Source organism: Pseudorasbora parva, chromosome 11 (genome assembly GCF_024679245.1).
Source record: "Pseudorasbora parva isolate DD20220531a chromosome 11, ASM2467924v1, whole genome shotgun sequence".
NCBI classification, from domain to species: domain Eukaryota; kingdom Metazoa; phylum Chordata; class Actinopteri; order Cypriniformes; family Gobionidae; genus Pseudorasbora; species Pseudorasbora parva.
Window position 1 is genome coordinate 46,143,353 of NC_090182.1, and position 144,179 is coordinate 46,287,531.

General features: G+C 41.9%; 5 protein-coding genes across 10 annotated transcripts in view; 4 read left to right on the top strand and 1 right to left on the bottom strand.

Moving 5' to 3' along the window:
* The first annotated feature begins 7,518 nt into the window (after window positions 1–7,518).
* LOC137092462 (long neurotoxin homolog TA-bm16-like) lies at window positions 7,519–11,606 on the top strand. Its single transcript, XM_067456706.1, has 4 exons — window positions 7,519–7,654; window positions 7,739–7,858; window positions 10,781–10,903; window positions 11,449–11,606. Exons 1-4 carry the CDS (start codon window positions 7,606–7,608, stop codon window positions 11,514–11,516), a joined length of 360 nt encoding a protein of 119 aa, XP_067312807.1. The 5' UTR covers window positions 7,519–7,605; the 3' UTR covers window positions 11,517–11,606.
* Window positions 11,607–22,767: 11,161 nt separating this feature from the next.
* LOC137093286 (uncharacterized) lies at window positions 22,768–72,317 on the top strand. Of its 5 annotated transcripts, XR_010908419.1 has the most exons (20): window positions 22,768–22,913; window positions 32,441–32,791; window positions 32,866–33,222; window positions 38,618–38,719; window positions 42,136–42,477; window positions 42,976–43,398; window positions 44,474–44,560; window positions 45,518–45,610; window positions 45,819–45,893; window positions 47,949–48,062; window positions 50,788–50,922; window positions 58,920–59,003; window positions 59,603–59,701; window positions 62,560–62,640; window positions 64,874–64,969; window positions 65,232–65,330; window positions 66,200–66,228; window positions 67,199–67,246; window positions 69,792–69,888; window positions 71,599–71,734. XR_010908419.1 is itself a non-coding variant. In XM_067458109.1 (19 exons), exons 1-19 carry the CDS (start codon window positions 22,865–22,867, stop codon window positions 71,746–71,748), a joined length of 2,814 nt encoding a protein of 937 aa, XP_067314210.1. In that variant the 5' UTR covers window positions 22,768–22,864; the 3' UTR covers window positions 71,749–72,317. The 5 variants fall into 5 exon arrangements, 4 of the variants coding, with proteins under 4 accessions (XP_067314210.1, XP_067314212.1, XP_067314211.1 ...); XM_067458109.1 differs by lacking the exon at window positions 69,792–69,888 and having other exon boundaries at window positions 71,599–72,317; XM_067458111.1 differs by lacking the exon at window positions 71,599–71,734 and having other exon boundaries at window positions 69,792–71,055.
* A 2,479-nt stretch (window positions 72,318–74,796) lies between these two features.
* ints10 (integrator complex subunit 10) lies at window positions 74,797–103,583 on the top strand. 2 transcript variants are annotated; one of them, XM_067458117.1, is made up of 18 exons: window positions 74,797–75,054; window positions 77,387–77,454; window positions 77,539–77,642; window positions 79,299–79,438; window positions 80,136–80,217; window positions 80,302–80,442; window positions 80,696–80,867; window positions 81,668–81,837; window positions 83,116–83,246; window positions 83,457–83,610; window positions 84,504–84,586; window positions 84,846–84,998; window positions 87,644–87,752; window positions 91,744–91,823; window positions 91,900–92,062; window positions 95,903–95,996; window positions 99,519–99,587; window positions 102,994–103,583. In XM_067458117.1, the coding sequence occupies exons 1-18, from the start codon at window positions 74,926–74,928 to the stop codon at window positions 103,148–103,150; spliced, it is 2,199 nt and encodes a 732-aa protein (XP_067314218.1). In that variant the 5' UTR covers window positions 74,797–74,925; the 3' UTR covers window positions 103,151–103,583. The 2 variants fall into 2 exon arrangements, with proteins under 2 accessions (XP_067314218.1, XP_067314219.1); XM_067458118.1 differs by lacking the exon at window positions 99,519–99,587.
* A 2,124-nt stretch (window positions 103,584–105,707) lies between these two features.
* Window positions 105,708–110,198, bottom strand: tlr1 (toll-like receptor 1). The gene is made up of 2 exons (XM_067456707.1): window positions 110,169–110,198; window positions 105,708–109,083 (listed from the first exon to the last, which is right to left on the bottom strand). Exon 2 carries the CDS (start codon window positions 109,062–109,064, stop codon window positions 106,689–106,691), a length of 2,376 nt encoding a protein of 791 aa, XP_067312808.1. The 5' UTR covers window positions 109,065–109,083; window positions 110,169–110,198; the 3' UTR covers window positions 105,708–106,688.
* A 17,273-nt stretch (window positions 110,199–127,471) lies between these two features.
* The window catches only part of klb (klotho beta), a 21,112-nt gene continuing 4,404 nt past the window's right edge, over window positions 127,472–144,179 (top strand). The window contains exons 1-5 of the mRNA XM_067458119.1: window positions 127,472–128,297; window positions 133,143–133,656; window positions 135,382–135,647; window positions 136,502–136,767; window positions 137,537–138,396. Of these exons, the coding sequence (XP_067314220.1) occupies window positions 127,584–128,297; window positions 133,143–133,656; window positions 135,382–135,647; window positions 136,502–136,767; window positions 137,537–138,396 (2,620 nt within the window). The 5' untranslated portion in view covers window positions 127,472–127,583. The remainder of the gene's footprint in view (window positions 128,298–133,142; window positions 133,657–135,381; window positions 135,648–136,501; window positions 136,768–137,536; window positions 138,397–144,179) is intronic.

Genomic DNA, 144,179 nt, shown 5'->3' on the forward strand with positions numbered 1-144,179 from the left:
AAGCCCATCAGGGGAAAGATTGGAAGTCTTACCACTAGCACAGACCGAGCAAGCCAAAACTAAATTTAGAACGTCACAAGCCATACGGGGCCACCAGAATCGTTGTTTAACCAAAAAAACGGTACGAGAAACTCCTGGATGACAAGCCACATTGGAAACATGATCCCACCGAATAACATCTGACTGTAATCCCTCCGGCACAAAAAAACGACTCTGTGGACCTCCGGGCAGAGGCATTACCCCATCTAAGGCCATGCACACCCTCAACTCAATCTTCCATGTGAGTGAAGAGATAACCAGTCTCTCAGGTAAAATACAGTAGGGAGTGGATGGAACGATCAAAAATACGAGAACAGATCGGGTTTAATGTTCTTACAACCAGGATGATAAGAAAAAGAAAAATCAAAACGACCGAAAAAAAGAGGCCACAGAGCCTGCCTGGAGTTCAAACGTTTAGCGGATCTGAGGTATTGTCACGTACAGATAGGGGAAAATGGAGCGAGGACTCAATTGCTGGAGGGAAACAGATTTATTAAATGAAATATAAACATAAACAAAACACCCACGAGGGGGCAAACCCTTAATTTGAAATAAACTCACGACAGAGAACAGGGCGACATCCAACAATGATCCAGCACAGGACTGGAAACACAAGGAGATTATAAAGGGAACATATAAGGCAGGTAATAAGGGAGAACAGGTGGGGCAAATTAAGCAATAATCAAATAACAAGGGCAGGGTTGATAGTAGACCGGAGACATGACATCAGACCAAGCATAAACACAAGCACAGGGCCAGAAGTGACAAAAACACAACATGTGCTAAACAAGACATGACAGACATGTGACATAACCCCCTCCCTACGGAGCAACTACCAGACGCTCCACCAGAAAACACACACACTCGATGATGGGAAACAGACTGTGCAGATGTAACAGTCCAGCAAGTCCTAGAAAGGACCAGCAAGGGAATGATGCATCAGGGCTGGTCAGGCCAATCAAACCCCTTGCAAATGACCAGGGAGGGATGGACAAGAGAGGAACTGACCAGGGTGGGACGGGAGGAACTGACCAGGGCGGGATGGGAGGAACGGGCCAGGCGGGTTCCGGTCTCTCTAGAAGCCAGGGTGGGTCGGGCGGGTACGGATCCCTGGCAGGAGGCCATGGCGGCGCACACAGTTCAGTGGGCGTTCTCTCTGGACTCGAGACAGGAAGCCTAGTCATCCATGGAGGCTGCTCAGGGGCTGGGGCTTTCCCTGGACGCTGCTCAGGGGCTGGGGCCTTCCCTGGACACTGCTCAGGGGCGGGGACCCTCCCTGGACGCTGCTCATGGGCTGGCCATGCCAGGGCAATGCACTTAGGCAACTCTGGGATATCCTCCAGGATGATCAAGGGCTGCTCTGGAAGAACCTTCGTAACATCAGTGGTCTGCTCTGGGATGGCCTCTGAAGGGCCAAAAGGCCTGGAGGAAGCCCTGTGCTTATTCCAAGCACGCACCACAGCCAAAACATAGATCCCAACACAGCCCTCTTGGCCAGGTCCGGACTGACAGGATCAGTCTCTGTGCCTGCGAGCGTCATCGGGTCCTCCTGGACCACCGGACTTGAGACCGCTGAAGTCAGGTCCTTCCTCCGCTGAGTCCTCATTAAGGCTGGATCGTTGTGACGTGACAGGTATTCCAGATTTTTTTGATCGATCCAGATGAAAAAAGGTTATGTCTCTGTTATCAATATCATATTTACGTTGGGCAGTCAATAGGTAATGAGAAAAAAATGTGCAGGGGTGCATCTTATCGTCCGCGGCAAGCACTGGGAAAGCACTGCACATACCTCCACCTCTGATGCATCAACCTCCACCATTAACTGATGTAAAGGATCAGGGGCTACAAGAACAGGAGCTGAAACAAAGCAGCTCTTGAGGTTGGAAAATGCAGTTTCAGCTGCATTAGACCATCTGAACGTCGTTCTGATGGAGGTTAAGGCGGTCAGAGGAGTGGCTAGTTGGATGAAATTGTGAATAAAACACAGATAAAAATTACCAAATCCCAAAAACCTCTGCAGGGCCTTACGGGACTCTGGGATTGGCCAATCTACCACAGCCTTAACCTTGTCAGGATCCATCAGATCACTATTAACTATTAACTAGTTGCTTATTAGCATGCATATTACTAGTTTATTAGTATTTATAAAGCACATATTAAGGCCTTTTTCTGCATGACCTTATTCTACATCCCTTAATCCTACCCAATACCTAAACATAATGCTACAAAAACTACCTTACTAACTATTAATAAGCACTAAATTAGGAGTTTATTGAGGCAAAAGTCGCAGTTAATAACTGAACCCTTTAAAATAAAGTGTTACCGGCTATTTATATAAGTTTTAAATAAGTGCATATTAATGATTAAGCAAAATGATACATGTTTAATTGATTAAGGGTATAATAATTGCATAAATTATGTCTAAAATATTCAAAATTGTTATTATTATAAATAAGCAATGTAAAACGACAGACTCTTTAGTCTTTAAAAACCATTTGCTATGTCATGACATTTATTTTGGAGTAGAAAAGGTGCATCAGAGGTGTGTCAACGTGGTTTTATATGTTGGTAGTTCATCAACATGTATTATATACGTTTTTCTACCTGAATCAGTTTCTTTGGCCAACAATTGATTAAATTGACAGCAAGAAAATTTACTTTTATATATATATATAAATAAGTAAGTCAAAAAAACGTTTACTACAAGACCATGAGGTCCTCTCCCTAAAGGCCAAGGGGAAAGGAGAGGGGCTTGAAAACATTATGGTCACATAACCACAAATGTGTTCCGTTGCCTAGATACACAGGATGTCTTACATTACCCTGTTCTCCCCTATGCTTATGCTAAAGCATTAAGAGTTTCTGTCCTAATCCCAGTTCTGTGTCTTGTTTTGTATGGACTTTAGTTGAAGTGCCTTCTCTGTTTTCGTTGTTTCCATGTTCTCTTCCTGTTTGGTTTCTAACTTTCCTTGTTGTCATATCAGCTGTGATGGTTACCTTCACTGAACACACCTGTAGTCAATTCTCTACTCATTGTTCTGTGTATTTAAGGTCTTGGTTTTCAATCATGTTTTGCTAGTCATTAATTGTAGGTCACTGGATGTTCTGATTTGTTCTTGTTTGTTTTATTGTGTTCTCTGTTTTGGATCGTGTTTGTGTTCTAGATCTGCTGTCCCTGTACTTTAATGTGGAGTGCTGTAATTAAAGTATGCGTGCAAGTGGATTCTCTCTCAGGCTCTTCCCTCTAGGGATGGGGAAATGAAGCCTCATGAAACATTGACCCTGCATCCCAATTCGCATACTATCCATCAGAGGTGGGACAAAGTCATTGTTATGCAAGTCACAAGTAAGTCTCAAGTCTTTGCCCTCGAGTCCCGAGTCAAGTCGAGTCAAAGATGAGTCAAGTCTCGAGTCGAGTCAGAAGTCAAAGCCAACAAGTCTCAAGTCGAGTCCAAGTCCTACCATTTTAGTTTCGAGTCACTTCAAGTCATCTTACCACAGAAATAAAAATTATACAAATCATGTATGTCTGTAAGATTTATATTTATTTAAAACTCTTTTTATACAATGACATTAAGCAAATACAGTAAAAAAACAGAAACACTAGAACAATGCACAGCGGCTTCAGTCCTGTATTGTGTTGACCTCATATGGCAAAACAGTTCAACTTTCAAATAGATATGGGTCCTTTTAGCCTAAACTTAGGGCATTATGGGAATATTGTTTAGCTTATTTTTGGTTTAATTTGGTTTACTTTAATAATTTAATTTATTAAATTATTTTGTTTTGCTATACTTTTTATGCCAGCTTGCCATAGCCCCCCCCCCTAGCATCCCCTCGCGGCACCCAGAGGTCCCTGTCCCCACTTTGAAAACCACTGCTATAAAGCATACGACTTCAGTTTCTGGAGGGAAAGGGCTTTTTTATGACTTTTGAAGCAGTGAAAATATTCTTAATATCGCATACACTGAAACTACAATGTATTATCGTATACCGTAGTGTATAATAGACGATGAATATTAACACAACAACATTGATATGAGTAAAGAGTAGTTTCAAATACAACACGTGTGCTATAAGGGATTTTCTGACATCTGTTTCATATTCTTCTCAGGTATGAATAATACCTAGAGGGGTGGGGGGCCCAAAACAAGCCCAATATTATTATTATATTTATTATCATCAGTATAATTTATGATCAATAATTTATCAATAAATGACCCTGCAACATTTTAAATTGAAATCTCGTGGAGTTTAAAATGCAAATACAGATGGGATTTTACAAAATTCTTCAAGTTGCAATAAAGACTGTAAACAGAAGAGGTTTGTAGATGGAAAAAGAGAAAAAGTGACGTGAAGGATTATGGTAACTCCAGTCGGAGTTATTGCACACATATAAGGAGCACTGGTGAACATGCACACTATAAACCGTAAAAAGGATAAGCCCTGCATCTCAATGTGCAATCTGCTCAAAATAGTATTGAAAATTACTAATGTCACATAGCTACTATTTAGGATTATTATGCACTTTTTTACAGTCTATGATTGGGAGTTGGTGCATAGGAAAATACTGAGAGTGCTGCAATATAGAGACATGTTTATAATAATTTACATTCGAACCATACCTACTGTTATTATTAGTAGCCTATACTTTTTTATTATTATTTATTTTTATCTTTATAATAGCCAAATAATAATAGTCATAATAAATAGCCTACATTATAAAACATATTTTTAAGATTAAATGAGGTGGCTTACCTTCCTGTTTCCTCTCCATCTCTGTATATCTTTGCTGGTTGCATTGTTTGTAAAAAAAAAAAAAAAAAAATTGTATTCGTCTATTTACGTCTATGAACTATCATTACATTTATAACATCGCATGCCTGCACGTTGAACGCGATTTTTCTTCAAAGAGGGGAAGGAGGCGGGATGTATGAGGACGAATGAATACAGCACTTGTATCGTTGCACTATGTCTATTAGCTGTGAGAGACAGTGTCAGTCAATGTATTTGGACAAAACAGTGACCATAAATGTAAAGAAACGAAGTTGCTTGTCAAATTTTCCTAACAAGCAACCACATTTTTTCAAATAAGCCCAAAAAACCGCGACCTGCAACTTTTTTACCGCAACTTGCCAAAAAAAGAAGCCCAAAGTCACGTGTTATACGCGGACTTGGTAGCTATGGATACTGTCGAATCAAACCAACGTGGGACTACAGTGATTGGATGTCGTGCTGGCAGCGCGCGTGCTATCTGCATGCATACAGGTGCAGCTTTTTTTCACTGAGAGCAGCGCGGCTGTGTGAAAGAAAAATGGCCAAAAAGTAGCAAGTCTTCTCGAGTCATGAGGCTCAAGTCCAAGTGAAGTCACAAGTCATTGATGTTAAAGTCCAAGTCGAGTTGCAAGTCTTTGTACATTTTGTCGAGTCGAGTCCAAAGTCATCAAATTCATGACTCGAGTCTGACTCGATTCCAAGTCACATGACTCGAGTCCACACCTCTGCTATCCATACTAAATAGTATTCGAAATTAGAATTAGTATGTCCCAAATCACAGTATGTTGAAAAGAGTATTCCAAAGATACCCAGATGGTTTACTGCCCACATCCCATTACGAGTTTGACGTGATTTTGATTAGAATTACAAACGCGGATGACGGATGTGCGACAAAGGGGTACTTCACCACTGGGAAGATGAATCTGTATTTAAACAGGGTCATTGATGTAGTAGAAATGTGAAATTATTTTTGAATTTGGTGCCTTCTAGACTGAGAAAAGACAGAACATTTATTTTTGTCTCATGGGGATGAAAGACTACAATTCCCAGAATGCTTCGCTGCCCTGTGAGGCCATTCCCAAAGCCACCGCTACTGGATTACTGTGACTGAGTTGGAGAAGACACTACAATTAAAAACTGAACGTGTGTGTTCAATATAATGAGTGAGTCACCGCGCGAGTCTAACTGCAGCTACCAATGGTACTGTAAAAAGTACCATTGTTAAAAATAGTAAAGTAGTAAAAAAGTACTATTTACATTAGAAATAATAAGTTGCTAATTAGAAAATGTGGGTATCTTTGACTTTAGAATGCACAAACAAATTTGGAAAAATGAAGTAGTTCCCACTTGAAATTTGTAATATGGAAATGTAAAAATTAAGTTGGATTCAATCAAAAATGCACATTTAGAACTCTTAGGGTGCTTTCACACCTGCCTCATTTAGTTCGGTTGAATCGTACTAGAGTTCGTTTCCCTCTTTGGTGCGGTTCGTTTGGTCAGGTCTGAAAGCAGCAATCGCACTCGGGTGCGCACCAAAAGCAGACCAAACAAGCGTACAGAGACCTCCTTGAAGAGCTGGTCTCGGTACGCTTTCAAACAAACTCTGGAGCGGTTTGTTTGTGGTGAGAATGTGATCCGACCTCGAACAGAACTGCAGAAGTACTGATCATTTTTGGACTAAACCAGCTGCCGTAGTTAGCTGTGCTGACATTGTGTGCATGACATTATTACCTGATAGATCGTTGGAAATATTTTCTGGATGTCAGTTAAGAATAATTAATGCACGCCTCCGCTTGAAGTGATGAGTGATGCGCGCTCGCCGTCTGCAGTGCATTAGAGCGTTGTTTTCACGTCGCATCCGCGCTTCATTATAGAAATGTATTGTTTGCATACTGTGGTAAATACACACACTGTAGTAGATTATGGCCAGGGACAAAACCAGCCCGCAGTTGTCTCTCCATAGTGTTATTATAGTTTGCTGGATTTTCCTCTTCTGTTGGAATTTTTCCACACATAAATTCTGACCAATCGAAAAGCAGTTTAGGAAATACGCCACGGCCAATGAGTGATGTGGATGTTATCACGTGCCTGCGTTTTGGTTCGTTTCAACTGGTTCGGACCAAAGCAATCAGTGTGGTGTGAAAAGGAACCAAAAAAGCTGAAAAATGCAACAATGTATAATTGTTTGCCCTTGGTTCGGACCAAATGAACCGAACTAGAGATGTGAAAGCACCCTTAAAGTTATGTAGACAGAACACAAAAAATTACCAGAGAAATGCTTAACTTAAGTTTACTTGATGTGCAAAATGTATTTCAACAGAGACTAGTCTTGTTTGATCTACATAATACAATTATGCAAAAAAAATTGTATTAAATATTTTTAAATAAATCAAGCAGAAACTTGTAACAGTATAATTGTATGACTCTTAAATTATAACCTCAATGTTAGAAATATGAAATATGCGTGAACGTGCGTGAGAGAGAAAGAGAAGCCACATTTGAGAACAAAGAGCACCATGGAAACAATACTGACTCTGTAATCAGATTCCTTCTGGAGTAGTATTAGAAGGAGGGAGACAAAGGCCTTTTCTACAGAGACTCATTCTTATTTGTTCTGGCAAATTAGACCCAACCCGATGAAGTTTCAAATTCCTTTTGTTTAGCAGTAACTGTCATAAAGCCTTGTGAACTTCACAGGGGGTCCGTATTAAACCCAGCCTTTTCTGAACACATAAAAAAGAAACAAACTGAAGCATTATTTCTCCATAGTCATTCAGTTCCTGACACAGAATGGATCTGCGAGTCTCTGTCGTTCTTCTTGTCATTTTTCTCACTGGAGGTACAAAAAAACAGCAAGTACTGAATGTATTACTTGGTACACATACGGTACTGCAGAGCACTAATGTCTTTCTCTCTTTGTAAGGATATTCTCTCAAGTGTTACACCTGCACACCTGATTTGATTGGTTCCTGTGCAGCGAAAGAGGAGACATGTCCCGATGGATTTTCTCATTGTCAAAGCAGTACGGTGGAACAATCCATTGGTAAGAGATCTGGAAATATATATATAATGTGCAAATTTGCTGGTATATTCTAGATAAAGGGATAGTATTGCTGGAGAGTAGGTATAGGCTTCTTGTTTTCACACACAAGGCATTAAGAAAGTATTCATTTATCAAATGTGCCATTTCCACTTTTGGGACACGACTGAAGCGTGATGTTGTGACACTTCCCCTCATTTATGCGTTCAAATGCAGCAATGCCTTCCCTGAATGCTATGCTATGCGCGCGCGTTAAAGTCGCTTGACGCCACCCATAGGAATAAAGTGGAGCGCGGCGAGACGGAAGTGGATCTGCACCTTGAGAGTCCTTTAAGTGTTTTTTTGCAAACTACAAACAGGCTTTACATGTTTAGACTTCCATCTTGCCACTCTCCCATAAAACCTCAGTGGAGGGCTGCAGTGATGGATGTCCTTCTGGAACTTTGATCCATCTCCACACAGGATCTCTGGAGCTCAGTCAGAGGACTATTCGGTTCTTGGTCACCTCTCTTATGCAGAGGTGACACTGCCCGATTGTAGCCCCGAATTTGACTCGCCGACAAGTTTTGCAAAATCACAGACAAATGCCCGAAATCATCGGCAAATTATGTGTGAATGATCAAAGATGTGATAAAAGAGAATCGCAGACGAGTTCAAACTCCTGCTGTGTGAAATGTGTTCTAACTGAAAATTACATCGGCGATGACCAACGGCCAATGAAAGAGTGAGATACAGGGCAGCAGGAGGTTCAGAGAGGAGTTATAGACAGAATATTAGTATTTTAATAGATATATTTACAATTCTGTCAAACAGAAACAAAGCACAAACATTTACAGGTCCAGCCACAGCAGCAGCACATTAAAAAATGATTTATTTACCTCAAGCTCTCTTTGCAGAACACAATCCTGGCTCCAACAATTGCTCCGACAAAGTCTCTCCAAAAATTTCTTCCGCAATATACTTTTCTCTTTTTCTTCACAAATCAGCACACAGACAATTTGAAGCAAACTTTGTGCAGCTTATTATTTTCAATAACAATTCCAAGTCTCGCGCAAGAACTCATACCCTGCGTCCCAATTCGCATACTATCCATCCTAAATAGTATTCGAAAATAGAATTAGTACGTCCCAAATCATAGTATGTTGAAAAGAGTATTTCAAAGATTCCCGGATGGTTTACTATTTCCGGTCCGAATTCGAAGTACTTATCGATGTGCACTCTAGCGGCTGATATTACCCATAACCCATTGCGAGTTGGACGAGGTTTCGATTAGAACTACAAACGCGGATAAAAAGCATTAAAAAAACACAAACATGACGGATGTGCGAGTTCGACGGTTAAGTAGAGAAGTTTAGATAAAGGGGTTTGAGTGACCAACTATCAGTATTAACCTGACAAAAATATATTTATTCAGTGTTGTCCACATTATATTTCACCTGCAGCAGCATTGTGAACTTTTGTAATGACACGTTTGGCCATTAAATTTTAAATGCATCATTATATTTAAACTGCAAACACATGAGGAGTCTCTGACCCACAAAGACCCACACGGCAGATCAACGAGCAGCTACATTTCTCTCCGATACGGCAGGAGATTAAACTGAATGTGGAGGATTTGAACTGTGACGAATCTGACGATGATTGGCAGGGCAGTTAAACGGTGACGGGATGCTCGTAACTAAGCGACAGAGTCCGTTAAAGATGGCGAAGTAGTCCCGAAGCTTGCATACTTTTCAGCTACACACTCAAAAGTAAATACCTTTTCGTCACAAAAAGAGTACACACTTTTAGGACGTAGTATGAGTAGGCGAATTGGGATGCAGCAATAGTGTTGTTTACTTGCCACATGGCACGTGTTTAGTTGGGAAACGTAGTTTGCGCACTTGAGAAAGAGAGTTGTCGTTTTGAACTCCTCTGTCGCCGATCCATTGGTCAGTGTGAACACAGCAGTGACTGAATGCTACCCCAGATAGTCATGCAGTGTGAAAAGCATGCAGTGACCCGACGAGTTTGAAAATTGTGCAGTATGAACTTGGCTTTACTAAGGCCCTTCCCTTAGAGTCATCAGTCTGGCTGGCCAACCAGGTCTTGGAAGTGTCCTAGCTGTGCCAAACGTCGCAATTTGAGAATTATGGAGGCCACTGTGCTCTTGGAAACTTTCAGTGCAGCACAATTTTTTAATAACCTTCACCAGATCTGTGCCTTGAAACAATTCTGTCTCTGAGCTCTGCAGGCAGTTTCTTTGGCATCATGGCCTGGTTTTTGCTCTGATATGCATTGTCAGCTGTGAGGCTTTTTATAGAATGTTGTGTCCCTTTCCAGATCACGGCCAATCAATTTAATTTAACACAGGTGGACTCCAATCAGTGTGTAGAAACATCCCAGGCCCTGTCCCAAATGGCACACTTCATGTGCACTTTTGGTCTTGTGGACTTGTTAAGTCCCCGAGACCGTAGAGTGTCCCATTCGTCATTTAAGCTCAAAGAAAGGTGCTTGTGAGGAATTCTACCCAGCAGTCAAAGCAGCATTACGTTGTGAAAGTGCGGACTCAGAAGAAGACCGTGAGGGTTTAGGGTGCCATTTGGGCAGGGCCAATGACCAATAGAAATGTGAGGCACCTGAGCTACATTTCAAGCGTTGTTGCAAAGGGTCTGAATACTTATGTAAATTATGATATTTCAGTTTTTTCCTTTTAGTAAATTTACTGACATTTCTAAAATTCTGTTTTCACTTTGTCATTATTGGGAACTGGGTGTAGATTAATGATAAAAAAAATAAATAAAATAAAAGAATTGCAGTATCAGGCTGCAACATTACAAAACTGAAAAAAGTGAGGGGGGTCTGAATAATTTCTGAATGCACTGTAATAGTAAATGTTTGAATTAGTTAACTATTCTATTGTAAAGACGTTTGTCTTTTTTGCAGGTATACAGTTGTCCGTCACAACTAAACTGTGTGCATCTCAGTGTGTGCCAGGGACTGTCCAGCTGCCAACTGGAGGGTCAGTGACTGTCAGCTGCTGTGACACTGACCTTTGCAATGCAGCAGGTATTGGCCATTATTTCACTGTGTGCTAGCAGTTTGATTTCAGCCATTGTAACAAACAAGGAGAATTTGGACTATATAACTATAGAAACGGTAAAAGTACAATGAAACTCAGAAACATTAACAAAAACAATGAAACAACATAAACCCAACAGAAAACACTTGACTAACGCATAAACTTCTTTTCACACTGTTCTGGCTTTACACTATACTCTTGATATAGTAATTGTTATGAGCGTGTGAATTATTTTTATTGTGTTACCTTGATCATTACTTTATCCTTCATCGATCCTTGTCAGGAGTTACCATGGGTTATTTTTTTTCCCCTTGAGAGTATTATCTGTGATTATTAATAATATTAAAGTATTTCTAATAAACTTTATGTACATGCAACTTGGGAACATCACCTGGCATTATAGAATTCATATGGATTTTTTGTTGTTTTTAAAAATGTGTGAGAAAAGTGATGAACATGCATTTTTTTCAAAAACTGCTATTATTAGTATTGGAGTATTAATGAATACTATTTTCCTTACTGTCTTGATTAGATGGAGTGTATAAGGGAAGCTTCCTCCTGCTCTTGGCTCCTCTGCTCTTCTACTTCCTGTTTCAGTGAAACCAGCTGAACAGCAAAGACCATCAAAGAACTTAATGTGATCCCCATTCTGATGAAGAGCTTCTGATGCATTGCTATACCGTACTTCACAGAATAGTTGCAGTTTAAAAATGTGTGATGCTGTAATAAAAGTTACATAGGTGGCTTAAATTTGTGCAGCCTCAGGTGTTTTTTTGTTTTGTTTTTTTTTACTAAAAAGATGTACCCTTCCATGCATGCCACATTTGTGGACAGTTCATTTAACTCCATTTAGGGTTTATTTATCTTGATAATTTTCTCCAAACCACTTGAGGGCAGTGTTAGTAGATTGGCAACAATATTGTAACAGTGGCTACTGTCTTGTAATCCAAATATTAATTGCTTGATGACATATTTTTTCAAGATGGCTGGCAGTGATAGCCATGTAACAAATGCCCCAGGCATATCTGTAATAAAATAAAAAAATGAGCAATTTATATATAGATATACAGTAAAATATGATGAATAGTTAGTATTTTATAAACTAAAATGTTGAATATGTGAACGTCATGCAGAAGTGGAGTCAGATTGCGTAAAGTCTGATTTCTGTAACCTGCTAGTATATCTGTTCTATTTTTGCAAATGTAATAAGACATTTAACAAATATAGCAACAAAAAAAAATACATTAAAAAGTACATGTTATGGCATTAAATGGCAACTTTACACATACAGGTGCTGGCCATATAATTATAATATCATCAAAGTTGATTTATTTCACTAATTCCATTTAAAAAGTGAAACTTGTATATTATATTAATTACACAGACTGATATATTTCAAATGTTTCTTGAATATAACATTCAAGAAATATTTAAGTTCTCATTTTGTTTTATTTCAAACCTTAATAAACACATTGGTCAAATTTACAAAACACTGATGAGTCAAACAAGTTCTGTAGCTTTACAAAAGGAACATGCTACAACTTATTTTTACTTATTCTGTAAAAACAAATTTATTTTATAAATAAAATATAAAATAAAATGTGTGCGTCCTGTTCGACAGACATAGATATACAAAACAGACATCTGTTAAAATAAGTGCTTCTAATGCACAAATTGCAATCTCTTACTGTTATGTACATTTACATATCACAAATATAATTACAACAAGGTTTTACGATATAACCCACTGGTAACAAAAAAGTTCAATCATACAAGAGTTAATTTGCATCAACTCCTGAATTAAACTACTACAGTCCACTGTGAAAATGAAAACAGGGGCTGAATCCGAAATTGCCTCCCAAAACCTCACTCACTATTCTCTACATTCTCGCTAGTCCACTAATACAGTTCACTTGAAGGCGTGAATGAAAACAAGTGCTTGAAGTTGGACAGCCATTGTGTGTACATCGTTTGTACACTCGTTATTGTGGTGCAATGAGGGATAGAATGAGTGCACTCGATAACATCTATGGAATGTTAAAGCTGCCAATATTAAAAATAAATCCCTCTCAGGATTCAGGATGCTCAGGTTGTGCTCTGCCCATAAAGGGAGCTGTTTCGCCATGGAGTGTAGAGCGGCTGATTTCGGACCGCCCAGGCGATTTATATAGGATGCCACTGACATGTTGTCCATTCAGACTAGGACATGGTGACCCTTTATGTACAGAAGGAAAGCTCTCAGTGATAGGATAACCCCTTTCATCTCTAGACAGTTTATATGCAACCTTTTCTCTGATTCCGCCTATTGGCCAGAGACTGGCTTGCTCTTGTGTATAGCACCCCAGCCTAGGCTGGACGCATCTGTCAGGACCACTTTCTGTTTCGTAATTGTACCCATCATTACGCCTGTCTAGTACCAAGGAGCCAGAGCTTTGACACAGCTGTGGTTCACTTGATGCGAAAGTGGCCTCATCGCCATGCATGAGCAGGAACGCGCAATTTCAGCCAGCGTTGAAATACTTGGGTACTGCCGATGCTGAGGCGCCATAAGACCTAGCATCCTCTGAAAACGTTTGAGAGGAATACAAGCACCAGGTTTGAATGACTTCGCCGTGCTCTGAACAGAGAGGACATGCTGTGACTGTCCCCAGGAAGAGATACTCTGGGTGGGAGACATCGAGCTCTTGGAGGTATTGATCCTGAGACCCAAACATTCTAGATGGTTGAGGAGCAAGAACCTGTGGGCTATCAACTGTGTCTCTTGCCAAGGTAGTTCAGTATATGCATTCCTCTTAGCCTTAACAAGCCTAGAGCTGCGTCCATGCACTTGTAAAAGTGCGAGGTGCCAGGGATAACCCGAATGGCAGGACTGTGAACTGATAAGCCTGACCCTTGAAGGCGAATCTTAAGAATGGCCTGTGACGGGGAGGGCTATCTGAATGGGAAAGTAGGCATCTTTCAGATCGACTGAGAAAATCCAATCCCCCGGGCGAATGTGTGCGAGGATTTTTTTTTACGGTCAGAATCTTGAACAAGCGCGCAAAAGCGTTTTGTTCAGATGTCTGAGATCCAGGATGGGTCAGAGACCGCCATCCTTTTTTGGGACGAGTAAGTAGCGACTGTAAAAGCCTGACTCGCTTAGTGTTGGGTGTAGTTTCCACTGCTCCCTTTGGTAACAGTTTCGATACCTCTGTGTAAAGCATGTGACTTACGCCGCTTCTCACTAATGTCTCGACCATGGCGCGAAAGCGCGGGAGTCTGCAAGCGAACTGTAGTGAGTAACCTCGTTTTATAATGTTTAACACCCAATTTGATATTCTGGGAATGGCCTTCCAGGACTGGGCTTGTGAAGCTAGGGGTTAAATTAGAATCGGGGGCAGGCCGCTTAGTAATAAGGGACCCCTTCTGTTTATGTTTGGCAGCATGCACTGTGCAGTGGGCGTGCACCTCACATGAGTGGCATGAGTGCACCATGTGAAAAGTGCTTGGGTGCAGACTGTAAAGTGGGCACCGTACATACATAGAAAAGCTCCTTTGTTATTATTGTAAATAATGCATAGTGGTGCGCACTGTGTAGTGGGCGAAAGCTTACATTTAGAGTGCTCACAGCGTAAGCTGGTGAGCGGGTAAAGAGGGGCTAACTCAGTTAATATGTTCAACATCCATTATTAGCCAGGATGTCCCATTTATTAGGCCTAACTCTCCCTTGTCCCATTTATTGACTGCTACTCTGATCTAACCACTGACTAATGGTCTATACACAAATGTTTTGTCTTTTACGTGCTGTTACAATCCACGCCCATCCCGGACTGCAATTCCCAGAATCCTCCCTGTCACACACCTGTATCCACTTCCTCATCTCTCCCTGGATCACCTGCACTTGGTTTATTTATTTATTTAACAGTTTAGTTTATTTATTTATTTAACAGGGACCATACACAACCCAAATGTTGTGCCAGAGTTAGCTAAAATAGCTAATTTGCATCTGCGGTCCCTGACCAAAATATGTCCTTGGCATGGTCCTTGTCATCAGCACTCCCTCTATATGGGTTCTGTCCTGTTTGCTGCTTTATTAGGGGCCAAGCACCGAAGGTAAAGCCCCTCTTAAAATTGTTACATTTCTTATTATTATTATTCAGCCATTGAAGTCAATGTCATGTCAACCCTCATGTACATTTTCCTGGCATTTTTAATTAACTGAAAACCAACTTTTTCAAAATCCTCCTAGGCAGTTGGTCCGATTTACATGAACATTGCACCAGATCATCTGTAGACCATGCTGACAAAAACTACAAGCTTTTACATACATGGTGCTCACATATTATTGTAGCAGAGTCTGTGCTAAATACAGTGCAATCAGACTTTAGCCATGAAAATGTTAGAAGTAACAGAAATCAGCACAAATGTCAGGGCATGTCAAAACACCTCCAAGGCCCAGAAAACAGCTCACAGCTCAGAGGGTTAAAATAGATCATAATCGTGCAAAGCCGTTGTTGAGATTTGATGGGATTAAAATGACTTTTGAACTCATCAACAATCTTGATTTGAGCTTTACTTTTCATTTCTTTGTTTCTCATTTGAAATCTCACATGATTTAATGTTTCTTTTGGACCTGATGGACATGAAAAAGAAAGCAAAAACAGAAGCTAAAAATCTGCCCACTGCCTTCAGTGTTTTTATTAGAACGTCTAGTTTCTATACATATAATGTATGTGAATAGGCTTTATGAAATTAAAGTTAATTACCTTATGTTTTCTTTTATGAGGAAAAATGATTTTTAAAAGAAGACCATGTTCCTGTGCTGGCATATATATTCATTTTTCACTGGTTCTTCATTGTTTTTCATAGAACATCTAGTTTCTCTTCCACTTCTACTCTTCCATGCAAATGTAAGATATACTTTCATGTAGCTTTGAAACTGGACTCCTCTTCTTTTCTGGAGATGCTTTGGCTCTTATATATCAGTAAAGAGAGAGATCTGTCTCATTCGCTTTCACTTTTACTTCATATTTGTATTGGCTTTATGTAGGCCTAATGTTGATTATACACATTACTCATTTTACCAACAGCTCATTGTTAATTTTATGCTGATTCTGCTTGAATCAAGAATAATGTTAGTTCTGGAAATCATGAAGTATCCTTTTATGATTGTTTTTTGAACTTTCAATGTTTTAATTTTCTCAGATATTTTAAATGCCTAATAAATATTTTCCTGCACACATGACTGACATTGAATGAGATTGCTGTCTGTAGGAATTATTAACAGTGTTTCTCTTGATATCCAGTATCATCATTTCAAAGTTTGATGTTCATTCATACCATGAGGCTTCATGAAGTCAGAACAATTAGTATGAACTTTTAAAAAACACAGTTTGTACAAAATAAACTGAAATGATCATGTCTCCATCTCACCAAAGCTTTACACAATCAGCAGAAAGAGAGCAGCTGGAATAAAGAGAAGCGGTGTGTAATCCTTATAATCCAGCAGTGGCATCCCAAGGACATATCGGGAGTAATACAGAGTAAGGACATATTAACAAATCCTAACTACACGTGATTAAAAGTAGATCCCTTTACAGCACAACAACATATTCACAATCAGTCACCTGTGCCAAACCATCAGAGGCCAGTATATTATAGATATAATACAACACTGCCTGTCAGCATCATAGGTCCAGCTTCAGGGCTTGATGTCTGACAAGCCAGACCCACATTAAGAGGTTTGGTCTGGAAACTTACCATTGACAGCTCAATCTGAGTGGCGGATAAACGGTTGTCTTTCAAACTCCCTCTGCACGCAATAGGATAGCGCTGCAACGAAGGTGAAGCAGAGCTTGTTGACAGATTAACCATTCGCCGTATCCAGTCGGCAAAACTCCGAACACATCTTCCCTTTTTAAGAATTACTTCAGTGCCGTTCTCAGAGAGAGTTGCGGTCAAAGCTGATTTGAAAGACCGCCGTTTGCCTGTTTCTGTGTTTACTAGAAGCACGCAAGTGCAACTCGGTCGTTGTCATTATGGCCTCGCCCACCGACTCTATACACGGTGTGATTGGCCCAGCAAGAGTTTGGCGATTACAGCTCAGAAGTGTATTGAGAGTTGCTAGACGACACTCGCGGGCAGATTAGATTTGCTGCCGCTAGGATGCGTCTAGATTTCTAGGCTAACGCACGGATGTATTGGCATAAAAACCTCAGACCTGCACACTCTAACCTTAGCCATAGTGTGGAGGTAGAACGAAAAGGGTGGGCAGAAAAATTAAGGAAGGAGACAGATGTTATCTAGTCTCTTTATCTCAATCACTCTGATTGGGTCTACTCTGGATGACTTCCCTCAAGTCCTGCTTCAGTGACCTACTCCTTGAAAAGGAGGGACACGAAAAGCAACGCTCCCCCTTTTACCCTGCTCTTATTCTCCCCTTCTCCTCTCTGATCTTCCCAACAGCAGTCTCTAAAGAGGCCCATCAACAACAGCAGAGCCACCCTAACCTGACGTGCTGCCACCAAAAGTCGCCAGAGTGGCAATGTCGATGCCTCACCAGACGAGACACAGCTGGTTATTGTCTCTTCAAATGGTTGCATCCACTTATATCCATGCTCACGCATTCCCTCCACTCATAACTAGTATGCTGAGATGAATGCGAGCGGAATATCGTCCCTTCCATAATCTTTTTACCTTAGCATGAAGATCGGGAAGAAATGGAAGGCTCACGAGTGCTGGCTGCTTGTGATAAGATAGATAGTGTTCATCCACCTGATCATGACTGAGCTCACACTTCTTGCGCTGCCAGGGCAGATTTTATTTATAAAATTCACGCCAAAATTTGGATACAAATTGGGGCCCCCTGTCTGAAACCACATCTGTCGGAAGGCCATGTAAGCCAAAGGAGTGGTCTATGACAGCCACCGCTGTCTCCTTGGCTGAAGGTAATTTAGGCAAGGGAATAAAATGAACCATTTTTGAGAACCGGTCCACGACGGTCAAAACGACCGTCTTGCCCTGGGAGTTGCTGTATGAACTTGGAGGCTAGCGAATCAGAAATATGTTTCTCCATGGCCTCCCATTCTGCAATAGAAAGTGAGTAAAGCTTGCCCTTAGGCAGAGACGTACCTGGCATGAGATCTATAGCACATTCATAGGGACGGTGAGGAGGAATGTGTCAGTGATGTAGAAGGTGATTGTCTCTGTGTGGTTGCCCATGATGGTGAGAGTGACAGGGTCAGTAGTGTGGGTGATGGTGGGAAGTGTCTGTCCATTCAGGGTGTAAACTGCAATGGGAGTGCTGAGGGGGTGCGTAGGGATCTGGAGCTGGGTGGTCAGTGCACAGTCCATAAAATTACCCTCCGCTCCAGAGTCCAAAATCACCTTGCAGCTGTGTGACCGGTCTGCCCATTGCACTCTTCCCGGCAAGAGAGTTGCAGACGAGGATTTCCTCAACGCTCCACCCGACAGTAGCCTCTTCTCTACTGCCGGGCTTGATCTTCTTAGTGGACAATTCTTGTGGAAATGCCCCGCCGCACCACAGTACATGCATCGTCCCTCAACTCTACGGCGCTCTCTCTCCTGCCGGGAAAGCCGAGCTCGACTCACCAGCATGGACTCGGTACCGCTGGGTGGGCTGACCGTGTCTTTCGCAGATGGCTGGAAAGGCTCAGGAGACTCTCTAACAAGGGTGCACCGGTCTCGCATCTCCAATCTGGAGTATCGTTAAATCCATGAGCTCGTCAAGATGATGGGGAATATCCAGGGCGTAGATCTCCCGTTGGACATGGTCAGCCAGCCTATGCAGGAATCTGTCCCACTGCGCCTCTTCATTCCACTTACTCTCAGCGGCCAATGTCCGAAACTGGATCATGTAATCCGACGCCGAATCCTTGCCTTGGCGTAATTCTTAGAGCTGGTGGGCCGCTTCACGACCCGTAGCGGCACGGTCGAAGACCCGTCTGAGTTCCGCTGAGAGTTCTCGGAACGAAGAGCAGCAATGATGGTAGTTCTCCCACACCACCGTTCCTCAGACCGCTGCACGGCCAGACAGCAGGTTGATCACCAGCGCAACCTTGGCTCTTTCAGTGGCGAACGTAAGCGGCTGCAGTGAAAAGAACAGAGAACAACAAGTCAAGAAAGGTCTGCATAAATCTGGCTCACCCACGTATCTCTCTGTTGTGGGGATGCGTGGTTCAAGATGGTTAGAGCCGGCAACAGGGTTGGGGGGAACGGACGGCAGGTTGGGCGCAGTGGGCGATGTCAGCTGTTTGATTTGAGTCGTGAGCTCGGACACCTGCTTCACAAGTGCCTGCGCAGCCCAGGCGTTGGCGGTGACATGTTCCTCCTGCCGCTCCATCAGCTGACTGTGGGCAGTCAAATACTACTGTAATTCAACCATTTTTGCTGGATCCATTAGATCAGATCGTTCTGTCATGTGAGCTGGGAAAGAGAGAACAGAAAGATCCAGTTGCGAAATAACAATGGTTTATTACTCTCAATTCACACTGTTGATCAGAACAGTAAAGTCTCAGGGCAGACAGGCAGCTCAGTTCAAATGGCCACAAGGAAATGAGGCAGCTCAGTACATGAAGGGGAGATGGCAGGGCACTGGATGAATCCGTGAAGCAGGGAGGCATAGGCAGACGCGGTCGGCTAGAACCGGAACCGGAGCGAAGCAATCCCACAAGGAAACACGAAACACACAGGAAACCCACAGGATACACTGCAACGATCTGACACAAAACTGAGTGTAACACAGGAATATATGGGCCCGGTAATGAGGTGCAGCATGTGAGAGTGATCGGTGATGAGTAATCAGTGACAGGGGCGTAGCACCAAATTTTGGGCCCTGGGTACAAACCATCTTGCTGGGCCCCCGTACCATGTATGTGTATGTATAGAAAACTGACTTCTAAGGCCCCCCCCTGCCTCGGGCCCTGGTTACTCAGTACCCTTTATCCCCCCAGTCCCACGCCCCTGATCAGTGACCACGCCTCCACAACATCACACAACACAGACAGAATAGCTGTGTCTCATTTCGTTAAATTTCGAAGGCTGTGTCCTCCGGAGGACACGTCCTGTGTAGGATGCAGTATACGGAGTGTCCTCAATCAGAATTAAACGAGACGTCCTTCGTAGGAAACACAGGCAGGAAGTATCACGTTGCTATGCCAACAAGTTCAGCCTCGTTGCGCTCTCACGCCCGTTATATGAATGAAAATTATTTATAACTTGAAAATGACTATGAAACGTTTCTTGTCTTGACAGCAATATACTGTTCTAAACGTTTAAAATGCACTAAACAGTTGTAATCCTGTTTACCAAAACCATCTGTTTGAGGTGATAAAGCTTAAAAAATAAAAAATAAAAAGCTTGAACTACTTATTTTAAACACCACACCTACGCTCGCATGTATATCTGGCTGTTACGTCCAAGGACGTATTCACTTATTTATTATTTTTGTTGATCTTTTTTTTTTTAAAAACCTTTCATAACCCCTGAGGGTGTGGGCGTGGTTGTTGCCTGCTGTCTCTCTCTCTCCCTCTCCCTCTCTCTCTACACTCTCACAGGCCAAATCATCACCACCTGTAGCTCGTTTGTGAGCGCGTGTGCCTGAGGAGGAAGAGTATATTGGGGCAGTTCGGTGTTGGTTGCAGTGAGATGAGACGCACTTTCCCCTGCTCCAGACTGAACGTGTGTTTTGATGTTGAATTGCCATCAAAATAGTTGTGTGTGTTAGCAGTGGCTAACTGAATCTAGCAGTTGACAAGTGATCCAGTCTTACCTATAACTGAAGTAAGAAGTAGTGTGCTTGCTATGTTATTTTATTATTTCCATTGTAAGGGAAGCTGTAGGGGGAGGGTGCCTTTTTCTTTTAATACGGCTTTTGTCCCTGTTTTTCCACAGCCAGGGAGGTAAGGGAAGTTTATGTTGTTTATTTGTTTATTTTGTCTTAGGTTAGTTAGAATCCCTCCCTAAATTAGTCAGAGAACTGTTTTGTTTGTTATTTTAGGCTTTACTCTCCCCTGAGCCATTGCTCCCCCATTAATCTTTGTTATTCTCTTTTTATTTTATTGTAAATAAAATCCCTGCTCTGACCTTCCATCTGGTGTCATCCCATCTTCACTCTGGGACAGAGGATTGAAGTGTGTTCTCACCTTCACCTTTTGTTTTGTATTCCTTTTTATACTTTTTCATTTGTTACCTCCTCTCTTGACCCCCTAGACGGAGAGGGGAACGTAACAAGTGGGGGCTCGTCTCTTCGTTTAAACTAAATTGTTGGGAGATTCAGCTTTCGTGAGGTAAGTCTCCCTTTTTTGTGTGCTGTTTGGCAGTTTTTGGTGGGTGAGGAGACTGTGGTAGATGGAGTTTGATTTGATTGCATTCACTCTCCAGCCTACCACAGAAGTCTTTGAAAGTTGTAGAAAAGTTGATTTATTGTTGATAGCTGACTTTTTTAATGTTAATGTCCCTAGGGAAGCAGCTAAGAAAACTATTAAGGAAGTTTTGCGTGATAGGCTTTTGGAAGCTGGGATTTTACCAGAATACGCTGCTATGGAGAGAGAGGTTTCGTCTGATGTGACACATGGGGCTGCGTCGGACGAAGGCCCTCCTGCAGTAGCCGCAGCGCCGTCTTTCGATCCATTGTTAGCAATTAAAATGAAAGAGCTAGATCTCCGAATTAAGCAAGAGGAGCGGGAGACGTTACTCATTAAGCTGCGTGTTGTAGAGGCGGAGACTGATCGTGATTTACAACTCCGTCGGGTAGAAACTAAAGGTCCGGAATTGAGGGATAGACCTATTCCTTTGCCGGTGGTACCGTTTTTTATATATATATAAAAAAAAAATTGACGGTTGTTAACGGAGACGCAAAGAATTGTGGATTATCGTGAAGGCTACACCTCATGCACACTCCGAATCCCTGTGAAAGAAAGACGCATTGGAAGGTCGCATTTGGAGAGTCCCACTCACTATTTTAAATGAGACGGCCTTATGACGTATGCACCCTTCGAATGCGACCTCCGGAGGACGCAGCCTTCTGAAATGAGACACAGCTAATGAGATGGTGAATTTATGAACCCTGACACAAAATCAATGATAAAACAGTGAAAAATCACTGTTGATGGGATGATGGGAACACCAGTATCAGAAAAGTTGAGTAGTTTATTTTATTGCATAATGCTGATATTTATGCTTTAATTTCCACAAGCTTGAAATGAGTACAATAGAATGTACTTTTTTTATTTTATTCTTGCCTTTTTCTAAAAAAAAAAATGTATGTACAAATGAGTTTCTGTAGTATTTACTTCACTGCAGAATAAATTGTATCAGTTCTATTTTCTATAAACTATAGAAGTCAATTGCTGCTGAGACCTTCTTGGTTACAAATATCTTCCTTTGTGTTCAGCAGAACAAGTAAATTTATATAGGTTTGTAAAATGTGACTAAATGATGACATAATTTTATTTTTTTGGTGAACTATCCCTTTAAGTAAAACAAAAATCATGTAGACACAGTGGGTAAATAATATTATTATTTTATAAACATATTGTCTCTTTCGGTATGTTAAATAATTGGACCAAAAATCTGGTAGTGATATCCAGGTTTCATCCGGTGCATAGATTTGAGAACAATTCTAGGACATTTATTATTCTATATTTATTATTCCACTGCCCCCTCTTGACTTTTTAATACAGCTCTAATAAGCAAACAGAACAGTGCACTCTTTGAAAATAGCAGTTTGCTGATGCTCTGTTATGAAGACATGATCACATGAGTAGGAGTTTATTGCACTGCCTGTATTTCAGTAAGGTAGACTTCCTGATCATCTGACTCGACGCAGCCAGATGACCATTTACAAGGGAAAGTGAACATGAGCTTCCGTCAGCAAAACAACATCATTCATATTTGTGGTCATTAATAGCTAAAGGTAATAATATTTTTGTTTCATTTTGAGCTTGAAGATGCAACAGAATTGTGCTTTGATGTCAGTACTGCTGATGATTGCTGATGGTACGTAGTCTATTATATGATTTTATTATGCTTTTATTCTCTCTCTCTCTCTCTCTCTCTCTCTCTCTCTCTCTCTCTCTCTCTCTCTCTCTCTCTCTCTACCTCTTCTCTCTCTCTCTCTCTCTCTCTCTCTCTCTCTCTCTCTCTCTCTCTTCAACAAAACAATTTTTAATAGTCAGTTTAATAGTCACTTAAATTTTTTCCATTTCTAAACAATATTTTTGGCTTCAAAGCCCCTGAATCATGACTTTATCCTACTACTTTTTAAGACTTTATACAGTCAAATATGAGAAGTCACTTACAATTTTTGACAGATGGTTGCAAAATATAATTAAACATATTTGGATCAAACCATTGCCTCTAAGAAAAAAATCTGTAAAGAGTGAACAATTAAATATTGTAAAGTAAATGTTTGGTGAACTAGTGTTCAATTCTTACTATTAACTAGTTGCTTATTAACATGTATATTACTAGGATATTGGACCCTAATCTAAAGTGTGACTGATTTTTTATGGATGAGCTGGAACAGATAGTAAAAGAAAAGCATTGATTGAATAACATTCCTGCATGCACCACATGAAGTGACAAAGAAGCAGCTCAAATACAAGAGGTTTACATTTGATTAACATTTGTTGGGTATTTTAAATATCATGTCCTCTATTGTCATGTTAAGGTGTGTCAGTCTGTGTTGTACTTTGATATTTTATTGTCGGGTCATACTTTCCGGTTACCTGATTTGAGAAAATGTTTTTTTTTTGAATAACAATAAAAGCGAGTCTCTGTCAATGATTCATGAACACAGCGTGCTTGTGAAGTGCAAAAGAAAAAAAAAACTTGTATGTTTGAAGACACCTATGGAACATTTGAGGGGTCGGTATGACTGGGACTAGAAACGTCTCAGGTTACGTATGTAACCCTAGTTCCCTGAGGGAACGAGACGCTGCGTCGAAACGCTGTGAGAACGCCTCTGCGTTAATGCGTCGTGAAGCGCCTGTAGAACCATTCCATCGGAAAAAAGATCGATCGTCGGCGTGATGACGTCATCGACCGGAAGCTATAAAACGTCCGTGAAAACAAACAGGAACTAACTTCTGATAAAGCCTGAAGTAAGTGATCACGGACACGCCGGGAGTATGGCAGAGCGACGCAGCGTCTCGTTCCCTCAGGGAACTAGGGTTACATACGTAACCTGAGACGTTCCCTTTCGGGGAACTCGAGCTGCGTCGAAACGCTGTGAGAACGCTTATACCCACATCGCCATAGGACCAAGTGTCTCGTATGTGTGAAGCCGAAGCGCACACGGTTACGAGAGTACCTGTGCCCCTACTGTAGATGCCAGGTCTAGTTCGTAGAACCTGACGAAGGTAGAAGGAGACGACCATCCGGCCGCGTTGCAGATATCGTGGAGGGAAGCCCCCGACAAGAGTGCTTTAGAAGCAGCCATACCCCTGGTTGAGTGCGCCCGGACAGCCAGTGGAGATGGCTGCCCGGTAGCTTCATAAGCAAGTGAGATGGCCTCGACCACCCACTTGCTCATCCTCTGCTTGGATACTGGGGCCCCCTTCTTAGGGGGTCCAAAGCAAACAAACAATTGTTCCGATTTCCTCCACAGGGCAGCTCTGTGGACATAAGTATCCAGTGCCCTCACAGGACACAGCAGATTTAACCTTTCCTGGTCTGACGTCATAAACGGAGGAGGACAGAAGGCTTGTAGAGTGATGGGGCCCCGTGGGCTCGTAGGAACCTTGGGGACATAACCCGGCCTGGGATGCAGAAATGCTTTCACCATCCCTGGCGCAAACTCTAGACATGAGGGCCCTACTGACAGGGACTGAATATCTCCTATCCTTTTAAGAGATGAAATGGCCAAAAGGAAGATAGTTTTTAAGGTGAGGAACTTATCCGAAACCTCCTCCAGAGGTTTGAACGGAGGTCCGGACAAGCCCCTCAAAACAATGGCCAAGTCCCATGCTGGGACCCTCGAGTGCATAACTGGCCTCAACCTTAATGTGCCACGAAGGAAGCGTGTAATTAGAGGGTGTCTTCCCAAAGACACTCCACTGCAAGGGACGTGGAAGGCACCCAAGGCCGCCACGTACACCTTAAGTGTGGAGGGGGTCAACCCTGCCGAGAACCTTGCCTGCAGGAACTCCAGCACTGTACCAACCGGGCAGTTAACTGGGTCCCACTGGCGTTCTCTGCACCATGCTGAGAAAAGTCTCCATTTCAAAGCGTACAGCTTCCTTGTGGACGGAGCTCTGGAGTGTAGGATGGTCTCCACGACCTCGGCCGAGAGACCTTCCTCTATGAGCCTAGCCCCCTCAGAGGCCAGGCCCACAGTTTCCACATCTCCGGGCGTGGGTGCAGGAATCTCCCGCCCGCCTGAGAGAGTAGATCCCTCCTGATCGGAATCTCCATCGGAGAGCCTTCCAGGAGAGATATCAGGTCCGAAAACCATACTCGGGTCGGCCAGTTCGGAGCCACTAGAAGTACCTGGGCCCCGTCCCGGCGTACCCTCTCCAGAACTCCTGGAAGCAAGACAATCGGGGGGAAGGCGTACAGAGGCAGCCTCGGCCACTCCTGTACCATGGCATCCAGCCCCAGCGGGGCCGGATGGGTCAGAGAAAACCACTGCGGGCAGTGAGAATTCTCCGCCGAAGCGAACAGGTCTATCTCCGCTTTCCCATAAACCTTCCAAAGGAGCTCCACCACCTCTGGGTGGAGTCTCCAGTGCCCGGGCCTCGGCCCCTGTCTCGACAGGCTGTCTGCTTCCTGATTCAGGGCCCCCGGGATATATACTGCCCTGATTGACAGCAATTTCCCTTGGGCCCACAGGAGGATCCGATGTGCCAATTTGTCCAACGGACGAGACCTCAGACCCCCCTGGTGATTTATATAGGCCACCACGGACGTGTTGTCTGTTCTGACTAGTACATGGTGGCCCCTGAGGTCGAGCAGGAACTGTTTCAATGCAAGAAACACTGCGAGCATCTCTAGCCGATTTATGTGCCAGTGCCGCTGATGTTCCTGCCATAGACCCTGGGATGAGCGACCACTCATGGTCGCCCCCCAGCCCGTGAGAGAGGCGTCTGTCGTTAGCGTTACGCGACGAACATGAGCCCCCAACACGGGACCCTGAGATAAAAACCCAGGGTTTTTCCACATGACCAGAGCACGTAGGCATCGCCGCGTGACTTTGATCGTGCGGAGCGGATTTCCCCTCGGGGAGAACCCTTTTGTTTTGAGCCACCACTGCAGTGGCCTCATGTACAGTAGGCCAAAAGGTATCACGTTGGACGCTGCTGCCATGAGACCTAACAGTTTCTGGAACCGTTTCACAGTGACGGCTCGGCCTAGCTTCTGTTCTTTGGCGGCTGCCAGGATCGATGCTATGCGTGTTGGCGATAATTGCGCCCGCATAATTACCGAGTCCCAGTTCACACCTAGAAAAGTGGTTCTCTGAGCCGGAGAAAGCACACTCTTCTTGGCGTTCAGCCTCAACCCCAGCTTCGACATATGGGCGAGAACAGCATCTCGCCATCTGCTCTGTATTCGCTAGAATCAGCCAGTCGTCGATATAGTTCAGTATGCGGATGCCCTGTAGACGCAGCGGCGCCAGAGCTGCATCCACACACTTGGTGAACGTGCGGGGTGACAGTGCTAGACCGAAGGGAAGTACACGATATTGGTATGCCTCTCCCCCGAAGGCAAACCTCAGGAACTTCCTGTGATGTGGAAGGATGGAGACATGAAAATACGCATCTTTGAGGTCTATGGTGACAAACCAATCCTCCGATTTGACCTGCGCTACAATCTGTCTGAGTGTAAGCATCTTGAATTTGAGCTTGGCCACCGAGCGATTCAATAGCCGCAGATCTAATATCGGGCGTAAGCCCCCATCCTTCTTCGGCACGATGAAGTAACGGCTGTAAAAGCCAGACTCCCTGCTGGGAGGGGGAACCCTCTCTATAGCCCCTTTTTGCAGGAGTGTCTCTACTTCCTGTGCCATTACCAGAGCCTGCTCCGGGCCCACCTCTGTAGGTAGGACACCGCAGAAAGGAGGTGGCCGACTTTTGAATTGAATGGCGTACCCCCTTTCTACTATCTGCAGGACCCAACGAGATATATTTGATAGACGTTTCCATTCGTCTAGAAAATCTACTAAGGGAACCAGCCTCTCGAGGCTGGCCTCTGGTGTATTTTGAGCAACAAATGCAGTGCCCTGAAGCGGCGGACCGGCAGGGAACGACTGACTTGACTGCTCGGGGACCCCCCGGAGGGGGTGCGGACCACCCTCGGGTGGCCCGCGGAGACCGACTGCGCCCCGGCATTGCGGCGGGGTTGGCAGCACGGCCCCCCGAGGGTGCCGTAGGGAAGCGGGTACCGTTGGCAGGGGTAAACACCGCTTCCCTACGGGGGGAACCACCCTCAGCGTCCTGACGCTTCTGGCGTCAGGAACGCTTCGACGAGGCCTTCTTGGCGATCAGGACTGTCCGCAGATCAGCCCTGCCCCTCGAAGGCCTCGCCTGAGAGCGCCGCCCCTCGTCCCCGCACTGAGGGGGAGCTCGAGCGGCGACGCTCTGCTTTTGTTGCGCCCTGTGAGCGGAGCTCGTACTCGGCTTAGGCTGCCTGATGTCAGCGGCAGCCCCAGGGACCTGGACCCGGAGAGGGAGAAACTGCTTTAGCGCCGCAGCTTGTTTCTTTGACTCCTGGAACCTCTCGGCGACAGTGTGTACTGCGTCACCGAAGAGGCCACCAGGAGACAGCGGCGCGTCGAGCAGGAAGCTTTTCTCCCTCTCCTTGATTTCAGTGGGGTTGAGCCACAAATGCCTCTCCGTAGCCACCAATGCTGCCATAGAGCGGCCAACACATCTGGCCGTCTCTTTGGTGGCCCGGAGAGTAAGATCAGCTGCTGTTCTTAGCTCATTTATGACATCACCCCCCACTTCATCACGTCCATCTAAGTCCCTGAGCAGGTCAGCCTGATAAGCCTGCATTATAGCCATGGTATGCAGGCATGCAGCAGCCTGACCTGCCGCCGAGTACGCTTTGCCCACCAGTGCCGACGTTGTTTTTAATGGTCTGGTGGGCAAAGTCGGGGCCTTCAGGGACGATGCCGAGGAAGGCGAGAGATGGCTCGCGAGCGTCTCTTCTACCTTTGGCATCGCCCCATAACCGTAGTGCTTCAGCCCCATGATGTTGCTGTAGACCGAAGTCTGAGGGCTGAACACACGGTATGATGCCGGTCTCCTCCATGATGTTGCCACCTCGGTGTGCAAATCATGGAAGAATGGCAGGCCCCGCCGCTGAGGTTCTGAAGCGCGAGCGGGCAGGAATCTTTCATCTAATTTGCTAGATCTCTTTCTTCCTGCCTCAGATCTTTCTACGGGCCAGTCAATATTTAATCTGGCCACGGCTCGCGTTAGAACCTCAACGAGCTCCTCACTCGCAGGGGACTGAAGTGGCGAATCTTCAGTCGCGATGCTCTCAACGTCCACCTCCTCGGAGCTGGATAGTTGGAGCACCGGCGGCTCTCTCGGGGGGGAAGAAACCGCAATGCGTGCTTCCAAGCCCCGAGAAGAGCCGCTGGATGGAGCAGGTGAGGGCAGAGATAAGGCAGCGCCCGTCTCAAACCCCTCTGCAACATCCAATTGTGGACCCCACGACTGCAGCCTCCGCTCTGCCTCGGCAGCAGCGGGACCAGAGCCGCGGGGAACACGAGCCGAGGCACCCTCCTCGAAGAGTGCCCGGCGGGAGCGCAGCGTTCTCAGTGGCATACGCTCACAGTGCTCGCAAGCAGCCCCCTCGAGGGCTGCCTGGGCATGCTGCGCTCCCAAGCAGGCAACACAAAGAGAGTGTGTATCCCCACTCGTGATGTAGCGTGGGCAGGGATGTACACACCTCTTGAACTGACTGCTTTCACTCGCCATTTCTCTATCTATTTATTTTCTCTTTTTTGTAAATATATAGGAATATTTAACAAAGGGTGGAAAAACTCTTTCAATAGACAGACAAAAACACCAAATAGACAGACAGGTTCACACAGATCGCTTGCTGAAGGCTCAGAAGCTAGTTCCTGTTTGTTTTCACGGACGTTTTATAGCTTCCGGTCGATGACGTCATCACGCCGACGATCGATCTTTTTTCCGATGGAATGGTTCTACAGGCGCTTCACGACGCATTAACGCAGAGGCGTTCTCACAGCGTTTCGACGCAGCTCGAGTTCCCCGAAAGGGAACTTTATTTTCACAATGCAACTGGTAAACATAAACACGCACGAGGGCGTAAAACTCCGTCTCTCCAAAACTCTCACAGCTCAGAAACTCTATTTCATCTCATCTCAGGCTCAGGCTGTGTGTCTAGTCCCAGTCCAAACTCTCTCTTCCTCTCTCTCCTCCCGCAGCAGCTTTTGTGCTGTCTCTCCACGCCAAATACTGCAATTAGACACAGGTGTTATTCATTTGCACTTGACCTACTTACTCCCCGCTCTGCCCCGTACCTTCTCTCCCGCTACAGACCTCGCGAAACCACGCCCCCTCTGCCACAATATATATATATATATATATATATATATATATATATATATATATATATATATATATATATATATATATATATATATATATATATATATATATATATATATATACATATATATATATATATATATATATACATATATATATATATATATATATATATATATATCTTTCATCTAAAAGAACAATGTTTATGAATGAGATGAACACATAGAAACATTACAATTTCCCTCTCTCGCACACACATAAACACACATAACATGAGTTTCTACACAAATCATGATCATTTCCTTTAAGTCAGTCCCTCTGAGTTACGTCAGTGACTGATGGATTGGAGTTTCGCTTATGCCTGGTTCAGACTACAAAATATTTTTGTCTGTTAAGATAGTTACTGTGTCAGATAACTCGATTTTTACTCCTAAAATCTTGTCATATGCTGGACTAGAAACATGTCAGAATACACGTTGCTACTCGACCAATCATCACTTTTTGTCACGACGTGCGTGATGTCATTGACTTAAGAAACAAGAGTGTAAACAAACGATGTCTGAAGCAGCATGTATTGGCTGTTTTATGTTTAGAAAAGTGCAAAAATAGAAAGAAAACCCAACAAAAAACATGTTCCTGGCTTGCTGGAAGAGGACATTATGGGCTGTCAATCCTCCAAAGAGAACTTGAGGTAAAATATTGTTCTTTTTATATTAAATATTTAGTTATTAGCCAGAAGTAAAAGCCTGCCACCACAACGTATTTGTAAAACATCTTTTAAGCTTACATTCCAGAAACGTTAACGTTACTCACCGGGTTCCTGAAGGGCTTCCGCTATCGTTCGCCAGCATTTTTCTTATTTGGTTGTTGTAGTCCATCGATGACACATCGTACAGGCAGGAATACTATTGCCACAACTCCATGAACCTTTCCTCCATTTTATAATTCCACCTAAAGTTAGCCGCTCCGTCATCTCATGCGTTTCGCCGTGTTTGAAAGCTGTGTACGAAAACTGTCTGTGCTCCGGTTGGTCAGCGTCACACGTGACAGAACCCGTCGTGAAGGACCGGAAAAAAAATTAAACATGCTAGTCTTTCTGTCATGACGTCGTGCACTATCGCAGACGTGGATTCGGTTGTAGTATGCTATGACACACTATACGAGATGAAACGATCGATTCTTGCGTCCCGACGTCCATTATCGTTTACAAATCCCTACGACATCTTACATCACACAGATCGTGCCAAATTCGGGCTAATATCATGTAGTCTGAACCAGGCATTAGGAGCCACCTTCGAGTTCTACAAATGACACAATGACAAAACAATGCCATGGGTCTGCGGAATTTGCCGAACTCTGCCCACCAGCGTGGGTTAATAATGAGCCGCACATGCAATCTCGCATTATGTTTCTGCTTCTGAGCTGAGTGCATCACTTGCCTTCTGAGCTTTTCTCTACAAGTAAGATGAGAAACTTTTCAGCGGTGACTAGCTTAAGGCGCATTCCTGCAAATTCCTAGCCTGACAAGCCAGACCCACATCAAGATGTTTGGTCTGGAAACTCACCACTGACAGCTCAATCTGAGGGGCGGATAATCGGTTGTCTTTCAAACTCCCTCTGCACGCGATAGGATAGCGCTACAACCAACCAGATCAACTAAGGTGAAGCGGAGCTAGTTGACAGATTAAACATTCGCCGTATCTGGTCGGCAACACTCCGAACACATCTTCCCTTTTTAAGAATGACTTCAGTGCCGTTCTCTGTTCTTTTCTCAGAGAAAAGCTTAACTCCAAGTCTTCCAGAGTTGCAGTCAAATCTGATTTGAAAGACTGCCGTTTGCCAGCTTCTGTGTTTACTAGAAGCACGCAAGCGCAACTCTGTCGTCATTTTCTTCAGCCCTGCCCACCGACTCTATACACGATATGATTGGCCCGACCAGAGTTTGGCTTTTACAGCTCAGAAGGTATTGAGAGTTGCTAGACGATACTCATGGCAGATTAGATTTGCTGTTGCTAGGGTGCGTCTAGATTTCTAGGCTAGCAAATTCCACATCTGCTGCTGATCTGTGCAGTGATCTACCACAGAGTGTGTATTTTTCCTGGGCACTTCGACGCTGCTGTATTCATCCGTCTGACAGCCATGAGTGCTGAGATTCTACAATTTCCATGTAAAGCCAGTGTCCTCTCGTGTACTCACTCCCAGTGGCCAGTAAGTAGGAAAGGCTCAGTTGTCATCGCTTGCTGTGCCATTCAACTGCACAAACTGGATGCGTGCGCTATTTTACTCAGGTGAGATCGGCCAGCCCTCGTGTTATGCAGCCCCTCTTTGGTTATTCTTATGTCCTCTCTGTGTGCTGGCATTGTGTTACATATTTCCATGTGGGATATGCTTTCCAATGTACCTTGATATTCACCACTGAGCCTAGCCCTTCGTGCTAATCTCATGGCAGGGAGCTCTAGTCTTTGGAGGATGCTGGAAGACAGCCGTTATTGCAGGATTAGATAGGGACCCAATTCTGTCAGTCACTGACGTAACTTGACTGAGTGACTGACTGAAAGGGAACATCTTAGTTACGTATGTAACCCTTGTTTCGTGAAGGAAGGGAACGGAGACGTTACATCCCCATGCCACAACCGCTGGTATGACTAGGGCACTCAGCCTTGGCTCCTCAGCAATTTCCGCAGACCCATGGCATTGTTTTGCCATTGGCTTGTTTTGTAGAACTCAAAGGTGATAGGCATCTAAGCAAAACTCCATTGCTTCAGTCACTGACGTAATGTCTCCATTCCCTTCCTTCAGGGAACGAGGGTTACATATGTTAGCAAGACATTTCTTGTGAGTAAACAGCTTAAAATAACTAGAAACCAAAAACAACATTTGTCCGAGTGCCAGGGTGCATGAATATATGAACACGTGCTCATGTCAGCAATGATGATCGTTGTTAGTATGTATCCATGTTTGCTTAGAAAAACTACATTATTTCACATATCTCTATATCAGGATTCATTGTGCACGGTCCCTCTGGTCCTCTGGTTGCTCCTCTGGGAACTTCAGTGGTTCTGCCCTGTTATGTTGATGAACCTTTACTAACTGAGTATCTGGAGGTAGAATGGAGAAGAACAGACTCACAGACTCTGGTTCATCTGTATCAAGATGGTGAGAGTCGACCAGAGTCCCAGCAGCAGGATTATAGGGATAGAGCTCATTTCTTTACTGAACACATTAAAGATGGAAACTTCTCTATCCGACTGGACAGTCTGAGAGCTCAAGATGAGGGACAATATACTTGCAATGTCTACAATCAGCAAAAGTCAGGTGAAGCTGTGGTTGAAATAAAAGTTGATAATGTTGGTGAGTATTGACCATATGTTCCTTAATTTTCACTATGAATTTACAGAAGTAAATTACTGAATTTGTTCTTTCAGAGCATTTGCTGGTCTCAGGATCAGATCGATACATATCTGCATCAGTGGGTAAAGACGTCACTCTGAACTGCTCTGTAGACTCTCACATCCCTCCTGAAGACTTTGAACAGGTTTCCTGGAAGAAAACCAATGAAGACGAAGAAATTATGGTTTTGCTCTACCAAAACAACGAGGCTTTTCCAGATTCATCTCATGATCGATTCAGAGACAGAGTTGAGTTCTTCACTTCTGAAATCCCCAAAGGAAACTTCTCTGTCCGACTGAAGAGTGTCAGAACTGAGGATAAAGGGGTTTACATGTGTCAAGTCTTTGCTGGAGGGGCTTCAGCCAATGCAACTGTAGTGCTGGAGAGACTGGGTGAGTTGTAATGAAAAATGTACACATTCATTTAGCCTAAAGCGTTATGTGTTAAATGAGTGATGCTAGGGGTCATTCCTGGGAGCCTCAATCACCTCTGAGAATTAAGAAAAGGCCAATGAGAATTGGCGAGTGGGATTTGCATGCCACTTCTGTGGAAGGCACTTTTTTCTGCCAGAACATGGCCTGCTGGCTCCCTTTTTTGTCCATGAAAGAGCCATCAGTCACCTAACCCTAACCCATGCTCATGGCCCTCTACATTGTGTTGGCCATGCATTTGAGTGCCTGTATCAGAACCCCGATAAACAAGTCAAGTCAAGTCACCTTTATTTATAGTGCTTTTTACAATGCCAATTGTTTCAAAGCAGCTTCACAATGTTGAACAGGAAAATAATGCAACAGAATTTGATCTGGCTGTACAGCCACTCTGGAGAAATTGTGTTGTCATCGTCCAGCTCAGTTCAATTATCATATAGTGTCAGTTCAGACAGATCAGTAATATAGTTGAATATTTAGTGTCCCCAACTGACCAAGCTAAAAGCCAAAGGCAAAAGAGTTGATGGTGGCAAGGAGCCAAAACTCCAACAGGAGACAGAATGGAGAAAAAAACCTTGGGAGAAACCAGGCTCAGTCTGGGTGCCAGTTCTCCTCTGGCCAACGAACAAACAGTGTATGATTATGATTCAGACAAAATGATAGGTCAGAAAACATATTAGATAGGAATTATCATATAGTGGCTCATATCATAGTCATAATATTTGAACTGGACTGGGACCCAGTTTGTAATGGTTTAACACTAAGACTATGTGCCAAATTACTAGAGAGAAGATTGGCACCATCCCAGGAGGGATATATATCATCTCTTTTTAACAGGTCAGGTCTGACCCAAAAGCTTTTCCAATTGTCTATGAACCCTATGTTATTTTTTTGCAGACACCCAGCCATTGAGTGATGATAGTCTGCTTACTATCTCATCACTCTGCCTAACAGGGAGGAGGCCAGCAGCCATTTCACCCTGTAGTGCAAGACGTGTTTCCCACTGAAGCTAAGCAGGGCTGAGCCTGATCAGTACCTGGATGGGAGACCAACTGGGAAAACCAGGTAGCTGCTGGTAGAGGTGTTATTGAGGCCATCAGTGGGTGCTCACTCTGTGGTCTGTGTGGGTCCTAACACCCCAGTATAGTGATGGGGACACTGTACTGTCAAAGAGCACCGTCTTTCGGATGAGACGTTAAACCAAGGTCCCAACTCTCTGTGGTCGTTAAAAATCCCAGGATGTCCTTCCATAAAGAGTAAGGGTGTAACCCCATCATTCTGGCCAAATTCGCCCATTGGCCCCTGTCCATCATGGCCTCCTAATAATCCCCATATATTAATTGGCTTAATCACTCTGTCGCCTCTCCACCAATCAGCTGGTGTGTGGTGAGCGTTCTGGGGCAATTTGGCTGCCGTCACATCATTCAGGTGGGTGCTGCACATTGGTGGTGGTTGAGGAAATTCCCCCTTCTATGTAAAGCACTTTGAGTGTCTAGAAAAACGCTATATAAATGTAACAAATTATTATTATAATTATATATTAAGTGATGATAGTCTGCTTACTATCTCATCACTCCGCCTAACAGGGAGGGGGCCAGAGCAAAAAACTTTAGCTGCCATCTTACATGCGAGTTCACACACTTCCTTAATGTTAATTTTGGTGATCTCTGACTGTCGAAGTCGAACATCATTAGTGCCGACGTGAATAATAATTTTAGAGAATTTAAGATTAGCATTAACCAGCACTTTTAAGTTTGCTTTGATTTTAGGTGCACTGGCTTCCGGAAACATTTGACTATGGTGGCTGGTGTTTCTATTTTCACATTCCGTGTAATAGAATTGCTAATAACTATGGCACTTTAAACAGGATTCTCAGTGTGTGCGTCACTGAGTGGGTAGAACCTGTTTGATATTCTAAGCAGAACGGAAGAGCATTTTTTTTTTATCAGCGACTATGCCGTCTCAGTCACCGAGTTGCCCTGCTTCACAGGCTCTACAGCTGGAACCGAAGTTCACTAAGCTATTTGCCTCCAAAGCAGTGTCTAAAGATCTTACATACTCGCTATTCTTAGCTAAAGTCTGGATGCGTGTCTCTAATTCTGAAATATTCTCAGTCCGCCTGACTATCTCCCTGCTTTTATCACATGTGAAGCCCTGTTCACTGACAAAGAAGGTTTTACTAAACTTGTAACAGGCAGTGCAAGTGGAGCAGCAATCCATTTGTCACAACACAAACACTTTGGGCCCTATCTTGCACCCAGCGCAATTGACTTTGTACACCGACGGATGTGTCATTCCTATTTTGCACCCACGCAAAGCATGCTTTTCCCTCCACAGAAGTACGTCGCTAAACTAGTGAATGAATTTGCGCTCCCTGGGCGGTTCAGCGCAAAAAAGGAGGCGTGTTCCGGCGCAAAAAATCCCTGGTGCTATTTTGCTGTTCCATTAAACAGTTGCGCCACTGACCAGAAAAAACCTGGTCTAAAGTCAGTAGCGCGTTGCGTGTTGTTCATTATGCTATTTTAAGGGCGCATGCATGAACATAATGTATAGCGTGGACAACGCGCATACACTTTGCTCATGTAATCTACACAGATGCAACAGTTATTTTTGCAAATCATAAATTGTTACATTAAAACAAATATTAACACATTGTGGTGTGCCACGAAGATGTGAAAAAATAGGCATAAATCTAGCTTACAAATTATTCAGGCTTATTGTTATTAAGGATCAGACCTGTTTGCCCAATAGTGGCAAGACATATATGTATATGGACATCTGACAAATTGGTTTGTCCATCAAGAACCAGGAAAAAAAAATCGACTGAAAAACTGAAAAAACTGTTTAACCGACGCTATTTTGGGTGGGTTTCTCCCATCCCCATACAACACAACACAACTTCTCTGTCTTTCACTCCCTTACGAAAGGAAAATATATTTACCAATATATTACTTGAAATATATTTTAATATATTGTAAATATATGGAATAATATATTTATGGTATTATAAAATATATTATATATTCATGTAATATATTGCAAAATATACAAATGTTTGCCGCTTTCAATATATTGCAATATATTGAAAGATATAAATATTAATTCCCATATATGTGAATATATTGCCTAATGTATTGCATGAAATTTTCCAATATACTGCAATATATTTTTGTTTCGTAAGGGCTGCTCTTGCAAGAACGTGCGCCTGTAATACGCCATAATAATAGCAATCCATAATGGAACTTGCGCACCTGCTTTTAAAGGGAATGTTGGATGACGCTCTGATTGGTTTATTCACGTTACGCCCAAACCACACCTATGAATAATGAAGCTACTTCAGACCAACCCATTTTAGATTTGCGTCGGGCGCAAGAGCCATTTATCCCGCCGGGAAAATAGCAACAGCGCCGAGACCCGCCCACAAATTTACTTGCGCTCCGCGCTTTGACACTTGCGTTTCAGATCGTTAAAATAGAGCCCTTTGTCTTCCCACATTCTGATGCCATGGGCCTGTGCCCAACAGTCAGATTGACGAGTTGTGATGAAGCACATCTTCCTCCACTGTCGCCAACCAGAGTCTGGATGCATGGTTAGCATACAAGGTCCTGCCTTTCATTTTATTTAGATTTTGTTCTTCCAGGAATGTCCCATTAAGATCAAAATACACCTCTTCTTCCTGGGAGTCCTGGCCAAGGTGGAGAAAAAACAGCAACCGTATATCCACTAATTAATGAAAACAACTGCATGCTTCAGTCGATACACATTGTAGTAATTTCTTTTGAGGAAAAATAAAACTTAATCTTGGTTTAATCCTGGCAAATCCCCCTGTAAAAGGACCTTCTTTTTCAGGACCAGGAATCTGGTACCTGTGTTCAGAAATCTGCAACCTCCATGTCTGGGCCCTGGACAGGACGAGGATGAATTCAGTGGCCTGTCACCAGCCATGGTAGACACTAACTAGCACCAGCTAGAGGCCAGTGCTTTCCTTTCTCCATGCAGGCCTAGTATCTCCAATAGCAGCAAACACAATTGTATTGGCAGGTTACTAAGAGGTGCACAGAGATTTTTACTGCAAGATCACGTCTTGAGTTCTCTCCTTGGTCATAAATGCCCTTCAGAGAGATCTGTTTGAGCCCTGTGCAAGCTCATTGTCCTCTCTATGAAGACTTCCCTCCTGACTGTGCTCCGTTAAAAGGTAGACCCTATCCATCAATGATATATGCCTAGAGTTTGGCCCGGTATACTCTCACATTGCCCTAAGATGCCAGCATAGCTACGTGCCCAAAGTTCCCACTACTCCCTCTTGCTGATAAACCTGCAAGCACTCCCTACTGATGAGGGAGAACCAGCCCTGTCCCATATGATGTATTATTCCACTGTTCAGGTTCCCTATCAGTAAACCCTGTGTCTTCTCATGCACAGAGCTACCCACAGTTAAGTATGTCCCCTTGATAGGGTAACCTAAGGTAATTTACCCTGGGTGTTGGAAGGTTACGAGACAGCATAGCTGCATTTCTCATTTTGACACTCAGAAGCCTGCCAGCATCTGCACCACCAGCTCTCATGTGTTTAGTAGTTTAGTAAGTTTAGTAGTTTTGGCATTTAGTACGGGGTCCCCTGGCATTCATCTTATGCACAATGTTGAGTGAGAGACAGAAAGGGAATTTCTTTGTTACTAATGTAACCTCAGTTCCCTGATAGTGGGAATGAGACATTGTGTCCCCATTGTGTTCAAGCACCTCCATTTTTCTTGAACATATGATTGTGATATGTCATACTCCCTTCAATAGATCCATGAGCAGAAGACCTGTGATTCATGCTCACAGTATGAAACATTATACTTATATGTTACACAATGTTACATGCCCCTCGATGCAATGAGATGAGACTTTCACTGATGGTTTTATGATGTTTAATCCTTTATGAACCTTGATACATTCATCAGATCACCAACTTGAAATGTATACAAAACATGTAACAGATCAGTTTACACTGTGCTGTCTTACATTTGAAAAAATATGTTAACAATGTTAACAGACAAAATGCTCATGTCTCAGTTTATTTAACATACCTTTTGCCTCTTCAGAGGGGCTGTAAGTATGAATTTAATATTGACCGCAGCTCCGTGACGAAGCTATTTCCATATTTGGGCTAAGCTACATACTACCAACTGCCAGCCAGGGCGCGACCCTCCAAAGAAAAACAAAATCACGTAGCCTAAGACCAAAAGGCAACCATTTCCATAAAAAAACATTTCAAAATAAAAGACGATCACTTTTTCCTGAAACAAAATATACTAATGGTTATTTACACACAACAATTACATGCAGTGTTAAACAATGTACTTCTTTGTTCACAGGTTTCTCTGTTACACACATAATAATGTTTATTCTCTGTGTTTCTGCATCTGGATCTGCACTTCTGCTCTTCTGTCTGATCTACTGCAGATCTCCTAATAAAGGTATGTGTAATACTTTCAGGGTTCTGTCACTTTGGTTGGGTTTATTGTTGGTTTGGGGACAGAACCCTGATGACTTTGCGAAAAGCTAGAGGAAACAACACCCAAGAGCCCATTCCTGTAAAGACCCTTTCAAGTTTGCCAAATACCTCTTTGCAAAGGAAAAAGGTGAAAATTTGAAAATATAAAGGGTGGAAAACGTCCACAAAAGCAAAGAATACCCAAGGCTTGGAAAAGAGCTGGCGGCATGTTAATACCACAAGAAAAGGGTGCATCAGATATTAGCCAATTCCAGCCAATCTGCCTTTTCAAAGTCAAGGGGAATTTTTTTTGTATAGTAGCACAGAGGCTCTACGCCTACCTGGAAAGAAATAAGTAGGGAAGAGCAAGGCACAACCTAAAGCTTTTTGACCGTCTCAGTTTGTGTAAATCCACTTGGGGTTTAGAGTATTTATTTTTTCCCACATTAATTGCACACATTTCTAGTACAATTATGTGGTTTTGTTTCATTAATACAGTGTATACTTTTTTCTTTATTTTGGCCCCATATGTGGGATACATTGTAACATGTGAGGGGCACATTGTAACATGAGCAAATGACAGCTTAAAATGTTATCTGATAAAATCAAAAAAATATCCAAAACAAACTACAATATTTTGTCAATAAAATACAATTAATAACTTTTTGAAATAAAATAATGGCATTTTTTAATCAAAAAAAATACACACATTTTTGATTTTGACAACAAACACGTCACTAATACAGCTATATAGCATAGTTAAAAACCTAATAATAATGAATAATTTCTGAACATTGACTCTCAGTCATTATTTACCATTTTCTCAGGGTTTCTCAATAAAATTAATAAAAGTATAGATTATAATTAGGGGTGTAATGATTCGTTTTAACAATGATTTGAATCGTATCACGATTTGAGGTTGTCGATGCGATTTAAGGACGATATCGGTTCATTTAGAACGATACGATCCGAAACGATTCAGTGACTTGAAATTGATTCAGTAACTTTTTTGCCAAAAATTTAAATCAGTGTGACTGTTTTATTTCAGTCGAATCGAATCGTTGTTAAAACGAATCGTTACACACCTAATTGTAATATCATAGTTCTAATAGGGGCTCATTGTATTGCAGTGTTACAACACACCCCACCTGCGTGACTGGGATTTAAACCGCAGCTCACATCTTCTGCTGTTAGATCAGCATTAAAGAACAATCTCTTCTGTTAAACAACAGATATAAGATTCAAATAATATCAGATTTGTCTTATTTTAAATAAACACAAAAAAACCAGAGATGAAATATAAACTTAAGTAAGAAATTGACTTTTGCTATGGTAAAATAAATGTTCAGTAATATCTTCCACAGATTTTGTTTAATTTATTTTGGCTCTATTTTTACTTTATATAGTGTTGATATGGCAACTAGTAAGTACATAAAGTTTCCTCATCCTGGCATGCCTGGAAAGTGTTAAAGGGATAGTTCACTTTAAAACGAAAATTCTGTCATGCTTTACTCACCCTCAAGTTGTTTCAAACCTGTATGCATTTCTTTCTTCACCTGAACACAAGGAAAGATTTTTTGAAAAATGTCAGTAACCAAACAGGTAACTGGAGCCATTTACTTTTTTTCCCACTATGGAAGTCAATGGCTCCGGTTAACTGTTTGGCTTAATATAACATAAATGATGTCTCTTACTGAAATATGTAGTAGAAAACCCATGAAAGATCTACGTTATTTAAAAAATAGATTTTATATTTGGACCATGGGCGGCGCCATTTTGTTTGCGTTCTAGGTTGATGACGTAGAATGGTTGCACTCGGCAATCAGCTGGCGCTACCCGTAGCTATTTTTACCTAAACGCAACTCGAAAATTGTTTCAGTGTTAAACAAAACCAAATAATTGCTTTGTAATTGTACTTAAAAAGACACTCAAACATACATGTGCACACAAACTCACCTACACAAAGCAGATCGGCGTGCGGGCACACACACCTGACAGACTGCGCTGTCTCAATCAAGGTGTTGGGCTGCTCAGTCTCCACGACAGGGACTGAATCCGAAATCGGCCCCCATACCCTGAAATAGGGCATTATTTGAAGGGACGGTCATTTGTAGTGGTGTCCGACACCATAGTGGACATGTTGGAGTGCACTCATTCAGTCTCAAGTTGCGCCGCAATAACGAGTGTACAGCTAATGTACACACAACAGCTGTCCGACTTAACACACTTGTTTTCATTCACTCCTTCCAGTTGTATTAGTGAATTAAAGTAGGGAATTTTATTCGTGTCTTAAAGATAAAAGTTTAAAGATTGAGGTTTTAATACACTGAGCTTGTGCTCAAACTTTAATGCACGAACCAACATCCCATGCATCATCACCAAAACATCCTGCCTCTCTTCCTCACGTTCCCCTATCCCATGGTCCTATACCTAGATAGTTCCCTCTGCTGGTCACACTAGGTATTACAGTTAATCTACTGCATATCAACCATCTATCTATAGCAATTATTTGTTTTTTTTTAAACTCTGAAACAAATTTTCGAGTTGCGTTGTGGTAAAAATAGCTACGGGTAACGCCAGCTGATTGAGGAGTGCAACCATTCTAAGTCATCAACCTAGAACGCAAACAAAATGGTGCCGCCCATGCTCCAAATATAAAATAGATTTTTTAAATAACATAGATCTTTCATGGGTTTTCTACTACATATTTCAGTAAGAGACATCATTTATGTTATATTAAGCCATACAAGTCTCAACACCAGGGGATCCCTTTAAAGTGAGCTATCCCTTTAAACCATGCGTGTTACAACTAATCCCACGTAAGGTTGCGCCCCGCACTCCCCTACATTGATACATCTGTACAGAAAGCAGGAATTCCAGTATTATCTGGCTGCTTGGAGCATACAAGCATGATCCGGCACCATATCCAAGAAGGACAAGAGAGACCCTCATTCGGTTTTCCTTGACCTGGTCAATGTATTTGGCTCAGTTTCCCATAATCTTTGCTGGGAACCTTTCAACATTTTCATGTACAAGAACGTATCACAACACTGGTAAATACCAATTTCCAAGACCTACAATTGTGCTTCACAATAGCCTGAGTGCTTCGAAGTAGGCATCATGGCACAGTGTCACCGTTGCTTTTCACTGTCATTAGCAGGGCCTCAAAATGAGTGGTGGGTGGGTAACAAACCAGGGCTGGAGATGCTTTGAGATTTTCTTGGCTTGACGTTTTATATATAAGTAATTTTAGTTACTCAATTTTAGTTACTAAATTTGCTTTGAGATTCTTTAAACTTAACATGAAAAGGCCTTTTCTCCAAACATTATTTTGCACCTTGCTTTTCCATTAACATTTTACATTTAACATTAAAAATGAAATGTCTTTTCCTTTACCAGGTTTCTTTGTGTGGTATATATGTAAACTTTCTGTTCCGCTGGGAGGTTCAGTGGTTTTGCCCTGTCATGTTGACAAACACTCATTAAAGAAAAGTCTGAAGGTGGAATGGAGAAGAACGGACTCAAAGACTTTAGTTAATCTGTATCAAGATGGTGAGAGTCGAGCAGAGAAACAACCACAGGATTATCAGGATAGAGCTCATTTATGCACTGGGGAGACTAAACATGGAAACTTCTCTCTCCGTCTGGACAATCTGAGAGCTGAAGATGAGGGACAATATATATGTAAAGTTTTCAGTGACAAGGCCTGTGTATTTTCAGCCAACACAGAAGTGGTAACGGGTAAGTCAAAATGGGCCTGCTCTTCCTGCTCTAATCAATATAGTACAATAATATCACAGCTAACACATTTTTAAAAAGCCAATAGAAATGCAATATTGCAAACTATGATACAAGAAAGAATAATATGGCATAATTCTAACTGCTATATTTATATATGAAACCTATATAAATAATCATGATGTCATTGTAAACTTTTGACATTTTTTGTTAGGTTTTGGATAGTAACACTTAAGTAATTATTAGTGACAACATTTCTAATTTGTTTCTGTGTAGTTTCATTAATGATGATTCAGTATTTTAAAGTGTGCACACACACAGAGAGAGAGAGAGAGAGAGAGAGAGAGAGAGAGAGAGAGAGAGAGAGAGAGAGAGAGAGAGAGAGAGAGAGAGAGAGAGAGAGAGAGAGAGAGAAATGCAACAACAACATCAAAAGGATTGTCATCACTTTTATTTTGAATTCAGTTATTTCACATTAGAAAATATTATTTTTGTTTTCAGGGTTCAATGTTAAATGTTCTTGTCACACACTTGCTCCTCTGGGATCTTCAGTGGTTTTGCCCTGTTATATTGGTAAACCTTTACCAGTGGAAAGTCTGAAGGTGGAATGGAGAAGAACAGACTCAGACACAGATGCAGAAGCAGACGCAGACGCAGACGCAGACGCAGACGCAGACTCAGAGACAGATTCAAAGACAGCGACTCTGGTTCATCTGTATCAAGATGGTGAGAGTCAACCACAGGTCCAGCACCAGGATTATCAGGATAGAGCTCATTTCTTCACTGAGCACATTAAAGATGGAAACTTCTCCCTCTGTATGGACAATCTGAGAGCTGAAGATGAGGGAGTGTACACATGTAAAGTTTACAGTGACCAGAGACTTGTGTTTTCAGTCAAGACGAGCCTGACACTGAGAATGTTGGGTAAGTCAACAGATCCTTAATCACTTGGTTATTTTAATTGTTTAGTAATTGTTTACTGTAGGCTATATTATATGTGCTAAGAAGGTTGTATAGTTATTTAATCAGAAACTATAGACATGCATCTGTGAAGGAGATGTAGACATGGCTGCGGGAAGTAGGGGGGCTAAGTTCGCTACAGAATAGTGGTCGAAAAATATATCGGCCGATATTTGACATTTTAAAAATATCAGCATCGGCCAATTAGTGTTTTTGATTGGCCGATGTTAGAAGTGAGACTTTTATTTTGATGGGTGGCACTGAAAATGTTTTATTGTAGTTTTATGCATTCCTTTTTTATCAACATTTGAATATGGGTACGTTTCATAAAAAAGCAACATTTTGAATTAGATTTATATGATGATTAATGATCAGAGATGATCAAACACAGATGAGGAGATCGAGTCCATCAACACCTCTAATGCTTCAGTCCTGGAGCTCATCCTGCTCCTCATCTCATTCACTAACATTAGATATATTAGATTTATATGATGATTAATGATCAGAGATGATCAGACACAGATGAGGAGATCGAGTCCATCTACACCTCTAATGCTTCAGTCCTGGAGCTCATCCTGCTCCTCATCTCATTCACTAACATTAGATAGACTAGATTTATATGATGATTAATGATCCGAGATGATCAGACACAGATGAGGAGATTGAGTCCATATACAACTCTAATGCTTCAGTCCTGGAGCTCATCCTGCTCCTCATCTCATTCACTAACATTAGATAGATTAGATTTATATGATGATTAATGATCAGAGATGATCAGACACAGATGAGGAGATCGAGTCCATCTACACCTCTAATGCTTCAGTCCTGGAGCTCATCCTGCTCCTCATCTCATTCACTAACATTAGATAGATTAGATTTAAAAATTATGTTTTGGGTTTTAGGATGTTTTTAATATTCCAACTTTATTCATAAAGTTATTACTAAAAAAATAAAAATAATTACTCTTCGCCAATATTTTATTAAAACATAATTTATCTAGCTGACTAAATGTGAGTTATTATTTGTCTTTTCTCTGCAGATGCAGTCTTTCATCTTCAGATGTGCCTTGTCTTCTGTCCAAATATTCTGATGTTTCTGGCTTTTGTCTTCTGGGGTATTTCTGAAGGTGATGCTTTCTGTACTGATTGTTTATCAATGCATTATAAGATGTCATTTAAAAAGCTCTTTAGAAGTCCATAAAAGTGCATCTATTCATCATAAAGATATCCACATGCCTCCGGGGGTTAATAAAGGCCTTCTGAAGCGAAGTCATGCATTTATGTGTTTTTCATGTTTTTCATGTTTAAAACTTTATAAACGAAAATAACTAACTTACAAATGGCCTACGTAAGTTATGGCAAAAGAATAACCCCCAATGCAATGTATGACAATGGATGTAGGAGTATCGCAAGCTTTGACGCCTCTAGCGGTTTAAACAAATAGGGCTGGGGAACAAACTTAAGCCCCTCTTCTTTTATATCGAATCCGCTGACATATCGCGGTTTAAACTTCTAATTCATGACCAGTTTTTTCTTTGGATACTTTTCTCACACAAGTGCATGGCTTCGATTGAGAAGGCCTTTATTATTTCCCGGAGCCATATGGATTACTTTGATGGATAGATGCACGTTTATGGAGTTCAAAATTCCACCGGTTCATGCTGGTGGAAAAGGGGTAATATTGAGTATGGCGACTCTCTTCTTACTGGTCTTCCTTCCAAACTTCTCTTTAATTTTCAGCTGGTTCACACTGTGGCTCATGTTCTTACTAGAACTCGTTCTACTGAGCACATTTCACCAATTCTCCAGCTAATACACTGGCTTCCAGTGAAGTATTGCATTGATTTCAAAATTCTACTTCTCACATTCAAGGCACTTCACAACCTCGCTCCTCCCTCTGATCTTCTTCATATTTATACCACTTCACACAATCTAAGATCTTCACTTTCACTATCTCTGGTGTCACCTCGTGTACGTTTAACTACCATAGCCACCATCAAGTAGCGGCAGTCTGCATTTTGTTAGGATCTGCTTTAACTAGCCTGCACTGTATTCTACTGTATATATAACTTGTTTTCTTTCAGGATCTCTTTTTGAGACTGTCTCATGCTGTAGTCTTTATTCTCTGAGGCCTCTCATGTTGCTCTGGGCAGCTCCATATGTTAATGAGTTCACAGGTGATTAATTTATGACTATTGCCAGTTTATTATAGAAATTATAGTTTATCAATTATTTTACCCAAAAAAGTTTTTACCTGAACTAAATAATTAGTCAACACCTGAATTTTACATTAACACGTCATTTTATGGCTATTTGTATTTGATTGTGTTGGCACTGTAAATGATATTGTAAAAGTAATTATTTCATATCTGTTTTGTTTTACAGGCAAGAATAAAACATGGGTTCTGTATTACAGTTATTTGACAGAATATATTGTTTTCGTGGTTGTTTTTTATTCAGGTAAATATCAAAAACACATTAAATGCACATTAAGTAAACAATAATTACACTTAAATTATGTAATGTCAATCTTGTAATTATTCAATGTCAATAATGTTTGGATGTCAGGATTTGCCCCCTCCCTGACAAAACCCTGACGGGTTGATTTGAGTCCAACTCTGCTCGCACCCACCCTCCAGAGGGGGCCCGCGGACCTGCCCGTGCCCGGGACGAGGCACCCTCCCTGGGCAGGCCGGGGAGGTCTGATAGCATGGAACTTCTCACGAGTTCAGCTTTTGGAATCTGTCTGTTTTCATGGAGGATTTTCCTCCAGGGGCACATCTGAGCAGTAAATCCTGGCCCCGGGATGGTACGTCCTCCCTGGGTCTCGGGTGCGTGTTTGAATGTCAGGTTTTGCTTTCTCCCTGACAAAACCCTGACGGGTTGATTTGAGTCCAACTTTGCTCGCACCCACCCTCCAGAGGGGGCCCGCGGACCTGCCCATGCTCGGGATGAGGCACTCTCCCTGGGCAGGCCGGGGAGGTCTGATACCATGGAGCTGGTCACCGAGTTCAGCTTTTGGACTCTGTCTATTTTCATGGAGGATTTTCCTCCCTGGGTCTCGGGTGCGTGTTTGGATGTCAGGTTTTGCTCTCTCCCTGACAAAACCCTGACGGGTTGATTTGAGTCCAACTTTGCTCGCACCCACCCTCCAGAGGGGGCCCGCGAACCTGCCCGTGCCCGGGACGAGGCACCCTCCCTGGGCAGGCCGGGGAGGTCTGATACCATGGAGCTTCTCACCGAGTTCAGCTTTTGGACTCTGTCTATTTTCATGGAGGATTTTCCTCCCTGGGTCTCGGGTGTGTGTTTGGATGTCAGGTTTTGCCCTCTCCCTGACAAAACCCTGACGGGTTGATTTGAGTCCAACTTTGCTCGCACCCACCCTCCAGAGGGGGCCCGCGAACCTGCCCGTGCCCGGGACGAGGCACCCTCCCTGGGCAGGCCGGGGAGGTCTGATAGCATGGAGCTTCTCACCGAGTTCAGCTTTTGAACTCTGTCTGTTTTCATGGAGGATTTTCCTCAAGGGGCACGTCTGAGCAGTAAATCCAGGCCCCAGATGGTACGTCCTCCCTGGGGTGGTGCCTGACCCACGCCTCACACTTCACGGACTCGCTCGTCACTCGGCGGGTCAATCCTGGAAGTCTCTCACCCAACCCACAGCGCACTTCTTTTACAGGCTTTCCGGCACGCCATTCCCTGGGTCCGGTTCTCGGGTGCGTGTTTGTATGTCAGGTTTTGCCCTCTCCCTGACAGAACCCTGGCAGGTCATTTTGAGTCCGACTTTGCTCGCACCTGCCCTCCAGAGGGACCGCCAACCGCCAAAGGTCTGATAGCATGGAGCTTTTCACCGAGTTCAACTTTCTGACTCTGTTTGTTTTCAAGGAGGATTTTCCTGCAGGGGCTTCTGAGCTTTGTTTCGGGCCGCACACAGTGCATCGTCTCTGGGCTTGGCCATCCCCCTCGGCCTTGCATTTCTTCACCATGTGTTTCTCTCTTTCTGTGCCATTTCGGCGTGTGCCTTCCTTGGATGCGATCACCTTTCGTTTTCATCTTTGCGACAAGCATATATTTGCGCCATAAAACACTCAGAGTCTCGGAAAACATCCGAGCCTCCCTTGGCGCATGGGGTCGGGTAGAGATGGGTGGTATGGTGAGGGTGTGTGTCTGGATTTGTGTTTCTCTGGGTCGGGTAGAGGTGGGTGGTATGGTGAGGGTGTGTGTCTGGAGTTGTGGTTCTCTGGGACGGGTAGAGATGGGTGAGGAGGACTGGGGACAGTCCGCTCCAGTCAACGCACGCGTCGGGAGCGAGGGGCCGTGGGCAGTGTCCTACGCGCCTTCTCCCTCCGCCCGGTCGCTCCCGACCTTTCTTTGATATTAATAATTTTGTAATATTGTTTATAAAAAGTATACGTTCAATGAGAAAGGTTTTTATGATTTGTTTGATCTGTATTCATTATATTTTGCTTTTCTATTTCAGTAATTGTTTTGTTCTGCTTTTCTCTTTCTTTATTCCAGCTCTTTTTAAATCTGCCTTGGACAAAAGTCTGAATTATGCCGGATTTGAAGTTGTCATGATTATAGTCCTCTTTGCGATAGCCCTTGTGATAAACCTCTTCTATATAATTCTCTGTAAGTATTTCCTTCCATTAAGAGTCAGTGACATGTACATGAGCTGTGAAATCATGTTTTACGAGATAAATGGTGTTTGTTAAAGGCATAAAAAATTATAATATCAGACCTGAGTGTTTTACATAGACATGATAAAGAGAAAAAATAAATAAAAGTGCTGTTGTGATGGTTGTTCTTGAGTACCTTGTTTGTCCTGAGCAATTAAACTGCCAAAATGCCCATGGATGTATATATGGACCTTGCTTTGTGCAGTGGTGTGCAGTCATGTTGGAACAGGAAGGGGCCATCCCCAAACTGTTCCCACAAAGTTGGAAGCATGAAATTGTTCAAAATGTCTTGGTGAAGCATTAATAGTTTCTTTCACTGGGACTAATGTACCAAGCCCAACCCCTGAAAAACAACTCCACACCATAATCCCCCTCCACCAAAATTTACACTTGTCGCAATGCAGTCAGGCAAGTACCATTCTCCTGTCAGCCACCAAACCCAGACTCGTCCATGGGATTGTCAGACTGAAGCGTGATTGGTCACTTAGAGAACATGTCTCACTGCTCTAGAGTCCAGTGGCGGCTGCTTTACTCCACTGCATCCCACACTTTGCATTGCTCTTGGTGATGTAAGGCTTGGATGAGCTGCTCAGTCATGGAAACCCATTCCATGAAGCTCGGTCTGCACTGTTCTTAAGCTAATCTCTAGGCCACACAAAGTTTGGAGGTCTGGAGCTATTGATTTTGCATATATTTTTCAACTTCTGTGCACTGTGACACTCCGCATGCGCTGACCCCACTCTGATTGTATGTGGCCTACCACTTCCTAGCTGAATTTCTGTTGTTCCAAATTGTTTCCACTTTGTTATAATATCACCAGTTGATGGTGGAATATTTAGGAGGGAGAAAATTTCACAAATTGACTTGGTGGTAACCTATCACGATGCCACGCTTGAACCATGGTAATCCACAGATATGTAGTCAGGCAAGGACAAGGGTAGAACAAACAAGACCAGAGGAAGGTGACCTGCTAGTGCAGGTGGAGTTGATCAGTAATTAGGTGATTGGGAGAGTGTAAGGAATCTGGTGCTGAGGGCATGTCTGATGGTGTGGCTGATTCTATTCCCCTCTACGCGAAAGGAATTCTTGTAGTAGTGAATGATCCAGGATATCATCACGGACGACCCAAGATTCCTCTTATGGACCGAACCCCTTCAAATCAACAAGGTATTCAAGAAGGCCGCCTTATCACCAGGAGTCCAGGATGGTGTTGACTCTGTGGATTGTCTCGCCCGCCACGTCAATTGGATGAGGAAGTGCTTTGTCAGCACCAGATCCTGAGGAGGAAGGAATCAGAGGGTCAGAGAATGATTTAAGAAGGGAGACATAAAAGTGTAGTGATAAACAGGAGTTTCTTTTAATCTGCCATGATGAAAAGGACAGGACTCTAAATGTCACACCTCCAAAAGAAGTTCCACTATCAAGGATATATATAAGGATATAAGCCCACACAAACAATTGTCAGGTACCATTTGTGGAAGGGAAGGATGGTGACGTTAGTATTTCATTGATCAAAGACTGATCCCATTAGCATTTGTCCATTGTTCCCCCCAGTCCCTCAGTCCTAAGACAAGGTGTGAATGACCACTGACTCAGACTAAACAAACTGATTTAGCCATGTGACTTGTAGCCACAAAACATGGATTTCCTCCGAAAAAAACTAAATGGAATGTTCCCTTTTTTTTTTTCTTTTTTTTTTTTTACAGAACTCTATATACTTAATGAATGCTGTTTGTATAAATGGACAATAGACAAACTTATCTATTAAAGGGGGACTTCAGTGCTGGGAAGATGAATCTGTATTTTAACTGGGTCATTAATGTAGTAGAAATGTGAAATTATTTTTGAATTTGGTGCTTTCTAGACTGAGAAAAGTATTTTTGTCTCATGGGGATGAAAGACTACAATTCCCAGAATGCTTCGCTGCCCTGTGAGGCCATTCCCAAAGCCACCGCTACTGGATTATAGTGATTGAGTTCAAAAAGTACAATTAAATACTGAACGTGTGTGTTCAATATAACGATCGAGTTGCCGCGTGAGTCTCATAGCAGATTAGGAGTCAGATTACATTTAACGTCATAAATGAGCTGATGAGCTCTCGTAATGAGAGCTGAGGTAATTGCGACCACATTCGTGGCATACATTCACAATGCGTTTTCAGTTCATGCCTTTGGAAGCTTAACTTTCATTGAAATTAATTTGAGAAGTTAAAACACTTACATTGCTCAGCATCCGTTTAAATTAATGCCTGTAGCTGAGCTGTGCTGTAAGTGTGATCTCCCATTCCCCATGCGTGAGTTGAAAACATGTGGAAATAGCTCCCTCTGCTGGCTGTAGTCTTTAGCCTCTGGGCAAACATTCCAAAGATGACACAAATATCGTCAATTTGCGTCACGAGAGGAATTTTTCCAGAAATATAAGAGGGGGGAGCAAGATCATTTGAATATACTCCAAGGTTTCTACTGATACAAAGCCATATGCTGATCACTGAAGTAACCCTTTAAGGTATACATGAATAAATAGGTAAAATGGAATGGTGAATTATTGTGTAAAGATGTCTGTCAAAAAATATGAGTTACTGAATTTCGTCTGAATTTCTGAATTTTATAATGACATTGATTCAAAATCAGATCAAGCATTTGGATGGATTTATTAATTGTTGTTGTTTTCTTATACAGTGCTGGCAAGATTAATTTGGGAAGTGAGTCGGTGGATAATTTCTATATTCAGGGTCCTGGCTGGTCTAAGCTTTAATATCCTGCCTTCACTACAATTCATCATCCTCTCTTATGCTTATGGATCGACCAGAGGAGGTGAGTTTACATTTATCCATTTTATTACATTTATCAAAGTAACAACTCCAAAACAAAACCGGCCCTGTACCTGGACAGATGGGGTTTTTTTTGTTTGTTTTTTTACAGATAGTCTGCCATAGTTTACTGTCTTTTTATGGCCAGAAAACATTGCATTTTACTTGGCTGTTGTATTTAGGTTTCCCAAAGAGTGATGTAATTCAGTTTTAATTGTGCTGTAATTTGGTTGGGTCTGATTAGTTTGACACTGGGTGCATTTACAGGCACACCAGTCAGCTGATAAATCACAAATTTCAGCTTATTGAAATAACCAGTTTTCCCCGTTTACATGCAAACCAGTAAACTGACAACAAAAGTAACCCGCGTTTACATGACTTTATTAATAAACTGGGCTATTTCCTTCTAGTGATGTCATAAATAATACTGTCCATATCTGACTCTGAGTATTCCTAATCTTACGTCAGTTTTGATGTTAAAGCATGTCAGCGGGAGATTTACGGCTCATATTACCCCTCATGCAGTTCCGGATGCAGTGTTTAGACTGAACCTCTTCTATTGCATGAGATGAGAACGTCCCCGGTTACGTATGTAACCTTGGTTCCCTGAGAACAGGGAACGAGACGCTGCGTCAGCTGACGCTACGGGGAACGCCTTCACCGTGACAGGTGTCTGAAATCGCTATCAAATCACAATCCTACTGACCGTCGGCAGCTGGTGATGTCATCACCGTGCGACCAGGAAGTATAAAAGGGCACCGTGCCAACATGACAATATCCGCTTCGTCTGAAGGGACTGTGGGCAGGCACACCTTGAAGCATGGCCATGTGACGCAGCGTCTAGTTCCCTGTTCTCAGGGAACCAAGGTTACGTTCTTTCAATTAAGGAACATTTCGAAAATAAGAGCCTTGGTGTCAAAGGCCGAATTGGAGATGATCATTCATGCTTTTATTTCATCCCGTTTAGACTATTGTAACAGTCTTTTTATTTGTCTAAATAAGAAAGATTTGTGTCACCTCCAGACTGTCCAGAATTCTGCTGCAAGGCTTTTAACCCACACCAGTAAAAGAGTACACATCACACCGATCTTAGCTTCCCTTCATTGGTTACCAGTGAAATTTAGAATGCATTTTAAAATTTTGGTTCTTACTTTTAGAGCCCTACAAGGACAGGTGCCTTGTTACATCTCTGACCTGTTACAGCTGCGTACGTCTTCACGTAGTCTAAGATCAACAGGTCAAAGATTTTTAGTTGCCCCCCACACACATTTTAAAACAAGAGGGGACCGTTCATTTCAAGCTGTGGCACCTAAACTGTGGAATGCATTGCCTTCTTCCTTACGCTGCCTGGACTCAGTGGAAAATTTTAAAACACAGTTGAAAACTCTTCTATTTAAAGAGGCTTTTATCTAGAGTGTAGGATTTGGCTGGTCTTTTGTGTATTTCTGTTTATTTTCATTTATACTTATTGTTTTTGTTACTTATTTTGACTAGAACTGTAATGTTGTGTATTTCCTCTTTTTGTTGTGAAGCACTTTGTGATTTTTATCTACGAAAAGTGCTATACAAATAAATTTTTTTTTTACTTACTTACTACATACGTAACCGGGGACATTCCCTTTCGAAAGGGAACTCGCGCTGTGTCAGCTGACGCTACGGGGAACGATATACCCACGCCGCCATGCTGAGGGGAGTGCACGCCCCTTACTGGCAGTGAGAACTGCCTGGACGAGTGTTCGCAGGAAGTCTGAACCACTCCCCCTCTAGCCACACAGGCTGCCAGTGACATCATTCCATACGGTCATAGCCCAAGCTATATGCCTAAGAGCTATATGCCTAAGTTTTAACTGAGGTTTCCTACTCTCGGCTTGCTCGAGGGCCTGGGACCTACTACTTCGAAGGAAGGAGTCCCTTAAGGGAATGTGGCTAGGGGACCCGAGGGCGCCCCAGCCGTCACTAATTCGGGAAAAACCTTCACCGAATGCCACCAGGGAGGCCTCACCTGGCATCACTTCTGTGGGACACCCCAGCTTGGCCAACCCTGTCTGTCAAAACAGAGCCTCCAGACGTCGCTCTTCCTCATGAGCATCCAGACTGAGGGACTGCAAACTGGCAATGTCCTCCTCAGACCGGAACTCGGAGACGGGAATCCTGGAGAGCAGTACTCAGCTTAGTGCTTCTTACCCTTGCCATCAAGGGGAGTCTCTTCTGCTCGATCCTAGGATCTACTGAGCACATTTATTACAGGGGTGCTCAGGAGGCCTAAAAAAGGCCTATGGACTGATCTACCCGGGAGGCCCCGAGGGGGGCCTGCCCGTCTGATCAGACTCAAGCGGCCATAAGCTCACAGACGACCCTCAATGAGGGGAGCTCTTAAGCCAGCTTGGTAGGTAAACCATGCTGTAGGCTAGCCAGTCCCTGTCCTGAAGGGACTGCGCAGCAGAAACGGAGTCTCGTTGTGCTAGGGCATGAGCCCGTCCTTGAGTTATACCGGCCCAGGCCGGGACCCACCGGCAGGCAGCCGCTAGCTGTCAGCCCAAAGCCAGTTATACGTTCCCGCTTAGGGGAACCGTTTCCCCTCTAGGGAGGCCAGGAGGCGCCTCTACCTGGCACCGTTAGTGCTAGCTGTTAAGAGCTGCAGGAAGGTGGCTTTACTGGTTCCTCAGGTGGCTCATGAGGCTATAACGCCAGAAGCCACCCATGCTAATGGCTAGCTTGTCACCGAGACCTGGTCCGGGAATCCCCTCCCAAAAAGGCCCGAAAAGGCCTGACAGCCCAATACACTGGCCTACCGAGCGTACCAGCTCGGGGGCTCACCCTCAGGCAGCCTAGAGCGGCCTACTTCCTGCCAGCCAACGTGCAAACTGTCGGGAGCTGTTGTGTTCCCAGGGCTCGCCTCCAGGGAGGCCTGTTTGATGCCTACGTACAGTCCAGTCTTTTTTAGGGCGGCCTGGAGAGGCCTATTGCCGAATGGCAGTTCCCTATTAGATAGGTGACAGACGGTGCTTATCCGATGGCAAATCCCACCGGAAACCCCGCAGGGCCGGGAAACAACCATAGGATGGCCTGAAGCGGCCCATCCCTGATAACAGACCATGCTAGCCGCCTGGCTAGCACCCACGCACACTGTTGCAAGACCTGGGAACCGGGGCTCACCCTACAGGAGGCCTTAAGCGGCCTAGCTCCTGCCAACCAATGGTCGGAACACTAGGACACTCCCTCAGGGGACGCCATGTGAGGCGTGCTGCAACTCAGCGAGCCCTCAAAGTCGGGCTGACAGTGGCTGTCTGCTGGCTGATGAGGACTGGGTATCCAGTCACTACCTGGGGACTCATCCCCAGGGAGGCCGTTAGGGGCCTACTTATGACGAGGTTTCTGCTGCAGCCGACATCGTTGGGGAGGACCCTCGGAACTCGGAACTCACCCGCAGGGAGGCCTACTGAGGCCTACCACCTGACCCAGAGTTAACTGCCCGGACTGCCTCGGCTGGCGTCTCCCGCCAGCCAGCCTTCTATAGTCTGTCCGCCCCAGCGGCCCATAGCAGCCTTCTGCGACGGCGCAGTCACAACACAATGCCCACAGCAGTGCACTCAGCATAAAGCGCCTTGGACCCTCTAAAGCGAGGGGAGTACAACTTACGCCACCTGCCTCCAGGGCGGCCGTCTGGTCGTCCAGCGGTCCGCCGTCCGCACAAGGGCGTCAGCCGTGACAGTGTTTTGGCTCCAGGGGAGCATCCTACCAACCCATGCTTTCCGATGGTTGCGAAGTACAGCTCGACCTGAGCCCTAAAAGGTGAAGCAGAAGACACAGAGCAAAAAGTGAAAGATATTGAACACACACAACCGGCCATTTCCTGAACCAAGCCGAGGGGCCGCCCAGAAGTGGCGGCCGCACTAGCTCTGGGGGGCGGGGCTAGCAAAACCAGTCTAACTCCGCACCGCGAAGAGACGCCTACCCCGTCCCCACGACCACTGGCTGAGTCGCGATTCATTCTGCTATACACCTTTTTGCATTAATAATAACCCCCAAATGCAGAAGGGGGGTGGGCATTGACCGGACGACCCTACTGCGGGGAGGCCGGGTAGGGATACAAAGCTCCTGCGGGACTACCGACAGGAGCCCGGGGCAACTGCCAGGGCGATATGCCACCGCGAGACGCCACCGTCATCCCATCAACAGCCTAGGCCAACTTGATACACTAGCATCGGTCTGATAATCCCACAAACAATGGCCCTAAAAAGGGCTGGGACAGACCTTACTGCAGTTCATGCGCTGGCCTAACCTCACATATTCATCTAGATATTTAACTAGCAGAGGTGCCACCGCTACCCGGAGGTGGCTACAGCTAAAAAAGTTCGCCAGGAGAACATACATCAGTTTATATCGCCGCTACATGCCCGCGGCATGTGCGGTGGCCTCAACTGCTCATATTACACATATCCAGAAGAAAAACAGCCTCATAAACTACTGTTGCTACACTAGCAAACATCCAGTCTACATAAACACTCTGTGTTTATACAAACATCGTTCTAGCCACCTTTACCGGGGAACTACAGGCCCACATTTCCACTGTTAATTACTTTTCACTTTTTTTGACAAAATATCCCTCAGGGAAGCCTAGAGTCCAAACATACGGCATTGAAAGGAAGAATGTTTGCCCTAAAAGGGGACTCACCCGCTGTCTTCAGTGCCTCATCGCTTCATGTAACATGCATGCTTCGTCAAACTAACCTGAGGGTGGGGCGCTCTCACACACCGGCCTGGCAGGCCGTCAGAGTCTCACATCCGCTCATCATCGGCCCGCGCGGCCTGGTGTAAAGCGCGCCCGGGGAGAGAAAAGAAAAACAACCAAAAAACAAAGGAGGGGACACCACACTCACTTCCTCGCCCTCGAGGGCGGAGACTCACCACCTCGCTTCCGGCGCTGGAAGCGGTTCTTCTCCCCGATGTCCCTCCTCCTGTTGTGGGTGTCCCGCCTCTTCTGCATCCTACTCCTCCACGGAGGGGGCGCACGAGATGCCACGCTGCTGCGTTGGCCCAGTCGATGATCCTCGAATCCCGAAGGGCCAGGGACACCCTCCTGCCTAGGCGCCACCCCGTACTTCAGCGGAATACATGTTCTATATGCCGCTGAGCGCGCCCTCGCCTATCTGAACTTTCCCACCACCGCCTCAACGGAAGTGCCAAAAAGTTCAGAGACTGGGGCATCAAGGAGAAAAGCCTTTTCTTTCCCCCCGATGTCCGCCAGGTTCAGCCACAGATGCCTCTCCGTAGTGACCATAGCCGCCATCGACCGTCCGATGGCGACTGCTGTGTGTTTGGCCGCCCGGAGAGAGAGATCTGTGGTGCGGCGCAACTCAGCCATCGCATCAGGGGGTAGGCCCTCCCCCTGATCGAGGTCCCTCAGCAGATCGGCCTGATAGGCCTGCAACACCGCCATTGTGTGCAAGGCCGCCGCCTGACCCGCCGACGTGTATGTCTTTAATGGTTTAGACGGCAGGGCAGGAGCTCTTAGTGTCGATGGCCGCCCGGACGCGAGATAGTTTGCGAACGTCTCGTCGATGGGCGGCATCGACACATACCCTGCCTCGGCCAATCTCTCGACATCAGCGAAGTTAAAACGCTGATGTCGATGGATTCGCGCCGAGTAGGGTTTCTTCCATGCCCCCACGACCTGCACGTGAAGGTCGGGGAGGAATGGAAGGCTCCCGGGAGCTGGGCGGCTATGGTCATGGAGAAACCGATCGCCCAATCTGTCAGGGCGGGCAGCCTCTCCCCTGGCTCTCTGCCACGGCAGCTGAAGTCTCAGCGCCGCGCGCCCCATCACATCTAACAGCTCCCCATACACGGGGCAGGATGGCTGGGAGGATTCAGCCTCAGCTTCATTTTCCTCCTCATCCACAGCCATCCTCTGATCGACCGGAAAAGCACGGGCTGACGATGAGGAGGAGTCTCCATCCGACTCCTCCTCCGTCAGCCTGCTCTCGCGACCTGGCTGATCATCTGCGAGAACTGTACTCTCCTGACGATGAGCCAGGTCCATCTGGGAGCCCCAGGACAGACGGCGCTGCTCAGCCTCAGCTTGAGCGGGACTGCTCCCAGATGCTGGCTCTTCTTCCCTCGAGAAAAAGGCCAGGCGAGAGCAGAGCGTCCTCAATGGAAAACGCTCGCAGAACCTCCCTCGAGAACCTCCCGCGCGTGCTCTTCCCCCAGGCAGAGCACACAAAGGGTGTGTGTGTCCTCAGGCGTGAGAAACCTGGGACACGGATCAGCGCACTTCCTGTACGCTCCCTTCACTTTGCGTGTGCACTTCATTTTAAGACTTTCCAGCGAACCAGACAAAACAGTCCCTGAAGACGAAAGGATATTGTCATGTTGGCACGGTGCCCTTTTATACTTCCTGGTCGCACGGTGATGACATCACCAGCTGCCGACGGTCAGTAGGATTGTGATTTGATAGCGATTTCAGACACCTGTCACGCTGAAGGCGTTCCCCGTAGCGTCAGCTGACGCAGCGCGAGTTCCCTTTCGAAAGGGAACACATCTTTTCAATTTTCTGGGTCTTAAAACCAGGGTCTGCGTTTGTGATATATGTCCTTATTTCATGCGAAACGCTTGCCCGCTTGCTCTGTCTGGATGCATTTAAATGTGTTCTAAGTGTATGTTTTTGTCACCTATCACACATCAGAATATCACACGACAGAAAGCAGGTTCATGCATTTACATGCAGTGCGAAATCAGGGTAAGAGGCAAGAAAACTACCTGTCTCGACTGGTTTATGCTTACGCCGTTTATGACGTTAAAACGGTACTTATGCCGTATATGACCTTACTTCGATAAAAGAAAACAGGTTCTACCGGAAAGACTCGGGAGATAGAATGATGAATGAAGCATACATTTATTGACAGCCCAGCAAGCATAATAACGTTTTGGCATAGGCCCCGTCCATAGTTTATAATCTGAGGGTAGCGGATCAGCATATTCCTGCCTGAAGATGAAGGCAGGGGCGCAGCCGACCCCCCCCTTTGGAGGTATGGACGGAACCATCCTTGTGGTGGTGGGGAGGATGGAGGTTATTGTCGCATCGGCATCTGCAAACTCAAACATGTGTAAGTACGACCCTTATACAGAAAATATGAAGACTTGCAGTGAAGATTAGGTTAATAAGTGACAAAGTGATTAAGTCTTCCTGGCAGAACTTAAGCTGAAGCTTCCATTTACCGCGTTTACATGACCATGTTCATTGTCGGCTTATTAATCGGCTTAAGAACGTGCATGTAAACGCACTCAGTGTTGTTCTGGTCCAGAGCATCAGTGTGATGGTGGTCAGTAGATGTTAGTGGGACATCAGAACTGAAGCTGGGGATTGATGATGGTGTGAGTCGGTTATGCGTGCATGGTTTCAGTTGGATGTTTTCCCCATTTGTAGAAATCTTGATTTGAACTTGAGTTAAATTAGAAGTACTGACTCAAGTATGAATAAATAATTAGTTTGCTGAAAAAACTACTATGTTCTACATACTAAGTTATAAGTGTGAGCATAGGTTGCGTCCAGAACGTTTCTAATGGTGTTTTGCCGGCTTATTGTGTTCTGCTACTCCTCTGCTCTGTGCTGTTTTCAGCCCATCTGTATAGTGTTGGCTCCTGATTAGGAGACAATGAGCACATGAACTGTTGTGCCGTCCTGCTTTTATGACACTTTATTTAACATCTGCTGAAGCTTGTTCCAGGCGTTGTAAGTCATTACACTATTTCTATCTCCCTGCACATGAGCAGTTCTTTCCTGTTTCCATTTTCAATCCAATCAAATGTTACATGTTCATTGGAATAAAGCAGTCCTTTTAATCTGATCGAAATTTAATTTGGATTAAGACGTTTACATGAAGCCTTTTCAGTCTGATTGAGCTGTCAATCCAATTATTAATGGATTATTTGGTTGCATGAAAACGTAGCCAGTGAAGCTCAGTCTCAGCATTGATATCATCACTCTTTTGTTTTCAGGATTCTTCGTTGTTGCAATTTTACCATTGTTTCTCATCGTGACCAGATTCGATTGGGATGTAGTATGTGGTCAAAAAATGGGCTGTAAGTGTTTGATGAAAATAAAACAAATAACTCATAATCAATAAATGCTCATGCTTCTGTCTCCATTAGTCATTACACTGTAAAAAAATTTGTGGTGGTTTTTGTTGGTTTAACTTAAAAAATTAAGTAACCTGGTTGCCTTAAAATTTTGAGTTTATTCAAATTAAAAATTTGAGTTGATACAATGAAGGAAATTAGTTTAATAAATAGAAACTCAAAATATTTTTGTATCTGAATCACATAAAAAATGTGATAAATCATGTTTCACTGCGTCATCAGAAATAACATACACATTATTACCCAATATGCTTACAAAATCTTTTAATAATCTTTTAATAACATTTGTCGAATCTTAAAAAACTTTCATTGTATTAACTCAAAATTTTAATTTCAATGAACTCAAAATTTTAAGGCAACCAGGTTACTTAATTTTTTATTAATTCCAGTAATTTCAGACATAATAACCAATGTTGAACAATTGTGAGATGTTTATATACTATGGCCTTGATTTAAAAAAGTTTGCTTTTGTATTCAGTCAGTGTCAAACACAGATGTTAAATTAATATTAAACTAAATTAAATTAAATTAATGTTTTTCAGGTTCACCTTTGCTCAGACGATCAGTGTGGTTAATTCTCATGTTATTGATGAATGCAGTAATAGTCTATTTCTACATCAAATCTCTGGAAAATGAAAAGGGTATGATAATATAATAATGTAAAATTATACAAGTTTGGACACATTACTATTTGTAATTTTTTAAAAGAAGTTTCTTCTGCTCATCAAGCCTGCATTTATTTGATCAAAAATACAGAAAAAAATGTAATACTGTGATACACTCATAATGAATCCTCACCTGAGAATGATTTCTGAAGGATCATGATCACTGAAGACTGGAGGAATTATCCTGAAAATTCAGCTTTGATCACAGAAATAAATGATAATTTAAAGTAAAATAAATTGAAAACCAATTATTTTAAATTGTGATAATATATCACAATATTATTATTTTTTCTGTATTTTTGATCAAATAAATGCAGGCTTGATTTAGCAGAAGAAACTTCTTTCAAAAACATTACAAATAGTAATGTGTCCAAACTTTTAACCTGTGCTGGATGTATATATATATATATATATATATATATATATATATATATATATATATATATATATATATATATATATATATATATATATCAGGAACTGAAACATCCTCCATTTATGCTTGTGGCAGGTTGGGCGTGGTTCAGCATAATAGCGGCGGCGCTCTTCTTACTTTCCGGTGCTGCGTTCCAGTTCATTTTATTCTGCCCTTCACTCGTTAACTTCCCTCCATCTCGTTCACTCAGATGTGTTTCATTGCTTATGCTACATGAGTGCCCACTACTGGCCGAACATTTGCAATGGACTGAACTGGAACGCCCTAAGCCCTTGATCACTTGGAATCCACAATGAATTTGATTTATTTAATTATTTTCCTTTACGAAATTGTTTGATGCAGCATTCAGTATGTATATAGGCATGTTTAGGTTGTTTTAAATGTTTTTTTAAATAATTAAAATATCATAGAGTTGTTTGTGGTGGGGTAAATTAAAGGCGATATGCGGTGACGTCACAATCGTATTGCATTGTGGTATATGAAGCTGCCTGAAGTGTACATATGAAGTAGACCCTGTCCCAACAGGGCACCCTAAACCCTCACGGTCTTCCTCTGAGTCTGCACTTTCACGACATAATGCTGCTTTGACTGCCGGGTAGAAGTCCTCTGCGGAGCTCGCGAACTGAAGTGAGCATCGAGGCCGCATAGCAGCCGCAAAGGGAGTACACTTTTTTAAGCTTAAATGACGAATGGGACACTCTACGGTCTTGTGGACTTAAGGGACACGCGCACGCAATGGCCATTGTAAGTCCACAAGACCGAAAGTGCACATGAAGTGTGCCATTTGGGACAGGGCCGTAGACTCACTCCCTCTCTCTGTCAAAATTGAGGGGGTGAGAGTCTGTCCATATAAACTTCCCTCGTCCACTTCACGAAGTGGAACGCACTTCAAAATGAATGTGCTTAGGGAAGTTCACATGTGTGTGTCTAATAGTGGAGTGGAACGCAGCTCTGGTTTCGTCACCAGTGTAACAATGTTCGTATAAAGGAAGGAAGAAGGCACAGTCGGCTTTTGTCTGAAGCTTGTGGGTTTTTATTCAAAGCACCAAAAATATCAAACACAAAATTGCGCTTCTCACGATGGTCATAAACTCAGTTTCTTTATTTTAATTCTCCTGTCAGTGCTCTAGAGCATTTGTTTCATCCCAGGAGTCCTCAGCAGTCTCTCTCTCCACCAAGCCACTGTTCCACCATCACTCTGGGTTAAAATGCTGGGTTAAAAACAACCCAAGTTGGTTGGGAAATGGACAAACCCAGAAATTGAGCGGTTTGAACCCTAGTAAATGGACCTATTCAAAGAACCCAATTTCTGGGCTTGTCTATTTTCAAACCAACTTGGGTTGTTTTTAACCCAGAATTTTTTAGAGTGATGGCTTTATCCAGTCTCTCAATGCCAATTACTGCAACAAGACACAGATGTTTGTCATTATGCACTTGACCTACGAATGCCGAGTTCATACTGCCAGATTTTACCTTTATCGACAGATTTTGCGAAATCGCAGACAAATGCCCAAAATCATACACTCTAAAAACTGCTGGGTTAAAATCAACCCAAGTTGGGTTGAAAATGGACAAACCCAGAAATTGGGTTGTTTGACCCCTGTGAATGGACCCATTCAAACAACCCAATTTCTGTGTTTGTCCATTTTCAACCCAACTTGGGTTGTTTTTAACCCAGCATTTTTAAGAGTGCAGGCAGATCGGTGCTCATTCACGTGAGTGACAATCACAGTGTGAATGTTCAAAGACACAATGAGTCTCCAACGCCCATGATATATTTGGTATGCTAAATATCTGGACCTGTCTGTGATTTAAAATCCTGCTGTGTGAAATTAATTCTGACTGAAAATTACATCGGCGATGACCAACAGCCAATAAGAGAGCAAGATACAGGCCTATAGTTATATTTACGATTCTTTTAAACAGAAACAAAGCACAAACATTAGCCTGACCAGCCGCAGCAGCAACACATTGCAAAATAATTTATTTTAACCTCAAACTCTCTTTGCAGAACACAATCATTGATCCCCGTGTCTCCCCAACCATTGCCTCCTTCATAATCTTTCTTTTCCTTTTCACTGCAAATCAGCGCACAGACAATTTGGATCGCAAACTTCCTGCAGTTCACCATAATAACAATTCCAATCTTGTGATCTTGCGTCACATCTCCCGTGTGTTTTGTTGAGAAACGCCCCCAGATAGTCATGCAGTGTGAAAAGAGCAGTAATCCGACAAAATCATACAGTCTGAACTCTGCATTATTCACCGCTCATCTCCTCACTCTCTCTCTGGCGGTGCAGACCTCGCTGAACCACGTCCAACCCTAATGCTAAAATGTCCTAAAATGTCAGTAAATTGTTGCCATGATGGTGAAGCTGATGTGTTTGTTAATGTTCAGGTTGTTTCGGGTGGGCCTGTATGATTGCATCTCTTCAGTTACTCTGGGCAGTGACAAACTTCACATACACATTTAAATGGGGTACAGTATTCATTTCTGCTCTGATCATCTTCTACTTTCAGCTCTCCTTTATTCTCTTCTGAAGAGAGACTCTGTAAAGAAATGATCATAATTTTAACACTAGAACACTGTAAAAATGCTACGGTAAAAATCTATTGACTTGTTAACTTTAACGGAATAAACAAAAATGAAGATTTGCTGTTAATTTACTCTACCTCAGGCCATCCAAGATGTTGGTGTCTATTTTCTTCAGTAGAACAGTAAAGAAGATGTAAACTGTGGTCCTCTGTGATTCATATAATGTTAGTAAATGGGTGCCGTCACTTTGATAGTAAAAAAAACAAACAAATATGCAGACAATACAAAATGTATAATAACCTAGGCTCAGCACGATACATTGGGGTCTTAAGAAAGCTAAATGATTGGTCTATGCAAGAAACTGAACATTATTTAGACTCAACATCTTTATAACAGGGAAGAAGTGGGAAGACCTGTTTTGTATATTGCTCATCAAAATGGTATACTTACCTGTGTTTATCCTTATTGTTGGAACTGACTCTCCCCGAGGTTTGATAAAAAGTCCCAACGGGGAGCAAAAAATTCAGAAAAAGGAGCAAACTCTCCAGCATGAAGCCAGGATTCTGTCAAAAACATCCCGCTAACGTGAAGTGAAAAAGTAATTCAGCAAAACAAGGCTTGTTAGTTAGCGATCTAGCATTAATCAGAGGCAAACGAAGAGTAGGCCTATTACCCCTTACTGGACAAAGGCACTAAAAAATACACATTAGTAGGATTAGGGTTAGGGGGACTCGGTCTCGTTAAAATATGGTCTCAGTCTCGTCATGGAGTCGTGTGCATTTGGACTTTGAATTGACTCGTACTCAAACATGTTAGGACTCTGACTTATTTCCGAGTCCACTCGAGAATATACATGATTCAAAATATTCATGATTATTACGCGATGTTAATATTTCTAGTTAATAATGGATGTTTGACACTTCCAATGATATGTGGTTTTCTTAAGCGTAACTGCACGTGACTTACACAAAGGTAGCAGGACTCAGGTCAGGAAGGATCATGTGGAGTGAACCTCTAGCTCTTAACTATGTGTGGAAATGTCTGCCACATCATCTGTCTGCATATGAGAGCCACAAAGAGTTCATATGTAGTAAGACTCTTAAAAAAACAAAAACATTCTGTGATGTGTAAATTTTGCGGTACATCAATTACCGAAGCAAAGGAAACAACGTCCAATTTTCATCGACATGTGGAGCGAAAGTACAAAGATTAAGAACTAATAATTTCTGTACCTATATGCATAAAATCTCAGCATATAGACAGCTAATGCTTAGTAGTTTGTTCTTTGTAGAAGTCAGCAAGTTACTTTTTACGGCCGCGCTCACGCTAACGCTTATATTTTACTCTGTGTCTCCCTGACATCCTGTAGTGATCGCGTTTTTCAGAAAGTCACATTGCTGCTACATTATTTGTCTCAACTGTTATCTTTAATATATTTACTGTTTACAAAGTAGGACAAAAGTGTCACAGAGAAATCCAAACCTTGCTTAATTAATAATAAAATGAGCATCTCCACCAAAAATGTCAAAGGTCGCCTCCGGCACACTTCTCAAACACCACAGACATACAAATCCATATTAAACCCTTTGGCTCGTGCCTTTTGGCTTGTTTCCTTCGAAGAAGGTCAAAATCCTGGCGCAATCATATATATGTCTCAACTCTGACTCGACTCTCTCTGAACTCGGACTCGACTCGTACTTGAATGAGCAGGTCTCGACTACAACACTGGGACCACGGTTTCAGATGTTCACAAGTCTTTCATCTGGAGTCCGAGTCAAGTCTCGAGTCTTTTGTCAAGAGTCTGAGTCGAGTCTCAAATCATTTCATGTCTTAAAATAAGATATATATATATATATATATATATATATATATATATATATATATATATATATATATATATATATATATATATATATATATATATATATATATATATATATATCCTAAGATGTCAGGGATATAGCCAGTCTATTACGTTATAATCCATTATAATGTACAATACAAAACAATTTGTCAATGGTATCTTGTCCAGCTTTGTTCATGTAACCTCTGTTGGTGAGATGGTTCCATGTTTATGTTTCTGACCAGGTCAAGTCTTTGTTTTGTTCGCTGGATTATATTAAATAACACATACTTGGGTTCAGCTGTAACTCTTCAGTATTATTTGGTCTTCCAGATCTTCCCCGTGTTGTTCCTGTGTATGTGTTTGGATCAGTGTGTGTTGTTTTACTGAACGCTGTTGCTCTGATGACTGAACTGATACTGAAAACAGGTGAACACTTCAACATCACACACTATATAAATACAGTAATATATCTGCATATAAACCGTGAACTCTGTGGCACATCATAAACTAATAGAGCATTTTAATCTGAACAGCGTGAGTATAATATCTCACTGTGAAGCAGAAATCATCTCAAAATTATTATGCTTATCTCCATTCACATATATTAATAATCAGCTGTTAATGTTTTTGGCTGGTGAACATAAGTCTCTATTGTAAATTAAATACTGTTTTTCATTTTCATCCTCAGTTAATGGTGAAGGTGCGGTTGGAGATCTAAGAGTCGTCATATTTTCATCTGAATTCCTCTTCACTTTATTTCTGATGGTTTTACTGGTATTTGAACCCTGTGAGTATAAAGTATAACCACCATTTTACTACCATTTATTTTGACATTTGAAGGCATCATTTCCTAAACTATGGAAGCCCTGAACGCAAATGGCCATGAATATTATATTTTTTTCTGTTGTTTTCTCATGATCACGACTTAATCTTCTCTAAGTTACACAGCTGCACCAACAGGTGGCAGTATAATAACTGATGGGGTGTGTTATAGCCTATCCACCTTACTGAGTTATCTGCATCAAGTAATTAACATCATGTTAAATGATTGAATGTGATTAGTTTGCTTGAAAGTGTATCTGTGTTATCGTGACGCAATAGATGCACAATTCATCACAGCTTCACTACCGCAATAGCATTCATGTCGTACTAAACTTATTGTTTAACTGATTTTGATGTCACTGTATTCTCTTTGCACCTTATTGTGCATGTTTAAGTCGCCGTTTTAATCATTATAAGTAACTGTTAGTTTACCACATTGTGTCACTAAATGTATATCCTACTGATAAGAAATATGATTTATAGCCTATGTAAAGATGTGTAGCAGCCTATAATTTAATTCAGTGATACTGTGTAACTAAAACTATTGTATTTTGTACATTTCTTTGTAGCAACACCACACACATACACATAAACCCTCTTCCCAAACAGCATCCCAAGATTGTACTATATCAGCTAGATGCTGTTTGTTCAGTCTTTCTAAACTAAATCGAAGCCCTCGATCTTTAACACTCAGTGAATACACCATTAAATTCATTCAGATGTATCTAAACGGGATATTTGAAGGTTTATTTTACGTTTCTTTGTTAAACCAGGACTCATCTATTATACAGTCTGATGTGTTTTGAATCTGATTTTCTGTCTCTAAACTTACAGGGATCAAACCATGTCTGCAGTCATATCAGGTTGGTATCATATTTAATGTAAATTCGATGTTATTAATTTACCTGCAGTATCAGGAGACGTTTCACTTCATGTTAAAGGTGCGCTCAGTGACTTCGTATGAGACTAAAGTCTTTATAGAGTTTCTTCCTGACTCAACATCATTTAAAGCTGCAGTCCGTAAGTTTTGCCTAGCTCTTTGTTGCCATCTCTGTTTGAAAAATGGAATTGCAGTTATTTGCTGAATTCATCTTTATGTGGGTTTTGCATTGGCATGGCTCCTCAGCACGGATTAATCTAATGTTGTGGATACTGTTCTTCGGAATTACAGAAACTTCATCTTAGAAGTATAACCAAAACAATACGTTTCACCAGAAAATGAAATCTGAATAAGTAAGTAACATGTCTGCCACTTTTGTTCTGACCGACTGAGGAAAAAAAGCATTACAATAAATATTTTGTTTTTGACTCTGGGTGAATCTTCAGTTGTCACTGATGATGTTGTTTGGACCTTTCTGGATCTGCCTTCAAAATTATGTTTAATTATTCCGGCTGCTGTGAGAAAAGGCTATAAATGATCCGCCACCTGCAGCATCCTCACATACGAAAGCCGACTAGCCAAGACTCCTTTATGTATACAGAAGAGTCGTAATTACGCAAAGACGAATGACACCATGCTCACATTTCCTGCTGAAAGTTACCAATATTACTCAAATTATAACACATTATTACAAGCTTACCATTGTGAATCAGGCTACGGTAAGGAGTTTTCAACACTGGCTGGTTATGTACTTGCTCAATTTGATTTTACATGATTTTTAACCAAAAAAGTTACAGACTACAGCTTTAAATTGGATTTGTCAGATGTGCTATTTTTTTTCTTTAAAACATTAAGCTTTTTAAATGTGGACAGAATTACTGACTGCACTTTTAAATAACTGTCCAAAGAGCAGAAACATTTTGTGAAGATCTTTTGTTTTGTCATGAATACAGAAGGCTCGTCAAACTCCAGCCGCTGGATCACAGAATCAGGAATCTCAGGTTAGCGTCAGCATTATTGTGGATTTGAACACATTTCTCCAGATATGTTGTACAGATCTGTGTTCCTCAGTTTTGCTCCTGGAGAACCTCAGGGTTGCAGATTGTGTGTTTCCTTCAGATTATTGACTCAGTAATACCTGAAATATCTGTAAAACCACATCCTGATCATCTGCTCTGGCACAAACACTCCCGTATACAAAGTATTGTACTAAAGTTAGAAGCAGCAGGTCATGTGATTTTGAAATTTCCTTTACATTATAAATGACAAATGCTTCTTTGTGGTAAAACTGTTAAAGGGTTAGTTCCCCCCAAAATGAAAATGATTTCATTAATTACTCACTCTCATGTCGTTGGACACCCGTAAGACCTTTGTTCATCTTCGGGAACACAAATGAAGATATTTTAGTGTAAAGCTGAGAAAGGCTTCAGATAGGCCTCCATTGGCATTCAGTACATTCCCACTCACAAGACCCATAAAGGCCCTAAACACATCGACACGAAGCCCATCTCACTACAATAATTTCAAAGCGACGAAAATAGTTATTGTGCGCACAAAAATAAAAAAACTACTTTATCCGCCAAGTTATTGACATGAACTCAACACGTGTGAGAATGACGCAGATCCGACGTTCGGATACATGACCCAGAAGAGGAGGAGCGCCGCTATTGTGTGAGTTCACGTCCGATACCTACACGGAAGACAATAACTTAGCAGATAGTAATTATTTTGATTTTTTTTCCACACAAAAACTATTTTCTTCACATTGTTAAATTATTGCACAGCTGCTGTAGTGAGATGGGCTTTGTGTCGATGTGTTTAGTGCCTTTATGGGTCTTGTAAGTGGGAATGGACTGAATGCCAATGGAGGCCTTTCTGAAGCCTTTCTCAGCTTTACACTAAAATATACAATACAATACAATACAATATTTATTTATAAAGCACATTTAAAAACAACCAAGGCTGACCAAAGTGCTGTACATAGGAGAGAATAAAATGCAGAGCAGTACAGGACAAAAGAAACAACTGAAAAAATAAAACAAAAAAATAAATAAAAAGCAGTAATCATATCAGAGGCAATGAGCATCAAAAGCAAGAGAAAACAAAAAAGTCTTTAAAGAAGATTTAAAGATGGAAACTGAAGGAGCCAGTCTGATATAGAGAGGCAGACTGTTCCAAAGTTTTGGGCCTGCAGTCGCAAAAGCACGGTCACCTCGTTTTTTAAGCTTGGATCTAGGTACGATGAGAAGACAGTGATCGCTGGATCTCAAAGTACGAGAAGGAGTGTGTGGACAGAGCAAATCAGTCAGGTATTGAGGGGCCAAATTGTTAAGAGCTTTATACACAAAAAGTAAAATTTTAAAATCAATTCTGAATTTAACAGGTAGCCAATGAAGTTTGATTAAAATAGGGGTGATCGACTCATACTTCCGTGTCCCAGTGAGGAGTCTAGCTGCTGCATTTTGCACTAATTGTAGGCGAGAGAGAGAAGACTTAGATAGACCAATGTAAAGTGAATTACAGTAGTCTAGTCGTGATGTTACGAATGCGTGAGTCACTATTTGAAGATTGCTCTTAGTTAAAAACGGTTTCACTTTAGAGATTTGGCGGAGCTGAAAAAAGCATGACTTTACAACAGCACCGATCTGCTTCTCAAATTTTAAGTTGTGGTCAAACAGAAAGCCCAGATTTCTTGCGCATTTTGTTTCATACGGTGCGAGAGAACCACGCTCAGCATCAAACACACAGTTATCCTTAGGCCCAAAGATAATTATTTCGGTTTTATTTTCGTTTAGGTTTAGAAAGTTACTTGAAAGCCAAAGTTTAAGATCACTTAAACAGGCAAACAAGGGTTGTAGACCATTTTTATCATTATGTTTTAAAGGAAAATAAATCTGAGTATCGTCAGCATACAAATGGAAGGATACATCATATTTATTAAAGATGGAAGCCAGCGGTAACAGATACAGAATAAACAATATGGGGCCGAGGATTGATCCCTGTGGGACTCCGCAGTTCAGAGGTACACTAGTGGAGGATTGATGACCAATACGGACACTAAAACATCTATTGTTCAGATAAGAGCGGAACCACTGCAAGACAACGCCTCAAAAACCCAAAGATGTCTCCAGACGTCGCAACAGGACCTCATGGTCAACTAAGTCAAATGCAGAACTCAAATCTAGTAAGACTAAGGCCATTGATTTCCCAGAGTCAGTTTCAGTGAAAATATCACTTGACACTCTTAAAAGAGCAGATTCAGTACTGTGTAGAGCTTTAAAACCAGATTGAAATGTTTCATGGAGAGAATTGAGAGAAATGAATATCTTCATTTGTGTCCCGAAGATGAACGAAGGTCTTATACGGGTGTCCAACGACATGAGGGGGAGTAATTAATTAAATCATTTTCATTTTTGGGTCAACTAACCCTTTAAGTGTTTTCAGTGAGGAGACTCCAGGACCAGTACTGAGAAACGCTGCTGATATATGGCATGATATATATATGGCAGATGCGGAGAAGCTTGTCCACGCCTTTGTCTCCTCCAGGCTGGACTACTGCAATGCGCTCCTTATCGGCATCCCTAGCAAAAAGCTCCAGAGGCTGCAGTGTATTCAGAACAGCGCTGCTAGGATCCTCATAAGGGTGCGCAAATACGACCATATCACCCCCATTCTAAAATCACTCCACTGGCTTCCTGTGTCGTTCAGGATCGAGTACAAGCTCTCTCTCCTTACCCACCAGTGCATCCATGGTGACGCACCTTCCTATCTCAAGGAACTCCTTACTGCCTCAGTGGTTCATGTAGGTTGTCTACAAACCGGAAGGTTGGTGGTTCAATCCCCGGTTCCACCTGACCAAGTGTCGAGGTGTCCATGAGCGAGACACCCAACCCCAGCTGCTCCCGACGAGCTGGATGGCGCCTTACATGGCTGACATCGCCGTCGGTTAATGAATGGGGGAATGTGAGACAAAAATGTAAAGCGCTTTGGATGGCCATAGGGTCTGTTGAAAGCGCTATATAAATGCAGTCCATTTACCATTTACACAAACAGCCACTCGTAACCTACACTCTGTTTCTCTATATCGCCTTAAAACTCCCACAACCAATCTCCGTACTATGGGAGATCGGGCCTTCTGCTCTGCAGCCCCCAGTCTGTGGAACGCTCTCCCTGACCACCAGCGGACCCCACAGACAGAGGTGGACAAAGTACACAACTTTATTACTTGAGTAAAAGTAAAATTACTACTGGTCAAATATTACTCCGTTACAAGTGAAAGTTGTACAAATAGATTTTTACTCAAGTAAAAGTACAGAAGTATTTGTTTTCAAAAGTGCTTAAGTAACAAAGTAAATTTCCTTTTTTATGTCAATGCGTTATTTTATTATTGTTGTATAAATGCACATTATGCCATCATGGTTTAAGCCATTCAGTGATGCTCCATCTGACATACTAGCAAACGACTAACTTAAACTCATTTAAATACTTGTATATAAGTTACAAAGCTCTTTACAAAGCTGCTGTCACTTTAAGGCCAAATGCACAGATCCAATACACTGATACACATCTGATATTCTCCCAACTTTACTCTTCTCTTTCTCCCAGATGTTTATATTGTTAATATTTTATAAGACATGCACCAAGTGTATGCCAACTAAACTAATCTAGATTTTTTTTAACTGAAACATACTTTCAAAGTATGGCTATGGGTGCTCACACTGTGCCTAAGAACCGTCTTCTTCCATTTTGCTAGGAACTGATCAGTGTTCAAAAAAATTTGGGAAAATGTATATGACCCTATAAGAGTGATTCCTGACAGACTGTCTGAAACAACAACACCAAAAAAACTTTTAAAGATGGAAAAAAATCATCCTCCGACTTTTAGAGCTGCTGCAGAAACGACTTTCGACCTAGATAGAAATGTAGTGGAGTAAAAAGTACGATATTTGTCTTTCAAATGTAGTGAAGTAAAAGTATCCAGAAAAAATTATACTCCAGGAAAGTACAGATACTCAAAAAGTGAACTTAAGTACAGTACTCAAGTAAATGTACTTAGTTACTGTCCACCTCTGCCCACAGACTGTAAATGCTTTTAAGCGTGGTCTTAAAACCCAACTTTTTAGCAGAGCTTTTAATTGACTTGTTACTTCTTTATTTTTCAGTTTTAGTTATTTTATTTTATTTTATTTACTTATTGTTGTTAATTGTTTTTAATTCTGTAGCACTTTAAAATTCTGTTAAATATAAAGTGCATTATAAATAAAATGTTTTATTATTATTATTATTATTATTATTATTATTATTATTATATATTGTTGATAATTCTTGTTAAAAAGTTTTATTCTGAACCCAGAATGCAGCAGGTTCTGATGAAACTCCAGCCAGTGGATCAAACCAGAGCCAAAGCCCAGCCGAATCCCTTGAGATGAAGCCTCTTCTGAAACACGATCAAGAGACTGGTAAAAAGGAAACTCAGCTGGATTCAGTGCTTTCACAAACATAATCAACAATCAGAGAAAAACACTCTTGAGACTCTTCCATTCCGTTCAATCTCAGTCTTCATTTGTTATTGAGACCATTTTTTCTAATGTACGTTTTCTTACTTTTGCAAAATAGCTGCAAATATATGCAGGTTATTTGACTCTCGTTACACTTGTTCTTTGTATTCATATAGTGATATGCTTTTATAACTAAAACGTCAAAAACACAAAGAGAAATCAGTGTTATAATTTTAACTTTAAGAATCGTCCACCTGCAGCAACCTGATGGATTGAGGTTTGAGTCTCAGATTTCACATTCAGTTCTGGGTCTCATTGCACCCATCAGAAACACTCAGATTGAATATTCACACCTTCACTTGGCAGCTCAGATCTTTCATCATGTCATTGTCATGAAGATTAAAGCATTATGATACATATACTGTTATTTGCATTGTTTAATTCAGGAAAGTCTGAGAACAAATACAACAACAACAGCAAAAACATTTTCATGTCAATGTTTGCAGCACTGGAGTTTGAATTATTATATTGTTTTAAGATAAACATTTACTGATTCTGTCATATTATCAGTTAATTAATGGCACCTTTATGTGATAATTCCCACTTCTGACGTCGTAAATACGAGCTCATCGCGTTCAAAATTAAAAAATGGGAGGTGCACAATTTTTGGTAACACGTTCCAATACGGGTGCACTAATATGCATTAATTCATGCTTAACTAATGCACAGATAATCATGAGTTAATGTATTACTAATGGTGAACTAACCCATTTATTAATGATCACTGCATCAGCAACTAATAAAGATTCAACATGATTTATATATTAAATAATCATTAAATAGTTATTAGTTAAATATATCATAATGTATTAATTCCTTAAGAACATATATTAACTAATAATGTAAATGAATGTTAATACCACAAGGGGTCAAAGCCATGCATTTCAACTTCCAGTTGTCTGATTTAATTAATCATTAGCTAATGATTTATAAAGGTATCATTATGTTATGATGACTTTACTTGTTGGGGCACATGACAATTCATTAATTAAAAATTAATTAAAAACCCATAATCATAATACATATGACTTAATCAATTCGTTAATATTCATAGATAATAGTCAAGTCATAGTTTATACATTTAACGTTATAAAGTAAAATAATCTAGCTTCCAGCAGATTAACTTTATGTATTCAATTTATGAAGAAAATAATGGATGGATGCACTTTTTTGGCCTTCAAATCTTGAGCTGCCATTTACGCGTGAAGTTCGTGATGATTTTGGCATCTGCTGTCTCCCTGAACTCATGAACTTCATCTGCAGAGCTGCTCTTGGAGTCACTTCATGAACAGTGAACCGTTCAACTTGAGTACCATCAGTGTGACAGGACGGGACACAGGGTTTGACAGGAGGGGTTTCTGCCCAAATACCCTCAAATCCTGGTGATTTTAGCAAGAATGGGTTAATTCTAGAGGTTGAATCTCTGACATTTTTTTATGTTTTTCCCCAAGACACACACACACACACACACACACACACACACACACACACACACACACACACACACACACACACACACACACACACACACACACACACGCTTATCTTAATAATTATTTTTTGAATAGTAAAGTTTTTTGAATATGACCCAATTCTAAAATGCCACTTGTACTGCACTGGGTCCTTAAAATAAAGTTGCCAGGATGAATCAATGTCAAAAAAGAAAATATTTTAGTTTTGTGAAATGTTCTACCCGCACTACAAAAAAGCTTTTGTGCAATGGAAAGTGTATTTGGATATTAATGGCTCTTGGAACCACACACACCCTGCCAAAGAACCTTTATTTTTAAGAGTACAGAAAGTCAAATTTCCACATAGGCGTAATTTGCGGGTGGGACATGTCCCCACCACTTTCTGAAATATTGAAACATTTTGTTGCATGGATAAACCTAACTAATACAAACAAAACATCTCTGGTTAACCAAAAGAGCATAATTTCATTCATTTGTTAAATAAGAAGCGATCTGGCCTGCATGTGCAGTCTACACACAGACGAGCGATTTATCGCTTAACGCCGTTGCAGAGACTTTCAATTTGTTCCGGTGAAATCACAAAACAAAATACACAAAAACTGTCCCTGCTCTTGATATACAACCACTGATGATATTCAGTATAGATGCAATAATTAAACATGATGTTTATATAATAAATGAACTATTGAATTGATTTCTGGACATCTTAATATTAAAAATATATGATTATATATTCCCTGAAATACAGTGGCATAACTTTGTTTTAAAAAGTGGGTGGGACATGTGTGTATGGGGGGGAATACCACTTTTTAAAACAAAGTTATGCCACTGGATTGCCAATGCTCAAAACCACAGTAATGTGTGCCAATATACAAACTGATAACCACAAGTGAATTGCATTAAATTAATAAATATAAATGCAAACAATTGTTTGTCTGCAATTTCATGTATTTACATTAGGGGTGTGTGCTCTATGACTAATTTGACAGTTGTTTAAACAAAGAGAAAACTGAAGCCATTGAAGTCATCCAAACGAAGATGAAGTTCTCCAGGTGAACACATACCATGAGACTAGGGGTCAAACAACTAAAAATATACTTTGTTCATTTAAAGAAAACATAGGTTGGTATTTTCTCAACGTTTTTATTTTTATTTTTTATTTTATTTTTCTCAAACGATTTATTTTGGTTACATTTTTTTTTTTTTTTTTTTTTACTTTTTTAAAACGTTGCACTACAATAATACCTAATTGCAACCAAAATACAACGCTTTGAAAAGTTTTAAAACGTTTTGTGTTTGCTGGTTATTGCATCTGAATGTTGTTTTAGTACAAGTTTTCAAGAACAAAAACTACTGTTTAAAAGCTTTTCACATTCATGTTTAAATTAAAGGGTTTATACCGTCATTAGATACTCCACATAGGATTACATGCAGACATCTGATATCGTCTTGATCTGGATCGCGATTTCACCATAGACAGTAAAAGAAATTAGATTTCACTGAGTTGAGAAAGGAGACTTTTATTTTGAAAGGATCCGCTTCCATCCGGAAGTTAAACACTACGATCTCCCCGGTGTTTTTCAGTCTGTGCTTCAGTATTTGAGCATCTGAAGGGTTTTGTTTTTTTTGTACCCCCGTTAACGGGAGCAAATGTCGGCGCAGGGCGACTGTGAGTTCCTGGTGAAGCGTGCGCGGGAGCTCGTGCCGCAGGACCCGTATGCGGCCAAAGCCTGGCTGATCACCGCGCGCACCCTCTATCCCACAGACTTCAACATACAGGTGACAATACCACTCCATTTGGCACCACTGCAAACATCATTCAGCACTCGTGTGTATATATATATATGTGTGTGTGTGTGTGTGTGTGTGTGTGTGTGTGTGTGTGTGTGTGTGAGAGAGAGAGAGAGAGAGAGAGATTCATGTATGTTTAAACTGTAAAAATAACAGGGCTCTTTTCCCAGTGTCCGAGACGGTTGGATTAAAATTTGTATCTCTCTAAACCCCGCCTTTCGGACAGCTCCTCTGCTCTGATTGGTCAGGTGGCTCAATCTGTTGTGATTGGCCGACTATTTTATAAATTTAAAAAAAATTGTTTTGCAAAATATTTCGATTCTATTAGGCTCACTATAGTATAGGGGTGTAAAAAAATATAGATGAGTATCGCAATATTATATGTGACGATACTGTATCGCTATTCGTGGGTTTGTGTTCGAATCATAGACTGTAAAAAAATATGGACGTAGTGTCGGTGACGTCACCCATATGATTCCGATAAGATAGCCTAGAAATCTGGACGCACCCTAGCAGCAGCAAATTTAATCTGCCCGCGAGTGTCGTGTCGTCTAGGAACTCTTAATACCCTTCTGAGCTGTAATCGCCAAACTCTTGCCGGACCAATCACATCGTGTATAGAGTCGGTGGGCGGGGCCATAATGACGACGGCCGAGTTGCGTTTGCGTGCTTCTAGTAAACACAGAAACTGGCGAACGGCGGTCTTTCGAATCAGCTTTGACCGCGACTCTGGAAGACTTGGAGTTAAGCTTTTTTCTGAGAAAAGAACAAAGAACGGCACTGAAGTCATTCTTAAAAAGGGAAGATGTGTTCAGTAGGGGTGTCCATGGTTAACCGATTGACCGATTAACCGTTAAAAATTGCGTAACCGAGTGAAACATTTTGCTCGGTTAAGTGGCGTCAATGACGTGCCTTGAATTTAGTTGTAATATATGTTTGCACCCCTAGAGACCGCCAGAGCGCTCCCAGACATTTGTAGTATCCATAGGGTTAGGGTAGTATCCACAAGAAGAAGTCATGACCAGCTTTCTAAGCGGGCAAAGAAAGCGTGGGAGCACTTTAAAAAATGAGAGTGACGGGGCGAAATGCAAGTATTGCAATGCAGTGCTTACCGCATTTTTCAGGCTATAAGTTGCTCCGGAGTATGAGTCGCATCAGTCAAAATATGCGTCATGAAGAGGAAAATAACACGTCGCACTGGACTATAAGTCACATTAGGGCAGAAGCAGAGCGCGAGCCGCGCACGCTGTGCATAACGGATCAGAAGAAAGAAAGTTTGAAGTGAGAAACTTGTGAATGACTAGAGAAAAGCAGACGTTACTTTAACTGTAATGAAGAAAACAAAAAAGCTGATCGCGGACTGAAAGCAAGATGGCCAGAGCTGAAGGGACGAGTCCACAGATGCTTGAACTCTCTGCCGGGAGAGGCTCATCAGCCGCGTGAGTCAAACTCTGAGTCTGTGTGAATCATTCTCGGCTGCATATTTTACTAACGTTACATGCTCTAATCGTGCAGGCGCCCTCGCGGCCACTCGCATTGCTCGTGAACTGGAGCGCATCTCATCCTAATTTAACGAAACTCAGCGTACGCCTCGCAGACATGAAATAGATCTTAAGAAACTTGAAATGTCTTTTAACAATTTAAAACGAAAAGAAATAGGCTACTCTCTGATTATGTAATCCATGATGTGCATTTCTCTCTATAGGCGCGTTCACTACGGAGATGGTGGTCGTCAAATTAATAAGCTAAAAATAACCCTGACGCACACTATGGTTAACCGAGTATTAACCGCTAAGGGCCTCGGTTAACGGTTAATGAAAAACTTGAAAACGTGCAGCCCTAGTGTTCAGAGTTTAGCCGATCGGATACGGTGAATGTTTAATCTGTCAACAAGCTCCGCTTCACCTTCGTTGCTCTGGTTGGTGTAGCGCTATCCTATCGCGTGCAGAGGGAGTTTGAAAGACAACCGTGTATTGTTGCAAACATCTGGGATAATGTAAGTGCACAAGTCAACAAAATACAACATTGTTTTAGTGGTTTTTGGATATTTTAATCCAAAAATCGTACATATTGTGCCTCTTTTCGTTTTGTTTAACGATTGGTGTGCATGCAAGCCAGCAACGCTAAGGTCATGTGATCGATTCCTAGGGAATGCATGAACTGATTAAATGTACATCTTAATGCCTTGTAAGTTCATATATGCACATCTGAATGTGTGCCTGAGACTCCTCTCTGCGGACTGAAGGAGCTGAGGATCATGTGCAGTGTGTATGCAGGTAGTTGTGTGTGTCTGATGTGTGTGTTATGTTCATGTGTGCAGTATGAGATGTACAGCATCGAGCGCAACGCCGAGAGGACGTCCTCCGCCGGCAGGCTCCTGTACGACATGTGAGTCCACAATACACACACTCCCTTCGGTTCAGTTCATGATTGCTGACTGCTGTCATTTAATGCTCTTTTTCTGCTGCACAGATTCGTGAATTTCCCCGAGCAGCCAGTGGTCTGGCGTGAGATCGCAGTGATCACTGCGGCGTTACGAAACGACAGCCAAGACAAACACGCACAGTTTCTCAAAGGTGGGCAAACTACATCCATATGTGTTATTTAGAGTTTTAGTTAAAGCTGCAGTCTGTAACATTTTGCGCTCTAGCGAATAATAAACAGAACTGTATGAGTCTTTTGGAAGAACATTGTAGCCAAAGCTACTTCTCTCTGTTTATGTCTATGGCGAGTTACGCAGAGGTACCTACAGTCTGGCCTGAAATAGTCCTATGGATGGATGGATGGATGGATGCACTTTTAGAATGAATGGATGCACTTTTAGAATGAATGGATGCACTTTTATGATGGATGGATGCGCTTTTATGATGGATGGATGCACTTTTATGATGGATGGATGCACTTTTATGATGGATGAATGCACTTTTATGATGGACAGATGCACTTTTAGAATGAATGGATGCACTTTTATGATGGATGGATGCACTTTTATGATGGATGGATGCACTTTTATGATGGATGGATGCTCTTTTATGATGGATGGATGCACTTTTATGATGGATGGATGCACTTTTATGATGGATGGATGCACTTTTATGATGGATGGATGCACTTTTATGATGGATGGATGCGCTTTTATGATGGATGGATGCACTTTTATGATGGATGGATGCACTTTTATGATGGACAGATGCACTTTTAGAATGAATGGATGCACTTTTATGATGGATGGATGCTCTTTTATGATGGATGGATGCACTTTTATGATGGATGGATGCACTTTTATGATGGACAGATGCACTTTTAGAATGAATGGATGCACTTTTATGATGGATGGATGCTCTTTTATGATGGATGGATGCACTTTTATGATGGACAGATGCACTTTTATGATGGATGGATGCTCTTTTATGATGGATGGATGCACTTTTATGATGGATGGATGCACTTTTATGATGGACAGATGCGCTTTTATGATGGATGGATGCACTTTTATGATGGACAGATGCTCTTTTATGATGGATAGATGACCTTTTATGATGGATGGATGCGCTTTTATGATGGATGGATGCACTTTTATGATGGATGGATGCACTTTTATGATGGACAGATGCACTTTTAGAATGAATGGATGCACTTTTATGATGGATGGATGCTCTTTTATGATGGATGGATGCACTTTTATGATGGACAGATGCACTTTTATGATGGATGGATGCTCTTTTATGATGGATGGATGCACTTTTATGATGGATAGATGACCTTTTATGATGGATGGATGCGCTTTTATGATGGATGGATGCACTTTTATGATGGATGGATGCACTTTTATGATGGATGGATGCACTTTTATGATGGACAGATGCACTTTTAGAATGAATGGATGCACTTTTATGATGGATGGATGCACTTTTATGATGGATGGATGCACTTTTATGATGGACAGATGCACTTTTAGAATGAATGGATGCACTTTTAGAATGAATGGATGTACTTTTATGATGGACGGATGCACTTTTATGATGGATGGATGCACTTTTATGATGGATAGATCTACTTTTATGGGTTTCACATTTTGGGCTGCCATTATAAAGCTTGGAAGAGCCAGGCATGTTTTTAATATAACTGATTGTATTAATCTGAAAGAAACATCGTATATTCACCTAGGATGGCTGGAGGGAGAGTGAACCGTGTGTTTGTGCTTATTTGTCTGTGTGTGTGTGTGTGCGCAGGTGTTTTTGAGACTCTTCCGGGTCCAGTTCAGTGTAAGATGCTCTTGAAGGCCACAGAACAGTGTTTCAACACGCTGGAGAAAGCAGAGATGCTTCTGCTGCTACTCAAGAGATTCCCGGAGTCCGTCGTTCAGCACGGAGTGAGTGCAATCATCGCACATTATTATAGATATTTCGTTTCTTTCCCTCCCTGGGACAGTGCTCAATAATGAACAGAAACAACTCTGTAAATGAGCCATATACGCTGATATTCATCTGTTGTCTCTGGTCAGTTCTTAAAAAGGCAACCCAAGCTTAAAATGAAAACAACTAGTCACATATAAAATAATGCGACTGTAAAAATCTTCTGTTTCACTTGATGCATAAAAGAAGTATGAATCTTTTTCACCTAACCAGTGGATTTGGTTCTGATTCGCTTAATGCAGTTCCCTTTTTCAGCGCAGAACGTAAATGCATCAGAGGCGACTCTCTGAATTAATTGTGTAAATAATATGTGTTTGACTGTATATTTCATTTCAATATAGAGTTCATTACAGAATGGTGGTTGCTTAGTTGGTTATTTTGAAATTTTTCATTTTTTTACTTTTTATTGTTACATTTTATTTCTTATGAATCTGTAAAGGTTGTTTTTAATTCATTTTTTTATATAAAGCACTTTGATTTGCCATTGTTTAAAATGTGCTATGTAAATTAACTAGCCAAGTAGGCTCTCACATATATGTTTGAGGACACGCTAATACCAATAATGTTTATGGGGAGAGGCATAGTCATGTAAAAAAAAAAAAACAACCTAACGCAAACCCTGCCTGACCTCTGACCCCATCCCCTCTCTTCCAGGTCAGTTTGGGAGAGTCCCTGTTAGAGGCGGAGACTGTAGAGGACCTGGACACGCCTGTCAACTGCTTCAGGAAGTTGTTTGGTACAAATTTATCATCTCTTCATTATATTATTTGTGTGTTTTTGTGCTTTTGTCCTTGATCAACTTTGTTCATCTCGTTCTCAGTGTGTGACGTCCTGCCGCTGATTCTGAATAATCCAGAAATGTGTCTCCCCGTCAGTCTGCTGTATAAGTACATGCACAAAGCAGCAGAGTTTTACATATGTTACGTCACACGGGAGCCGTCGGCGGATGGACAGATGCAGGGTAAAAGCATGCAATTGCATTTTATTTTGCATTTAATCTATCAATATGCATACTGCTACAATAGTGTGTTTTGTATAGCAGTGCACTATTTTCATTTTCTATTTATATTGTGCTTTATATAATACAGGTAGTTGAAATGCAGCTTCATAGAAATAACCATATTTTTATTTAAGGTTCATCAATTATAAAACAGACTCAGCAGTAAAGCAGCTCTACAGAAGACGACAGTGACTTGTATTTTGTAATTTCTCAGGCTCACAGGAAGTGGGCGGTCTGAAGTCTCCAGGACGGGGGCGGGGCCAGCGCTGTGTGATTGACGGGCTGTCGGAGAAGTCGTCAGTGGTGACGGAGCCGTGGGAGCGGCTGCTGGAGATGCTGGCTGTGGTCGGCTCGCTCTGTGATTGGCAGGGAGAGAAAGGAAGCCGGTGAGAATCTGTGAGACGATGTCTATGGCTGCATTTACACTGCAGGTCTTGATGCACAATTCTGATTCAGTGACTATATCCGATTTTTTTGATAACCCACTCACATCATCTTTTAAAATGGACCTGTGTCCAATGTTTTCATTTACACTATACGCTGCGAAACAGCCCAAGACGTTCTTAACTGGAAAAGGAAGTAAAAAGGTGCGATATGCAATGGACGCAGACCATTGCAGGATTATACAATGTTTTGCTTTCCACACTTTTCCACACATCTTTAAAGGTCAGCAAAACATTGCTCTCGTAAGGCGGAGAAAAAGAGGACAGCCCTTTTGTCAGAATTGACAGGTTTCCACAACAAAACCCGCCCATTTGCAACTCAAAACTGTGTTAAAGTAGCCCAATTCCGCATGTAAACCCCGGGCGTGGAAACAATGGTCCTTGATCGCATTTCGTGTCCTCCTGAGTTGACATAATTTACCTCCATCTCTTTTTCAATGATGTACGACTCACATTTACTGGGAAATATATCTGATTTGACCGCTTGCATGGCAGACGCACATGCACATATCCGGATCATATCGGATTTATTCCCACATATGAGCGAGGCCTGAATCCGATCTGAGGATATCGGAATTCATGCGTTTTTTTTTCCTGCTTACACGTCACATGTCATATCTGATCTGGGCCACATAAGGAAAAAATCGGAATTGGGTCACTTGAACCATGCTGTGTAAATGGGGCCATAATGACTGATGCATATGATCAGCTGCTCTTACTGTGTGTGTGTGTGTGTGTTATAGGTCGTACTCTGAGCTCCTGCAGCGTATAGCAGAGTTGTGTCGGTACATGTCTGCTGCGGATGGAGAAGGTTTTGTCCGCTGCTGTGGTCAAATCGTCACCTGCTGCACGCTGGTGTTGTTTCACAGCGCATTTCACTACGTCTCAGCCGTGCAGCCGTCACTCTTCCAGGGTCAGTGTGTGTGTTAGCAATCAGGCATAACATTTTGACCACTGACAGGTGAATAACACTGATGATCTCTTCATCGCGGCTCCTGTTAGTGGGTGCTATATATTAGGCAGCAAATTAACATTTTGTCCTAAAAGTTGATGTGTTAGAAGCAGGAAAAATGGGCAAGCGTAAGGATTTGAGCGAGTTAGGCCAAATTGTGACGGCTAGACGACTGGGTCAGAGCATCTCCAAAATGCAGCTCTTGTGGGCTGTTCCCGGTCTGCAGTGGTCAGTATCTATCAAAAGTGCTCCAAGGAAGGAACAGTGAAGAACCGGCCACAGGGTCATGGGCGGCCAAGGCTCATTGATGCACGTGGGGAGCGAAGGCTGGCCCGTGGGGTTCGATCAAACAGACGAGCTACTGGAGCTCAAACTGCTCCAGAAGTTAATGCTGGTTCGGATAGAAAGGTGTCAGAATACACAGAGCAGCTCAGTTTGTTGCGAATGGGGTGGCATAGCCTCTGACCAGTCAGGGTGTCCATGCTTGACCCCTGACCCACCGAAAGCACCTCTATCACCAACAGTGGCACATGAGCGTCAGAACTGGACCACGGAGCACTGGAAGAAGGTGGCCTGGTCTGAGGAATCATGTTTTCTTTTACATCACTTGGATGGCTGGGTGTGTGTGTGTGGCTTACCTGGGGAACACATGGCCCCAGGATGCACTATGGGAAGAAGGCGAGCCGGCGGAGGCAGTGTGATGCTTTGGGCAATGTTCTGCTGGGAAACCTTGGGTCCTCCATCCATGTGGATGTTACTTTGACATGCTCCACCTACCTAAGCATTGCTGAGACCATGTTCAGCCTTTGATGGAAACGGTATTCTGGTGGCTGTGGCTCTTCCAGCAGGATAATGCTCCTGACACAAAGCACAAATTCTTCAGTAATGGTTTGAGGAGCACAACAACCAGTTTGAGGCGTCGACTCGGCCTCCAGATTCCCCAGATCTCAATCCAATCGAGCATCTGTGGGATGTGTGAAACAAACAAGTCCGATCCATCCCACCCTCGCAACTAACTGGACTTAAAAAATCTGCTGCTAACATCTTGGTGCCAGATACCACAGCACACCTTCAGCGGTCTAGTGGAGTCCATGTCTTGATGGGTCAGGGCTGTTTTGGCAACAAAAAAGGGGGACCAACACACTATTAGGTCATAATGTTATGCCTGTTTGTTGTTTATATTTTAGTTGTGATTCAACACCGGTTTCTTTAATGTCATGGTCGGGTGTGCTGTAACAGGTCATGCGTCTCTGAGCTCGAGCCCCTGGGTCCTGCTGGAGGACCTGTCTAGTGTTTACACTGATGTAGAAGTGGAGCGAAAGCATGCGCACAAGAAACGCAAACTGGCCGACGGACGGGAGAAAACTATGGTGAGTCTCAGAGGTTTTAAGTTTATAGGTCATTATTGTTGAGGCCAGTTCTGTGTAAACGTGTTTGGTGTACATCACTCCTGTGTGTGTGTGTGTGTGTGTGTGTGTGTGTGTGTGTGTGTGTGTGTGTGTGTGTGTGTGTGTGTGTGTGTGTGTGTGTGTGTGTGTGTGTGTGTGTGTGTGTGTGTGTGTGTGTGTGTGTGTGTGTAGAGCTCTGATGATGAGGACATGTTGGCCAAAGGCAGAGGGCGGCACATCGTGGTGAATAAAACAGAGATGCCGAGTTGGGCCGAGACTTTGGAGCACTTCCGTACAGCCAGAGAAAGCTGGGAACTGCTGCATTCACACCAGAGCCTGGAGACAGGTCTGTCTGTCTGTCTGTCCGTCTGTCTGTGCATCTGTCTGTCTGTCTATATGTCTGTCTATCTGTGCATCTGTCTGTGCATCCGTCTGTCTGTCTATCTGTCCGTCTGTCCATCTGTCCGTATGTCTGTGCGTCCGTCTGTCCGTCTGTCCGTCTGTCTGTCTGTCTGTCTGTCTGTCTGTCTATCTGTCCGTCTGTCCATCTGTCCGTATGTCTGTGCATCTGTCTGTCTGTCCGTCTGTCTGTCTGTCTATCTGTCCATCTGTCTGTCTGTCTGTCTATCTGTCTGTGCATCTGTGCATCTGTCTGTCCGTCTGTCTGTGCATCTGTCTGTCTGTCTGTCTATCTATCCGTCTGTCTGTCTTTCTATCTGTCCGTCTATCTGTCTGTCTATCTGTCTATCTGTTTATTATCTGTCCGTCTGTCTATCTGTCCATCTGTCTCTGTTTATTATCTGTCCGTCTGTCTGTCTGTCTGTCAGTCTATCTGTCCGTCTGTCTGTCTGTCCGTCCGCCGTCTATCTGTCTGTCTGTCTGTCTATCTATCTATCTGTCTGTCTGTCTGTCTATCTATCTATCTCTGGCCATCTATCTGTCCGTCCGTCCGTCCGACCGTCCGACCATTCTCTAAAATTTAAATTCTGTCATCTTTTACTCACCCTCATGTTGTTCCAAACCCGTAAGACTGTACCTCAGTGGAGGGTCAGAAAGCTCTCAGATTTCATCAAAGATCATTTGTTTTCCAAAGTTGAACAAAGGTCATCAGCGTGAGTAATTAATGACAGAATTGTAATTTTTGTGTGAACTATCCCTTTAACAGTTGCTAATGTATTCCACAGGTCATGATTAGTAGTAAACCATAAATGAGGGACTCTTGTGTCTGGTTTATTCCAGAGTTCGCTAAGATCTGCTCGACGTGGAAAACTGAGATGTGGTTGTGGTTTCGGATATTCCTCACAGATATGATCATTTATCAGGTATGATTTTGGTTTGATGATTTATTGATTTGTTGCTTGATTGATAACCCATAGGAATAAATATTTTAAGGTAATTTATGTGGCAAAAATGTTGTTAAAAGTTATTTGTGTGTGTGTGTGTGTGTGTGTGTGTGTGTGTGTGTGTGTGTGTGTGTGTGTGTGTGTGTGTGTGTGTGTGTGTGTGTGTGTGTGTGTGTGTGTGTGTGTGTGTGTGTGTGTGTGTGTGTGTGTGTGTGTGTGTGTGTGTGTGTGTGTTCAGGGTCAGTACCGGAAGGCTCTGTCCAGTCTTGCTCTGATGTCATCACTGCAGCTCCAGCAGAGCCAGAACTCCCTCTCGACCTCCTCAAACCTGGAGACGCACCGGGCGATAATACAGCAGGCCTCCTGTCACTACGCCCTGGGAGAGTACAGGGTAACACACACACACATAGACACAGACGCTTGCTTGCTCGAACACACACACTCTCTCTCTCACACATTCAGACTCACTTACACACAAACACTCTCTCTCTCTCTCTCTCTCTGGTAGTACATCGATGTCCGATGATGACTTCTTCTATGACTTGTGTGTTCTTTGATGACTGTAAAGTCCGATGCGGGAAGCACACTGTCTTTTACAGACAGGGCATGTAAAAATGTCTCCGGATTGCCTTGGGGGTGCGGGAACAAGCATTGCCTGTTTTCTCTGATCTCTTTTAGACAGGCGAAGTTCAATTCTCCTGGCTTCATAGCTTTGTGCTCCATTTTGACATAGTTTCCGCCAGAGTGTACGGTTTGCGGCACTACTTTCCAGGGATAAGGGGTTCATCCCACACTTCTTAAGAATGAACCTCCTGCAGAACGACATCCAAGATGTAATTGCCCGTACAATACCTTACGTGGAAAGCGACTTGATGGCATTCTCACCACATGACCAAGCCATCTAAGTTGGTATAGCATTGGGGTTGCTTCTATACTCCAACAGTTAGTTTTTTTTCAGGATATCAACATGTGGCACTCGATTTTGCCAAGTCACCTTAAGGATACGCTGCAGGCATCTAATGTGGAAAGACTCCAGCATTTTCAGATGTCGAGCATAGATAGTCCATGTCTTAGAACCATACAGAAGGGCGGTGAGGCAGATTGCCCGATAAACAGCAATCTTTGTGTAAAGATTTAAATTTGTGTTACTGAACACACTTTTCCTCAACCTCCCAAATGAAGATGCAGCCTGCTTGATCCTATATTGAATATCTTGATCTATGCTACAGTCATTTGATAGATAACTGCCAAGATATTTAAAGTGTGGCACTATAGTAAGTGTGGAATCATGAACAGTGAATACTGGTGGCTTTTGTGGAGGATCCGAGGACCACTGACAAAAGACTTCCGTTTTACTGATATTCACAGCTAGACCCATCCTGCTGTATGCTTTAACAACAGCATTAAGAGTATTCTGTAAGTCTTCTGGAGTATGTGACACTAAGGCACAATCGTCTGCATACTGCAATTCCAGCACGCGAACCAACTGAAGCTTAGTGACTGCCTGGAACCTCCTGATGTTAAACAGGTTACCATCCAGTCTATAAGCCACTGTAACTCCACTTTCTTCTTCCATTTCTTTATACAGCAGCTTTGTGACACACAGTAAGAAGATGTTAAACAAGACTGGTGCAAGAACACAGCCCTGCCTTACTCCAGTGCCTACTGCAAAGTGTGCAGATTCTAGTCCACCCAATGTCACTTTGGCAGTCATCCCATTATGGAACTGTCGTAGCAGTGTGATAAACTTTACAGAGCATCCAAAATGCAAAAGCACTTCCCATAAGATGTCACGATTTACAGAATCTAAGGCTTTGGAAAGATCCGCAAAAGCAATGAACAAGTTCTTATGTTGTTCGCGACATTTCTCCTGCAGCTGGCGTGTGGTAAATATCATGTCCACTGTACTTCGACCTGCTCTGAACCCGCTTTGGGATTCAGGCAATAGATTTTCTGAGATGGTATTAACAAGTCTATGGAGCATTACCTTTGCCAGAACTTTACCTGCAACTGAAAGAAGAGAGATACCCCTACTATTTTCACAAATGGACCTGTCACCCTTGTTTTTATATATTGTGACAATATTTGCATCCTTCCATTGTTGGGGAATATTTTCTTGCTGCCACACTAGGGTGATGAACTGATGGATTGCCCTTGTGTAGAGGTACCCTCCTTCCTTCAGGAGCTCAGCAGGAATACAGTCAGGCCCAGGGGACTTGCTGTTTTTCAATTTCTTGATTGCAGCATACACTTCAGAAAAAGAAGGTGGAACATCAAGACTCTGAATGCTTGGTAAAGTTGGTAGTTCCTCCAGCACTGTAAGATCAACTGATGCCGTTTGGTTTAATAAGGCTTGAAAATGCTCTCCCCATCTTTGAACAATACCTGTTTGGTCCTTAATGAGGGTCAGTTCATCAGCTGATCTCAAGGGGCAGATAGAGTAAGATATTGGGCCATAAATGGCCTTAACTGCATTATAAAAATTATGCATATCATGCTTTTCTGCAAAGGATTGAATCTTCTGGGCCTTGGATATCCACCACTGATTCTGTAGTTGCCACAAGGTCCCTTGCATTGCTTTTCTCTGTCCGTGCCAGACCTTCTTAAGAGTTTCACACACACACACACACACACACACACACACACACACACACAAACTCACTTACACAATCGCGCACACACAAAAACAAATACACACAAACACTCTTTCTAACACACACACACACACACACACACACACAAACTCCATCACACTCACACACACATTCTTTCTATTGTTCACACACATTCACTCTCTTTCTAACACACAAACACAGACACACACACTCAAACTCTCTATCTCACTCTCACACACACACACACACACATACACTCAAACTCTTTCTATCACACACACACACTCAAACCTTCTCTCTCTCTCTCTCTCTCACTCACACACACACACAGACACATTTAAACTCTCTAGAACACTCTCTCCCACACACACACACACACTCAGACTGCCTGTATTCAGTGTGTTGTCATGCTGTTGGTCAGATGGCGTGTGAGAAGCTTCTCGAGGCAGTCGCTGGTCTGACGCCCCAGAATCAGGAAACAGTGAAGAGCAGCGAGGAGCAGCGCAAACCTCGGAGCAAAGCCAGGAGAGGTGCGTCTGATCAAACGTACACAAAGTATATAAAACACAAGCCTTTAGCAGAGAAACTTCTACCGCACATGTATTTATTTGAACAAAACTGCCTTTATGATATCGATCTTGTTTCGATATATCGTGCAGCTCTAACAGTGCTCATGAATTACCTTAAAGGTGCACTATGTTAGCCGGACAAGCCAGACCCACATCAAGATGTTTGGTCTGGAAACTCACCATTGACGGCTCAATCTGAGGGGCGGATAAACGGCTGTCTTTCAAACTCCCTCTGCACACAATAGGATAGCGCTACACCAACCAGAGCAACGAAGGTGAACCAGAGCTTGTTGATAGATTAAACTTTCGCCGTATCCGGTTGGCTAAACTCAGAACACATCTTCCCTTCTTAAGAATGACTTCAGTGCCATTCTTTTCTCAGAGAAAAGCTTAACTCCAAGTCTTCCAGAGTCGCGGACAAAGCTGATTCGAAAGACCTCCGCCTTTCGCCAGTTTCTGTGTTTACTAGAAGCACGCAAACGCAACTCGGCAGTCGTCATTATGGCCCCGCCCACCGACTCTATACACAATGTGATTGACCCGGCCAGAGTTTGGCGATTACAGCTCAGAAGGGTATTGAGAGTTGCTAGACGACACTCGCGGGCAGATTAGATTTGCTGCCGCTAGGGTGCGTCTAGATTTCTAGGCTAGCACTATGTAGTATTTTTGCAGTAAAATATCCAAAAACCACTAGGCCAGTGTTATATATTTTGTTTAGTTGAGTACTTACAATATCCCAAATGCTTCCAACTATTTGTAAATTGTGAGAAAATTGCTATTTTAACTGAGGACCCGGACGTGTCAGCATAGTGTTTGAGGGAGTCGCCTGTCAATCACTTCATATCTGCGCTACCCTCGCCTTTATTCTGCAGAAGTGCTTTACTCTTAGCAGTGTGAACATGTCACCGCAGCGCCGAGTGAACGCACAGAGGAACGTCATAACATAATTTTAAACACACTTAAATGTATCTAATATGATAAACAGAGTTGCTTTACCTTATAATCACAACCGGAAAAAGCGGAAATGCGCGCCCCCGACCACTGTGTCCGTCCCGTCATAATAAAAGTCCCAGTGCTCTCGAGCTGTGTGTGTGTAACAATCGCTCCAGCGGCCGTGCTCAGCTCCACAACACTCAGTCCTGCTCTGCTTCACTACAGTAACGTTAATAACCAATCGCTCCAGCGGCCGTGCTCAGCTCCTCAACACTCGCTCCTGCTCTGCTTCACTACAGTAACGTTAATAACCAATCGCTCCAGCGGCCGTGCTCAGCTCCTCAACACTCGCTCCTGCTCTGCTTCACTACAGTAACGTTAATAACCAATCGCTCCAGCGGCCGTGCTCAGCTCCTCAACACTCGCTCCTGCTCTGCTTCACTACAGTAACGTTAATAACCAATCGCTCCAGCGGCCGTGCTCAGCTCCTCAACACTCGCTCCTGCTCTGCTTCACTACAGTAACGTTAATAACCAATCGCTCCAGTGGCCGTGCTCAGCTCCACAACACTCGGTCTTGCTCTGCTTCACTACAGTAACGTTAATAACCAATCGCTCCACCGGCCGTGCTCAGCTCCTCAACACTCGGTCCTGCTCTGCTTCACTACAGTAACGTTAATAACCAATCGCTCCAGCGGTCGTGCTCAGCTCCACAACACTCGCTCCTGCTCTGCTTCACTACAGTAACGTTAATAACCAATCGCTCCAGCGGCCGTGCTCAGCTCCTCAACACTCGGTCCTGCTCTGCTTCACTACAGTAACGTTAATAACCAATCACTCCAGCGGTCGTGCTCAGCTCCACAACACTCGCTCCTGCTCTGCTTCACTACAGTAACGTTAATAACCAATCGCTCCAGCGGCCGTGCTCAGCTCCTCAACACTCGGTCCTGCTCTGCTTCACTACAGTAACGTTAATAACCAATCGCTCCAGCGGCCGTGCTCAGCTCCTCAACACTCGGTCCTGCTCTGCTTCACTACAGTAACGTTAATAACCAATCGCTCCAGCAGCCGTGCTCAGCTCCTCAACACTCGGTCCTGCTCTGCTTCACTACAGTAACGTTAATAACCAATCGCTCCAGCGGCCGTGCTCAGCTCCTCAACACTCGCTCCTGCTCTGCTTCACTACAGTAACGTTAATAACCAATCGCTCCAGCGGCCGTGCTCAGCTCCACAACACTCGCTCCTGCTCTGCTTCACTACAGTAACGTTAATAACCAATCGCTCCAGCGGCCTTGCTCAGCTCCTCAACACTCGCTCCTGCTCTGCTTCACTACAGTAACGTTAATAACCAATCGCTCCAGCGGCCGTGCTCAGCTCCTCAACACTCGCTCCTGCTCTGCTTCACTACAGTAACGTTAATAACCAATCGCTCCAGCGGCCGTGCTCAGCTCCTCAACACTCGGTCCTGCTCTGCTTCACTACAGTAACGTTAATAACCAATCGCTCCAGCGGCCGAGCTCAGCTCCTCAACACTCGCTCCTGCTCTGCTTCACTACAGTAACGTTAATAACCAATCGCTCCAGCAGCCGTGCTCAGCTCCTCAACACTCGCTCCTGCTCTGCTTCACTACAGTAACGTTAATAACCAATCGCTCCAGCGGCCGTGCTCAGCTCCTCAACACTCGGTCCTGCTCTGCTTAACTACAGTAACGTTAATAACCAATCGCTCCAGCAGCCGTGCTCAGCTCCTCAACACTCGCACCTGCTCTGCTTCACTACAGTAACGTTAATAACCAATCGCTCCAGCAGCCGTGCTCAGCTCCTCAACACTCGCTCCTGCTCTGCTTCACTACAGTAACGATAATAACCAATCGCTCCAGCGGCCGTGCTCAGCTCCTCAACACTCGCTCCTGCTCTGCTTCACTACAGTAACGTTAATAACCAATCACTCCAGCGGCCGTGCTCAGCTCCTCAACACTCGCTCCTGCTCTGCTTCACTACAGTAACGATAATAACCAATCGCTCCAGCGGCCGTGCTCAGCTCCACAACACTCGCTCCTGCTCTGCTTCACTACAGTAACGTTAATAACCAATCGCTCCAGCGGCCGTGCTCAGCTCCTCAACACTCGGCCCTGCTCTGCTTCACTACAGTAACGTTAATAACCAATCGCTCCAGCAGCCGTGCTCAGCTCCTCAACACTCGCTCCTGTTCTGCTTCACTACAGTAACGTTAATAACCAATCGCTCCAGCGGCCGTGCTCAGCTCCACAACACTCGCTCCTGCTCTGCTTCGCTACAGTAACGTTAATAACCAATCGCTCCAGCGGCCGTGCTCAGCTCCACAACACTCGCTCCTGCTCTGCTTCACTACAGTAACGTTAATAACCAATCGCTCCAGCGGCCGTGCTCAGCTCCTCAACACTCGCTCCTGCTCTGCTTCGCTACAGTAACGTTAATAACCGCACCCATCAACATGATTTTTGCCCGAGTCCTATTTTCCACCGGCTGTGAGGTGAAGACCACATTTCCCAAGATACTGCGCTCACACTTGGCATCATCAAACTACGCCTTTGTTTTGAATAGGCGACCTCCAGTGGACGGAGAGTTGCATAGTGCACCTTTAAGCTTGGAACATGCTCTGCAAGAACAAATACATTTATTTGTTTTCTCGAGGTGGCAAGAACAAGAACAAAGTTCGTTCTGGCAGTACATTCCATACTTCACGAGAAAAGCCGGTGCCGATCATCTGCGTTTCTCCGCATTAACCACACCCACTTTAAATCTGACCAATCACACAATAGTTCTCCGACACCTGCAAGAAAATAGTTCTGCTCAGGCGATATGTCGAGAACAAGCTGCGAGAAGTCCCTAACCCTAACCTTGGAGCGAGAACTTTTTTCTCTGTGCTTGCGGAGTATGTTGAAGCCTTTAGTGTGGTCCAAGTCATGCCATGTAATAAATATTCATGAGGCACGTAAAAGGAACAAGATTAGACTCTCTCTCTCTCTCCTCTGTCCATAGGTAATGATCTGAGGCTCGTCCCCTGCACCAGTAAATCCGTCCTTCCTTTTTGTCTGCAGCTCATGCTGGCCTGTTTCAAGGTACCAGATCTGAAGACTTCACCTCACAGCTCAACGTTTGAGATTCGGTTTTTAACGTGTCTCGTCTCTTTCTTAGCTGAGGGCTTTCACAGACAACAGAGATGACCTCGCTCTAGGTCATGTGATCGTCCTCCTGCAGCATGATTGGCCACAGGGGGAGAGTCTCTTCCTGAAGGCTGTGGATAAGATCTGTCAGCAGGGCAGTTTCCAATACGAGAACTTCTTCAACTATGTCACCAGTATCCTTCACTTTTAGAGAATGATTCACGAATCAGAATTAGGGGTTGAATGACTTCCATTTTTTTAAGTCGTCATTTATGTGATGTAAGTCGAGTCGACGTCGACTAGTCGCTGATTATGAGCAAATAAGCCTGAGCCTCGAGCTGAGACGCGAACTCGGATCTTCTTGTGCACAGGACAGCTGATATGGCATATGACACAGCACTGCTCATGAGGTTATCGCTCCTACATAACAGCTTTTGTATCAGTTCTTTTGTCTTATGGTCGTTATATTTCTCACAGATTTCTGCTCGTTCTGAATAAGATACAGATAAAGTAGCACAACAAAGATTACATGTATATGAATGCATTAGTGAGTGATTGTGTGTGAATTAATTCTATCTGGCAGCGTCTCTACTAATAGTGAAGCTGTGAGTTTTAGTTATCAAGAAATATATGCTAGGACTTTTCAATTTCTAAGCTATTATTGATAAATCACAGAACAGTGTTGACGATACATTTCTGCTACTGAATGGTTTTGTGTGAGGGGCGAAATCGCCACATGATGTGCGATTGGCTATGTGTGTGTGTGTGCGTTGCCCTGGACTTTAGCTCTGGGTTCAACACCATCCTATGAAGCTGATTAACACTCTACAGGAGCTAGGTGTTAGTACATCACTCTGCAAATGGATTTTTAACTTTCTATGCGATAGGAAGCAGGTGGTTAAAATGGGTGATTACGTCTCACAGATAAACTTTTTGAACACTGGCGCCCCTCAGGGCTGCGTCCTTTCCCCACTTTTGTACTCTTTATACATACAATTCTGTCAATCACACACTAGTTCAGTTTTGTTGTTTAAAGGGGGGGTGAAACACTCAGTTTCAGTCAATCTCATGTCAATCTTGAGTACCTATAGAGTAGTATTGCATCCTTCATATCTCCGAAAAGTCTTTAGTTTTATCATATTTATAAAAGAAATATGGGCTGTACCGAGTCTTTCCGGAAAAAACCGAGCGCCTGGAGGCGTATCGTGTGGGCGGAGCTAAAGAATGACGAGTGCAAACAAAGCGGTGACGTCCTCAAGCATGGAGAAACCCATCTATCTCAGCTAATACAGATAATGATCCACAATCAAATCTGAGGCAGAAATAAATTGAACAGGAGAAACGGCAACATCAGGATGTCCGTCTCTGTGGTATGTACTGTATTTAGGAGCCTTTGTGTGCAGTTTATGAGGACATGATTCGGTTTATGGACTATTGTATGTGACTAGACCTTAGAGGTAGCAAGCAAAACGGTTTTGCACGTCAGAGTCAGAATAGTGTAACGTTATACAGAACAACAATGGAGTAACCGTTAGCGCATTTGAATGACGAAGCACGCGATCGTATCGTTTACTGATGTTTACTCATGCGACGGTAGCCAATAGCAGAGACATTTGAAGTTGATTTACTCACCGGCATCTTCCAAAGTAGGACCGCTCCGTCAAAAACACACTTCTTTGGTATGATTTGGTGAAGTCCTGTGACAGCAGTGACCGTGGAAATCCACTTTGCGAGGCGACTGAAGCGATGCCTTGAAGCTTCCCGTCATTTCTGCGTTCAAATCGGTTCAAATGCAGCGCTGCCTTCCCGGAATGCTGTGCTGAAGCGCTGAAGTCGCTCGACGTCACCCATAGGAATAAAGTGGAGCGCGGCGCGTCATAAGTGTTCACGGACGACTGGATCTGCAGCTGAGAGACTGTTTACAGCGTGCATTTCCTCTCTCTCCCTCTAGTCACGCGCGCGCGCACCCTTCCGGGAGAAGAGCCCGTACGGCCCATACAAGGACCTTCCGCTCTATTTAACGTCATGTCGACCCATACTCGAAAAAAACTCGCCGAAACTTGTGAGAAACCGGAAGGAGTATTTTTAACACAGAAATACTCCATCAAACGTCCAACATTAGTTTTTGAAACTTTGTCTATGTTTAGGATGGGAATCCAAGTCTTTAAAGGTGTAAAAAGCTCAGTATGCATGAAACAGCATTTCACCCCCCCTTTAAATTTGCTGACGATACCTCTGTAGTTGGTCTTATTACTAATGATGATTAATCTGACTACCGCAAAGTGTAGGGGCTGGTGAAATGGTGCGAAAGCTTTGACTTCATACTTAACACCTCAAAAACCAAGGAACTGGTAGGGGATTTTAGAAGGATCCCTAGTCCCCTCCCTACGCTCTCCATTAATGGGGTGGACGTGGAGAGGGTCACTTCCTTCCAGTTCCTTGGGACCACAATACAGGAATCCTTATCATGGGAGCTCAACGTTAATATTAAGATCAGTAAAGCTCACCAGCGACTCCACTTTCGCTGGAGCAGCTCAAAAAATTTAAAGTTGGCCGAGTTGCCATGACCCACTTCTATAGAGCCCCTTTCACACTGCGATTCCGGCAAATACACGGATAATGCGACCCGGCATTTGTTCCCGGGTCGCTAGATTTGGTCCATTCTCACTGCCAGTGAAATACCGTAATATGAGCGCTTTCACACACAACACGTAACGGTCCCGGGTCGAGTTGACACGTGACATCCGGATGTGACGTATAACGGCGAGCGATCTCCGCTTCAGCGCGGATAGTAAGGAGCTCCGTGGTCTCGACTTGTGTCCAGTTTGCGCTCATTTCTGCTCGTTTAATTTTAGTTTCTTGTGTATACGAACACTCTCTGCGTTTAAAACACAGACGAGCTCTTCTGGCACTGCAGGGTTGTGTTATTGGAAAAACAAGCTCTAGGAGTCGCACGATAACTACGTACACGTTGCGGCATTAGTTTCGGCTTTTGTTCACACAGCGCTCGTCCCGGGTCGAATCCCGCAATGTTACTAGGTCCCCGACCCGGGTTCAATTCGGTAATCAATCCCGGAACGTGGTTGCTTTCACACAGAAGGCGACCTGGCAATACTCCGGGAATATTACGGGTCCGACGTGCAGTGTGAAAGGGGCTTAGGTCAACTATTAAAAGCATGCTTACTTTTTCCATGCTGGTCTGGTTTGGTCACACAACCGCTCAGGACAAAACTAGGTTGGAAAGAGTAGCAGAGCATCAAAAATTATAGGCTGTAGCCTCCCATCACTATCTTCACTTTTCTCCACCAGAATAATTAGAAAGAATCATAGCGGACGACTCTCACCCTGCTCACCACCTCTTTAATCTCCTCCCATCAGGAAGAAGATATAGGAGCAATAAGACTTCTACTTCACGTTTTAGAGACAGTACTTATCCTCTGGCTTTTAGACATCTGAATTTGCACTGACAGCTAGCTGCACTATCAACTGTGTATGCACTGTGCACTTTCTTGTTCTTGTCAAGGGGTATTGTCTTTTTAATGTCTGTGGGGTTTTGGTCTACTTTAAGTCCTACTGCTGGGTATTGTTGGGGAACATTGTCTGTTTTTGTACGTATGATGTTTATCCTTTGTTATTTACGTCTGAGAGTTGGACCAAGACGAATTCCTATCAACTTGTTGACATGACAATAAACATTATTGAATTGAATCGCACGCATTAGTTAAGCGTGATGATTAAACTTGCTTGTACAATAAGCGTGCATTCTCCCGATCAATTTTGAGCATCCAGATGGTAATCAAACATGTCTTGTGGAGAGCTCTCGGAGTATGCATTTATTTGTCATTTTTAACTGTTCAAAACAGAGCCTGCGTGTCAGGAAATTGTCTATCCTGTAGCGCCCTCTATAGGCAGCGACTAGTCGACGTCAAGCTTAAAGCGTCATGACAGGGCATTAAGGTCGACTAGTCAGTGCAACCCCTATTCAGAATGTATTTTTGTGAGAATGTTTGTCCTTTACCAGCTTTCCTTTCTAGACATTGACATGTTAGAAGAGTTTGCTTACCTCCGTACAACAGAGGGTGGGCGTGTCCAGCTGGAGCTCCTGCCCAATCAGGGGATGCTTATCAAGTAAGTCCCGCCCACATCACACACATCAGCCGTTAGAGCTGGAAATGATGAGAAGTGATCATCTGAGATCTCTCCCTCCTTCCTGCTTCCTCTCTCCTTTTGTTTTGGACATAATGAATAGGCTTCGATTACGAAGAACAACCATTAGCGAGTTTTCTTTGCCCTGCTTTCTGATTGGCTCATTAGTGCTGACGTCTGAGTTGTTGAGGTTCTCCTGACGCTTTTTTGAAGGCATGATCAGTTTTATGGGCGGTGTCTTATATCGTGTACTTTTCTAAAGAGGAATTGTTAAGTTGCAAGCTCTGAAATGAAGCTGAGGTCTGTTTAGGGTCGGGACTCGAGAGCGTGGTTTTAAAAAATGAATCGAACTAAACGAATCTCCTGACTGAATGATTCAATGACTCACTCATAAATACTTTGCGTTTCATTACTGGATAAATCCGCGTTTTTTGAACAAATAATGTCCAATTTTTGATGAAGCAAAAGCTACTGTTATGTGCAATATTATAGCGTTTTATTATAGTGGTATTTTAATTTTAAAAAAGTTTCAAAAAAAGTGTCCCTCCATTATTTTAAGCCGGTTATTTTGCGATACACAAGCGACTGGATGTAGCTTATCCTGCTTTTTACACACCTTCTTGACACCCGGGTCATTTTACTGTCATTGAGAAACTAATATCATTTTTATTAATTTTATTAATACATTCATACTATTTTCATACTAATTTATTTATTTATTTATTTATAAAAGTGTATTAAGTTTTCTTAATACATAAAATTGATTAATAAAAATGAATAAAAAAATTTATTAGTAAAAATTAGTAAGTTTGATATATTTTTTAAACTGATTAAAATTAATAAAAAGGTATTAATAAAAATTATATTGAAGCGAGAGAGACAGAGCGCCTCCATCTGTGATGTGATACGAGAAACATAAAGGAAGCCTGGGTGACGTCATTATCAGCCAATAACTGGCCTCTGAGTGTTGCGACTGGCCAATCACAATGAAGCATTTCAGAGAGGCGTGTCATATTTATTGACGAGGCGTTTTTTGCGCTGTGGGAATGCACTGCAAAAAATGCTCTTCTTATTTTGAATATTTTTCTTGTTTCCAGTCCAAATATCTAAATATTCTTAAATCATGATGCATTGATGCAAGTAAAACAACATATTTTTTCTTGTTTTCTGGGGAAAAATATAAAAATTAAGTGAATTTTGCTTGAAACAGTCGAAATGATCTGCCAATGGGGTGAGAAAAATAATCTTATTTCTGTTTGGAAACAAGAAACAAGATTATTGTTCTCACCCCATTGGCAGATCATTTTGACTGTTTTAAGCAAAAACACTCTTCATTTTGATTTTATTTTCAACAAAACAAGAAAAGATGTCTTATGTCGTTTTACTGATCTAGTAAATGCATCTTGATTTGATAATTGTTAGATATTTAGACTAGAAACAAGACAGAATTACTGAGTAAGAAGAGCATTTTTTGCATTGTGTAAGCTACGCTTGTGGCGGTGAGTTTTTGAGTTCAGCCCTGTTACTCGAGGTGCTTACTATTATTACAGAAGTTTGATTTTACAGTAAATACAGTCGATAATGAAACAAGACAGACAGGGCGCATCCATCTGCGATGTGATACGATAAACATGAAAGAAGCCTGGGTGATGTCATTATCAACCAATAGACCCTTTTAAAGCCCATGTGATCAAAGAGTTGCGCGCGCAGTTTGGCAACGGAAGTGGTGTTGTTCCCTATTGGTTCTAACGTGTTAGCAACTCCGAAAGTTTATCAAAACGGTTTCCCAGCATCAAAATGTCTGGCTGTTGCGTTTTCGTTGCACTAATCGCTATTCCACCAATGGGCTTCAGTTTTATAGGACTCCGACAGGATCACGGCCGCTTCAGAAGAACCGGCGGTACCTGTGGCTGCAGGCGAATAAATGCATTGATTGGAACGAGGACATAAATGCTCGCATAAAAAAATTACATTTGTAAAACATTTACTGCACTTTAAACGTAATGCTTTATAATAAACCTCCCAGCATTGGCTGCCACTGGTGTGTATAATGTACCCCCACCCCCAGATTATAATATCAATAATCACAGTACTTATCAATTTCATTTGTAATGATTTTATTAATAGTTTAATTGCAAAATAACCATCTGAGAAATGTATGCAAGCAACATAGTTGCTATTAAAGTACTATAGCATTACAAAATTAAACTTTAAACAGAAGTGTGTCAACACATACGAATCAATAACAACATAAAATGTAAGGAAACAGATAAATGTATGTCTGTGTGAAGAATAAGAATAAATGTAGAAAATTGTATTGGACATTCTGGACATGCCCACAGACAACATATTCATAAGCATCCAGTGATTTATATGCTTGTCTCGGGTGGACACGCTCGGTTTCTCAGCTAAATACGTATATATCCGACCGCCTGGCCATCTGCTAACGTCTTCTCTCCACTCCACTATAGTACACGGATCTGGTAGCCGAATACCATTTGATAAAGTCAACTTTTTAAAATAACTTTCTCGGTTTGTGTTGCTTAATCCGCTCACGTAGCTTGACATGCTGCTGATTCTCGCCTTAGTTTGTTGCCAAAATGCGCGCGCATACGTTGCTACGTCATCATTATATACAAACAGTAAAAGGGTCTATAGAGACAGAGCGTATTTAGGCCGGGGAAAAACCAAACGCTCTCCATTGACTTTGTATTGCGTGAGGCCGCCTCCTGGTCCTTTCAGACTTATTACAAAAAACTGAACCATGTCTAAAAGCTGATATGTGACAAGGTGTGCTGCAGACAAGCTAAACAACACAGAACTCAGTTTTTATAAGCTGTCGGCCCCAAAAACGAGCGTTTAAGGAGACAAAAGTGGACACAGGCAATAAGACTTGAAGCTTCAGCAGGAAGAATGGGTCAATGTTGGGATCCTGACACTCAGTATGCGTTTTACACATTCAGTAAAATATCCAAATGTCAGTTTTATATATTATATTTCCTGTCTCTGATTACTTTCCCCTCCAGTGGGCGTAGTTCTCAGTGTAACATAACATGTCCCGCTCTGTCTCTATTGCATGTATGCACTTTTATGTCTTTAAACGCTCGTTTTTTAGGATCAGCAGCTTATAAAAACTTCTGGGTTTTTGTTCCTGGGTTTTTTAGCTTGTTTTCTGTACACCTTGTCACATATCAGCTTTTAGACATTGTTCGTTTTTTTGTAATAAGTCAGAAATAACAAGGAGGCCCTTTCCGCAATATGAAGTCAATGGAGACGGTTGGTTTGTTTCCCCCCGGTGGGCGTGGCTTTCAGATTATGACGTGTGTCGCTCTGTCTCTATAACTGGCCTCGGAGTGTTGCGACCTGGCCAATCACAATCAAGTATTTCAGAGAGGCGTGTCATATTTCTTGATGAGGTGTTTGTTGCGCTGTGGGAATAGGAATGTAAGCTGTGCTCGTACTGGCGGTGCGTTTTTGAGTTCAAATGGTGTTTGCTGTCCGTAGGAACCCCAGCCCCGCTCTGGGGGTGGAGTTAAACACCCTGCTGCTTCCAGGGGCTCAGAAGGCTGACAGGTACCCCACCCCCATCATCGAAACCCCGCCCCCAAACTCCTCCCAGCCTGCTCATGCGTTTACATTCTCCTCCTTTTTAGTTCTTTTCACTGGGTTTTCATTCCGTTCAAGCATTTTCATTTTGCAAGATTGTTCCTGTTCTCATACGGCTCCTTTTCTGTTGTGTTTTACTCAAATGGCTGTGAAGTCTGTTTGTTTTGACGACATTGTGTTTGTAGTTTTCATTGAATTTCAGCGTTTTACATTTTATAAGTGAATCTCACAAAAAATTTCAAGAAAGGTCTGGGTCATATTTCACCAGAGGATTAAAATAAATGAATAATGCTTAATGAAAAATAACTCATTTGCATTATTCTCATGACAGAATGTGCAAAAAGTCTTGTTATTGAAATAATTCAGTAATATAGACTGTAAACGTGTTTGTGAAGAACAAGTTAAAGTAGAGCTGTGTGATTCTAATCGACAACTCAACAAAATAACATAGTTTACTAGTGGTTCTGACAATTTGAATTGCTGCAATTTTAAAAAATGGTTAGAATGAATGAACTCACTCATAAAGACTTCACTTGTTTCATTACTGGATGAATCAGTGTTTTTGAACGAATCTCCTAAATGAATGATCCAATTACTCACTAATAAAGATTTCACTTGTTTCATTATTGAATGAATCAGTGTTTTTGAACGAATCTCTTGAGTGAATGATTCAGTGACTCACTCATAAAGACTTCACTTGTTTCATTACTGGATGAATCAGTGTTTTTGAACGAATCTCCTAAATGAATGATCCAATTACTCACTAATAAAGATTTCACTTGTTTCATTATTGAATGAATCAGTGTTTTTGAACGAATCTCTTGAGTGAATGATTCAGTGAGTCACTCATAAAGACTTGATTTGTTTCATTCCTGTATGAATCAGCATTTTTGAATGAATCTCCTGAATGAATGATTCAGTGACTCACTCATGAAGACTTGATTTGTTTCATTCCTGTATGAATCAACGTTTTTGAACAATTCTCCTGAATGAATGATTCAGTGACTCACTCATGAAGACTTGATTTGTTTCATTCCTGTATGAATCAGCGTTTTTGAATGAATCTCCTGAATGAATGATTCAGTGACTCACTCATGAAGACTTGATTTGTTTCATTCCTGTATGAATCAACGTTTTTGAACGATTCTCCTGAATGAATGATTCAGTGACTCACTCATAAAGACTTGATTTGTTTCATTCCTGTATGAATCAGTGTTTTTGAACAATTCTCCTGAATGAATGATTCAGTGACTCACTCATGAAGACTTGATTTGTTTCATTCCTGTATTAATCAGCGTTTTTGAATGAATCTCCTGAATGAATGATTCAGTGACTCACTCATGAAGACTTGATTTGTTTCATTCCTGTATGAATCAGCATTTTTGAATGAATCTCCTGAATGAATGATTCAGTGACTCACTCATGAAGACTTGATTTGTTTCATTCCTGTATGAATCAACGTTTTTGAACAATTCTCCTGAATGAATGATTCAGTGACTCACTCATGAAGACTTGATTTGTTTCATTCCTGTATGAATCAGCGTTTTTGAATGAATCTCCTGAATGAATGATTCAGTGACTCACTCATGAAGACTTGATTTGTTTCATTCCTGTATGAATCAACGTTTTTGAACGATTCTCCTGAATGAATGATTCAGTGACTCACTCATAAAGACTTGATTTGTTTCATTCCTGTATGAATCAGTGTTTTTGAACAATTCTCCTGAATGAATGATTCAGTGACTCACTCATGAAGACTTGATTTGTTTCATTCCTGTATTAATCAGCGTTTTTGAATGAATCTCCTGAATGAATGATTCAGTGACTCACTCATGAAGACTTGATTTGTTTCATTCCTGTATGAATCAGCGTTTTTGAATGAATCTCCTGAATGAATGATTCAGTGACTCACTCATGAAGACTTGATTTGTTTCATTCCTGTATGAATCAGTGTTTTTGAACAATTCTCCTGAATGAATGATTCAGTGGCTCACTCATGAAGACTTGATTTGTTTCATTCCTGTATGAATCAGCGTTTTTGAATGAATCTCCTGAATGAATGATTCAGTGACTCACTCATGAAGACTTGATTTGTTTCATTCCTGTATGAATCAACGTTTTTGAATGATTCTCCTGAATGAATGATTCAGTGACTCACTCATAAAGACTTGATTTGTTTCATTCCTGTATGAATCAGTGTTTTTGAACAATTCTCCTGAATGAATGATTCAGTGACTCACTCATGAAGACTTGATTTGTTTCATTCCTGTATTAATCAGCGTTTTTGAATGAATCTCCTGAATGAATGATTCAGTGACTCACTCATGAAGACTTGATTTGTTTCATTCCTGTATGAATCAGCATTTTTGAATGAATCTCCTGAATGAATGATTCAGTGACTCACTCATGAAGACTTGATTTGTTTCATTCCAGTATGAATCAACGTTTTTGAACAATTCTCCTGAATGAATGATTCAGTGACTCACTCATGAAGACTTGATTTGTTTCATTCCTGTATGAATCAACGTTTTTGAACGATTCTCCTGAATGAATGATTCAGTGACTCACTCATAAAGACTTGATTTGTTTCATTCCTGTATGAATCAGCGTTTTTGAATGAATCTCCTGAATGAATGATTCAGTGGCTCACTCATGAAGACTTGATTTGTTTCATTCCTGTATGAATCAACGTTTTTGAACGATTCTCCTGAATGAATGATTCAGTGACTCACTCATAAAGACTTGATTTGTTTCATTCCTGTATTAATCAGCGTTTTTGAACGATTCTCCTGAATGAATGATTCAGTGACTCACTCATAAAGACTTGATTTGTTTCATTCCTGTATGAATCAGCGTTTTTGAATGAATCTCCTGAATGAATGATTCAGTGACTCACTCATGAAGACTTGATTTGTTTCATTCCTGTATGAATCAACGTTTTTGAACGATTCTCCTGAATGAATGATTCAGTGACTCACTCATAAAGACTTGATTTGTTTCATTCCTGTATGAATCAGTGTTTTTGAACGAATCTCTTGAGTGAATGATTCAATGACAAATATATTGTTTTAACAGTCACTTGTCCTCATCTACTTTAAAATAATACAATCATTATTAGACCTCCAAAATATGTTTTGTTTGGGTTGCAAATTGGAATATGAACCAGACTTTCTTTGTGAGGTTCACGTGTGTGTGTGTGTGTGTGTGTGTATGTGTGTGTGCGCGTGTGTGTATGCGTGTGCGTGCGTGTGTGTCCAGTATTTCGTTGGAAGAGCTGTGACAGCTCTTATTGCTCTGAATGTGGAGAAACTGCTGTTTTGTTGTTCATTTCTTTCTGTACTTGGTGACCCATTTGTGACCCATGTTTTCATAGACATCACACCGTAACTCGAGGAATCACCAAAGGCGTGAAGGAGGATTTTCGGCTGGCGATGGAGCGTCAGGTGTCGCGGTGCGGAGAGAACCTGCTCACGGTGCTCCATCGCTTCTGCATTAATGAGAAGATCATCCTCATCCAGTCCTTACCCTGAGCCACCTTTAACCTCATTGAAAACATTGTTTCAGACGGATGTCAGTTCTGCTTCACACCAGTTTTGTTACTTTACACTCTTATAATCTAAAAGGACATGATAGCAGACATGTTCTGAAGTGTGAATGCTTGTATGAACGTTTAAAGCCCCATCCAGCTGAACTCATTTAAGACATGGTTTTATTTGAGGTAATAATTAACAAACAACAAAAAGATTCAGCATTTCCATATTCTGTCTTTAACATGGAGATTGCACTGTTTAATGGATTTTTTATTTTATTTTTTACATTTTTTGTCATTGTATTGTTAATTTTTTTGTCATTGTATTGTCATTGTATTGTGTATTGTAAAATACTTCATGAACTAGACTGACTGTGTTTTGTGTAATATAATGTTTGCTGGCAGCTCATAATAAATAAAACTGTGTTTCTCTAGTTGTATACTGAGATTAATTTTCATAAATGCTCATCCATCGCTAGACACATACACACTGTAAAAATAGGGAACTATGTGCTGTATAAATATGAAGGGATTTTCCGTATTGGTTTTTTTTTACAGGTGTTTTACCTGTATTTTGAATTACACATTGCATTAGTTTGTGTTTTAAGGGTTAATGGAAATTTCCGTAAAATTATTGGATAATGTACTGGCAGAAAATTACCATTTTCGTTTCTATTTTTTACAGTGCATGTAGTCTTTCTCAAAGCCCACATTTAAATCTCAGGATGTCTTTGGTCTCATTTCAAGGATTGGTACTTTTGTTTCTTAGGTACTAATCTTTGTAATTTAATAGCTTTAAATCAGGTTTTTTTTTTTTTTTTTTTTTTAAGGCGTCTCACTCATTTAAACAATGCATGAATTCTCCAGTTCCTTGCGAAAGGATTTATGTTTTTTTTTTGGGGGGGGGGGGGGGGGTACTCAAAATATACCTGTTATAATATTTTAGAGCTTTGCATAATCAGAAAAATATATATTCATATTTAAAATGCCCATTCATGTTTAAGATTTTATTAATTTACATGACTTTTCTAGTAAGGAGTGACTGCAGACTAATTAATACATTTGGCTTTCATGTTACATCAACAAAAAAAGAACCTGAAGTACACTAAAATGAACAATATCATGAAATATAAAGAAAATGAGGTAACACTTTAGTATGGGGAACACATATCCACTATTAACTATACGACTTTTGCCTCAATAAACTCCTAATTTACTGCTTATTAATAGTTAGTAAGGTAGTTTTTGTAGCGTTTAGGTATTGGGTCGGATTAAGGGATGCAGAATAAGGCATTAATATGTGCTTTATAAGTACTAATAAACAGACAATATCATAGTAATATGCATGCTAATGCTAAAGCAACTAGTTAATAGTTAATAACTGAACCTTAAAATAAAGGGTTACCGAAAATGATATAAAACTAATTAATACAAATAATTAGATGCATAGTGAAATGTTGCAATAAATAAATGTGTAAATTGATCATGAAATGTATTTATGTAACAAAAAGTGACCAGAAATATGACACCTGATATATACCTTGAAGTGAAAAACATCAGATTCTTTAGGGTGAGGATTAAACAATTAAATAACACATGTAATCGATTACATGCGTTACACACTTTATTAATGCTACATGTCATCGTACATTTAAATATTTATTGCAACATTCCATGGCATATTTAGCTATTTAATTAGCAATATAATTATTCAGTTGGTTAAATCACTCCATATTTCAGGTCTATAAGTCAGACTTTTAAAATTAGGTTATCTCTTGTGTGCAGGTTGAGGGGGTGAATTAAAGCTCAAATTCAAATAAAGTGATTTTATGGTGTTTTCAGACTAGTAAATAGTTTACTTTGTTTTGAAACAAAGCATTTTCTTCTTGGTTCGGTTTACTTTCGCAAAGCAACATTTCAAAGCGTGCAAAAATGTGTTTCTGCAAATCACATGCAAGTAACACTATCGTCTAATTGGTCAGCGTTTCCTCTACATCATCCATCAAGATGATTGACAAGTTCACTCCATGAGCATATTGTGGCAATATTTGTTATTGTCCCTAGTCACACACACACAAACACTATACAAAATTATGAACACATATATGAATATATAGGCATATATGAACACATGCTCATGCTTCGATCTGAATCAAAAGCAATCGCTCTGAGAACACCTGAACAACACTGCAAAAAAATGCGTTTCTTACTCAGTATTTTTGTCTTGTTTCTAGTCTAAACATCAAACAATTCCTAAAACAAGAAGTATTTACTAGACAAGCAAAAGTAATTGTCTTGTTTTGGGGAAAAATAACTCAAAATTAAGAGTTTTTGCTTAAAATAAGCTAAATAATCTTAAAACAACATTATTTTACTTACCCCACTGGCTGATTATTTCGCTTATTTTAAGCAAAAATTATCTTAATTTTGAGTTATGTTTTCCCAAAACAAGACAATATTTTTTACGTGTCTAGTAAATGTTTCTTAATGTAAGAATTTTTTAGATATTTAGACTAGAAACAAGACCAAAATACTAAGTAAGAAATGCATTTTTTGTCGTTCAGGTGTTCTCAGAGCGATTGCTTTTGGTGCAGATCCGAGCATGGTGAGCATGTGTTCATATATGCCTAAATAAACCAAACTAAGCAAGAAAACGCACCAGTTTCTGAAACAAACACCAAACTAGCCAAGTGTGAAAATGCATTTAGACTATAGATTTGTCTTGTTTTGTTGAGGACCCCTGGTGGACCCTGGACCCCTTATTGAAAACCACTGCTCGAAATAAATATCTGCTAAACAGTCTCTATGGCTGCATTTACACTGCAGGTCTTGATGCACAATTCCAATTTGGTGACTATATCCGATTTTTTTGACGACCCGCTTACATCATCTTTTCAAAAGCGACCCGTATCCGATATTTGCATTTACACTGTACACTGGGAAAACAGCCCAAGACGTTCTTAACCGGTGAAAGGAAGTAAAGCGCGCTATGCAATGGACGCAGAAAAAATGATTGCACAATGTTTTGCTGTCTGTACTGTTCCACACATCTTTAAAGGTCGGCAAAACATTTCTCTCGTAAAGCGGAGAAAAACAGGAGAGCCCTTGACAGGGTTGCCAGGTTTTCACAACAAAACCCGTCCAACTGCAACTCAAAACTGTGTTAAAGTAGCCCAATACCGCATGAAAACCGCGGACTTGGCAACACTGGATCGCAGTTTGTGTCCACCTGAGTTGACGTCATTCGCCTCCGTCCTTTTTTCAATTACGTACAACTCGCATTTACTGGGGGATATCCGATTTGACCGCTTACATGGCAGATGCTAATGCACGCATCCGAATCATATCGGATTTATTACCACATATGAGTGAGGCCTGAATCCGATCTGAGGATATCGGAATTCATGCGTTTTTCACTGCTTACACGTTCACATGTCATATCCGATCTGTGCCACATGAGAGGAAAAAATCGGAATTGGGTCACATGAACCATGCAGTGTAAATGGGGCCTATGAAATACATTGGTAATTATCCTCTAATCACTCTTCTTCTCTCTCTGATGAAATGGGAAGTTTGGCCTGCAGAGCTGCTCTGAGATTTGCCCAAAAGAGCTTCTGTTTGGCTCCTTCCTGCGGCCACTCTAGATAAGTGCGTCTGGACATCATGGCCTTGAGCTGGTAGTACTTGGAGGGAATGAGATATGATGGTAGAGGTTCCAACACAATGAGGATAATGCTATCTATCCCTCGCATTACCCTCTGGTGATTGGCGAAGTAGAGCTCGTAGTGGCACCATTCGCTCTGGACGAAGTGAGAGGACAATACAAAGACGCACCTTCTGCTTTGCTCGATGCATCGGAGGATGTTCTGAACGATCGTCTTTCCCGGGATGAAGTCCCGCTCGTGGTAACACACTCGCAACCCACAATCGCCCTCGAGCTTGGGAAGAAATTGAGCTTTGACCCAGTCGGCATTCTTTTGGCTGTACGATACGAACGCATGGAAGCGCAACCCCTCCATATCCTCCGCCTTTCTCTGGGAGGTTATTGCGTGGTGCTTGGAACGGGTCCATTTCCACATCATCTTGAGGTACCACGGCACGTCCAGCCGATGGCAAAGAAGGCTGAAGGCAACTACCAAAGTGATTGTCGGGATCAGAATCGTAACAGCCAGGATCCGTCCGTCGCAGGATATCTTAGGAAGGTAGAAGTCTTTTAGCATAGTGTTGCTCCGCGATTCTGGGTAACTGCATCGATATCCTTCTGGCCAGTGGCCGAGAGTCACACCAGAGGTTTGTGTCGCTCTGGTATTGATGAGGTCTGTGAATTCACGCAATGCACACGTGCAGATGAAGGGGTTACGGCTCAAGTCGAGATCTTTAAGATGTGAACAAGTCTCAAGGGCTCCCGGTAAAGGCGAATGGAGTGAGTTTGATCTTACTAGGAGCTTCTGGAGGTTTGGGAATGCTAGACAGGTTGGAAGGTCCAGCAAGCGGTTGTCCATTAGATCCAGGATGCTCAAATCTTCTAAAACCTGAACATCTGCAGGGACTGTGGTCACTCGGTTATTCCGGAGGTTTAAGATTCGTATGGAATCGGGCAAACACTTGAAAATGTTCTGGTCGAACCCATTTGAAGACAAATCCACGTGGACAACTTTGCGAGGCCAAATGCACTTGCCTTGATCCTCATAATAGGTAAGCTTGTTCTGACTGAGGTCGACGTGTTTCAGCGAGTCCATGAGATGAATTCTTGCGGTCAGTGGTCCAAGATTTCTCAGGTTGTTGCCCCTCAGAACCAGCTTTTCCAGGTTTGTCAGTGTACTACATTCCGTATCCGGACCCACCGAGAAGATTTTTTCCGTAAGGGCGCAATCAGACAAGTCCAACACCTCGATCTTGCTAACATTAAAAGGACAGGTCATAAAGATGATGGGCGTTTGGGTTAAACTGACGTTTCTTGCTGGCATGTTTATGAAGAAGTTATAGAGCTCCTTTTGGTCAAAGATGAATTCGGTTACAGATGCTTTTCTTGTAGAGAAGGACTCCAACAGACGGCTTGAGGACACAGGCTTGCCGTTTCCCATTTTTGTCAAGGTAAGTCCTGAGAAGGAAAGCTGTTGAATGACAGATGCCAATATTGGGTTTAAACAACCTGTCAGAACTTCCCAGGTGGTTTTCACTTGGGTGATTTCTAGGCTAACAGTGCGTACTGCTCCTCGATGGCGTATCTGCTGGAGAACCTTCATCTCGCTGTCAACCTTGGTGAATTCTACCTCTTTAAACGATGCAAAAACATCTTCAGCGATTGCAATATCTAGGTCTTTGTTGGACAGGGCGATGATGGCCTTCTCTGCATGCACATCCATTAGGCTCCTCTCCTCGTACTTCTGGAGTTTGTCAGTATTTATGAAGAGTGTTTTCAGGGTATGATTAGCAATGTAAGTAAAGTCTTTGTTGCTGATTGATATGGCACTCAGGCCCAGCCACTGCAGGCTTTTCAGCATAGAAAATTCCTTCCCTAGTGCCATGGCTGAAAACATGTTGGATGACAAGTCTAAGAACTGAAGATTTTTCACCTTAAGCAGGTACGGTTGGTCGGAGAGGTTCTGGAGTCTGTTGTGTGACAGGTCTAAAATCTCCAAAGTCGGTGTGGAGTTAAATGTGTTCATGTCTATGTTTTCCAGTATATTCCAGGACAGGTTGAGGAAATGGAGTCGTGGTGTTGTGCTGAAGTCTTTGCCGCTCAGCGTCTGGATGCGGTTCAGAGACAGATCCAAGTCCTCTGTAGATGGACTCAGGCCGGGAGGAACCGAGGACAGGTTCTGAGAGGAATGATTCACTACGATCCTCTCAATGGGAGATGAGTGGAAGCACATGACATGAACAGACACCAACCACCAGACTAAAGACTTCATCTTTCTGACACCGGTGAATCTGAGGGAGAAAAAAACTCTTGATTTAATTTCCCATTTTAAGGCAGCCGCATTTTTGACGTCTCACAGTTTTCACTTTTACTTAAGTCCCTAGCAATAGTTTGCATTATGGTTGCACAGCAGCAGTATTTTATATTTACAAAATAATAATAATAATAATAATAATAATAGATAGATAGATAGATAGATAGATAGATAGATAGATAGATAGATAGATAGATAGATAGATAGATAGATAGATAGATAGATAGATAGATAGATAGATAGATAGATAGATAGATTAGATTTTATTTTTTAATATTTTCTATTACGTTGATGTTTATTATTTTTGTCATTTTATTATTATTTATATTCATATATGTATTTGTTACGGGCTGTGCTCGTAGATAAGCTCACGGAGACGAAGGAGAACGGTAAGCATGGATTTATTTAACAAACTCAGGGAAACTTGCAACACAGCTAGACATGAACGAGTACCGGCAAACACTGAGGGCAAACTGAGGGATTAAATACACTGGATAACTGAGGATAACAAGGTGAATGACAAGGCACAGGTGAATGACAAGGCACAGGTGAATGACATGACTAATTAACTAAACAGGGGAGAAACACAGGCTAAACTAACCGAGACAAGACATGCAAACATGTAACAGTATTATTATTTATATTCATATATTCCTAGCTTTGGCAATATTGTATTTTTACATTTATGCCAAAAAAATGTTACATTTGATAGATACAGACAGACGGACGGACGGACGGACGGACGGACGGACGGACGGACGGACGGATGGATAGATAGATAGATAGATAGATAGATAGATAGATAGATAGATAGATAGATAGATAGATAGATAGATAGATAGATAGACTGTTTATTTAAGTTTATTTTGTAATATTTTCTATTATTTTGATGTTTATTATTATCCTTATTATCATTAATGTTCATATATGTATTATTATGTATGTTTCTTAATGCCAATAAAGCAATTTTAAATTTGATACAGACAGGCAGACAGACAGACAGACAGGCAAAATAAATTAAATAAGTTTAGTATTAGATATATAAATATATATTTATCTTACCCGTCCTGTGGAGGTTAGCTTACAGTTGGCTGATCACGGTCTTATGAAACTGTTGATCATATTTAAATTATGTTGCTGAACTTCTGCTTCTCCAGCGGTTTCACTTCTCTAAACATCAGTCATTTACTGACAGTCACCATGAGAGATTGAGCTTTATATGGAAGTAATACTTTTAGTTTGTAGGCTAAACAGGCAGTGTTTGAACTATACGATGGTTTTTGTGGGAGCCCACTTTGTGAGGATTAGGGAATTGGGTCAGGTCGGGTTTGTGTTAGGGGGCGTGCCGTGTCCTTATATTTGAGTTCCTTGCGCGTGCCTCAAAAGAGGACTTACAAAAGCTGTGTCTCATTTCGTTAAATTTCGATGGCTTTGTCCTCCGGGGGACACATCCTGTGTAGGATGCAGTATACGGAGTGTCCTCAATCAGAATTAAACGAGACCTCGTTCGTAGGACACACAGGCAGGAAATAGCACGTTTCTATGGCAACAAGTTCAGCCTCGTTGCGCTCTCCCGCCAGCCAGTTGAATGAAAACTTGAAATGAACTTGAAAATGACTATGAAATATTTCTTGTCTTGACAGCAATGTACTGTTCTAAACGTTTAAAATGCACTAAACAGATGTAATCCTGTTTACCACAACTATCTGTTTGAGGTAATAGAGCTTAAAAAAAGGAACAAAAGCGTGAACTACTTAATTTAAACACCACACCTAGGCTCGCATGTATATCTGGTGGTGGTGCCGTTTTTTCATATAGGCTAATATATAAAAAAAAAAATGATGGTTGTTAACAGAGATGCAAAGAATTGTGGGTTATCTCCAGCCGTGAAGGCTACACCTCATGCACTCTCCGAATCCCTGTGAAAGAAGGACACATTCGAAGGTCGCATTTGGAGAGTCCTACTCACTTTTTTGAAATGAGACGGCCTTAAGACGTATGCACCCTTCGAATGCGACCTCCGGAGGATGCAGCCTTCTGAAATGAGACACAACAGCTAAGCATATGCACTACTTGCTTTATGCAATCACTATAGGATAAATCACTATTTTGCCTATTATACTAGTTTTTTGACATGAATTGATAGGTCAAACAGCAACCGTCACCCACAAATACTCTATAAACAAACAGGCTGTCTTTGAGTTCACATGAACAGGTTACTTGTCACAGAGACCTATAATAACAACAAGACAGCCACAAAAACATAATTGGGAATAACGCTTACGTTAAAACATTTTTTTATTAAACTGCCTTGTTTTCTTTTTGCCATGGATATGATGCTATATTAATTTCCAAATGGATTTCAAGGATGCGTACATATCAATTGCTGCGTACGTTATATTTTTTCTACGAATATTTGAGTTAAAGGACACTGTGTAGTTCAGTTGAGTACTTACAATATCCCAAATGTTTCCAACTATTTGTAAATTGTGAGAAAATTGCTATTTTAACTGAGGACCGGGACGTGTCAGCATAGCGTTTGAGGGAGTCGCCTGTCAATCACTTCATATCTGTGATACCCTCGGTTTTATTCTGCAGAAGTGCTTTACTCTTAGCAGTGTGAACATGTCACCGCAGCGCCGAGTTAACGCACAGAGGAACGTCATAACATCATTTTAAACACACTTAAATGTGTCTAATATGATAAACAGAGTTGCTTTACCTGACTGGAAAAAGCGGAAGTGCGAGTGCCCGGCGACTGTGTCCTGTCCCGTCATAATAAAAGTCCCGGTGTTCGCGAACCATGTGTTTGTGTAACAATCGCTCCAGTGGCCGTGCTCAGCTCCTCAACACTCGGTCCTGCTCTGCTTCACTACAGTAACGTTAATAACCAATCGCTCCAGCGGCCGTGCTCAGCTCCACAACACTCGCTCCTGCTCTGCTTCACTACAGTAACGTTAATAACCAATCGCTCCAGCAGCCCTGCTCAGCTCCTCAACACTCGCTCCTCCTCTGCTTCACTACAGTAACGTTAATAACCAATTGCTCCAGCGGCCGTGCTCAGCTCCTCAAAACTCGCTCCTGCTCTGCTTCACTACAGTAACGTTAATAACCAGTCGCTCCAGCGGCCGTGCTCAGCTCCTCAACACTCGCTCCTGCTCTGCTTCACTACAGTAACGTTAATAACCAATCGCTCCAGCAGCCGTGCTCAGCTCCTCAACACTCGCTCCTGCTCTGCTTCACTACAGTAACGTTAATAACCAATCGCTCCAGCAGCCGTGCTCAGCTCCTCAACACTCGCTCCTGCTCTGCTTCACTACAGTAACGTTAATAACCAATCGCTCCAGCGGCCGTGCTCAGCTCCTCAACACTCGGTCCTGCTCTGCTTCACTACAGTAACGTTAATAACCAATCGCTCCAGCAGCCGTGCTCAGCTCCTCAACACTCGCTCCTGCTCTGCTTCACTACAGTAACGTTAATAACCAATCGCTCCAGCGGCCGTGCTCAGCTCCTCAACACTTGCTCCTGCTCTGCTTCACTACAGTAACGTTAATAACCAATCGCTCCAGCAGCCATGCTCAGCTCCTCAACACTCGCTCCTGCTCTGCTTCACTACAGTAACGTTAATAACCAATCGCTCCAGCAGCCGTGCTCAGCTCCTCAACACTCGCTCCTGCTCTGCTTCACTACAGTAACGTTAATAACCAATCGCTCCAGCGGCCGTGCTCAGCTCCACAACACTCGCTCCTGCTCTGCTTCACTACAGTAACGTTAATAACCAATCGCTCCAGCGGCCGTGCTCAGCTCCTCAACACTCGGTCCTGCTCTGCTTCACTACAGTAACGTTAATAACCAATCGCTCCAGCGGCCGTGCTCAGCTCCTCAACACTTGCTCCTGCTCTGCTTCACTACAGTAATGTTAATAACCAATCGCTCCAGCGGCCGTGCTCAGCTCCACAACACTCGCTCCTGCTCTGCTTCACTACAGTGACGTTAATAACCAATCGCTCCAGCGGCCGTGCTCAGCTCCTCAACACTCGCTCCTGCTCTGCTTCACACTACAGTAACGTTAATAACAGCATCAATGAACATGATTTCTGCCAGAGTCCTATTTTCCACCGGCTGTGAGGTGAAGACCACATGTCCCAAGATGCTGTGCTCACACCTGGCATCATCAAACTACGCCTTTGTTTAGAATAGGCGACCTCCAGTGGACGGAGAGTTGCATAGTGCACCTTTAAATATGCACTAATCATGAGCGGAATTTGCACCGCAGCACCCCCACACCTTGAGGCCCATGACAAAAATAGCATGTATAGTTATTTTTATTGAAGGGAATTAGGTTTAAATCGCCGTCATGCATGAATGAATTTTGTTTTTGCAGTTTTACACATAATAATCCAAGATGATCACATTACACAAAACTGAAAATACTGAACATTTTCAATATTTTTTGAGACCCCCCAAAAAATTACAAATCACTTTTTCAGGGGAGCCCTTGTCTTATTAAGGGGAGCCGAGCTCCCCCGTAGTTCACACCCTGTAGACAGGTATATTAAGGTTTCCCAAAGAAAGTATTCATTTCAAAGTAAGGTGGTATATGTGCTGTGTAAAATATGTGTGTTGCATGAAGGCTCTAACCCATCTGGCTTATATATTAAATATATATGAGAATATTAAAATATCCTACTGAACATGGAAGTCTTTTTTTAAGTATTATTATTTATTTATTTTTGTTGCCCATGGTTGTGGAACTTCTGTATGTTAGACTTTGTTTCGTTTTGGAGAAATATCCAGTATCATATTTGACCAGCAGGGGATTTGCGAGGCAAATCAATTGCATGTTAAATAAGTTAATTTTGGCGTTTTACTGTATGTCAGTTGTTCTATATCATAAAAAATATTTCTGTTGTGCTGATACGTACACTCAATCACGTGTACAAGGGATTTTAAGGAACACCGTACTGTGTTTGACCCCCTTTCGCCTTCAGAACTGCCTTAATTCTACGTGGCATTGATCAACAAGCTGCTGAAAGCCTTCTTTAGAAATGTCGGCCCATATTGATAGGAAAGCGTCTTGCAGTTGATGGAGATTAGTGGGATGCACATCCAGAAGCTCCCGTTCCACCATATCCCAAAGATGCTCTATTGGGTTGAGATCTGGTGACTGTGGCAGCCATTTTAGTTCAGTCAACTCATTGTCATATTCAAGAAACCAATTTGAAATGATTGGAGCTTTGTGACATGGTGCATTATCCTGCTGGAAGTAGCCATCAGAGGATGGGGACATGGTGGTCATAAAGGGATGGAAATGTTCAGAAACAATGGTCAGGTAGGCCGTGGCATTTAAACGATGCTCTATTGGCACTAAGGGGCCTAAAGTGTGCCAAGAAAACATCCCCCACACCATTACACCACCACCACCAGCCTACACAGTGGTAACAAGGCATGATGGATCCATGTTCTCATTCTGTTTATGCCAAATTCTGACTCTACCATCAGAATGTCTTCAACTGTCCAATTTTGGTGAGTTCGTGCAAATTGTCGCCTCTTTTTCCTATTTGTAGTGGAGATGAGTGGTACCCGGTGGGGTCTTCTGCTGTTGTAGCCCATCCGCCTCAAGGTTGTGTGTGTCGTGGCTTCACAAATGCTTTGCTGCACACCTCGGTTGTAACGAGTGGTTATTTCAGTCAAAGTTGCTCTTCTATCAGCTTGAATCAGTCGGCCCATTCTCCTCTGACCTCGAGCATCAACAAGGCATTTTCTCCCACAGGACTGCTGCATACTGGATGCTCTTCCCTTTTCACACCATTCTTTGTAAACCCTAGAAATGGTTGTGTGTGAAAATCCCAGTAACTGAACAGATTGTGAAATTCTCAGACCGGCCCGTCTGGCACCAACAACCATGCCACGCTCAAAATGGCTTAAATCCCCTTTCTTTCCCATTCTGACATTCAGTTTGAGTTCAGGAGATTGTCTTGACCAGGACCACACCCCTAAATGCACTGAACCAACTGCCATGTGATTGGCTGATTAGATAATTGCATTAATGAGAAATTGAACAGATGTTCCTAATAATCTATTAAGTGAGTGTATGCCTATTGTTTTATTTATGTTTTTTTTTTTTAAGAAAGCTGATCTCTTTCTTAAATGATATCCAAATCCATCTTCAAACTTGAGCTATTTGGTTGGACTGATGATGTTATGAGGAACATATGAAGCACTTTATTCACCTCAGACACAGCAAATAGAGTTAATTATTCACCAAAACCATCAAAGTCTGAGGTTGTGTGAGCAAGTAACCATGATATTTTATTTGAGCAGCTTTTATCGAATAATTTGAAGTATTTTAATACACAAGGCAACGGATTTGCTCCTGACTACGAAGACTTGAGGTAAATAGCCTGTGTAATTATGACAAAATAGTTTTTGTGCTCAGACTATTTTATCCGATGTTTATACATATGTACACAAACACTCTCTCTCTCTCTCTCTCTCTCTCTCTCTCTCTCTCTCTCTCTCTCTCTCTATATATATATATATATATATATATATATATATACACATACACACACACACACACACACACACACACACACACACACACATGCATATTTGTGTGTGTATGTGTAACGAGGTTGAAATGGTTTTATTTCACAAGATTTTCCTGTTAATATACATTTAATTCTGTTCTACAATTGTTTTAACCATAGTTTCTAAAAATACATAAAAAGGGTCTGTAAGGAGGTAATGGTTCAAACCCCCCTCCCTCCTGTTACGACAAAGTGGTTCAGGCCAGGCAGCCATACCTGCCGTTTTGCTCTTTTAGCGGTCTTTTCCGTCTTTCTCCCGAACGAAAGAGGTGTGCTGTGTTCTATGCTGCAGATTAGTTGTTAGCATTTGAGAATAATCCACACACATAAATACACAATGTTTAAACTCTTTATTTGATTCATTTTGGCACTTACAAATGTAAGATCATATATACTCAACATATATTGTGAAATGTTATTTTTGTTGGCAGTGTCACTAACGTGAGCTGAAGCTGTCGTGACGGCCTGTCTATATAAAAATACATTTTCTATGCAGGTATGCATTGATGAACCATATTTTTGTTATTTTAAGTTATATTGTTGTTTCATGTGTATAAGGTGTTCATGGAGTTACTGTGTTTTTTTTTTCATCGGTGTTTTGTGTTAGCTTTGTCCTCCGTATCCTTTCGTTTGTTGGTCCTTGTCTTTTCCTTTTGTCGCTCTTTTCCGTCTTTCTCCCGAACGAAAGAGTGTCACTAACGTGAGCTGAAGCTGTCGTGACGGCCTGTCTATATAAAAATACATTTTCTATGCAGACCCAATCCGACGTTCTCCTGTCATTCTTCACTGATTTTCAACACAACGCAGACTACAAGAAGCATACGGTTACACTGGTGCCGTGACCCGTTCGATTGTTCAGCGGCTGCCGAACTCCCGAGGTTGCTGCACGGAGAGACGACGTTGGATTTCACCGCTTTCCAGTTTCGACGAGGTGACGCGCGGACTGCTGCACGGAGAGACGACGTTGGATTTCACCGCTTTCCAGTTTCGACGAGGTGACGCGCGGACTGCTGCACGGAGAGACGACGTCGGATTTCACCGCTTTCCAGTTTCGACGAGGTGACGCGCGGACTGCTGCACGGAGAGACGACGTCGGATTTCACTGCTTTCCAGTTTCGACGAGGTGACGCGCGGACTGCTGCACGGAGATTAGACGACGTCAGACTTTGCTGTTTGACTGCTTCACCGAGGAGACGCATGAACTAAGATTACGGTATCTTTTAAATAGCGAGATTAAGACATAGCAAGCAAATATTGATTTGACAGCGTATTAAATGTTTTAAGTAAGTCATCAAATTGCTAGATATGTAAAATCAAAAGGGTTGAATCATTTATTCAGCTGTGAAAGATTATTTTTTATTTTATTTTTTTAATTTTATTTTTCTGGGGGGTATGGTAATCAATGATGCACTCAAACAATGATACCAGCAATTTTGGTGGCTTCCATTTTGGGAGAGGCAGAGGCGTTTTACCATTTACTGGTCCGTGTACTCCCGGGAAGATGAATAGCATTGATTCTGATGGTAACAGAGTACATTTTTCTACTCCAATGTCTCATAACATACCACCACTTGAAATGAGCTTCTCAGAATCCACTGTAGCACTATCTAATGAACAGGTAAAACAATTGAGCTCTGATATCAGTCAGTCGATTAAAGCCAGCTTGTTTCCTAACAGTCAGCTACCTACATCCACCCTGTTCCATGACTGTCAGAGGTGCTCACAAGTGAATCAGTGTGGGACCACCATCATTGATGGTTCAAAAATGAATCTTGTACTGAAAGGTGGTAGAGAGCCACCATACTTTCGTGGTGACAGCTCAGATAAGTGTTCAATCTTTGAATGGGAAGATTTGATGAGAGCTTACCTTGAAAAAGGAAATTATTCTGATCAAGAGCGCATTGATGAAATCATAAACAAGTTGATGGGCCGGGCAAGAGATGTCATTCAGATATGGCTGCGCAATAGTGCTTCAGTCTCTAGGACTGGTGATGTAGATATGGTGTTTCGTATCCTCAAACAGCACTTTGGGGGTGTGATATCTACAGGTCTCCCCCTAGCTGACTTTTATGCAACCAAGCCATACCATAACGAAGGCCCTTTTGATTATTGGATCAGATTAAACAAAGCTGCTGACCTAGCTGAACAGCATCTTAAAAGTGAGGGCAGAACATTGCAAAATCGTGACATGGAGCTTGCAGTTATGTTCATACGTAATTGTCCTGATAAAGGTCTTTCCATGATGTTCTTGAGCAAACCACAGCGCGAGTGGACAGCTGCAGAGGTCCAAGACCGTTTGGATGAATTCGTAAGAGACCGCAAAGTGTACGAGTGTCAGCTCTCACAACAAACAGCTAGTGCGGTCAGTACTGATGTGGGTGGTACACCACCTTGTAGAACCCAAGTGGTTAGGGCTTCAGGGGATGCATTTGAGCCTGATCATTCAACATGTGAAAGTGACACAATGGATAGAATACTAAACATGCTAGAGAAAGCATTGACATGTAACGCACAGTCCTCCAAAGCAGTTGCGCATCGCAGACAGATTATTAAGAGACCACAGGTGTGTAAAGTTTGTCAAAGTATTGACCACAGTACAATTGCTCACTGTAGATTACACAAATTGTGTTTCACTTGCTACCTTCCTGGACATACACGTGACACGTGTGAGATGTCTGCGTCACAGGTTAGGCCAAACAGCTCGACTGCTGCTGTCGATGGTCACAGTCAGAGGCCCTCTCAGGGAAACTATTGAGCCTCCATCTGGAGGAGGGCGATGGTAGGCACATAAGTTCAACCTCCTTTGATAGTGATGACATTGAGTCTGTATATGCTTTCTTTTGTGAAAATATCCCAAAGTCCAGCAAAGTAATCCTGCAAAACACCATGAGAACTGCTCAGAGTGAAAGTTTGTTCTACACTAATATTTTAGTGCAGGATAAAGTTGAGTTGAAAGGAATGATGGATACTGGTTCGATGGCAACTACCATCAGTGCTGACATGATACCTATGTTAAAACAAGCAGGTGTGATGAGCGAAGACATGCTGACCCCTGCAGACATTGTTTTAGTCGGTTGTGGGGGTAAACAAACCAGCCCTTTAGGACTATGCGATTTGAAACTTGAGGTTTATGGGTACAAGTTTTTAGTCCCAGTCCTGTTTGTTGAAGGACAGATTGATCCCATTGTTATGGGTACAAATGTTCTTAAGCCACTTATACGACATTTCAAGTCAAATGATGGATTTTGGCGTGTTGTGAGTAAACCTGATGCACCAGGCCAGAGTGACAGTAGCCAGTTTCTTCGTCTGCTGTCTAGCTTAGAGAGATGGCGAGGGGAGTACATCCCAGACAAGGTCGGAACTTTGAAGTTGAAAAGTGCTGTAACTCTTCAGCCAATGACGGAACATTTAGTGTGGGGTCGTTTGCCAACAGGTGCTGTGCTATCAGCTGGCAGCACAGTACTTGTTGAGCCATGTGCATCACCTTGTGTGAACAAACAGATAATGGTTGGGCGAATAGTTTCTCCGCTGTGGGGAGATGGGTGGCTACCCATGAAGATTATCAACCCCACTACTGCAGAAATTACTCTACGCAGAAACTCAAAAATTGCAGATGTTTTCCCCTGCGTTGCCTTAGAGGACTTTGATCAGTTGTCCGACACTTTGACCGTTCACCAAAATGTGGGGAAAGTGCAAAGTAATAGTTCCTGTGGTAGCCTTACTGCCAGAAGCGTGTGCAGTGACATCTGTGATGTGAATGATAAGTTGGAAAAGCTAGGGCTTAGCTCCATTCCAATTGGTGGCTGCGAGGTTTCCTTACAGTGCAAAGAGAAACTTGTCGATTTGATTGGGGCTTACGAAACGGTCTTCTCGAGGCATCATCTAGATTGTGGGGAGGCGCGGGAGTTCTGCCATCGTATTAGACTAACGGATGACCGACCATTTAGGTTACCATATCGCAGAATATCGCCTGCTCATTATCACAAATTGAAAGAGACTTTGGATGAGATGGAGGCAAAAGACATCATTCGTAAATCTTGTAGTGAATTTGCCTCTCCCTTGGTTCTCGTGTGGAAAAAGAACGGCGATCTACGAATCTGCACAGATTTCAGATGGCTTAATGCCCGAACAGTTAAAGACGCCCACCCGCTTCCACATCAGAGTGATGTCCTGGCTGCATTGGGGGGAAACATGTTTTTTAGTACCATGGACTTGACAGCAGGCTATTACAACATTCCCCTCCATGAACTTGACAGGAAGTATACTGCATTTTCATCACCGTTAGGTCTGCACGAATACAATCGTCTTCCACAAGGGCTGTGTAATAGCCCTGCCACGTTTATGCGTATGATGCTTACCATATTCGGTGACCAGAACTTTTTAAGTCTTCTGTGTTACCTGGATGATTTGTTAGTGTTCGCCAAGTCTGAAGAGGAGAGCTTAGCCCGATTGGAAATGGTATTTCAACGCCTGAAAGAGCATAACTTGAAACTTTCACCTTCAAAATGTCAGTTTTTGAGGCGCTCAGTTAAATTTCTGGGTCATGTAATTTCACAGCATGGAATTTCGAGGGATCCAGATAAAGTGGAAGCTATAGTCAGGGTGGGAGAGGCTGATTTGATGGAGTTAGATGGTGTCACTCCATCGCCTTCCAAAATACGGTCCTTTTTAGGGATGGTAATCTACTACCAGCATTTCATTGAAAATTGTTCTGTACTGGCCAAACCCTTGTTTGCTCTGACTGGTGGTCAGAAAAGGCCTCGTAATTCAAAAAGTAGAAAAAGGCCTTTGCTGTCCCGCAAACTTGGCCCAGATGATTGGACTCAGGAGTGTAAACAGGCGTTTCAAAATCTTAAGGCAGCACTCGTTGAGGAAGTACTCTTGGTTCACCCTGACTTTAGTAGGCCGTTCATTTTATCTGTTGATGCGTCTACAGCTGGACTTGGTGCAGTATTGTCGCAAATTCATCACAACAGTGACAAAGCACAACCAATAGCTTTTGCCAGCAAATCTCTAAATCATGCGCAGGCAAAATACCCCGCACATCGCCTTGAATTTTTTGCGATGAAATGGGCAATTTGTAACAAATTCAGCCATTGGTTGCGTGGTCACAGGTTCACTGTGTGGACCGACAACAACCCTTTGAAGTACATACTGACCAAGCCCAGGTTGGATGCTTGCGAGCAGCGCTGGGTGGCGCAGTTGGCACCATTTGACTTCGACATTCAGTATATTCCAGGCACTAGAAATGTCGTGGCTGATGCCCTCAGCAGAGAGCCCTTTGTACAGTCAAAAATTTTGCACAGATTAACTAGGGCTCCTTATTCCAACCTTCTTGAGCAGGCGGCCAATTTTAAAACGGATGAAGTTCAGAATATGTTTCGGCTTTCGGCGGAGCTTCCTGAGTTGAGGGGTGTGAATGCTCAGATTGAGACTGGAGACGCTACTGTGAAAGTTGTGTATACGGCAGGGAGTGTACATGTACGCAGTGATGAGATTTTAGCTGTCATGCGAGCACATCAGCATTGGGAAGATGCAGGTACTATAAGAGCTATTTCACATGTGCAGTACTTAGAATCTCTTGTCGCAATGGGGCAGAACCCAGTGCCGGTTTTCAGTCATGATGAACTCCTTACCAAACAAGTCAATGATGCCGTTGTGGGTCGGGTCAAGTGTTTTATTGACCGTGGTCGTCGGCCCTCTAGACGCGAAAAAGTTCAGGAATCACGTGGGACATTAAGGATATTGAGACAGTGGGGTAAACTGACTACGCGCCTGGGGATAGTGTATCGTGTGTCCAAGAACCCAGTGACAAAACAGAAGGCTTACCAATATGTTGTACCTGAAGCGCTTAGAATGGCAGTTTTGAAAGGCGTCCATGATGATGCGGGCCATCAGGGTCAGCAGCGTTCATTGGGGTTGGCCAGACAGAGGTTTTATTGGGATACAATGGAGAAAGATGTCAAGGATTATGTCCACAACTGTAAGAGATGCATTGTGAGCAAAGCTCCTGAACCAGAGGCCAGGGCCCCATTAGTTTCCATAACCACTTCGTCGCCACTTGAACTAGTCTGTATAGACTTTTGGTCAGCTGAAGATCACAACAATAAGTCTGTTGACGTTTTAGTAGTCACTGACCATTTTACGAAGTTGGCGTGTGCATATCCGTGTCCTAATCAGTCTGCGAAGACAGTGGCAAGGGTTCTTTGGAACAACTTCTTTTGCGTGTATGGTTTCCCTGTTAGTATTCACTCTGACCAGGGTGCCAATTTTGAGAGTTTATTGATTGCGGAGCTGTGTCAGTTGGCTGGTATTGACAAATCGCACACCACACCATACCACCCAATGGGCAATGGTCAGGTGGAAAGAATGAACCGAACTCTTGGAAACATGATCCGTGCATTGCCCCCCAGATCTAAAGCCAGATGGCCGCAAATGTTGAACACCTTGACTTTTGCATATAATTGTACAGTTCATGAAACAACAGGTTTTTCGCCTTTCTTTCTCATGTACGGCCGTACTCCGAGACTACCTGTTGACCTTATGTTTGAACCCGTACTTTTGAGTGGAGAAACAGTTGACATTGACAAGTATGTGCAGTCACTCAAGCGAGACCTCTGCGAAGCTATGAAGCTTGCACAGTCACATTCAGAAAAACAACAACACAAACAAGCAGAAATGTACAACAAAAGAAGTAAGGGACATCCAGTTGACATTGGCCAAAGAGTTTTATTGGCCAACAAAGGTGAAAGAGGTAAAAAGAAACTGGCAGATCGTTGGGAGAGCACAGTTTATGTAGTGATCGACAAAAATTCCGTGTTGAACACATACAAACTCAGAAGCCCTTCGGGTATTGTTAAAACTGTTCATAGGAATTTGATTATGCCGGTTGATTTTCTGCCATTGCTTGATGCAGATGCTGTTGAGGAACAGTTATCCAGTTTGAGTGGTGATGAACCTGAGGACTCTAGTTTTGAGCAGCTTGCAGAAGAAAGGACTACTCAGTGGGTTGCTGACCTCTCTTGCAGCTCTGGTGGTTCTGTAGCAAACAGAGATGAATTGGATGAGCAGAATGTGATGTGTGAGGAAACTGCTCAGGCAAGTGATGGTGTGGAAGTTGAAGGGGAGTTGGTGACATCTGCTACCAGTGAGTGTGAGGTTACTTTTGCTGGTGCTGATTTCCATGTGGGCTATGATAACCGTGGTTGTGACCCCTCCGAATACAAAAATAGGAATCAGGATGATTCTGCCTCAGGTGTCAATTTGAGTGGGGAGTATGTCACTGAAGTTAAGGCAGTTCACGAATATAGCACGGTTAATGAGACTTCTCCTACTGTACAACCATCTACCTCTGAAAAGACGGAGTTGTCAGGGAAAGAACCTGATCAGAGTGAGGGTTATCGTACTAGACATGGCAGACTCGTAAAGCCGTTAAATAGGCTCATTCAGACTATGTCTAGTCAATTTGTTAAGAATCTCTTTGGGTAAACCAAAATTATACTATGAGTACTTATTCTTGTATAACTTTTTGTTTGTTTGTTTTTAGTTCTGTTGTTGTTAATATACTATCTATTGATACAATTTCTGTTTTATATTTTCATAAAGAGAAAAGAATATGTAATGTGTAGTCTGTTAAGACTGGTAAAGCCGTTAAATAGGCTCATTCAGACTATGTCTCACCGATTTGTTGTGAATTTCGTTTGGAGAAAACGAAATGAGTTGATACAGAGTTTGGGCATTACTTTTTTTTTTTTTTTCTCTCTCTTTTCCTTTTTCCTATTACTTCATGTATTTCGCACTTTGAATTTCTTTATAAGGAGTAATGCACTTTTGTGTGTAGTCTATTAAGATAGACAATTATGCAATCTTGGATGTAATCTGTCGATAGGATGTGTATATGGCATGTCTTCCTATGGTTGGGTAAAGGAGTAGCTAACCTTTGCCTTTCCTAGTCCTTCAATGGACAGCAATAATGTTGGTAGACTTTCTTCAGTCTATGTTTGGGGGTTACACCCGATTGCTAAGTAATCTCTTTGTGGAGTTGAATGTTTTGTGCATGATTTTGTTTATTTTATTTTGTTTCTTTTTGATGATGAATTAATCTTTTGTATGCTATTCATGGTGTTACGCAAAATCTAGTGAAATCAGTGGGGGTGAGTGTAACGAGGTTGAAATGGTTTTATTTCACAAGATTTTCCTGTTAATATACATTTAATTCTGTTCTACAATTGTTTTAACCATAGTTTCTAAAAATACATAAAAAGGGTCTGTAAGGAGGTAATGGTTCAAACCCCCCTCCCTCCTGTTACGACAAAGTGGTTCAGGCCAGGCAGCCATACCTGCCGTTTTGCTCTTTTAGCGGTCTTTTCCGTCTTTCTCCCGAACGAAAGAGGTGTGCTGTGTTCTATGCTGCAGATTAGTTGTTAGCATTTGAGAATAATCCACACACATAAATACACAATGTTTAAACTCTTTATTTGATTCATTTTGGCACTTACAAATGTAAGATCATATATACTCAACATATATTGTGAAATGTTATTTTTGTTGGCAGTGTCACTAACGTGAGCTGAAGCTGTCGTGACGGCCTGTCTATATAAAAATACATTTTCTATGCAGGTATGCATTGATGAACCATATTTTTGTTATTTTAAGTTATATTGTTGTTTCATGTGTATAAGGTGTTCATGGAGTTACTGTGTTTTTTTTTCATCGGTGTTTTGTGTTAGCTTTGTCCTCCGTATCCTTTCGTTTGTTGGTCCTTGTCTTTTCCTTTTGTCGCTCTTTTCCGTCTTTCTCCCGAACGAAAGAGTGTCACTAACGTGAGCTGAAGCTGTCGTGACGGCCTGTCTATATAAAAATACATTTTCTATGCAGACCCAATCCGACGTTCTCCTGTCATTCTTCACTGATTTTCAACACAACGCAGACTACAAGAAGCATACGGTTACATATGTATATAATGTAGTTTGTTTAGAAAAGTTGTTAAGGGTGTTTCCAATCACTAATGCTGCTGTATTTATTTGGGGTTTAGCTGGCTTTGACAGAAAATCAGCTCACTATGTGTTTTCTGTGTTTGTTTTGCTGTTAGTTTGTTGTTTTCCACTGATCAAGCTGATTTGTTCAGCATCCTGTATTATCAGTCACCTGATCTAATCAAGCGTTCCTTTGGGCATCAGATTGTGTCCCTAAACTCAATCACATGCTCCGGCGAGGCTGTTCTGCCCTCATAAAACTAGAGTCACCTGTCCTGAAACTGCCATTGACTGCGATTGAGTTTGATCTTCAACCCTGCATGTAAAGCAAAGGTTTATTGTGGCCTTCATTGCAGTTGTGTGTTTGTCTTCTGGCCTGTTGTTGTAGGTGTATGGTGTAAAACAGCAGCGTAACGACTTTAGCGGGATATTGAAGCGGTTCTTCAGAAGTGACAGGCTGAAATAAAAGCATGGAGAGATTGAGTTATTCTTAGCAAACTTCTCATGCTCATAACAAGGTGTGTTTTAACCACATGCGCTTTTATGTCCCATTTTTGTATTAAACTAACATTGCAAGGTCATTTAGTTTTGGATTTCTTAGTTTGTATGTTTTACCTAATCCCAGACCTATATTTTCATTCTTAAATATGAAAACAAATAGGTTACATATTTGATACGATAATGATATAGCCTAAACAGTGAGTAACTCATTATATTGTTATTTCAATATTTAAAATTGTTTGAAATTGATTAATTATTTTCACAAATTGTTTCCATTATTACTAACAATTTTCCCCTTAATAAAGGTGTTTAGTCTTACGCGTGTGCGCACACACACACACAAACACACAAACTTGTACATTCACAGGCACACACAAACAACATTGTTTGGTATTATTTATTTTTATTGTGCATAATTTTTTATCAATCTATATTTGTGTGAAGGTATGCAAAGATTGTTTATTTGTATGCATTTGCGATACATACTACATAAAAAAGGCTTGCTATGAAATTAATCATCTTTGACATCAATTTTCCACTTAAGAATTGTTATTATTTTTTCATTTTTGTTTATTAGAGCTTGTAAAATCAATTAATCGCATGTCGATACATAATCTTCACCAAAAATGAATGCACCTCTGGATGAAAATAAATGGTATGATGTTTTTCCATCAAGGCCGCATTTACACTGCAGGTCTTGATGCACAAATCAGATTTGGTGACTTTTTTTTTTTTGATAACCTGCTTACATCATCTTTTAAAAATCGTGCTGTATCTGATATTTGCCTTTACACTATGCACTGGTGAAACAGATGTTCTGACCTGGAAGTAAAACAGCGCGATATGCAGTGGATGCAGATGAAATAAGTTATTCAATGTTTTGCGTTCCACATTATCTTTAAAGGCCAGCAAAACATTGCTTTTGTAAGGCGGATAACAAAGATGGGAGCCCTTTTCACATGTGATCGCAGTTTGTGTCCTCCTGAGTTGACATCATTTGCCTCCGATCCTTTCTCAATGACGTACGCATTTACTGGGGAATATCCGATTTGACCGCTTACGTGGCAGACGCAAATGCACGTATCCGAATCAAATCAGATTTATTACCACATATGAGTGAGGCCTGAATCCGATCTGAGGATATCGGAAATCATGCAGGTTTTTTTACTGCTTACACGTCACATGTCATATCCGATCTGTGCACATAAGAGGGAAAAATCTGAATTGGGTTACTTGCACCATGCAGTGTAAATGGGTCCAAGAAGAGGATCACCTTTTGGTCCAGATCTTGAATTGCCAATGCAAGAGTCCAGCACTCTGTAAAGTCTCCTCCAGCACATCCCAACGACTGTCATGAGTTTAAAGTCTGGACTGCCGATTCATGAGTAAAAATGATCCTTCATGATTCCTTCACAGTCTGAGCTGATGACTCTTGACATTGTCCTCCTGGAATATGGCCGTGATGTGTCTTACATGGTCGTTTAAGAAATGAAAAGCTACACACTCCATCAGTTAGGGTTAGAGGAACTGTTGCCAAACACATAACATGCTAGAAACACAATAATCACTGCGATAATGATCCAATCATTGACTCTTAAGCATCTGCCTACTTAAATCCAAAACTGACAGTTGGGCAATTTATAAACACGCACTTACATACACACACACACACACACACACACGTTTGTTTTTGTGACATATGGGGACATTCCATAGGCGTAATGGTTTTTATACTGTACAAACCGTATTTTCTATCCCCTTACACTGCCCCTAAACCTACCCATCACACACACACACACACACACACACACACACACACTGCCCCTAAACCTACCCATCACAGGAAACATTCTGCATTTTTACTTTCTCATAAAAACTCCTCCTGTGTGATTTATAAGCCTTTTGTAAAGTGGGGCCATGGGTAATGTCCTCATATTTCACCCTCTCCTGTAATACCTGTGTCATACCCATGGCATTATAAACATTTGTGTCCTCATATGTCACAAAAACATGCCCACACACACACACACATTGTTTGTAGAAAAATTAAACGGATGCAAATTGTGTTTTCAGAGAGTTTGCAGAAACGCCTATCAGTGTCTGTTTCAGTAAAAGCCTAATTAAATTTACGGCAGATAAAACCTCATTCATTCTCTATGCTTCCTTCCTTCCATCCATCCTCCGCCTCCGTCTGTCCCTCCCTCTTGTTTCTGTGTCTCTCAGCCGCTGTAAGTCATGAGAGGATCAGAGTTCATGTTAATCATTGATCGGAGGTCTGTCTTCCTGCACTCACAGATCTTCAGTGTTTATGTGCGCGCCTGGATCGCTATGCGCTTCACCTTTCCTTTCATCAGTGATGCTTTGCTTCGGTTTTCAAACAGCATTTTTGCTCCGATAGTTCACTCAGGATGCTGCGAGTCTCACGCGTGTCTCTCACGTTAATTCCGGTGCTGATTTTATGGGGATTGACGGAGTGTGTCCCGCTGGGAAAAGCATCAAGACTGTGGCTGCAGCCGCTCAATGAGACTTACCTGCAGACCGGGACTTTTCCCAGCGGGTTTCTTTGGGGTGTTGGGACTTCGGCGTTCCCAAATGAAGGATCATGGGATGCGGATGGGAAGGGAGAGTCCGTGTGGGACCGTTTTACCCATCATTCCCGCACAGACAAAACAGCCAGTGACAGTTACGTTCAGTGGGAAGAGGATTTAAAATCAGTTCAGTATTTGGGTGTGAAGTTCTACGCCTTTTCTCTCTCCTGGCCTCGTCTTTTCCCTGATGGCGACACGACCGCGAATCCAAATCTGGCTGGAGTAGAGCATTACCGGCGTTTGATCAGCAGGTTAAAGGAGCTTCAGGTGGAGCCTGTGGTGACGCTTTTCCACTGGGATTTACCGCAGGTCCTGCAGGAGCGCTCCGGAGGCTGGCTGAACCAGAGCATGGTGGATGTCTTTGCCAATTATGCCGCGTTTTGTTTCGAGACATTTGGTGCGGAGGTTCGCTTTTGGCTCACGATGCACAACCCTTTCCTCCTGGCCGTGCAGGGCTACGGGACGGGGGCTCACGCTCCGGGGGTCACCGGAGACCACGCTGACCCCTTCATCGCGGCACACAACCTCATCAGGGTGAGTTTAGGCTCAGAGGTCAAAGGTCAGGCTCATTTTTCACCTCAGCTGTGAATAGAGTACATGCAGAGATAATGCAGTGACTGAGACCTTCACACACCGTCTGCGCTGGGAAACAGAGCTGTGTGTCACGAGACATTTAGGAGACTTTAATGGCCACAACTCTGAGAGAAATTAAAATGCAATATTTATTAATATATACACTTATTTATTTAAAGCCTTCAGAGGCCATGCATTGTTTTCTACATTTAACAAAAGTCACTTCCTTTGTCAAAATTGGCAAAGCAAGTCCACACACACACACAAACACACAGACTCTCATGCACACAGACACACTCACTCTCACACACAGACACACACTTTCTATCTCTTGCGGCTTGCGCTCTCTCAAACACACACACACACACACACACACACACACACACACACACACACACACACACACACACACACACACACACACACACACACACTATAACAGACACACACTCACTCTCTCACACACAGACTCACACTCACTCAATCACTCATTCACACACACAAACACACACTCTCTCACACACAGACACACAAACTTTCTATCTCTTGCACTCTCTCAAACACACACATACACACACACACACACACACATGTTGGTCTATGTGGTTTACAGGGACTCTCCATAGGCGTAATGGTTTTTATACTGTACAAACCGTATTTGCTATCCCCTTATACTGCCCCCAAACCTACCCATCACACACACACACACACACACACACACTGCCCCTAAACCTACCCATCACACACACACACACACTGCCCCTAAACCTACCCATCACACACACACACACACACACACACACACACACACACACACACACACACTCACTCTCTCACACACAGACTCACACTCACTCAATCACTCATTCACACACACAAACACACACTCTTTCACACACAGACACACACTTTCTATCTCTCGCTCTCTCTCAAATACACACTCACTCCCACTCTCTCAAACACACACACAAACTAACACAGACACACACTTTCCCTTCCTCGCACACACACAATACACACTCTTTCTCACTCTACTCAATTCATATTGCTTTATTGGCATGACCCGGGCCGTGCAGAGACCCTTGGAGGGGCAGGTGAAGTATAAAAGGGGCACATGGAACAAGGCTTTTAATCGGGCTGTGCCCAAAATATCAATACAGCAATATATTGACACACACTCCTTTCTGATACGCGTTTCAATACGGATGTTTCTGTATTGATATGGCAGCAAATGCTGTGATGCAGTTTTGATAAGAAACCTTTAAAAGGTCAAAAGTTAAAAAAAAAAAATTAAAAAAATAAAAAAATCTTTCCACCTATTATTAACTCTGGGATTAGAAAGTTATGCTTATGATTCTGTTAGTAGTAAAGAACAGCTGTTATAGTAAACTGTAGGTAGGACACGGTCATTATTCAAAATCATCGTGGCCCGTTACGTACAGTACTGAATAGTTTTATTTAACGTCATGTCAGTATCTGTGGCTATTTTCGTGGCAAAAACTGATTTACATTTATGCAATAAAAATAAAAACCAAGCAAAAAAAAAAAAAACACACAAAAAAAAGCAATATTATACAAGATTTTTAACATTAACTTCTAAAACTTTTTCTGGTAAAATCTTAATCTTAAATTCCTAAATAAATCCTTTAGTGGGTTTGCTGCCTTTGCTGTTGTTGTTGCTGCTGATACTGCTGGAGTATATCTCAGACTATAGACATTAAAACCAGCGGTAACACTTTATTTGAAGGAGTGTGCATCAGACTGACACGACACATTCATAATCATAACATGAAACGTCATGAATATGAAGGAGTTTTTATGTATGTTTATAACAACTGTCATTAAGTGTCATTCGCTCAGTTAATGCAAAGATGACATTATGTGAGATGTTAGTGATAGTGACAAACTTTAAAATGTAAAGTTGTCATAACAAACACATCTCACATAATGCCATCTTTGCATTAAAAATGACATAATTGAGCGAATGACACTTAATGACAGTTGTCATAAACATACATAAAAACTCCTTCATATTCATAGCCTGGGTATTTTCATACCTTTTCCTGAAATCTACTAGGGCCATATCTCATGTACTCTGCACTTTGATGTTAGGTCAGGTTCATTTTATATTGATATCGATATTTTTAATAATACATTTTAAAGTATTATTTCCAGAGATATATTATTGAGTTTAGAGGTCATAGTGATTTTGCTGTTGTAAACACTACTGTTACAGTTATTTCAGTTACTCTCCAAATTAATGTAGAAACAATTTAAAGACAACATATTGTAAATATGTGTTGTATTGGCATCTTTTTAGGAATGAAGGCCAGTCTCACTGATACTAATGTCTCTATGAAACATTATGACATTACATTACAGTATAAATGAAAGCTACCAATTTCAATATTTATTAGGCTTTAAAAAACACTTAATTTAAGTGAACTTAAAACAATCTTAATATAAACCCATTATAATAAATGTTATATTTACTGGTGGCCATTTAGAAAGAAAACGTAATAGTAACACCTTTCTGAACTGCACAAATAAATTAAATACAGATGAATTATCATTAAAGCTACACTTTTCTCTGTGATGAACATTACTGACATGAAAATGATTGAAACCTGTTCTGAATTTATATAACGTTATATTTTTAATGATAATAAAAAAACAGATATAGGCTAATTCAGAATATGAAAAGTCAGTATAAGTCTTTACCAGTGTTTTTTTTTTTTTAAAAATAAATACTGGAATAAAAATAATAGGTTAAAGTATTAGATTTTAGTAAATTACCAAAGACAAGACTGTGTAACTCTACGGCCGTGAAACTTTTCTACACATACAGGAAACATCAATATAACCAACAGCTCCATGCTCTCTCCATGTCGTTCTTGTAAAATGCTAACAAATAATAACTAACTAAACAAACACTTCGCTGAGAACAACACTAACGTTACCGCTGTATTGAAGAATCCGCTTCACAGTCCACTCTCCACTGGCGCGCACGAGCGGCGTGAGACATGAGGTCGTCGGGTGAAAGGTCATCATCATGTGAATCATTTTATTGTATAATGTATTTAATTTTACTAATAGTTACATTGGGCAGGCCTTCACAAAAGGGTCTTTAATTATTTGTATAGACCTATATTTAAATAGAATAGTTTTTTTTTTCTTGACAAAAAGGGCACTTTGGGCATCAAGGGGCAAAGAGGCAGGTGCTCAAGCACAATTACCCAGTATGCTTACTAATTTTTATTGTATTAACTCAGATTTTTAATTTCAATGAACTTAAAATTTTAAGGTAACTGGGTAACTTATTTTTTTAATAATTGTTTTTACAGTGAATACACATTAATAGTAATTATTAATCAGGATGTGTTCACTCAGTTTGTGGCATTTATAAATATGATGTGCTATATAAGAGAAGGCCAGTCCTTCACCAAGTAAGACTTTCAGTTTGGTTAGTTTTTTTGGAAATTGACTTCTAAGGACCAGTCATGGCAGTATTTAGTCAAAATATATAGGTTGTTCGGGAGACCTTTTGGTGTTTTAGACAGAATTAATAAAGCCCCTTTCACACTGCGATTCCGGCAAATACACGGATAATACTAGATTTGGTCCATTCACACTGCCAGTGAAATACCGTAAAATGTGCGCTTTCACACACAACCCGTAACGGTCCCGGGTCGAGTTGACGCGTGACATCCGGATGTGACGTATAACGGCGAGCGATCTCCGCTTCAGCGCGGATAGTAAGGAGCTCCGTGGTCTCGACTTGTGTCCCGTTTGCGCTCATTTCTGCTTGTTTAATTTTAGTTTCTTTTGTATACGAACACTCTCTGCGTTTAAAACACCGACGAGCTCTTCTGGCACTGCAGGGTTGTGTTATTGAAGAAACAAGCTCTAGGAGTCGCACGATAACTACGTACACGTTGCGGCATTAGTTTTGGCTTTTGTTCACACAGCGCTCGTCCCGGGTCGAATCCCGCAATGTTACTAGGTCCCCGACCCGGGTCGAATTCGGTAATCAATCGCGGGACGTGGTTGCTTTCACACAGAAGGCGACCCGGCAATGCTCCGGGAATATTGCGGGTCCGACGTGCAGTGTGAAAGGGGCTTAAGTCATCTGCATACAGTAACTATTTGACTTCTGTGTCGACCAGTTGAAGTCCTGGACACTCTGATTGGTCCAATAGATCCTCCAATTCATTAATATAAATGTTAAATAGAGTCAGGCTGAGGCAGCAGCCCTGTCTGACCCCTCGCTGTTGGGCTGTGTTTTTTTTAACCAATTTTTGTTATACGTGTTTTTAAGTCATAATTTTCCCCCAATACCACTTTTACGAAGCAAGCAAAAAAAAATTCTGTCTTTCTTTTGGTGTACATGTTGGTTTAGTAATGTGTGTAGTGTGTGAATATGACATCACTCTTACTCCCACACTTACTCACACTCTCTCTCTCACAGACACACAATTTTCACAATACACACACACGTAATTTTCACAATACATTACAAGAGTAGACATTTTCCATGCGTTTTCTGCCTTCAGATGAATGATGTGTTTTATTTCTGTTGCATTTGATTCCGTGCTCTGCTAAATGAAAGTGCAAGATGTGTAAAATCTAATGGAGATGAACTGTTCTGCATTAAGTCTTTTTACAGCTGGCCACTGATAATATCAGGTGATTCTGCTCAGATCTGACCAGCAGTAATAGGCTGTGTTGCATAAGATCATGAATTATTGAGATCATAACTGAGGCATCTCTGCCTCTCTCTGACGGTTTGATCTTGTGTCTCTGTAGGCACATGCTGAAGCGTGGCATATTTACAACAAGACCTTCAGACCTCATCAGGGCGGGAAAGTCTCCATCACTCTCGGCTCTCATTGGGTGGAGCCTCTTCAAGGCCAGGCCTCGCCAGCCAATGTGGAGCTCTGTCAGAAGTCCATGGAGGCTGTGATTGGCTGGTTCGCAGAGCCCATATTTGGAAACGGAGATTATCCAGAGTCCCTGAAGGCCTCGAATCGAGGTGTGATCCCAGAGTTCACTCCGCAGGAAAGGCTTTCTGTGAAAGGAACTGCAGACTTCTTCTCTTTGGGCTTTGGGCCGGAGACCCTGAGGGTGGGCCGAGGTCTGGCCCGGTTTGGGCAGACGGTGACGCCGGATTTGAGGAGCATTCTGGTCTGGGTTCGGCTGACGTACGGCGATCCGCAGGTGCTGGTGGCAGAGAGCGGATGGTTCTCTGACGCTTCTGTCGGAGTCGAGGACACTGTGGCCATTTATCTGATGAAGAAGTTCATCATGCAAGTCATGCAAGGTGTGTGTGTGTGTATGTGTGTGTGTGTGTGTGTTATTGTGTGGTATTCATATGGATCTCAAATGCCACTCGTGAAATTTTGCAAAGAAATTGTTTTATTTATTTTAAATAAAAGTAACACATTTATTTGTTTTTAAATAAGTTTATTTTTAATGTATATTTTTAAATTATTTATTAATATTTTTTCTAAATATATATTTATAAATTTATGTATTTATACTAAATAAACAATGTATTTATTAATACAATTATTTATAATAAATACATAAACAATAAATACACATTTTTGTTATCGTTAAATGTATTTTATTGAATAAATAATACTTATTTATGACTATATTTATTTTTAATAAATACGTACATTTTATTTATTCATCCATTTATGTATTTTATAAATTAATGTATATATAGTAAGTATTAAGTAAAATGTTTTTATTTATAATAAATAAAAGTTATTTATTTTAATACATTTAATAAAGACATTTAATTTTAATGAAGATATACAAGTTTATATTAATTTGTTTTATTTTTTTGTTTCTAAATATGTTTGTTTTACATTCATATTTTTAATTAAATATGTATTCATATTTTTTTATAAATACGTATATTTTTATTTATTTAAAATAAACTATTTATTTATATATTATTAAATTTATAATAAATCCATAAAGTATTTTAGTCATAAATATAACATTTATTTGTATACATTTATAAATGTATATACTTATTTGTCTCTAAATGTTTTTTACATTAATATTTTTTAAATTATCTATAGTGAATAAACTAATTATGTATTAATATGTTTATTGTTAATAAATACATTAATTAATTTAATTTAATAAATAATTGTATTTATAGTAAATAAAATGTATGTATTTTTTATATTTATAGTGATTTTTTTTTTAAATAAAACCACATTTTAATTTTTTTTTAAACAAATAAGTACTATTTATTTAATATTTTCAATATAAATAACTACATTTTATTTCTGTATTCATTTAATTATTTATCTTTTAGGTGAAGAAATATTTCAGTGCACTTTTTCTGGATCACTAATCATCATTTGCTCATTATTGTTGTCTTGGTGTTTTATGATGCCTAGAGCATTTTAAAAATATGGGATGAAATGCAAATCTCTGCTATATTAATAAACAGATGTCAGTGCATCTTCATAACACGCTGGGGAATGATTGAACAACAGAGGCATTTCTTTAAAGGGCCGGTTCTGTGTTTTTAAACGCCGTATTTTTCTTCTATTCTCCCTTTATTCCACACCGCTGTCTGTCCTTTGAACGGCTCGTCTGCTTCCTGCTTCTATGAAGCCCATCCCTCTGAAAAACGCAATGGTCTTAGATTGGTCAGATGGCCAAATGTAGTTTCCTGTACTTTTATTGGCTGAAGTTAGCACAGGTTAAGGCCACGCCCCTTCCCATTACGGGCAGAAGTCACATCTGCGGAGACTAGCGAGGGTTTATGATGTCACCAACCCAGGAAGAAGCTCATTGTAGTCCAAACCGGCCGCTTTTGTAGGCAATAAACTGCCGTAACTTTAAAAGACAATATCTCCGTTTGCGTTGAACTTTCAGCGTTGCAACTTTGCAGAGACTGTTTATGCTCAAGCAGCGACATTACACACTAACTAAAGTTATAAAGTCAAATCGCATGCAACCGCCCCTTTAAACTGTGTATTCTCAGCACTGTAAGATTGTGACTGTGTTGTCTCAGCCGTTTCTGTAGATGGAGTGAGTGTGTTTGGATACACGGCCTGGAGTCTGGTGGACGGTTTTGAATGGAATCACGGATATGGCATACGGAGGGGATTGTTCTACATCGACTTCAGCCAACCTGAGCGCCACAGACTCCCGAAGACCAGCGCACACTTCTACAGACGGCTGGTCCGGGACAACGGCTTCCCTGCCGACAGCAACCTAAACATCGAGGGCCGATTCCCCTGCGACTTCCAGTTCGGTGTGTCAGAATCAGTACTGCAGGTCAGTTCGAATTGATTCGAGCATTCAAAATCTCTTTATTTGTTGTATTTGTGAATGTTTCATATTCAAGGCACTACAAAGCAGCCAGCAACTCTGCGCCAATATACCTAAACTCACTTGATTTACACGCCCGCCAGAAGCTTACATTCTTCAAATGAACGACGCCTCGTGGTTCCATCCCAAAGTGTCATGAAATCTCTCTCACGGACCTTTTCCTGGACCATTCTGGTGGAATGACCTGTCTATCTCAATTCGAGCAGCCAAGTCTGTAGCCATTTTCAAAAAACATCTTAAGGCGCATGTTTTCCAGCTGTACGTGACCAATAAAGACTAGCACTTAAAGGGTTAGTTCACCAAGAAATGTAAATAGTGTGATTAATTCCTCCTGTGGTTGGACACCCGTCAGACCTCCGCTCATCTTCACACACAGATGAAGATATTAGTGTTGAAATCCGATGGCTCAGAAAGGCCTTCATTGACACCAATGTCATTTCCTCTCTCAAGACCCATAAAGGCACTAAAGACGTCGTTACAAAGCCCATCTCGCTACAGCGACTCTACAATCATTGATGAAGAGGCCAGAATAGAGTTAGTGCGCAAAAAAACTAAATAACGACTTATATAGTGAAAGCTTCGAACCGTTATGAATCATGAATCGATTCACTGAGTCATAATGGTTCGAAGTTATTTTTTCCCAAAACAAGACAATCATTTTTACTTGTCTAGTAAATGTTTCTTAATGTAAGAATTTTTAGATATTTTGAATAGAAACGACAAAAATACTAAGTAAGAAAAGCATTTTGCAGTGCAGTTGATGTAAATGTTCATCTTGATTTCTTGCTGTGTTCTCCCAGGTCCACCTGCATCCGTTCTCGCCGCAGTTCACCGATCCGCACCTGTACCGCTGGAATTACTCCGGAGACAGCGCTCTCAAACCCGTTACAGGCATCCTACTTAACACCCGGCCGGCGCAGTGCACTGACTTCCTGTACATTCAGCGCCACCTCTTTCTCCTCGGGGTCACGGGGTCGTCACACTACCGGTTCACCCTGGACTGGACCCAGCTCATGCCCAGCGGAGACCCGTCGTCTGTGGATGCGGAGAAGGTTCGGTTCTACAGGTGTGCAGAGCTGGGCCATATCTAAGAACATTTACTCGAGTCTTGTACTTAAGTTCACTTTTTGAGTATCTGTACTTTACTTGAGTGTTATTTTTTCTGGAAACTTATGACTTTAACTTCACTACATTTAAAAGACAAATATCGTACTTTTCACTCCACTACATTTCTATCAAGGTCCTCGAAGTCTAAAGTCATTTCTGTAGAAACTTTTAAAGTCAGCGGATGATTTTTTTTCTTTGGGTTTTTGCAGAAAGCCTTTCAGGAATCACTCTTGTAGAGTCTCGTGAAGTTCAATGATTTCACAGCATTTATTAAACACTGATTTATAGTTTAGAGCAAAATGAAAGAAGACGGATGTTTAATGTTCATTTGTGATTAACATGATTATTTCTTAAGTAAACGTAAACGGTTGGTGCATTCGGCCTTAAAGTGACAGCAGCTTCATAAAGAGCTTTGTAACTTTTCTACAAGTATTTAAATGAGTTTAAGTTAGTCGTATGCTAGTATGTCAGATGGAGCATCACTGACTGGCTTAATCCATGATGGCATAATGTGCATTTATACAACAATAATAAAATAATAATACGTTGAGATAAAAAAGGAAATGTACTTTTGATACTTAAGTACTTTTGAAAACAAATACTTCTGTACTTTTACTTCAGTAAAAATCTGTTTTTACAACTTTCCCTTGTAGCAGAGTAATATTTGACCAGTAGTACTTCTACTTTAACTCAAGTAATGAAGTTGTGTACTTTGTCCACCTCTGCAGGTGTGTGCTGAGCGAGCTGGTCCGCAAAGGAATCGAGCCGGTCGTGACCCTTTATCATCCCAGCTACAGGTCGCCCTCGCTGGGTCTGCCCGAACCGCTGCATGTTAGCGGCGGCTGGAGGAACGACACCACTGTGGAGGCTTTCGTCCAGTATGCTTTGTTTTGTTACCAGGAATTTGGTAGCTTGGTACCGACTTGGATCACCATTAATGAGCCGAACCGGCTGACGGAGGCGTACAGCGGGACGGCTGAGGACAGACGGACGGTAGCGCGTCATCTGCTCCTGGCGCACGCGAAAGCCTGGCGCGTTTACGACACGCGGTTCCGGCGGACGAAGGGGGTGGCAGTTAGTTTCGCGCTCCATGCTGATTGGGTAGAACCGGCCAATCCGTTCTTAGAATCGCACGGAGCTGCACAGCAGCATTTTTTGTTGTTTGAACTGGCCCGTTTTCTCGACCCTCTGTTTGAGGGGCGTAGCAGCGGTCCTTCCGCTCTGATTGGCTTCACCGATGATGAAAGGGAGGAGCTAAAAGGTGCGCTGGATTTCGTGGCTCTGAATCATTTTACAACACGTCTGGTGTTGCCGCTGCACCAACCGTCCCAACGCAACCCAAACCCGCCCAAACCGCCGAACCAGGACCACGGCTGCAGGCTGATGACCGACCCCACCTGGCCCTCGTCTCACATGGGACAGGCGATCGTGCCCTGGGGTCTCCGCAGGATGCTGAGCTGGGTGAAGGATCGCTATGGTGACGGCCTGCCCATCATCATCACAGCATCAGGGGTGGATGACCCACAGCCCCATAATGACCAGCTGAGACAACGCTATATCAGAAACTACCTGCAGGAGGCGCTGAAAGGTGAGCTGAATCTGACTATAGCGATTAAAGAATTTCAGAAGCACATTTTTGGCTGTTTTTTTTTTATTTTTTTATATACATTATTTTATCTTATCATTATTTTTATTTTATTTTGTTATTTTAATATTGTTTTATTTGATCATTAATTAGATTTTATTGTCATTTAAGTTTTTATCATTATATTATTGCATTTTAATTTGCATTTTATTGTTGTATTCTATTTTCCTTTATTTTATTATTATTTTTTGAATATTTGTATTATATATATATATATATATATATATATATATATATATATATATATATATATATATATATATATATATATATAGTATTATATTATATATATATAATTTTATTTGCATTTGGCATCTGTAAAGCACAACTCTTTATCTATAGCATTCGCTTAGTTCCATCATTATTTTTCTTAAGCAATTTTAAATAATAATAATAAAAATAATTATAATAAATTCCTTAAACCCTGGCTAATTATTCAGACAATGTAAAATTAATTTGAAAAATATTTTAAAATAAAAACTATTTACATTCATTTTATTTTTATACGTGACCATTAAAGGGTAACATGTCTAAACCCTAAACAACTTTTTTTAGTCAATGATCTGCAATGCTAGGGCTTTATTAGTGCTGTTCATTAATCCGAGTAAATGTTTTGACATTTGGGTATAAAGTGTTTTAATTCTACAATATATGTTGTAAATGCTGCCCTCTTAAGGTTGAGCGGGGGCTACTGCAGTTGAATTTTCCTATTGGACATTGTAGGTCATTGTGACGAACAAACTCAATTCCAAAAAAGTTGGGCACTGTTTAAATTGTGAATAAAAAAGAATGCAATAATTTAAAAATCTCATAAACTTATATTTTATTCACAAAAGAATAAAGATAACATATCAAATGTTGAAAGTGATACATTTTGAAATGTCATGCCAAGTATTGGCTCGTTTTGGCGCTACACATTCCAAAAAAAGTTGGGCCAGGTAGCAATAAAAGGCCGGAAAAGTTAAATGTACATATAAGGAACAGCTGGAAGACCCAATTTACAATTAGGTCAACTGGCAACATGAGCGGCAGTGTCTCTCAGAAGGCAAGATGGGCAGAGGATCACCAATTCCCCCAATGCTGCGGCGAACAATAGCTGAGCAATATCAGAAAGGAGTTTCTCAGAGAAAAACTGACAAGAGTTTGAAGTTATCGTCATCTACAGCCCATTATATCATCCAAAAATTAAAAGAATCTGGAGCAATCTCTGTGCGTAAGGGTCAAAACCAAACTGGATGCCCGTGATCTTCAGCCCTTAGACAGCACTGCATCACACACAGGAATGATACTGTAATGGACATCACAACATGGGCTCAGGAATACTTCCAGAAAACATTGGAGAACACAATCCACCGCGCCATTCGCCGTCGCCGGCTAAAACTCTACAGGTGAAAGAAGAAGCCATATCTAAACATGATCCAGAAGCGCAGGCGTTTCCTCTGGGCCAAGGCTCGTTTAAAATGGACTGTGGCAAAGTGGAAAACTGCTCTGGGGTCGGACGAATCAAAATTTGAAGTTCTTTTTGGAAAACTGGGACGCCATGTCATCCGGACTAAAGAGGACAAGGACAACCCAAGCTGTTCTCAGCGCTCAGTTCAGAAGCTGATCTCTGATGGTCTGGGGTTCATGAGTGTGTGTGGCATGGGCAACTTACACATCTGGAAAGGCCATCAATCCTGAAAGGTGTATCCAAGTTCTAGAACAACATATGCTCCATCCAGACGTCGTCTCTTTCAGGGAAGACCTTGCATTTTCCAACATGACAATGCCAGACCACACACTGCATCAATTACAACATCATGGCTGTGTAGAAGAAGGATCCGGCACTGAAATGGCCAGCCTGCAGTCCAGATCTTTCACCATTAGAAAACATTTGGCGCATCATAAAGAGGAAGATGCGACCAAGAAGACCTAAGACAGTTGAGCAACTAGAAGCCTGTATTAGACAAGAATGGGACATCATTCCTATTCCTAAACTTGAGCCTCTTGTCTCCTCAGTCCCCAGACGTTTGCAGACTGATATAAAAAGAAGAGGGGATGACACACAGCGGTAAACATGGCCTTGGCCAAACTTTTTTGAGATGTGTTGATGCCATGAAATTTTAAATCAAATTTTAAATATTTTCCCCTTAAAATGATGCATTTTCTCAGTTTAAACATAATTATGATAAGTCATCTGTGTTGTTTTCTCAATCAAATATTGAAATTTGAAACTTCCACATAATTGCATTCTGTTTTTATTCACAATTTGTACAGTTTCCCAACTTTTTTGGAATCGGGTTTGTATGTTGGCTCTTTCCAACGGCTCTCAATCCACGCTCCTGAATAGAGCATAGAAATGTTTTCCCTCATGTTCATCATATGAGAACGGCTTCACTCAAGTATGAATGCTCATGTTACATGAAGTAGAAACATTATGAATGAAACTTACTTGACACTTGCTATCAACCTTATAATGAAGGAAAAAAAACGGTTAAACAATACAGTTGTCAGTACACCTTAGGCTTTTCTTGCGGTATTTTTTGTCACTCGTCATGTGTACAGAGACTTTTTATACATGAGACACGCTTTCAAAAAACCCTGAGATGCAAGTGGTTGCCGTGGTAACGAACAACAATACAGTTGCATGCTGGCGTATATACAGCATTTCAGAATGTCTGTAAACAATCGGCACCAGGATACTTCCGGGTGGCAGAACGCGAGCGGCTTCTACTGACCAACTGAAGAGATCAGCCGGCTACTGTAAACAGTTACATAGTTAAGAACATTGTTGTTGATTAAAGGTGAAACTTTGACGAAAACGTATTGTGTTTGGGGTTGTGCCGTCAGGTATACAGCAGAAGGTGAAGGATTGTATCGATTTCATTCAGAAAAAAGTAAATATATCCAGCAAAACCTGTGGGTGAGGAGGCTAAAGCGAGAGGACGTCGTCAAAAGTGGCGCTACAGAGAAGTATTCTCACACCGGTCCATCTACAAAATCATAGCAGAGCATAATTATCTTCAGCTGGGGAAATTCAAGACTAATATTAGTAAACTTTAGATCTCTTTTAAAGATCGACCTCATTGCCAGTCACTGCCTGAAGTAAAAGTAGGAAGAGACTGAACTTCTAGAGTCATGTAGGCTACTGATCGAATGTCAATGGAAGAAATAGGAAAAGCAGAACATAGTTGTCGGCTGATGGATGATTGATGCGTGAACCACACTGGCTTCATCATCACCGCGAGTTTAGTTTGAGTGAATGGCTTACGTTAGCAGAGTAGCGCTAGTCTACAGCACGCTATCCTTTTGACCGTCAGAAGCTCACGTCTGATCCGACTCCGAGCAACAGAAAACGATCATGGTCTTTAGTTAGATAACAGGGAAATAGACCATCTACGATAGCCTAATGTATTGTAAGTCAAACAGCAACAGTCACTAAAATAACTACTCAAGTGTAGGCTGAGGCTCGTTTGAAAAAATGATGGTATTAGACTAGCGCTACAGCTACTGGAGCAAGGTCAGGCATTTAATGTATTGCTATCTCCTGAATTAATTAATCAGTCCCTCAATAATCATGTTAACTATGTCTGAATCCCAAGCAATTTACTACCGTTGCCATTGGAACGCTTCGGCTTTTGCCACCAGGAAGATCGTTTATTACTGTTGTGACGTCACAGTGAATTGTCGTATACAGTCTAACTTTATTTGAGGAAATCTGTTTATAATAAGCTATTAGGTTTGAACTTAATGGTCCTGCGCTGCCTATTGATTCATTAATCTGAATAAAAATACATCTATTAGGCATTCAGTATAAGGATGTGACTGTTCATAGATTAGGTCAGTGGTCCCACTCTCTCTTGCGCTGCTGCTTCGCTAGCATCGCCGGCATCGGGAGTTAAAGGAACTGTATGTAAGAGATGTATTTCAATTAATTATAAAATGGCCCTGATATGTCACTAGACATTAAGAAATCATGTTAATTTCAAACACTTCTGTCACTGCCAACAGTAGTCCGGCCAGGATATTGTCATTATAAAGTTGTTGTTGCGGCCCTCAGCTAATGTTGATGTCATGTTGTGTTTTGGCCTGAAGCTCCGCCCTCCACCTATCAACCAATCACGAGTCAGTAGTGTTTGGGCATCCGGGTTGCCAGATCTGCTCTAGTTACCACAGCTGTAGATCTACAAACGTTCTGCTGATCCTGCAGCCAATCTGGCAACCTCGAGTCAGGGGGAGAGGGAGGGGATACACCGCTCTACAGTCATCTTAAAGTGATGGCAGTACCAGTTTTGGCCACAATCTTACATACACTTCCTTTAACTGAGATTGAGTCAGTGGCTCTGGCCCCTTGTCTACAAACAATTCACTCTCCTCCACTTAAGGTGAAGGCGGGGGAGAAAAGTCCTCTACTTCGAATGACCGCTCTCTGTTACAAAACTACTGGTGTCACACTGCATCTTTGTCTGAGTCTGACAGCTGTCAATCAATCCGTTACTGCGTGTCTCGGGTGCACGCCCCTTTCCTTAGCCCCGCCCTCAGCTCGTCCCCTCGACTTGACTGGACTCGGCCCACTTTTCCAGCCTTTTTCTCTGCCTACTTTGCAAGTGGGTGGAGTTAGGCTGTGATCAGGGGTTTAGTTACCCTTTAACCGAAATCAGAGCCATGAACATGCAAATGTGTTGTTAAACTATTGAAATATTAACTAAATGATGCATTTACTATATTACATAATCTCATTCCTTAAACCAAACGAACCAGCTCTAAATCAGAAAAATACAATTATTTTTGAACAGTGCTTTTTATCTGAAGCAAAATAAATTGCAAGACTGTACCCTCAAGTCTCTGATATTTAGGTCTTTATGATTATATGGCATATGCTTAAATATATATATATATATATATATATATATATATATATATATATATATATATATATATATATATATATATATATATATATATATATATATAACTGTAAGTATGAGCAACAGAAATAGCGATACTTGCCTCAGCAAACATCGCTAATGAGCTGTGATTATGAAACATGTCCCTATTATATCTAATCACAACATCAGAGGTGAAATAGCCGTATTGCAGTATGCTAGAGCTGCAGTGTGTGTGTGTGTGTGTGTGTGTGTGTGTGTGTATGTGTGTGCGTGTGTGTGTGTGTGTGTTATCTAGCATTATCTGTTCTAACACAAGAACACAGCGTAATCAGCCGCTTCCTTTGTGGTTCAGCATCATGGGGTCAAAGGTCATACTGATGTAAGAGCTGTTTATGAGTGACCTTTGAGATGGTGTGAGCACATGGACATCATGAGGAGACTGTATGATCCTTCAGCCCAATGCTTTACAGTGTTTGTGTGGATGTGAGTCAAGTCGTGTGTGTGTGTGTGTGTGTGTGTGTCCTGTGTGTCCTGTGTGTGTGTGTGTCCTGACAGATTACGTGATTAAGCTGTGAACAGCATGTCCTGTTTTTACCTGTGTGCATATTTGAAAAACAGTGCTCTGCGTGTTATATATTTCCCACACTGCTTTTCATTAACCCTAGCTAATAAATAATATATTTAAAAAAATATATGCATTTTAAAACAAAAACATTACTTATACATTACATTTTTATTTGTTTACCTGCATGTCACAATCATAAAAAATGTAGAATTAAAGTGAAAAAAAAGATTTAAAAATATCAAAAAAAAACACTTGCTAAAAAAGATGATATACAGTGCCTTGCGAAAGTATTC

What these genes read in the sequence shown, in the direction of transcription:
- LOC137092462 (XM_067456706.1), top strand. Translation starts at nt 7,606, where the DNA reads ATGGATCTGCGAGTCTCTGTCGTTCTTCTTGTCATTTTTCTCACTGGA. An exon ending in TGTCATTTTTCTCACTGGAG is followed by an intron (nt 7,655 to 7,738) that starts GTACAAAAAAAC and finishes TCTCTTTGTAAG; the next exon opens with GATATTCTCTCAAGTGTTAC. An exon ending in TGACCTTTGCAATGCAGCAG is followed by an intron (nt 10,904 to 11,448) that starts GTATTGGCCATT and finishes TGTCTTGATTAG; the next exon opens with ATGGAGTGTATAAGGGAAGC.
- LOC137093286 (XM_067458109.1), top strand. Translation starts at nt 22,865, where the DNA reads ATGCAACAGAATTGTGCTTTGATGTCAGTACTGCTGATGATTGCTGAT. An exon ending in TTATGGATCGACCAGAGGAG is followed by an intron (nt 50,923 to 58,919) that starts GTGAGTTTACAT and finishes TTTTGTTTTCAG; the next exon opens with GATTCTTCGTTGTTGCAATT. An exon ending in ATGTGGTCAAAAAATGGGCT is followed by an intron (nt 59,004 to 59,602) that starts GTAAGTGTTTGA and finishes AATGTTTTTCAG; the next exon opens with GTTCACCTTTGCTCAGACGA.
- ints10 (XM_067458117.1), top strand. Translation starts at nt 74,926, where the DNA reads ATGTCGGCGCAGGGCGACTGTGAGTTCCTGGTGAAGCGTGCGCGGGAG. An exon ending in GGCGGATGGACAGATGCAGG is followed by an intron (nt 80,443 to 80,695) that starts GTAAAAGCATGC and finishes GTAATTTCTCAG; the next exon opens with GCTCACAGGAAGTGGGCGGT. An exon ending in TCGGAGCAAAGCCAGGAGAG is followed by an intron (nt 87,753 to 91,743) that starts GTGCGTCTGATC and finishes CTCTGTCCATAG; the next exon opens with GTAATGATCTGAGGCTCGTC.
- tlr1 (XM_067456707.1), bottom strand. Translation starts at nt 109,064, where the DNA reads ATGAAGTCTTTAGTCTGGTGGTTGGTGTCTGTTCATGTCATGTGCTTC.